This window comes from Calypte anna, chromosome 3, assembly GCF_003957555.1.
Source record: "Calypte anna isolate BGI_N300 chromosome 3, bCalAnn1_v1.p, whole genome shotgun sequence".
NCBI lineage: Eukaryota > Metazoa > Chordata > Aves > Apodiformes > Trochilidae > Calypte > Calypte anna.
In genome coordinates this window covers 29018929-29163107 of record NC_044246.1, presented here as the reverse complement: position 1 = coordinate 29163107, position 144179 = coordinate 29018929, and the positions used below count along the sequence as shown (strand labels likewise).

General features: G+C 38.6%; 1 protein-coding gene across 3 annotated transcripts; it reads left to right on the top strand.

Moving 5' to 3' along the window:
• Nucleotides 1–55490: 55490 nt before the first annotated feature.
• On the top strand, nt 55491–123155 carry SCAF8 (SR-related CTD associated factor 8). 3 transcript variants are annotated; one of them, XM_030447278.1, is made up of 21 exons: nt 55491–55842; nt 81022–81105; nt 82660–82704; nt 85718–85879; nt 88605–88761; nt 90326–90456; nt 93764–93940; nt 97089–97168; nt 97617–97734; nt 99864–99995; nt 100152–100264; nt 100759–100952; nt 102258–102358; nt 103974–104087; nt 104711–104867; nt 106006–106136; nt 107552–107696; nt 108224–108304; nt 108886–109107; nt 109739–111442; nt 123096–123155. In XM_030447278.1, exons 1-20 carry the CDS (start codon nt 55813–55815, stop codon nt 111430–111432), a joined length of 4068 nt encoding a protein of 1355 aa, XP_030303138.1. In that variant the 5' UTR covers nt 55491–55812; the 3' UTR covers nt 111433–111442; nt 123096–123155. The 3 variants fall into 3 exon arrangements, with proteins under 3 accessions (XP_030303138.1, XP_030303140.1, XP_030303137.1); XM_030447280.1 differs by lacking the exon at nt 123096–123155 and having other exon boundaries at nt 97092–97168; nt 109739–112123; XM_030447277.1 differs by lacking the exon at nt 123096–123155 and having other exon boundaries at nt 109739–112123.
• Nucleotides 123156–144179: the final 21024 nt, after the last annotated feature.

Sequence of the window (144179 nt, the reverse complement as noted above, 5' to 3'; positions counted from 1 at the left end):
AAAACTTGAGGAGAGGGGTGACAGTGACCATCACAAACCCAGTGTTTTAATAGTACGCATAGAGAATTAACAACTATATAACAAACACAAAAATGCCTGAGAGACCCAAATAAGTTTTCATGTACTCTGTGCCCAAAATTGAACAAGGAAAAAATAATAGTGAAAAGAGACTGTGACAGGTAGCAAATAAACTGCATTTAATAACTACTGCAATATAGAAGGAATACTTGGTTTCACAATTTGGCATTAATGTTTGAAAACCAAAACTGTAAGCAAAGAAAATATACCAAGAACAATAAAAAAATAAAAAGAATGGAAAAGCAAATGTTGAAAAAAATGAACCCTCTTTTTCATTTTAATGACCAAAGAAAGGTTTTTAATATATGAAGCATTCTCCCCCACAAATTTGAGGCAAAAAAACCCCCAAACCAAAACGATATAGAAGGATTAAGAAAACAGATCCTTAATAGCTTAGTACTTATTTGACATGAAAAAATCATCTTTTAAACATAAAATTAGTGTTGCTATCTCAAATGTAGCATCCCCAGTAATATGCTATGTTTTTATCATGTTTTCTTCTCAGTGACCTGAGATATCTTGGTTTAGCTGTTGGCTCTCTCTGGTTCTTTCAGACATGATGTTCAGTTATCATACTGAATAAACGGGCCAGAAAACACAAGTCTTACTGTTACTTTCTATAAATTCAGAAATATTTCTAAAATTTGGTCCTCCAGATTCTTATCCCTAAGCTTTGCAAGACTGGGTAGGTATTGCAAGAGGAACTTAATGGACCTTCATTTTCTTCAGTTCAGGACTGCTTATTTTAAGCCACAGACTCTGACCTGCTTGCTTTGCAATGTGTGGAAGTTAAAATCAGCAAAGCAATTTCAGCAATACCTGCATGTGTTTCCAGACCTAAGTTCTTCGTGGGGAGGAAATAATATGTTTTCTTTTAATAGCTATGTTCTTCATACTATGATTAATTTTATTTGTGCAGTGGTTAGGGGTGGCACCATATCTTCCTAATCTAAACAAGGATATTTCTTTTCAGTTCCTGTGCTTACCACCAGTGATGGGCAACAGTGTGGTAGTCAAATACCCACAATCAGAGGCTGGGCCTATCACTAATGCGAATGTCTTTAGAGAAACCCTAGATACTAAAGGCTGATTTTTATCTTGTAAACACCCTTGAGTCATTCTGTTCTCCTTGGTGACTGTGATCCAGTTCTGCTTTCTTGCTGTGTTCCCACTGGTGTTGGTGCTGTGTGAGTGGAAATGCAGCTCAGGGAAGTTTTCCCAGGCTGTGGTAGCAAACTTGCACAGACCTTTCACAGATCTGAAGGACTTTGCAAAGACAGAGCTCATTTGGCTCCATGGCATTTAAGTGGATATAAGTTGAAAGAGACTTAGATTCAGAGTTTTTGCTGTTTACACTAAGATATGCTTTCCCACCTACTCAAGAGTCAGAAGAGAAGCATCCCTTTTTTCCTAACATAGCTGGGTTGAATAAGAAAAATGTGCACTCTTTCACATCCTGTATCATACAGGTCTCATTTTGTCTGCCATGGCTTTTTCTTGCTGAGCACCAGAACCTAAAATGAGATGAAGCTGTCAATTGGAAGTGAGCAAGAAATGAGAGGAGAGGCAGTATGAGTGCCTCTGAAGAAAAGAGGTCTACTCCAGGCTGTGATCCCCTTGGGCAGGCAGCACTGATTCTTCCTCAAGCCAAGAGCTGAGGTCAAGCTGGATTTTAATGGATTTTACACATTGAAGGTGCTGGCTCGGTAAAAAGGAGGAATAAGATGCCATTAATAGTGAGCAGAGAGGAGATTTGGGCAGTCAGGCAGCATGGCACGTAGCAGGCCTCCCTACCAAGCTGGGGCAGAGCCAGACCCATCATCAGGTCAAGCTAAGCTATGGCTCCTTGCTGTTTAGGTCACTTCTTTGGATGCTCCTTTGCAAAATAAACATGACTTTGTTTTGGAGAAGCTGTTTTTTTGAGTCACTTTAATTAACTGCTGTCACAACAGAGATAAAGGGTGTGTATGAGCCAAATCCAGTTAGGCCTGTCGAGTTAACCCTGCTGGCAAACAAGGGAGTTGAAGCCTGGAGATGTAATCTGAAAGTGGGAGCAGGCATGATTCCCCTGAGAGAGGGGCAAGATGCATCTGTCTCCCAGAGGGTGCAATAAAGGGGACAAAAAAAAAGGTCACCTTGCTAGATGACCACAACTGCACTAGGGAAGTGAAGAGAATCCTCTCTCTGTCTCCTTTGAGCAGGAAAAGAGGAGGATGTTACCTCTTCCCAAAGGGTGAGAAGTTGAAGAGAAGGTTACATCTTCTTCTGTTGGCTAGAAAAGGAAGGCACAAAGAGGTGTTTCTACTCATCTGTCACCCAGTTATTACAATGGCAATCCATTGTGATTACATCATAAATACTGTCCTAGAAACTAAGGTTTTGCAGATGTCAGCAACACAGGGAGGATGAAGAGGAATCAGCCTGCTGTGAAGCAACAAATTACACAGTGGGCAGGGTCAGGTGACACAAGAAGGCAGGAAACCTCTGGTTGGCTCCACTGCTACCACCTTTTAGAATATGCTGGATTTGCCTTGAAATTAAAACATTGTCTCTCAAAGATGAAGACTATTCCAGAGAGCTGACCATGGCTGAGTGTGCTACTGCAAGGACAAGCTACATTATTTCTCTCTTCATTTTATACAAGTACCTTCCTCTGTCCCACTAGTGACATGTACTTGGGTTTCACAGCTTCAGAACTCTTTACAGGATGTTCGGACCATCAAAGCCTTTTAAAGAAGTTGCTTGGTTCCGCAAAGGGCATCACTGCTCAGTCCCATGAGATAGTGTCATCTGGGACAGAAACTCTGAAACTTTTCAGTTGTGTAGGCAAAATTGAATTTTGCAACCCAGGTGGAAGGGACCAAAGCTACTTTTATGAAAAGAGAAGAGGGGTGGGGAAAGCCACAGGAAATGTAGAGGGAAACTAGGAAATGGAAATTAGGCGAGAACCTCAGAAAGTCAGTATTACTCCATCTCCTGTCAGTGAAGGTTTGGAGGGGCTGGAGGGGGATCAGCACTTTTGGCATTTTTTTACTGTAAGGGTGACAGAGCCCTGGAACAGGCTGCCCAGGGGGGTCGTGGAGTCTCCTTCACTGAAGACATTCAAAACCTGCCTGGACACGTTCCTATGCGAAGTGTTCTAGGTGGCCCTGCTCTGGCAGGGGGGGTTGGACTAGATGATCTTTCGAGGTCCCTTCCAACCCCAAGGATTCTATGATTCTATGATTCTATGATTATTGCTTCCCTAGACACCAGGTGTTTTGCCTGGGCAGTGGCTGTGCCAGCCTGGCTTTCAGGGCTGTGTGCCAGTCACAGTCCCCCAGCAACATGTAAATGCAGCTGCTTCATTTGCCTTCCCCTCAAACCAGTTTGATCCCCTTTTACCCTGGCACCTGCCAGTACACTCCTTGCTGCTTTTTTCTCCTTTCTTTCAAGGAAAATGCAATTCCCCCATAATAACTCAATTCCAGAAGCTGAGGAGAAGCTATTAGAAGAAGCTAATAGCATGACATTTACAACAAAGCTTACTGGGTTGGCAATTTCTCTTAGACCATAGACTTAATCCTATGCAGATGGTTCCCAGTAGGCCAAACAAAAGATTTTCTTTGATCCGGCTTTTGGGAAGGGTTAAAACTTTTTGTTTGCAAAACGACATTAATTATAAATGTTGATTAGTGCTGCAAATTGTCACTGAACTGCCACATGTAACTATATCCAGATATTAGTCTCTAATTGTCTAACCTCATGCTTCCACAAATTTGCGTTGTTTTGCTAACTGAGCTCTGCCTTTATTTGGCTGAAACTTGTTGTGACTGGAACTGTTACTCTGTGGCTGTACAGAAGCCAAAAGTATGGAGGCTTGATTCCAGCTGGAAACTATAATTGATGCTATTATCTACTATGCAAATAATTATAACTCAGTGTACTTCCTCTTCAGTAAGCTTTTCTTGGCAGGAAAATTTGACCCTCACTGTTGAATTAATAATTTTCTCCCCACTTAAAATATATGGTCCACTTTTTAATGCCATTAATGCGGCAGTATGTTTAAGAGCTTAGCCAAACAAGTCCCAGCCCATGTACATTTTGAACCTGCACAAAGCTCGTCTCCTCTTTGTTGGGACCTGTATAATATCAAAAAAATGCCTCTATCACATTTTGTAAATAGATAGCAAACAATGTATTAACAAATCAGTTAATTGTATGAAGACTGCAAATTGGGTATAATTTGCCAGTGAACCTACAGTAGTCTGGATGCAAACAAATTGTAAGCAAAGTACACACAAGTAACAAACCTACTTGTTAGGTATAAACAAACTCGAAGTGAAGAGACTACAAATTAGGCAAAAAAAAAAAAAAAAAAAAAAAAAAAAAAAAGCACACACTGTTTACAGGCTGATTACCAACAATAATACAATGTTCTCTCCTACACATTCACCAGAGCATTCGTCTCAGCAGTTCACCACCACCATCAGGAGACTTCAGACACTGGTTACAGACAGCTCTTTCAGGGTGAGCTTAATTCTTCCCAGAAGGGAGAGACAACATTGCTGCTTTTGTACTGAGACAGGATATCAGTCTTTGGGAAAGGAAATGTTTCAAAGAAAAATGGTAATTAACAGTGCTACAAATCTTTATTTTCTAAGAAACATTGGCTTCCTCAAAAAATTGCTGAAAACTCACCAGGCTTCCTATAAACTGACATTATTTTCTCAGGTAGTGCTGTGGACTAGTAGCTTGTCTCTCCACAGGGGAGGAGGTGACCTCAATACAGTGTTGTGAATGCCTGTAAAATGAACTTTCTGATCCCAGGGGCTGAGTGTTATCTGTAGGAATCTTCCTGAAGGCATTACTGAAGTGTATTTGCCTGCAATTTTATTTCCATTGAAACTGAGAGTAACTTCTGTAATTTTCTCAGATTGCTTTTGGACAGATTGGGGAAGAAGGACTCATGATTCACTACATGAGAGATATTTTGCTGTCACTTTTTATTTCCAGTTGCTAACTCACATTTATACTGAATCACAAACTATATTATACTATATTACATTATTTTCATTCCTATATTAACAGTTAAAATGTATTTCTAACTCTTTACAAGACACTACTCTTTTAGCTGTAGGGGCATTACATGATTGAAAATTAAATAGGCTGCCCCACTACTTAAAGTAGGAAACACTCAGGGGCACAGCGTCCTCCAGATCTGCAGCTGAGAGAGCATGTGGAGAGCTGTTCAGTGGATGTCCCTTTCATCAAACCATAGCAGAGGCTGAGGGAAGATTTAGCAGGGTATTTTTGTTCCTCTCCTGACTGCAAGAGCTTCATATTCTAGAGAGCTCAGTCCCACTTCTGTCTGAGATTTCGTCTCATGTCCCAGAGTGCCCAACAGAGCAAATCTCTTCATTGATCTTTATTCAGAACCTCCCAGTATTTCCCAAGCTGAGAATACAGCCTCCCACACCTTTTCCTCCACTAAACAACCTTGACATTCCCAAAGCCCTTTGTTTCCCTTAATTCCCTGCTCCAATGCATCCAATCCTAAGCTTACTATATATCCCATACATTCTATTTCAAGTCCCCAGTTTCTATGCTGCTCTAATGGCCTCCCACATTTCAACATCCCAACTCTTGCTTTAGTTCTACTTTTTCTATGAACTGACATCCTCAGTCCTGCCTCAAAGCACCTGCCATTCACAAACTCTTCTCCACCCCCAACCTGGGCCTCTCTCATTCATATTTCTCTCATTCCCTGGATCTTCTGTCCTGTTGGAAGGCTCACAGTCGAAGCATCTGCTGTACATAAATGAGGCATTCACCTTCAGCCTTTTATATTACCCTTAGCCACCAGCCCTTGCCTCCTGCCTCCTATCTTCCTGAGAACAGTGTGATACTCAAGTATTCATTATTTACCCCAATAGGACATAAAGGATAGAAAAGGCAGATCTGAGAAAAAAGGTACTATAGTAGCCACAAGAATGTGGGAATAGTGTCTCACTTCATCATGTATAGTCTGCATGTTGAAGCAAAGTAAGGCCCCCTGAGGTATATGCTTCAGGGAAAGAAAACAGCTGAGGAAGAATAGCTTCTGGTTATATTCTAGCATATACTAGCTTCTAGTATGCTGGCAAATCAGAAGGTGCACTCAGCTTTGGTCAAAACCAGCTCTGAAAGAACTGATGTATAGGCAAATGTTTACTTCTACCTTTCTTTACTTGTTACACTAAGACATCCTTCCCCTCAAAGGCCTTCTTCTGTTATGATCAACAGGAGATAAATGTGAAGCTAGAATGGGAAAGACTCTGGGACTCTTTTCCCCCTGCCATTCCAGTCATTAGAACAGTGTCTTCCTTGATCCCTTCTGCTTTCACAGGTGTCCTGGTTTGGGCCAGGATAAAAGTGATTTTCTGCCTTGTGATTTTTCTTTCAGTTAAGTCTCTTGTAAGTAGCTGCACTTGCTGAAATTAACAGCAAGTTTCTCAGACAGTGTCTGCTTCTAGGACTGTTAACACTTGATGTTTATAGTTACTGCTAGAGACTGGTGTGCAGAGCCAGGACACTGCTCAGCTCTGAGGAACATTTTGCCCTCCGGAAGGAGAGAAAGAGTAAAAAGGTCACACCTGAAGCCCTCCTTTGGGGAGGAATGGACAAGATAGATGGCCAAAATTGACCAAACAGAGTATTCCATCCCATACACCTCATACTCAGTATAAATTTGAGGGATCACAAGGGTCAAACCCTTTCCTGCTTCCTCTTCTTTGCCTGTCCCTGTTTGCTTTGGCATCCTGAGAGGATTCCCTCCGTTCATCTGCCTGTGGTCCTGATCCCTGCCAGCCTGAATCTGTGTGTTCCTGCCTCCAGATCGCTACTGCTGCCAACTCCAGGAGTCCAGCCTGGACTTTCCCAGGGCTGCCCTGCAGCCTCAGTGGTGACGTGAGAGTTACTGGGGGGAGGAGAGAGGAACGTGGTATCTATTTTCCTCTATATTTGTACATATTTAATAATTTTTTGTATTTATCATTACTGTTTCATTAAAGCTGTGTAGTTTAGTTTCAAACCCATAAGTCTCTCTCTCCTTTCTTCATCAGGGAGGGGAGGGGGGATTAATAGGAGCATCTGTCATTCGGTTTAATTGCTGGGCCAGTGTTAAACCATGACAACAGGAAAGTCCAAAGAAGTAATATTCAAGTTACCCTTTTGCGACTGGAAGTTTCCATTTGCAGGGGTCCCTGTTTTCTTGACCAGAATGGATTTCCTCATTTCTTCTTCAACTGCCCTGCCCTGCCAAATGCCAGATGGGCAACAAAAGTTTATATCCCTGACAGCAGCACACTTGGAATATCTTCCTGATGTTGCTGATGTTACCAAGCTGTTGGTAAACATCACCTATGCATACAGCAAATTTCTTGCCAAGCTAGAACTTTTCCACTCATAACAACAAAGAGGGGGAAGCAATGAGCTTTGCAGTGTGCTTTTAGAGCCACATGCTAAGCCAAACATGTGCACACCCAGTTAGGTTTTAAGTCTTATTGGATCATAAAGCACAGCTACTGGATCATCTAATACCACTGATTATGCAACAGAAAGGAATTGTTATTGTTGCTAGAATATTTCTCCTGCAAGGACACTATCTGGATCTCCTCTGCAGCAGGGTGAGTGTTGATCAGGCCTGCAGCAGTGGTAGAAAGCAACAGGCAAACATTTTGGCAACTTGCAGGCAATACCAAGGTTCAGAAGGTCTTCCTGGGAAGCATCAAGAAAGTGAATAAATGCAAATCCTCAATTTCCACATCTAATTCTGTCTCATGAAATTCCATAGCTTTCCCACAGACCCACCATCATTGCTGACAATTTTTAGTTAATTATTCTTTTAAAATTAATAAGTTCAATGACTAATGGGGTTGTGATGCTACTGAAAAATACAAAAATCACCTGGATCTGGCAGGATGTTTTAAAGCCGATTTTTATACTTTACTAGAGCATATTAGGAAGAAATATTCCAAAGACCCAACATGCATAACATAAGAATATTATGCTCTATCCCAGTTTTATTTCATCTTACTCCTGAATAAATATTTTGAGACTAAGGAAAAGGCATTAGAAGTTTAGGAGTGGTTTGTCATACCACAATACTTATAGACACAGGGACTGAACAGGTCTTTTGAATACAAGCGCCACACTTCCCTCATAATAGTCTCATTCAATCTGTGTTTAAGCACCATTGGACTGTGAAGATTTCATACCCTTCATGCCCAGACCAATCTGCATTAACAACCTAAAAACACATTTCATTCCAGTTGTACATAGACACTAAATAAAAATACACAAGGGAAGCACTTGAAGCAAACTGAAAAATAGTTTAGGGTGAGAACTACTCAGCTCCCAGGAATGAGAGCCAGGAACAAGAAGCACTTTGGAACAGAAAGGCAAAAGAAGAGAGCATTCTTCCTCTAGTAATCATTTCAGCTCTAGTCTTTCAACCTTGACCACAGAAGGAAGGGCAAGGGGAATAAAATCAAGGCAATCTATTTCTCCATTGGTAAATGACTTACTCACTGATGTTATAGTGGAAATATCAGATTGTTTACAAAGCTCAGGCACTACAGAGTGGAGTTAAAAAAACAAAACAAAACACGAAACCAAAACAAAAAAACCTAAAAACCCAAAAAACAAAGCAGGTTCCATTTTTTAGAGGAATCATAGTTTTGTGGCATTTTGCCAGCATCTTCAAGATTAAGTGCCTGAAGGTAAGCACTGAGAATACTGGAAATACCAGGGTCCTGATTTTCAGAGTTACTGATTGTCACACCTGCATCTGTAGCTTGCTGTGCTGCTGCCTTTCTCTTCCATGGGTATGTTCATTTCCTGTCCTTGCCAGTTCGCTTCCCAAGCTTGTTGAAAATGGACCTGCAGTTCTACAATTAGTGAAAAGCAAAGGAGGTGCCACATATCTACTACTATGGCTCCAGCCATCCAAAACACATGCAATGTGACTGCTTGAAAACTGAGCTTGAGCTGCTTTGCAAAAGGCAACAGTAATTAACACAGAAGATGCCAGCTGGGACACTCAGACTTTGAGAGCAGCTGGGCCCCAAAGCTGTTGAACACCATAAGCCATTTAAATGAGCAGAGAAACATTTCCTTTAGAGCTACTGTATATAGAAGAAACTACTGTACATAGAAGAAAACCATGCCTTCAGTGTATGAATGCAACAGCTGTAATCTCCTGTATCCATACTATCATCTCTGTTGTAGGCTATGCTTGTCCAACTGCTTGAAAAGTCTCCATTCTGCTCAAAGGTTTTCCATTATGACAGAATTCTCTTTTTCTTGAATATTCATAGTATATCTTTATGAAAACATCTATCTTCTTCTGCATCTTTTCAGCCCCTTGACCTATGGCATTTTGTTCAGTGTAACATCAATAATCAGCATTACTTCTGGTTGTTTTCCTCCTCCCCTTCATATTCTCTTCACAGCTTATTTTACCACCATGGTTCAAGGGAGCCAGAGCCTTGCAGGGAACACAGCCTGGCCATGTAGACAAGTAGGTTCAGAGGAATCACCCTGCATGAACTCTTGAATTGACTGCAGCAAGTAGTCTCATACTGTAATGATGATTAACACATGGGCTTTTTTCTCTCAAAACAAGCACAGCAATGTCTGGAGTCAGTAAACACTACTAGCAGCTACTTTTACTCTATTTCATACAGAAAAGCTTGGATGCTCAGGAACATCTGTTGCAAAATACTCTTGAGACTTCATGCCACAGAAGATGTTACCAACTTAATATGAATGGCAGAGACATAGAAGGCATACATGAGGAATATTTCTTAGTCAAATAAATATCTTCTTAACTAAGTAGTTAAATAATGTGTTCATAAGATAGCTCTCCCACACTTTTCCCTATCTTGAGATTTGAATCTTTTTCAATACTGAATACCCATAAGATAGGACAGGATGGGATGGGGTAGAATAGAATGGAATGGAATGGAAAGGAATGGAATGGAATAGAATAGAATAGAATAGTATTTCAGTTGGAAGGGACTAAAACAATTATCTAGTCTAACTGAAATGTTATTAAGATATCTATAACTGGTTAGAACCTTTGTGGAGCATTGTGTCTTATTTATGTACATGTGAATTTTTTTTTAAGAAACTGGTCCAGATGAGAAAAGTTCAGTGTTATTACAGTGGTCTAAAAGACTAGCTCAAAATTAATAAACACTTTGGAAAGATAAAATGATGCGAATACAAAACACTGTAAACATCTTTTCATCCTCAGATGTTACTGTGCCAGTTTTCCCTCCCTGCTTTATAAACCAGGCTGTCCAAGGCCACACAACAAGACAATAGCTGAGCCAAGATTGACTTCCAAAGCTTGAATTCCAGTTCTCAATTCTCAGTGTTTTACTCCTTTTTTTGTAATTCTCTTTTCTTTCCACACCGACTGCTACTCAAAGCCCTCCTTTTACTGAAGAATATGAAAGAAAAGGTGAAGCCTTTTGACATCTGAGCTTTGCAAGTGCAGTTCTGAGCTGCCAAAGAGCTTCTCAAAACACAGAGCTTTACAGTTTTGCAGTCACCATGGTTCAAAGCAACTTCATCCCAGCAGACATCAGATGTTAGTCCCTATTGCTATATCCATCCTGGTATCTGAATTCATAGAATTTCTATACCCATAACAACAATTTTATGCTGTCTGGAGACTTGCTGGGAGACAAGCAATGTTAGGAATAACAGACTTCCAAGAACATAAGTAAGCAGTAAAACTAATAAAACAGCCAGAGAGACAACCACAGTATTTCCCAGGTTGGAGAGATGTCTAGGTTCACAGTCATGCTGTTATCTTCAAAGACAGAGTGACTTGATTGTTTGCGTTCCTTCCTCATAGCAACAACTTCCTTTTCTCCCAGCCCAGCAATGACATCTATCATCCTCCCTGTCTGTAAAACACATCCCTGCTTCTAGCATTCTGCTGGTAAAGAATTCTGCTTTACTGTTGCATTGCCAAACAAGACTGCTCAGATGTAAGTGAGGGTGATTCAAGCTGTTGGATAAACAGTCTTAAGTTCCTGCATACCTGAAACTGAGCCAGATTCCTGCAGTAGCATTGCTCACTAGAGCTAGCTACCATCTCTAGATACCAAACAGCATTTGAACTAAGCACTCTTGAAAGAATGTCAGTGTTGACATACATCATTAACCCAAGTAGTGGTTAACGATCTCCAGCTTTGAGTCTTTGGTAACAGATAATAAAGCTGCACATTTCTTGTCTGTATTTATAATATACTTTCTGTTTAATATACTTCATCTTACTCCATGTATCAATAACACATATTTTGATAAACAACAAGCATTAACATGCTGCCTTTTGATGAAGTACCTGGCTGTTTCACTAAATGGTCTGTCTAGTTTCAATTGAGACTGAAAGACTAAAGCCTGAAGATTCCTTTAATTCTAACTACAGAAGCACAGAAATAAAAGATGATTGCTTTTGTTACTCTTGGAGGAGATCACCAGCTTTATCAAGTTCCTAGCATATTTGCTGCATTTCCTTCTTTCTCTGTTCTTTTCCATTTTTCCTCAAAGTCTCTATCTAAAGTACACTTACTGCACATCTCAGATAGCTGTGGGAAATCTGTTTTACTCCTTCTATGGCCCCAAGCTAGAAAGAAACTTTTCAACCTGTTCCTGTATCATGAGATTGACTAGGTCAGGTTTTCTAGTGGAAACACTTTTCAGGGCAGAGAACCCATCACGCTCAGTGTGATCATTGTTGCACAAGCACAACACAAGCAAACTGTGCTGAGGCTGGGAAGTAGCATGAAAATGTAGGAGGCTGGAAGCAGTAATTTAGCCAGAGCTGGGCTTGGCCAAAGCCTTCTGAAAGACCTACAAATGAAAGGCAATGTAAGGCAAGGCCAAGTATGCTGACAGGTGCTTCTTAGATGGTGTTTGCATTGGACGATGAGGAATTTTGCTTTATGCTTCAAAACAAGCTGTTCAGATTTGGAAGTTTCAAAACTAGTTTTGAAATTAGGGCTGGAGGTCAAAAGTCAGTAAAATGAAGACTAAGTGTTATCAGAGGTTTAGGAACTCTTGATATTCTCCTAAGGATTTTTTAATCTCACTTTAGAAATTCACCACCTTTACAGCAATGTACTGTGGCAGTTGACTGAGTGTGGTATGAAAACAGTGTCTGAGTTTGCTCAGCTCCCAACAAACTCTGAGGTTTTTTAAAAACATTTCGTTTCTTTTCCCCATTTCTATTTGCTTATGAGTAAAGTACATGAAGTAACTGAAGAATGAATTTATCTCAAGGGAGAGAGTGAGGTTTTCAAAGATACTGGGGTGACCCTCCCTACAGGCACACAAACCAGATTTAGTAAAGAATCTAAGATTTATTATTTCAATGAAAAACTCTGCAAGGGGGGCACAAGAGAGGAGTCACTTCCAGAGTTAACACTGCCAGTTAGCACTGGCAACCAGACTCCCATTTAGTGAGAGAGGGAAACTTCACACAGTTTGAGATATCTTCTTCTCTTTTGCTGTTGAATGACCAACACAAACAAGGGAAGTGACTCACTATCACTGAAACTAAGCTGAGGATTCACACACGTATTAATACTCTATTCAGCTATGAGAAATGTTTAGATATAAATTATTCAGGAAACGTAGTTTCCGGCCAAAGAAATTGGCCTTTTGTTTTCAGAATGTCCTAACAATCCCAATAGATAGCACCTGTATGCAGAAGAAGGAACTGACATCCATTGCTGAAAATTTCATTTGTTGTTATCAATCTGCAGAAGAATATTGTTCAAAATGACACTTCTGAAGGTGAAAGAAAATGCCATACAGTCCCAGCAGTTTTGGTGCCTGCGCTGTGCACAAGTACAATTCTTCATAAGTTTATATCCAAACTTTACAGGACACACAAAGGTTATTCATTTTCTCAGTGACTGTGAGAACAAAAAAAATAACACCAGCAAATCTTCAGCATTCCTTGCAGCAGGTACATCTCAGGCTATATCAAAGTAATTCAAACTAATTTAAAAATACTACAGAAATTTCCAAAGTGAGAAACATCTAAATTTTATTTCAATTTTAACATAACCTTTTCTTGTGCCTCCTGAAAGGCCAGATTGCATTGAATTCAGTAGAAATGCAAGATGTCCTGATCATACACCACAGTGCAGCATAGGCACCTGAGTTGTGTAAAAGGCAAGGCACTGATAGCCAAAACAAGTCCAGGAGAGAGTTGGCAAGGAACCAAAAATACTCAGGTGTCCAGGGCCCTGCCTGCCCTAGGGAAACCTTGTCAATGTTCTGCCAGCCCATCTGAAGGCCACCTGAGGCCCAGGAAGGAAGAGCTCTCATGAGTCATTGGGGAAGCAGAATTCACCTCTTCACCACTGGGTTTTAAAGGGGTAGAAATGGATTAACATTAGAAGGTGATTAATTGTAGCATAAGCATACTCAGACACCATCTGAATGCAGCCACCTGCACCCAGGCTGACACCAGCTGCTCCCACAGGCTGCTCTGTCAGAACATGCAGAGGAGCTTGAACAAATCACGGGTGTAGTCTGAAGTTATTCTTTCCTTTGCTATTGCTCTACAGAGAGATAGAAATATATTGGACTTCTGAAGGGAAGGAAGGACACCAAATATCTCACACTCTCAGATTGTGTGCGATTAAAAAAGAAAAAGGGGAGGGAGGGAAAAGCAGTACTGTATAAAACCACTTGACATATAGCAGAGGAAGAAATTAATTTGAGATCCCATGGGCTACTCCTGGAAAGACTTTTGTTGGCTCACATCCATCTCCCAAATAACTCAGATTTACTGACCATGAGCATGAGGACGTTTTTGGCTGTTGTTCTGTCAAATCACATATATCAGGATGTAGTAAGGACTTTGCATACCTCTTCAGGATTTTACTCAGTCTCCTCTCTCCAATGAAATCACAACATTTGTGGGGTTTTTTTTGTTTCGGTTGGGTGTTTTTCCATGTGGATTCATTTACATGAATCTTTGAACACAGCATCTTGTAGACCTGACTTCATTTCTATCTAAGTACCTCCACAAGCTTCATGGACTTTGGTCTGTATCATATTCTTACCTAATATGGGCTAGAGTAAGTTTTATTCCTTGTTTCCAGTAAGAGCTATTTAATTCTTCAACAATATGTCAAAAAATCCTCCAATTTAGTAAATTTCTTTGTCCTCAGACATTTATATCCAGATAAGTAAGGTATGTTTTCAAGTACGTGGATTAAATATTCCAATGAGATCAGGTCAGTAAGTTTTCCAAAAATCCTTGCCCTTCTTGTTGAGACTACATAATCTTCTTGTGTTTTTACAGATTAAAAAAAAATAAAGGTCATCATCTTCTCCCCGATCACCTTGCCTCTCTGCAGATAAAGATTACTGACACATAGCTGTATATTGAGTGCATGTTTGCTATGAGACAGTGTTGAACTGGAGAGCACCAGAGATCTCTTTCAAGTCTTTAAGATTTGATGGAGATTCAGTATTAATTTAATCTGTCCCTCAAGTGTGCCCTTTACAGCTATGACAGCTGCCTATCATGATGAAAGCCTCGTGCAACAATCATGCTTAGAGATAGTTGAAAAATCATTACAACAGTCTAGAGACAGCGAGATGACAAGAACTCCCTTTCTTCCCAATTCTGCTTTTAAGAGGTATTTGTCCCCCTGAAGAAAAAGAAATAAAACTGGAAGTGAGACATAGTAAAATTCTTTCTAACCTCTTTCTGTCCTAACTTCCCAAGCAACTTTCTGAGAGGAAAAATGGTGATATGCTTTCTCACTTGGAAACTTCTTTTCATCATTTTCCCTAAGCAGTGCTCCTACATATACCTGCCAACGCCTTTTCCTCTCTTTCACAGTTGAAAATCCCAAATATTCTAGATTATGTGAGAGAAAATAAGGCAGCAAATCAGGAGTCTGAAAAGCAAGCAATAGTTCTCTTTTCTTCAAATGTTTTTCTGTTCTTGTTCAGATGTGTCTGGGCAGACCCCACATGGCAAGCATCCCCCAGCACTGATCTACTCTCAAACAAGAAGGATCATCTGTTTTATACAGCATTTACGTTTGTTAATTACCCTCTGTAGTTTTTGTTTTTAAATTAAGTTTTAAATACATTTCAAAAATCTTTTTTTTACATTCTTTGACCATCATGTTCAACAGAATTCTTCACAGGAGTGAGCTGTCCTACAGAGACAATGTTTTATAAAGTAGAAAACCCAAATTAATATTTTAATTTACAGCAAGACCCTAAACCAAATCATCATGCTTTCTGAAGAGCTCACAGGAGTGTAGCTCACAGAGGACAAAACAAATTCATAGCATTGAGATTATTATTTAAGTGCTCTGTTTTCAGAATTTTGGCTCCTTAAGTGCAGGCTGGTATTTATCTGTAAATTAAAAGAAATCTGAAATATGGAGAGATGTTGCCAAGTGACCAATCACAAGTAGCCTAGAATACTTTGTCCTGCTGTACTGTACTACAACACATTTTAGTGATCTCATGGTTTATCTTTGTACAAAGCTGTCTAAAATTAGATCTAAAATACCAAGCTCTTTGTAGGTATTTAAAAAATGCAACAATTCCACATCCTGTATTAGTATAAACCCAGTTTTGCTGCCCATAGTAGAAGCTCTAGGTTTTGTAAAGAGCTGCTGCCCCCATGAACACTACACACACAACTGACCTGGTGGGCAGCCACAGTGGTCAGAAACGATGAGCTCTGCATCTACTCTGACCCCCTGTTTTATTCCTTTTTTTTTTTTTTTTTTTTTTTTTTTTTGCAAAGGACTCTTTACCTCTAGATTCAGCCAGCAGGAGAAGCTTCATTGACTACAATGCTATTCTGAAAAGGGCATTTTCATTCACTATTAGAGTGAGGTCTCTACTAAGATCAAATGGAACTACCTGATTCAAATCCATCTCCTGGAGGAACACAATTTCATTTGGCCAAATGGCATTTACAAATGTTGTAGGATCTTGAATGGGTAGCAGCCTAATCCAGCAAAACACCTAAGCACAGCCTCAGGACCTGCATCAGATTTGGGGAGTACGTGCCACAATGTGTACCCCTCCACCCACTGCAGGCAAGGTGGCAGAGATGGCAGGTGGCAGAGCTGGCAAGTGTGCTTTGCATGGTGACACAGATACTCCCATTCACATCCCAGTAAGTGAGCTCAGATCCATATTCAGAAGTGATTTAAGGTTCTACTCCAGCCCTTTCTGACACAGACATCAACAGGTATGGAAACACCATCCTTCCTGAGGAGTCTCATAGGGTGGCAGTAAACAGCAGAGGGGAGGGCAAGATGTCAAGAGGGAACAAGCATCTGAGCAAGCATCTCACCAGAGTCCATCACCAGTCATGAAACAGGTCTTGTGCCAAACATAAGGCTCTTGACTGCTGAACTGTACCAAGATAGTGAAACAGGAGTTTTAGGGAACTAAGTGCTAAAAATCAACATAAGCAACCAATTTACTCTTCTCTGAGGAAATGAAAACACCATGGTTTATCAGTTCTAGAGGTGGATTTGAACTCAAACTTCACATCACAGGAGTGGATCTCAATTTGTCCAGTCACAGAGCTGTAGCACTTAACAAATCTATATGTACAAACATCTCTGTTACTTCAGTATGGGATCTGCCTTTGTGGTTAGGATAACAACTGTAACTCTTTTCTAGCTGGAACTTACTTTGGATTAGAAACAGTAAAAATGCAATCAGAGTAATAATAATAAATTTAAAAAAACCCAAATATATGGAAAGGGGAAGAAACAAAAATAAGAGTTTCTCCTGATATGAGGAAATGTCCTCAGAAGTATTTTTCTCATTGAAGAAAGGGGAGGGAGATTAGCAGTAGAGGATGCTGGTAGCATATTTAGTACAAACCAGTGGCCACAGCATGTTGCTGGCCTCCTCCTCCCTCCAGCCTGATTCAACAAAGGCAGCTGCTAATCCTTCCATTTTTAGCACAATGCAAACCTTTCTCTGTCCACTAATCCATCACCACATCAGCAGCATCAGCTGATACATGGCCCCTTCCTCCTGCAACAGCAAACCCCAGTAGTATCTGCCAGCATGCCTAATCCTGTATATATGTCCTCTCCAACATCCACAAGGCCATAAAAATTTTGTGGGGTGAACAAAATACTGCCCCTTGAACAGTGCCTCAGGAAAACTTAAGAGTTTTACTTTATTTGCTTTAAAAGGCAGTTTAGTAGAATAGAACTGAGATTTACAGGACAAAGGGGGAGAAAAACCCTACTAACACTGTCATTAATCTCCCTAGAAATGGCGGAAATAAATTCCATTTGTTTTCCTAGGGAGGGTCTTTGCTTTATGATCCAGCAAAGGCTGGATGCTACAAGGCTGTTTAAACTTGTGCCAAATACAATAGAGACTCACAGCAGTGGAAAACAAAGTCATTTAATTCTACAATTAACTAAACTTCTACTATAAAAGGATAAGGATATACACTACAATTAAATCCACAATTTTGGCACTTAAGATTCCATATGAATCTGAGACCACCTAATTTTTTTATAATCAATGGTAACATTCAAAACAGGAAACACTTTACAGTCCAGCCAGAATAGACTTTCTTGAGCCTTCTTAAGACTCTTGTGCACCAATTTGGTAATATAGAGAGCTGAATACTGATATAAATTATCAAAGGATATCTTAATGAAAGTGAAGAAGGTACACTGAGCACCAGTTGCATTCAAGAGTGTAATATAAAATGAGCAGATCCTCTAATATTTAAAGAAACAAAAACAACCAAAAAAACCTACAAACAAGCAAAAAAACAACAACAAAAATAGAAAAACCAAACCCAGATGAACCCCAACACTGCAGCTGGTGTAAGGAGATTTATATACAAGGCCTCACATCCATTTGCTTGGTTCTGAGAAATTGTGGATACACTGAATTAGTTGATGTTGGCATAAATTAATTTAGTTGACATAAAGCACAGCACATAACTCACTCACACTGAAGATAAAAACCAGTTGAATCTTGAAATCCTGTGAGATATCAGTAATGTGTAAGAAGTATTTAACCTTTACAAAGAATTAAATCTACATTTGAAATTAAATTTACTATATTCGGGAATAATAACCTGCCATGTTTAGCCCCAAGGAAGTGTGCAGCTCTCCGGGCAGAAAATGTCTCCTCTTGTGTTTGCCAACAGCTTGCTGAGAAGCAGCAGGGCTAACACTGCTGCTGCACATATGCAAGGACATGGGCTGTAGGCACATCACTGCACATGCACAAGGTAATGCAAAAGAATTAGAGCTCTGCATCTTCTGCAACTCCTAGAGGAGATGGTCTCAAAACTAGGACTCAACCTTTTCTACTGGTGGGCATGGATCAACTGGGGAGAATTGATTACTCAGCTTCAGGGACAGCATACTGCCATACTCCAAGTCACCTTGCACCATGGTTTGTACCAAATTAGTTTTACTATTACTTAAGGGAAAAAAAATCAACAACAAAAAAAAACCAAAAACCTCCCAAACAAACAAAAAAACCCAACACAAAACAAAACGAAAAAACCCACAAAACACTACAATCAAGAAAATGTGCAGAAGTGTCTGAGAACTGAGTTATATCAGCTCATGGCTGTGATGCAGCGGTGAGGAACAAAACAATCCTGAGGAAGCAATTTAGTCACAGAATTGTCTTCTGTATCAGGTCAGAATTGCTACAAACTTCACCATCCTTGAAGCAGAGTCAGATTTGCTACATTAATGCAGCACTATTCAGTAAACCAAAGGAATGAGGAGTACAGAGGATGTAGGTGTAAAAAAATCCTGGCTCTTGCTTTGGAAGAAACAGGAAACAAAATTACATTATCTGAGGAACTTCCCACAGCATGAATTTTGCAAAGCAGTCAGATACACCATCACCTTAGAGCAAAAACATTCTTGTGACAATTTCACCTTCACAGTCCTGCTTGCTGTGCTAGCAACTGAAAAGTAAGACCTTACTCCCTGAGAAAGCTTCACAGAAGGCCATATCATAATAATGTAAAGGGTGATGTAATATACAGTAGGTATCTGCAAAAGTAGAGTTACATCTACAAGCATAGCATTATTGATGAAGAAGTTTGTAGAGTTTGCCCTAATACCTTTGGGCTATGTAGAAACCCTGGGACCTCAGGCTGCCCATATGACAGAAAACACCGTGCTGACCCCCCAGGCTGCAAAGCCAGGGGCTGTCCCCATGGAGCAGGAGGGAACCCCCTGGGGCCTTGTGTTGTCACTGCAGGGAGAGGTGTGTAGGGCAGGTACCCGGACTCCGGAGCAAACCCGAGGGTCACAGGCTGCGGATAGAATTAAAATCTGAGTGGCTGTTAAAAGCCCGTGCAGATAACCTTGCAGAGAGCCTGGTATTCGAGGACAGAAGGGAGGGAACTCCACTGCATCCTGTACGAGTACTCCATCACTATGTTTGCTATGAAGGGCAAGTGAAGGCAGCCCTGGACTGAGATACACACTAAATGCAGAATGGCTTTCTCCTTTTTTTTAAAAGAGTTTAATTGCTCCTCGTAAAAAGGAAAACTAAAATAAATTAAATTAAATTTAAAAATCTGTTTTCTCTTCCTTAAGGAGAGCATCTGCCCAGTAACATGAGAAGCTCTGCCCACTGGTGTCTGGCTGCACTGACCTGGCCACTCTGCATCTGAAAAGCCTCCTGCTGCTACTGGTAAATGCAGAGTAGTGGAGGTATTTCCCGAATAAAGAAAGACAGGGGAAGTCTGTCTCTTTTAGGAGCTGAAATATCCATGGGTTTGGGACTTGCAGCGGATCAGCATTTTTTTAAGGGAAAGTATTTAACATATGATCTTCATTTAAGTAAGAAACAAAAGCAGGATTAAAAATTAAATGAAACTAGTGACAGTGACACAAAAGAGCTGAGGCTGGGCTGTGATTCAAAAATATAAATAATGCAATTCTTTACCAAAACAGTGTTTCATGTTTCCTTTCCTGAAGCATCTTTACTTTGTTTTTTAAAACCAGTATTGGTAGGAACATACTGTCTCAGTAAATAACATTTGTTACTTTTTTCTTTCCCCTACTCCTTTCCCACCCAGATATATGCTTATAAAGTGAAAGTGATTACAACAAATTCAGTGTCCAGACATGTGAGAAGATGTTACAGTGAACACAGACCACCCACTGACTTCATCTGCTTTGTTTTTCAAGTCCCAAATTTTTGCAGATTTTCCACTGTCCTTGATAATGAAGAACATAAGCTTTTGCCTTTTAAAAAATAAAATATTTTTATGTACAAAAAGGCAACATGGAGGTGCAGGTCAAGGAGAAATTTTTAGATGCTGGAATATGCAGGGGATCATGCCACACATGTTGCCTTTCCCCTCAATTCGTGTGCCATCAGTATGAGCATACTCCTTTCTTTCCCACTCAGGCTGTATCTTAAAAATCCAAACTCATTTCCCTCTTAGTTTGCCCTTACAAGACCCTTAGACAACTAAAGCTGTAATTTGGCTTTCTCATAACTAACTCACCTCCATTAAAAGTAAACTACCAAATTAAAACAGAAGTGAAATCAGCCCAGAAACACAGCAGTTTTGTCATGGTTATACGTGTGAAAGCATTTATAGAGCTTTCTCCCCAGGGTCCACAAATTCTCTTGTTTCCTGATTTGACACAACAGCTTACATAGCATACTTTGGCTTGGTTGCTATCACACAGGAATATGTTCCTGGGGACAAAAAAAATAAAGGCAGTTTAAACTTTATTTCACTGTTGAAAATATAATGATCTAGCTAGATGGTTTCTGAGTCTCTGCAGAGTTAACCTACTAGATTTACTGTTCATTTCCAAAGGTTGCCTTCTTCCCCCTGAGAAGCTTTCTGCCACCTCTCTGTCCATTCTCGCTGTTTTTACCAGATAGTTTTTGTCAGATTAGGTTAATTATTAATCCAAATCACAAAAACAACCCCATCACAAAATCCTTTTATTTTAATTGCAAACAGGGTGCTTTACTGACAAATGCTGAACAAGCTTAATCTACCATAAACAGTAGTCATGAGGTACATCTACACAGCTTTTGTCAGCAGTACTTTGGAAAAACACACACAAATGGGGATCACTTCATCCTTCACTAAATTTAATAAATATGAAATTAAGTGTTATATGGTGATGGTCTGTAAACCAAGGGGCTGAGCGCAACTTCAGTTAAATACAGAAACCAAGGGGAAAAAAAATAATTTAAGAGGGTCACACATAAATACAAACTGAAATGTGTCCAGAACTTCAGAAAAGACCCCTTATAAACTGGGCCTTGTAAGTTTTACTGACTGCAAATTGTCAGGAAAAAAAGGGGAAAAAAAAAAACCAAATAAAAAAACAAACAAACAAAACCCCAAAACCAAACAAAAACCCCAAACTTCAACAGAAAGAATTAATTCTCAGTACAAAATTAAAGAAGCAGGTATTATGAAGATTTCATTGCTGGGACCTCTTTTTTCACAGCAGTTAGGTTTAAGAATCAGAGCTGGATGAGTAACTTTTATTTCTGTACTAATACTGGGTTTGGGTTTTTTCAGGGATTTTAGAGGGGTTGAATGTTTAGTTTTTTCTTTTCCAATAAGAATTCTTCCTGCTGTGTTCCCCAGAAGTTTAATGTAGACAAGATTTAGCTTAATTGTTGTCAACAGCACCAGAGAGATATGAATGTGCTGGAAGGTTTCTGTGGAACACCAGTAGTCAGGACACTCTCAGGATGTGATTTCTAGCTGAACCTTGCTCTGGGCAGGTGGGGCCTGTTCTTGGGGTATTAGGAGTGTCTCAAGTATCTGAGGCAGTAGGTATGAAGAAAATAACTAAAATATATTGGTCAAAACCAAAGCAGCCCTCAAGGATAGACACCACACCATAATGTAATGGCAGACAATTCAACATTCTGGACTCCTGATCAGAAGATACTTTCTCATTGTCGGTAATAGCTCACTTAGCACCACACCAAGGCCTTGTCTAACTACAAAATACAGACAATCAGAAAGTTTAAATTAGCTTCCTTACAACTCCTGCATAAACCCTGTCTTTACCCCTGTGAAAACACACTACTCTCCTCCTCTGTCATCCCAAGCAATCCCACACCATAGATATTTCCCCTGCAGCTCTTCATGGTGCCATGCACGTAATCATGTTGTACAGACATGTCAAATGATTGGAGGCGAAATAAAATGCATAAAAGTGTCAGGCTGTGTCTCCTGGCAATCTGGAGAGAGCTGTCAGCCCTGCCTCAGCACTCCCGCTCTCCCCCCTCCTCTCTCCCTTGCTCCAAAAAGTAGACCAAAAAGGAAGAAACATTTCCAGGGTCCAACTTGAGCTTCTGCTTATTGTGACTCTGCCTGGTCAGCCCCTAATCTCACTCGTTACTCACGTTCATGTCAGGGATATGTTGCAATGCCTGGAGCCCTATCTTTCCAGGGAGGCTGCAAACCAAAGCTGCTGTGGGAGTTCAGCAGCTGCCCAAAGGACAGATATCAACAGGATGTCATTTATCCTTGGCAGCAGGGTCGGAGGTCTTGGCAAAGCAGTTAGAGGCCAAAACTAGTTACCAGGCAATGGCTGCTTAGTGATTCATATGAAATTAGTTGGGGTCCCAGCCAAAGTGACTGTGGAGAAGTGTTCACGTGGCATTAAGGTACTAATTAGCACTGCCACTGGATTGCTCCATGCAGGTCTGGATCATGCAGTGAATTACCCCTTTCCACTAATGATGCCAGTGTTAATGAAGTGAAAGTTTGCTCCCATCTGAAATTACTGCCTTATCTGATGCAAATACAGAAGGGGAATGGAGGGAGGCTCTGCCCCTGCCATTAGCGTCAGCCAGTGCATACTCAGACAGGGAAAGCATGAGCCACCCCAGAAGCTGGATCCTCTACTCCCTGAGCCCTTATCCCAATCGCTTTTGAGATGAGTCCTTCCTAATGTGTATCCTAATCCCAAAAAGGCATAATTTTTATCCTAGATTATGCTAGCAAGCAGGTAACAAACAGCATGTGGGAGCAGTAGTGATTGCAAAGGCATAAGATTTGGTGCCACTGTCAAAACGCATGCACACATTGAGCATCCTTGCACACTCTACTGCAGAGTTACTGACTGCAGACAAGAGCAAGGTAGGGACTATTCTTCACCACATTAGAAGGGCTCCAGAGAAAATTCCTCTTTTGACAATACTATTTCCTAAAACCAACTTAAATTATTCTGTCAGATGTTTATAAACATATTATAAGAAAAAAATACCCATACCACTGCTTCCATTCTACAGTAAACTTAATTACAATCTCATTTAGGGGTCTTCAAAAATTTAGGCTTATTTGATTTCTCAAGAAACAAAAATCTCCACCCACCCCAATCACTTCAAAACATTAAAACTCATGGGTGTCCAGGGGTACCCACAGTAGCTATGTGGATATTAGGATGTTCTTGTTTGATGGCCTGGGGAAAAGGCAGAAAAGAGAAGAAAAAGTCTAGAAGAATTCCCAGTGTTTAGAGAAAGTGAAAATCTGGAGCAGCTAGACAGGCAACCAGAGCAGATGAAGTCCAAGACTAGATTAGGCAGTGGGGTGTGGCAACTGTGGATACCATGGTGTGTGGCAGCAGTCCTAGTGGTGTGCAGGCAGGATGCTAATGAATCCTGGCCACAAGACTGCTGCACACTTTGCACTGTTCAGGAGATTCATGTCTGTTTCAGTCCAGTAGAAGCCTTGGCTTTCTTCAGACTTTTAAAATTTATTTATTAAACTTCCTAAGAAATTCCTTGGCAGAAGGAAAAAGGGTCTTCAACATTTCCCAGTAGGGTAACTTTAAGCCAGCCAGAGAAATTTGATGTCTTCTCTTAATCTTCAAGACTTCTGTTGACATTACAAGCTGGGAAAGTGGAGCCAACAGTCAGTGGAGCTGAAGTTTGGATAACACGGAATATGTTCCTTCCCCCTCTTTTTTTTTTTTTCCTAAACTATCACTGCTTTTCGTTCAAAACTAAAGAATGAAAAGAATTTTAAAGGGAATGGAGAGTTACATCTCTAAATAAAAGCCAATGTCTGGATTTCCAAAAGTAAAGGCAGATTTAACAAGGATGCCAGAGGCACAGAGTTGGACCAGGAAGACCGTAAGCCTCAGGTAACAGTACCTGAGCCAAATAAGAGGGATGAGACAGCCTAAGCAAAGCCATTCCTTCTCTCTGACTCCAGAGGAGCAGGAAATACATGAAATGGGGAAAAGGTCCCTGCTTTCAGTGCAGAAATGCTTGCACAATGTGACACTACTGCCCACAGTGGCACCAGCTCCAGTAGTGCAGCAGTCTGTACAGTCACAGCCTCCTGCATGCTTTCAAGAGCTCCAGCCCCACCAGCTCGGTGTAAGAAGGATTGGGGCTGGAGATGACTTCCTGCCCCATACAGTCCTGTGGCTATTGTCCTGGGCTGCAGCTCTGGGAATTCCTCTCTGCCTAAGCTTGGGCTCTGGAAACTCCAGTTTCTGTGCAGGGTGTCCACTAGTCCATTGTCTTTTGGGATTTATCCTAGTTGGACCAACCACTTAAAAAGCTGAGACACCTGCTGTTCACTGAAAGTAGGCAACAGAGCACTGGGAGTCCAGTCCTGCTGTTACTGACAGCAAATTAGGGCTTTACTCTTGACTGCAATGGTGTTAGAATGGTATCCTCACAGCTGGGCAGAGGAAACAAGACACAGAAAGCCAAGCCTCCCAAGCCTAAATAAAACAGTAGGTGTCAGATCATACATCTCCAAACAAAAGGCACTAAAATCAAGAGTTTGAAATGCTAATTGCCACTTTTGGATACAGAACTTTGCAGCAGCTCACTTGGACACAGCAGCTTCCAGTGAGGTTATAGATCGCTGAATCTATAAGGGATAAGCCCTGAAATAGGTTTGAGCAAGTCAGCACCTTCATGTAGCTTGTTCTCAAAGAGGTTTATTAAGCCACTTCTATTTTTTGGGCAGGAGGCTGGCAGGGAGGGGGAAGAATACAACTTAACACTAGGAATGCCTTTCCATATTTTCACAGTTTACCACAAACCTTAAAGACAGAGAAGTTATATTTCTTCCTGGAAGTTTTTAGAGCAAAAGTATAATACCATAACCTGAAGTGCACCTTCTGCTTACAGGCCAAGCATGTTCTGTTCATTCACAGTTACTGGTGTCCTCACTGTTTGAGTTTTGGGGAGATTTGCACAGGGGCTAGAAATGAGTAAATTCCAGAAAAAACAAAGCTCCATTTTATAGGCCTTATTTCAATGTATTGACATGCTACTTAATGTCTTTCTCGGAAGAGCTCAAATATTTTAAAGAGAGCACAAATTCTTTTACAAAGTTAAACCTATCTACCCTATCTGTGTGGGAGAGGACAGGCCTGTGCCATTGAATGTTTATACTCTGCTAAACATCCCATTCTTGATACATTTGTCACTTACCCAGACAGCACTGTGTGCAAACTTTAACCAAGGGGTAAAACAACTGTGTCTAATCCCAGGTAACTGGAGATTTTTATGACCGCTCAAGTAAAACTCAGAGCAAAAGTTGTGGCAAGACAGAAATGTAGAAAGTAAACAGAACTCCTCAAGTCCAGTAACATCTACTAGGAAAAAATTTATCCTATTATAGAGTTGACCAAGTTTACCTTTTCCTCACTGTTAAGTCTGAAGATGACTGTTCACCTTTTTATGCAAATCATATGCGGTCAAATGGGGGTAGGAGAGGCTGAAAGCAGGAGCTAATGTTAGCACTGTGTATTTTTATGACCTTTGGTGTGTTTACAGAATACAGAAGCTATTGTCTGGATGACTTTCACATCTCTCTCTGCTGAGGGGGAGGGAGATGGAGAAAAGAACTATGCAGTGCTCTGCTGGAACATTCAAACCAGACCCAGTGTCCCAGCAAAGGTGGATTGCTGACCCCCACCCCAACATTTCACTCCAAGCCAATTTAAGAGCAGATAAGGATTGCAAAATACACACCAGCGTGTGACAATGAACAGGAAAGCAATTTTCTACAAAAAAGGCAACAAAATGATTCTTAGCCTTCTGCTAAAATTTTGTACATAGCTTTGGAGCCCACACAATTCCAACATTTCATATTCTGGACAAGTACTGGGTAAATACAAGATAATACATACTACAGTGCTTCTGTTGCAGCAACCCAGCTTTATGCTTGCCCTTCCTTCCCCCCTTCCACCCCCCCCCCCCCAAAAAAAAAAAAAAAAAAGAAAAAAACCCACAAAAAAACAAACAAAAAAACCACAAAACAAAACAAACCCCAAACATTCCTATGGAGGAACTTCTCCTTGGCTGAAGAGGTTCCTCAGCACTTAATTTGCCAACAGCCACATTCAGTGATAACTGAATGAGAACATGCTATTTTTACAAGCTTTTTGGACACAGGTAATTGGATGCTCAGCCTCATACAGTGTATTTTGAAAGAAGAGTATTCTCTGGTCAAGGAGAGGACCACCTAAGAGATAGGTATATAGCTTAAGCAAACTATCTTCCTCATGCTACATACAGCAATCTGAAGGCACTTCAATGACCATTTTATTTTCTGTCTTAGCTACTTGGACTAGAAACTCGTGAAAGCAGGGAGGCTTTTTATCTTTCTTTGGGTGTTGGTTTTTTTTTTTTTTGCAGGGTGCTTCTACAGCAGATTTCCCAGCTACACTCCAGCTGGACATGAAACTTCCAAATAACATCACTGCATTATGACTACTGTTGCTGCTATCCAAAACCCCCTTCTTTTCTCCACATGTCCCAGTACTCTGGTCAAAAACATGAACCAGATCTTCTTAGAACACAGAAAACCTACTGACCACCAAGTCAAAACCATCTTTTCACTAGAAGTTATCCTATTTTTTCTGCTGTGTACAAGCAGAGAACACTGGCTCAAGGACATCAAAACTAGAAATAAACTAACAGAAAAAGAGCAACATATTACCTTTCATTGTATAAATTAGTAGTGACCAAAGCATTAAGAGAAAAAGGACAAAAGTCAAATCCACTGATGATTTATCTTGCACGTGAATGTCACTGATCAGTCATGTCCCTCCAACTTCAGAACAGGTACTGCCTGTTGGTACAGTGCATCCACAGGATCTAAAAGCAGAGGGTCCCAGATACAGAACCCCACAAGGGTCCCCACAACTGGAGACCAGTTAAAGCCAGTATGCCCAGCTTCCTACAAAAAAGGGGAGGCTATTTTCACCCATCTCTTTCCTCCAGCACCTTCAGCTTTCTATTTTCCAGAAAAGGGTCTCTGGTGGGTTTTCCTAGCCCTAGTTCCCCTCCATTTTATAGTTCTCTCCCCAGTTCTCTACAAAAAGTAATATGCTCTAGAAAATTATATGCTTGCTCTGAAACTGCTCAAAAAATAGGCACATATGGACAGGAGTTCTTAGACTAGAAACAGAAGGCTACTGGTGACCATGAGCAAGTTGCACTGATAAAACTTGGTCAAAGAAACTGTTAAAGCCTTTGGCTCCTCTACCAAGGCACTATTTCACAAGTAGATTTAAAAAATAAAAATAAAAAAGTCTCACTGCAACCTGTTCTGCTTTGCTTTTGATTATACTCCTATTATACTCCTTTTAATAGATGCTAAGAAGCATCTATCACAAGGGAAGAAACAACCAAACAAACAAAAAGCAAAAAAAAACTAAAAAAAAACCACCCAAAGAACCCCAAAACAAACAAACAAAATAACCCAGGAAAAACAGGTAAGATATTTGTACTCCTTAGAGAGCAAATTTCCTGCAAACTCTTGACTTCTGGCTTCTGTCTCAGGTGCTGCAAAGCCGTAATTCATTCTGTGAATATTAGATCCCTCTTAAATTTTTGGTATTGAAATCAGCAACTTCCCTTTGCATTGTTTCAGACCATATTCATACCAGGGAAAAGAAGAACAGTTCAGACAAAAAGAGTAAATATTAGATCTGGCTGAAAGAAGGGGAACTGAAAGATTTTTCCCACAGAGTTCAGTATTCCCAGAGTTTACCTGTGGGTCATTGGTAGGCAGAAGGAGCTTTGGCACCCCACCAAATATTCCTCAACTAGTTGGTTGCTTGAACAAGGAGCCTGTTTTTTTCTGTCCTTTGAATGAGCTCTGCTTCTCAGTGCCACTTAAAAAGAAGCATCCTTGAGGTGGAGAATGGAGTTATTACTCCAGCACCCTGGGAAAGCCAGCTCAGAAAAGGGGACCAGAACATGTTCAGGCTTTGCTACTAGCTCCTTAACTATTCACATGGCAAAGGCTGCTCTAAAGATTCTGGAAGCAAAGGCATGAGGATATAAACCACCATCAACCAGAGTTACTGACATTAATGCAAGAATACCACAACTCTCCAAAGTTTGATCTTTAGCACAGACCATGAGCCAGCAGTTTTGCTGCCCTGGGATCTAACTCCTACATGCTCTGGTTTTAGCAGCATCCCGGCCTGTCAGATGTGTGGTTGCATTGTTCTTGTCTGAGAAGCTAAAAGAGCAGCCAGACTGACAAAATCAGTTCACATTTCATTGTTACTTAAAGTCTAGTAAATCCAGCTTTAAGAACAAGGAAAGTCTGGATGAAATCCAGTAGATTCTTTGGCGTGGTTGAAGGGTGTTGTACTGAAAGATGAGACACAGAGAAAAAACTTCAAACTATACTTGCATCCTGCCCGTCCTCAGGGTGACCCAGCATGGCTGAAGGACTTAAACATGAATGACCAGCTCAAAGGCCTGATTTCAAAGACAGCATTGGAGTGCTCCTATCATGACACTCTGCACAATCTGTCCATGCACAGCTTTGCAGCTATGCATGAACATCAGCCCTGCTTGTGTGCCACCTGGGGGCTCACCCTGTTGGTGCACCTGAGCACCTTCCTTCCTCAGCCGGAACGTCCAAGTCCTTGCAGACTTCTGCCAGGCACATCTCCCCTCTCTGCCAAGCTTCCTCTCTCACCTCGAGCCCTCAATTTCTCTTCCTTCATCAAACCTGGTTTAAAAATACTCCTTTCTAAGTTAACAACTCTGTTTGCAACACTTTGACTTAGTTTATTTACTATTGCTGCTTTTGCACATTTTGTACATGCATTGTTTCATTAAAAAAGGTACTCTTATTTACACTGGTTTATATTTTTTTAAGAAATCAATCAAACAAACAAACAAACAAAAAAAAAAACCCTGCTCAAGATGCTAACAGCCTGTCTGTCAACCCTTAACCCACCTATCCCTTAACTGTATCTTTAAGGACTTGATGATTTTTCCTATGTAGTAGTGGTTCTTCAAAAATATTTAGAAATATAAAATATATCTGAAGGTTTTTATCAGAGACTAATAGTGCTTGATCACTGGAAAACAAAAGATTTGTGACTTTAAAACCCAAACCAGACATTTAAAAAAAATTACTACATTACTACTCCAACTACATTTTTATAGTCAAAATAAAGGCTTATAGGAAACACAATACTGCAATTGCAACAAATAGATTACTCCTAAAATCACCATAACAGCAATCCTTTTACATTCTTAAGTAATAATGTATTGCCAACAAACTTATGTGATCACCAGAAATAATTATAATAGGTCTCTAACTCAATTTGACAGGGAAAGCAGCACATACCTTTCCAATCAGTAACTCATGGATGTCACTCATCATTTCCACTGTGCAAGACCACACAGCAGCCTTTCTCTTCCTTCCTTATGTCTAAGGCACACTGGTGTTAACCAGCACACTCTGTGGCTACCTGAGCACAGCCAGCCAGCTATATTCCAGGCTGTGTCCATTTGAAACTGTTTATCTTTAGTTTTGCCAGTGACACACATGGGCCATAACTGCATACACAAGACTTGCTACACAAGGAAATTGTTTTAGAAATGGCATTATTTTGCCTTCAGTGTTATACATGCATGTTTGAGCATGTTCTTGGAGCTTTCTGGAATACTGGAGAGTTCATAGAATCATAGAATCAGCTAGGTTGGAAGGGACCTCAGAGATCATCAAGTCCAACCCTTGAACCACTACCACCGTGGTTACCAGACCATGGCACTGAGTGCCACATCCAGTCTCTTTTTAAATATCTCCAGGGATGGAGAATCCACTGCTTCCCTGAGCAGCCCATTCCAATGCCTCATCACCCACTCGGTAAAGAAATTCTTTCTAATATCTAACCTAAACCTCCCCTGGCACAATTTCAGACCATGCCCTCTTGTCTTGCTGAGAGTTGCCTGGGAAAAGAGACCAACCCCCACCTGGCTACACCCTCCTTTCAGGGAGTTGTAGACAGCAATGAGGTCTCCCCTGAGCCTCCTCCAGGCTGAACAGCTCCAGCTCCCTCAGCCTCTCCTCATAGGATCTGTGCTCGAGTCCCTTCACCAGCCTGGCTGCCGTCCTTTGGACCCGCTCCAGCACCTCAATCTCCTTCCTGAACTGAGGAGCCCAGAACTGGACACAGTACTCGAGGTGTGGCCTCACCAGTGCTGAGTACAGGGGCAGAATCCTTTCCCTGGACCTGCTGGCCACACTGTTCCTGATACAGGCCAGGATGCCATTGGCCTTCTTGGCCACCTGGGCACACTGCTGGCTCATGTTCAGCTTCCTGTCAATCCAGACTCCCAGGTCCCTTTCTGCCTGGCTGCTCTCAGCCACTCTGTCCCCAGCCTGGAGCTCCCCATGGGGTTGTTTCCACTTACCAAAACCTGCTTTACCCCATGGCCCATTAAAGGAAAGGACTGGAGGCCCCTAACACAACAGATGATCAGTTCCAACTGTAATCACAGAAATGAGGAGAAGATAAGGTTTCAGCTTTCCTTTTAACATATTTTCTCTGTGAACAGGCATCACATGTTCTGCAAGATGATGGGGGTTAACCAACTGCCTGTTGAATCCCACCAGGGTTGACATATATGTTCACTTTCTGGATAAGTGTGAGACAGAAGTATCAATATTTCCTAGTAGTCTCAGAGAAATTCTGAGCCTTTGTTGCCTGAAAGTGAATGTTTCTTTGGAGTTGCATTTATTTCTCAAAAGAAGCAAGGCTAAACCATAACAACCTTTTTGCAAGCTATTTGCAGATTCTTAATAATCTTTTGGTCAGATTGCCCACATTCAAATATCAGCCCACAGACAGGTCAAAATTCCATTTGCTGGAAGCAGTACAGGGACAGCAGGCTGCTCAGACCAAGTACTTCATGATGTACATGACTTCCCTTTGTATGCAAAACAGCAGATTAGCCTGGCTCAAGCTATCATAAGCATAAAGTATTATAGGGAATGCCAGCTCCTGAAAAAAGGACAATAAAACTGAGACACATCAGTACCATAATGACAAGTCCCCTTGCTGTGACCTACTGGCACAAGATCAGAGAAGCAGATGATGGAAGGAGAGGGATTTCTATTTTCAGTCCAACAGAGTAAGTCTGTTTTCTGATGTCCGAAGTGGGAGGTTTGATGTTTTGTAAAAAACAGCTCCAACATCACAAGGCACATTCTCCAGCTTGTAGTTTCAAAGGAAAAATGTGACCAGCCAGGATCAAAAGCCTTATTCAGTCATGGCTGATAAGCATGTACTTTATAGCACCTGTCCTGTAAACAGGGTCCCTGACTTTTCAGAGACTACAGCTACCCCATACAGCAAAGAGAGGTGGGACAGCCCACCTCTCTGTTTATTATGGAAATAAAGAATAATAAGAATCTGTAATGGCAAGTACCTATATTTTAGCCCGAGCTTTGCATTCTTTCAATAGGCCAAGGAAATCTTGTCAAGTTATTTGTATAAAATTTACAAACCCTTAGAAGAAGTTTAGTAATTATAGCAATGCAGTAACAGCAATTTCACTTTTTTACAGATATTTCTGTCTTCCAATCCCTTAATTCTCATCTTCTAGTTCTTCTTTCTCTCCATTCCATCAAATTATTTTTTGGTAAAATATTTAAAGCTATTTATGTTTCAAAAAGCACATATTGTTGCTTTCTTTTTTTCAGCCACTTGGAACTACATTAGAGTTTAAATGCCTCTCACACAATTCTTTACCTCCTCACTCCCAACAAAAGAAAATCCTTCCCGTTTTACTGAAGGAGAACCATTGTGCACAAAGCATATGACTGTTACTGAGAATACTTGATTGCTTTCCAGCTTCTGCCATGTGCTTCTGGGTGCTTTCCAGGAATTCATTTTACCTAGCTGTGCCTCAGTTCCCCATGCATGAAATAGAAATAACATCTAAAACCATAGTATCTAATCAGATACTATCATTGTTGCTAAACCCAAAGAAGACATCAGCAGTTTGATTTTGTGGTTTTAACACCTCAAAATAAACAAGGAATATATACCTTTTCCAACAGAAAATAAAACAGGTAAATGCACTTCACCCCCAGCGCTTTTATACATGGTAGTAGGAACTGCACTTATCAACTGAGAGACCTATTATTTATCACAGCATAAGAAAACTCAGCACAGGTGGCTTGACCACAGCAATTCCTAGCATCTTAATCAATCTACATACACAAATGAAGTCTGTAAGTAATCCCTATGGCTTGTTACATGGATAGGGGCTTGAGGAACTTGCTCCCCCAGGGAACTCTAGAACAAGTGTCAACAGTAGCTGAGGGAAAACCTATTATTTCCTGGTGACACAAGCAAAAGCTACTAAAAATAAATCAAACAAACAGCAAACAAAAATCCAATTATGAAAACAACAGGTAAGTCTCTTAACTAATATGACAAAAAGAAAATAAAAATAAATTGCTTTCTGAAATATTTGGTTCTCAGAGCCAGAAAAAAAAATGGATGGCACATGCAGTTTTACAGAAAATATCTACCACTACTTAGTATCCTTTTGCCTCAGGGAAGCTAAAAGGTTCATGTTAGGAGCAGCATTCAATGAATATTTAGCTTTTTTTAGAATGGGCTTTCAGTGATAAAGAATTTCCTTTATATGGGTTACTTCTATCACATTGGCTAATACTTCACATACTCAGAGAATAGCTGTAAGTTCCAAGTTACTTTGAATTCACGGGGAAAATATCAGCACGATGTGGGGGAAAGGGTAAGTTTTCCACAAAAAAGCATAATGTAAACTTCTTGCAAGAGATTGTTCTTTGAAATACAACAGAAGAGAGTGGCTCTCCCCAGCACTCACAGTGGTGCTAGAAATGCCAAGACGAAGTATGCAGAAGGACATTTATCATTGTAATAATAGATATTTCTTATAAAATACTGGACATGAACAAAGCTTGTGCCACCTGAGGCAGAGAGACGGACCCCCTGGCTTCTCTTTTGTGCAGTGCGGGTGCGACCCGCACTCTCCAGGCCTTCTAGGGAGCTGATGGACCGAACCGCTGTGCCTCCACGGGTCCTGTCATCCTCTGGCAGAGGCACACACCGGAGACGGACTGTGAGAAGCATTCAGCACATTTAACTGCTCAGAGCCCAGCTCGGAGCTTGCGAGGTCCCTCCCCTCCACTACCAGCTTAGAGTTAGCGAGAGTTGTAACAGCAAGTAGGAGTTCTTATTAAATAATTACACACACAGAAAAAAGAAAATGAGTAAATAAAAAAGGAGGACGAGGCTTGAAAGGCATCCACTCAGGAACTGCGTTGCTTCCCTTCAGCTGCAGGGAGTCCTAAGAGCCCACTCAGCGCTCCCGAAGCGCGGGTGCTTTCTCAGCGCGGCAGCGCTGCCCCCCAGCGCCGGGTCCCGGCGGCGCTCAGCACCTCCCTGACTCCCCCCACACACACACACACCAGCCCCGGCAAATCCCCTCTGTCTGCCTATGCTCCGACGGAAGGGAGCTCTGAAAAGTCACACCACGCCTTTTCTGGGATCATATATAGATCAGGTATAGATAGATCTATATGCTCATAGGTTCATCTACTTTTTTTTTAAATTACCATATAAAGGTATCTTAATAGATGTATACACATTCTATGAATATTCCTGAATATTCATACTTCTATTCATATTCATACTTCTATGAATATTTCTTCAGCAATATTTATATTTTTATATATACACGTGTGTATATCCATATGTTCATCTGTTCAAGAAAATAGACTTGTCCCATAGGACAGCACCTTTTTGCACACAACCCACTGGTACTTTATCCTTGTTTGTACTGATATCGGTACAGGGGACAAACAATACAGTAGTAAATATACAAGAATAAGGTGCCAGACTTGATGAAGAAGCACTGGTAGCTGAAACAGTGCTCATAGATCTGGCAAATGAAGGTCCCTCATCAATGAAGATGGTCCTTTATATCCTCATTTCACTTTCACACCTGAATTCCAGATCAACAGGGATCAATCATCTTGGTCTTCAAATGTGTGCCCTCTATCCCTACCCCCCATGCCCTGGCACTCTAAATTTTCAGTATTATTTTTATTCCCAACTTTCCAGAAAGTAGGGATTGACCTTTTATATATTTCAAGAAAGCTATAATTAAGGCTTGACACTCCCTTCAGCCAAGGGCCTGTGTTTCTGAGTCACATTTTCCTCCATAAAGCACTCGGAAGACTTCTGAAATGGCCCTGCAGTGCTTCCCAACAAGTAACTGTGCAACTTCTGCTAGGAGCAGAAAAAGTGCACTGCTGGGAAGCATCTTGTGCCTTCTTAGTCTATAGCCACCCTCTGGAAAAATCCCATTCATGATGACAACTGGATGTCACACTGCTCCAGACAGTCACTTTGGCATATATGGGTGAAGTTTCACTTGTATATTAGTATCAGTTTAACACTTAGTTCCACAATGACCCCACCAAAATTTATAGGGATTTACACCTTGTTAAGGCCCCAGAGGAAAAGTAGTGTTTGCCATCTGTCCTCCCTCAGGTCACACTCATCCAGCCATGCATAGAGTCTTACAGTGGTGAGTGGCTACTACCATTTTCCAAATATATGACAAACTAAGAACCTATCGTCATTATTTTAACTAGAATTATTTTATGCTCTCACCAGAAAGGATTCCCCTGAGTTTTGTCATACCTTGACTGGGCTCCAGTGCCTCTGGCACAGAACTGTACCCACACCACCTCCACAGAAGAATTAGTCCACCAAAATTTTCACTGGGCCTTCAGAAAGCTCACACCTGATTTTTAGTGAACCCAGTGAAAAATCCTTAACTCTCGTACACCCCTCAAAAAAAGGAAACTAATCCAGAGAATTCTAAATTAAGAAGTTAGAAACCACCAGAAACCATACAGCAATATAACATCACAGTAAACACAGAAAACTTAAAAAAATTAAAGAGGCTGGGAGAGAAGGAGTAGCACAAGAACTTACTTTATGCATAATATGGAAAAGCTAGGTTGCTTCAGAAAGAGGACAACATTCCCTGTGAACAGGCAGAGAAAAGTATACTTTCCTTTTGATTTAACTAGCACAAAGAACACAACTTTAGGGATATATATTTCAGATTTCTTTTAATTAGTAAGTGAGATGACAAATATATAGACAATTGCTTTGATTTCCTATGGTAATTTGTACAGTCCTCCATCATGAACCACATCAAAACAAAGATATGTTACCTTTATGTTGTGTTACACATTTTAAAACAAAGATCAGGGTTAGACAGACATTTTTATTTCTACTCTTCCTAGCATATTTATTAATTTTGACTGTGTTCCAATGTCTGGACCAGAACACTTGATGTTTTGAAAAGTTCATCCAGATAAGTATGAAAATGTCCTGGTGTACATGTTGCCCAAATACAGCAAAAGAATTTCCCTAGTCACACTCAGCATGCTGGCATACACTCTGCTCTCACAGGAGAATGGATCAACAGAAAGACTGGCTTTTTTGCTTTAGTTTTTCAATAAAGTAATTTCCTAATATTTTCTTAGCTGCTCAAGCACACTGGGTATTGTAAAACTCAAACCATTTTAAACTTTGAATAGTGTCTCTTTGTTACAGTAACAAACCAAAACCAACTTATCTAAAGCAGGATTTGGGATTTTGCTATTAAAGGGCTGCATCAGAGTCGCCCCAGAGACTCCAGTAATGGTCTGCCACTGTTCAGTAAGACAATACTTAATCCATTGGACTTTCCTTAGCTAATTTTGGAAATCACCCTGCTGTTCATAATGCAGCACTTTGTCTTCACATCTCCATTTTCAGCTTCAGCTTCCAGTAGTTAATACTTTTTGACACTCCATCACCTTAGCAGTTGTTTTGTTTTGATACTGCCTGTGGAAAAATGTGACATTTTAAAGTAAAAACAAAGAAAGAAGGGAAAAGAGGAACCAAATACTGAACAATGGGAGACTTTGCCCTCATGTGAAGGCAGCTCTGCAGGCATGGAAATAGATGGACCAGCAGATGTGAAACCAAGGGAGGCTTTCCGGTGATTGCTGAATCATTTCTTCCTTTGTTATCGCTACAGGGCTTCCTGTCAGCAAGTCAATGGTGCATTCAGGATACTGCTAAAAGGCCAGATCCTATTCACTGAGGAGCCCCAATTAGCCATGTGATGTCAGGGGACCTTTTCACATCTAACACAGTAACATTGTACCAGAATAAAGGTTATCCACTTCCAAAGGTGGAGGAGTGAAAGCAAACTGGAACACACCCCTGTAACACTTTTGGGGACTATAATAGATTTTTACAGTGTGGATATTAAGGTTTTTTCTGTTCTTCCCTTCTCCTTGATCAGATTAGCATTGTTCAACAGGATTTTCTTGGGTTTATTTTAAAGGAACAGGATATAAATTACACACAGGCCCTTTGAGAGAATGAATACAGAAGTTTTACTGAGAATAAAATGGACTCAATTCACAAGTGTAACAGGCACCCTGCCTTTGAGGTTACTGGGTGAGGAATCTTCAGATAGCCAAGACTGAATACCCATCCTGACCTTTTCTGCGTAAGCTGCCTAAAATTCTACCATCACCACTCCACAGCAGCAAAGAGAAAAAGATAGGTAGGTGTTCTGGCTTTAGGATAGCAGATGAAAATATGCAAGCATTACATACAGTTTGCACCAATAGCTGGACTTGGGCAGAAAGGCTGAATTGCACAGGGCTAACTAACATGAGCAGCCAACACTGCTTCTTGCCAGGGCACAGATCCCTACCCTAGGGCAGCCTGAAGCCTACAACAACAGCAGAGGGCTGACACCTGCACCCCCCACTGTCCTGGGGACAGCCTGGTCCCCATCAGAGACAGCCCCACACCAAATCAAAAGCACAGATTTGTAACTAAAATTGCAACTCTTACTGATACAGAATGACTCTTCGTGCAGTTTAGTCTCATTTTTGCTTCTCCATGAGAAAAAGAAAGCAGCTTTTAAAATGACAATCCTCTAGCATAACTGTATGTTAAAAATTATCAATAAAGACAACAAAAGCACTTTCTACCCTTAAAAAAAAGAGGCTTCAAGCAAAAGATACCCACCCCAACCATATACTGTATTTCCTTGGGAACTGAGTTTTTTTGTTGGTTTCCTTGTTTGGTTGGTTTTTTGTTGGTTTTTTTTGTTTGTTTTTGTGAGGTTTTTTAAGGGAAAAAGAATGAAATTAAGATACACACAGGATTTGTTCTGCAAGAAGCCCTTTCAACTCCAATGAAGAAGACATCATGACATAACAGGTTAAGTTTCCAGCATGTTTTTACTCCAGATTCACTTGCAAGGTGACCTATTACTTTATTTGGCAGGTTGCATAGCTATTGTCCATAATACTCCAAGTTGTGGAATACTTCTTTGTTGTGCTGGGCTAAGATCTCTTCTGCTCGACCCATGTACCCATCAATAAACTGTGCCAGACTGCAGTAACTCCCTAAGGCTTACTTACTGTGCTACATTAGAAGACCAGATGATGGTGACTAGGATGCACATTTATTAATATCCTCTTGCCTGTTCCAAAGCATATATTTTATTTGAAATGGTGCATCCAGGAACAGAGGACTTCCATTCTTAATTGGTAACAAGAAAGAAAACCCAACTGTCTCGGCCAAAAACATTCAGTAATTTTATGAACTCCCAAGCCTGCATAAACTGGAACTGTACAATAAAATGCACACAAAACATTGGCAATGTTTTATACAAAAGCTGCAGTGAAAAAGGGGGTAACAATCCTTTTGAAAATGCCTGTATTCAAAGACCAAACTCTATAAGGAGTTTGTCAGTGTAATCCATATTATAGTTGTAGCTGTATTCCAAAAGGAAATAACTGAAACAAGAACTCTATAACTTCTTTTTTTACCAGTATTCATTTCTTATCTCTTTTAATACGGTTCATTTATCAGTGCTTATTGCATTATTGCTTGAATTAAGCTACTTTCTCTAAAGTTCTTCCGTATTGCAACAAACAAAATATCTCTGTGAGAATATTAATTACTTCCTACATCACACTTTCAGTATTTTCATTGAGATTTGGGAAAAAAAAAAGGGGAAAATACAAAAGACTCCCAGCAAGTATAATCTCACAGGTAATGGAGTTAAGGAATATTCAATTAGATTAAAGGCAGTACTGCCTTTGAAGATAAGTCAATACTTTCATCTGAATTCTGCATTTTATATCAGGGAAGAATAGGGGTTTTGAGTTAATTTGTACTCCTCTTATCAAATAGGTTGACATAAATTCAGGGTTTACAGTCTCACTGCTTGCAACTTTGGACAGCCATATCTCAGCTCTCAGAGAAAATGGAACATGAAAAGTAGACAGCATACACAGACAGCTTAAATAAAGCAAACTAATAAAAAAAAACCTAATAAAAAAACCCCCTATACAATAAAGTTCTTCTATGCCATATCAAGCTGTTATATGCACCAAAACTGAAAGTTCTAACCAAACTGGTTTTTTACTTAATACATAAACCACTGTCTGATTAAACTATACATTTTTAGAGGTCAATTAATTAAATATCATAAGTTGTTTTATTTCTTTTTGTACCTTCCATACAAATATTTTCCCTATACAATCTTAGTAGTTCCCTTTCTTAGCTCATTTTTCTAGCATAACTTCATTTTCATAATCCATTAAGTTATGTGAACCTTCAATACAGAATATTCATCTAGATCTGTGACAAGCAAGAAGGCTCCCTAGCAACACACTATGGAAAACTACCCATAATACATTTGCTGCAAGTATTACTGATTTTTTTTTTTCTCTACAACTCACAGAATAACATGCTCTTAGATATGATCATGGTATAATTCCCTCTGTCCTCAGAGCTGACTACACCCTTCAGGAAGAATTAGTCAACCTACATTTTATATTAACAGGAACAAACATACCAGAACTCCTCAGCTGCAAAACCTTGGAATGAGGCTTTTGATTTTCAGAGTCTGAAAGAAAAAAGCAAACTTACAAACAAAACAAAAAAAAGGCCTTCACTACAATAAACAAAATTCTTCAATATTTTTATATTGGAAACAATGCCTTCTTTAGTAGCTCACAAAAATTAAGAAGTATCCATCTCATCTCAAGAAACTATAACCAACTCATCCCTCTTTTATGTAGGTTTTTGTCACCTGTCTCTTGTATTCTCATCAAAGTAGATTAAGTTATCTATTTAAGGTGGGGGTTTTCTGTTGTTTTCCTGATGCCACTTAGAAGACAAGAGAAGCATGAAAACAAGGTATGTGTTACACTTATATGCTGTTTAGATACCACCATACTAAATGGGCAATGTAGATCGGAATATACCTGTAAAATCTGTGATTTGTGTGTTGGTTGTAATGGAAAACATCACTATTTTCAGTACTGTAATATTCCTGTAATATATTTTGATGGTTTAAAGTACTACAATTTTAAAGAGCTTTCAAAGCTCTGGTATTATTATTATTATCTCTATCACTGCTACAGAATTAATATTGTGCTTCTCTAGCTTTTCATTCAGTAGTGTTCAAGCATACAAGTAGAAATGAAATGGAAAAACTAATTCTGCTCTTTGCCCTCTCCCAGTGGTTGCTGCTCCATGGTAAGGAAGCCTGAACTTTGTATAAAACCACTCTCTAAGAGCTGTATCTTACAACCTGCCATACACTTACCATGCAGTGTTACAACCCACAAGACCACAAGATGCTTATTTTTGGCTCAGTAGTATTTTCATAGAATCATAGAATTGGCTGGGTTGGAAGGGACCTCAGAGATCATCAAGTCCAACCCTTGATCCACTACTGCTGCAGTTACCAGACCATAGCACTGAGTGCCACATCCAGTCTCTTTTTAAATATCTCCAGGGACGGAGAATCCACTACTTCCCTGGGCAGCCCATTCCAATGCCTGATCACTCTCTCCGTAAAGAAATTCTTTCTAATATCTAACCTAAACTTCCCCTGGCACAACTTAAGACCATGCCCTCTTGCCTTGTTGAAAGTCGTCTGGCAAAAGAGACCAACCCCCACCTGGCTACACCCTCCTTTCAGGGAGTTGTAGAGAGCGATGAGGTCTCCCCTGAGCCGCCTCTTCTCCAGGCTGAACAGCCCCAGCTCTCTCAGCCTCTCCTCATAGGGAGAGCCTCATTTTGCCCAAGGCTGGGACAAATAATCAGGGTAGAATTATTTTTGCTAAGTCTGTCATGCTCATGAATCAATGAGGTAGCTGACTGACATTGCTGAAGTGATTAAAGTGTCTTAAGTGCTTTTAGTAATCTATGTGTCTGAGGTAAAGGAAGTGTTTGATTTCCTCTGGGGTGTCAAGGTGGTGAATTGTGTGGGGTTTTTTTTTCTCCAAGTTTTCTTTTGAGGAATAGCATAAGACAAACTTTTGTCTTCTGTAGACACTATTGTGTACATAAATTATGTCATGTGAAAAGATTGGGGTTTTTTTATTCTTGTGGCAACTCAGAGTACAAGCAACTCTTCTATTTCTCAAGAATAGTGAAGCAGTGATTAACTTCTTTTTCTTATTCTGCATTTTAGTAAGGAAGGTAATGTGCCACTGTTACAGACTATGAAGAGAAAGATATATGTGAAGCTGTATGGAAGAGTTAGAAAGGGACCCTTCCTCCGGGTATCAAAACCAAAGCATCTGAATAGAAAAGCAGTTCTGGGAGAGCTTTTCAACATGTTACTTCTCTTTTTATATCAAGATATATTTATGATTGTGTGGTTGTGTTGCAATTTTTCTGATGACTGCCTATTTAGAACCAGAGCACTACAGTTCCACTGCTCTGGATTAAACAAACCTCCCTTGGTTTCCTATACTTCATGGTAAATACCAAAGTGTTCATGGCAGAGGGAAATCCTGTGTCACAGGGTAGATACCACTCCTCATAGAGTGGTGTTCATCTGCTGGTACTGGTTATCAATTGTCTTACTTATTCTATGAAAGAGTTTTCTTTCAGGTAAGTACTCAGCCTTTTTTGAGAGCTGCTAGAGAAGATAATGCTTTTTTATTAAAGTACCATTTTTTTAAAAAAAACATCACTCTAAGCCTGAATTTTAAATCAGACCTCTTGCTCAGGAGGAAAAACTCTTCCTTGCAAATGAAGAGGTGAAACCATCTCTTTTCATTCCCTGTATAATTACCATACATACCTCCATGGAAAAAATTATGCTTTCTCTTCCCCTCAGAAACAAATTCAAAATCTAGAATTGATAGCACAGTTTGAAGTGCAATTAGGGCTAGCCTGGAAATGAGAGGTGTTACATTGTGGTTTTGGGAGTTGTGCTTTGGGAGAGAAACAGAATAGCTGGTTATAATGCTTAAAATAAATATGTAGGACTCTTGAAAGAGTATGCAATTTAGCAGTGTTGATAATAATTGTAAATTGAATGCCAGCCATCTTTATTCCCTTACTTGGTGCAGTAAAGTTTAGATAGAAGAGGGCACTGGAGGGAAATTATACAGAACTAGCAATCTGAAGATTCTGATTTGGCATAGGCTTGGTTTGCTTGCTTTTAACTATGGTCTAATTAGTATTGACCTGCTTTCTGAAGCTGCTGTTCTACTCGAATATTTTTTTTAATATTGCATTCTTCTCTAGGCCTCCCTTAAATTTGAAAGTCCACATTTAGTTCAGGTATTACAGAAAGAACGATGTGTAGTAAGTCGCAGCAGATGAAAACTCAGTCCTGATTTCTTGGTACATAGACTTTGTGAAGGACTGCGCTGGAAACTTGCCAAAATTTTAAGGACTACATCTTAACTTGTGATAAAGAACTGTGTACAATAGCATTTATTGTACCTTCCTTGTTAGAGGAACAGTCATTACTTGTTTCAGTCTTGCTAGCAACACAAGCATGAAATTTGGCTTTGCCCGTGACTGATTCCTTGTGCTCTGAGTCCATCCAACCTTTTTCTCAAATAGATTTGAAGAGAAGTCCTAGGGAATTGTCAACATCAGTTCAAGTCATGCAGAGTCTGATCCTATAATTGGATGCCACTTTGTTCCTTTATGTAAAACTTCAGAAGACTGCTCTGGCCCATGAACTCAAGTAGACAATTTGATGTTAGATTTGGGCAGAATTACTGTACTGAATTATTAGGACAAAATTTTGTATTATATGCTTTCTTTTTTTTTTTTTTTTCTTGTATCATTCTAGAATAAGACAAGCATGTTGAGTTGGAGACCTATTGTATTTCCTTTACTCGTTCAAAAATGTATTCAATTGGAGATAAAGAAATCAGGTTGATAGTATTTGCAAATTATAATTACTGCAACAGATCTGATCATTGCCTTATATTACCTTTTTATTAGTTGAGAAATATGCAATGTGAATGTAATTTGGGGGAATATTTTTGGACAGTAACATAGCCTCGTTTCCTTTTTATGGCTGCCTACCATAACATTTGTCATTACTTACACCCCTTTTGGTCTTTTATTATTAATATTGCAGGTTTTCTTGCACCAACTAGAATTCTGGGGGTTTTAACCAATGTGAACTTGGCATTTTCTTTTTTTATTGTACTTATCATTGTTTGCCACACTGCCATGTGATTACCATTAGGCAGAAATGGCTACTGCCTGAATTCCCTTAATTAGAATTAGTGCTTTAATTACAGGATTGTTGGACCATATTAAGAAAACACAGGTGCTGCCACTGACAGATTTTATGCCTGTGGTTAACATGCACTTTATCCATGCGTAGCCTCAGTCTGGTTACATTATATTACAGATTTAGCCCTGCCTGATGCTAAATCAGGGAGTGCAGAGTTGTATGAAGAAGCCTGAAAATTCACCAGTCTAATGACTAGGAGCTTTGAGGGGCCAAAATTAAGACTGGAATCTTGTCTCTGTATGCAGAGTTAAAAGCAGTCATTACCCTCATCGTTCTATGGTGACTGAACCAGAGAGCTCAGAATGATAGAAAAACTGAAGAGGAGGAAACAGGCATTAAAATGCAGAAACAATGGGTTTATAAAGGCTCTAATGGAGTGTTAGGTTCCCTTTTTGTATCTACATCTAATTTGTATAATTTCTCTATAAATGACTAGGAAGAGATAATCCAGGATACCCCCTGCAGAGGTGCTTCACATTTTAATTTATTTCATCAGAGTTCTGTATGAACACAGTGACTGACAGCCAAAAACTGAGTTCAGGTTCTGGTTCTCAGCATGCAAAGCACACTGGGTGTAGTCTTGTTACTAAGCAAATGCATTCAGACTTCAGCTGAGTTAGAATACTAAACCAAGTAAAATTAAGTTTAAAAATGTAATGGAAGTGCAAATCTCTTGCTAATTAATAAGCTGGCTTTTGTTTTGATGTGGTATAGTTAGCATAACCTAGCAGTGTATTTAGCAGGATAGTGATTTTTTTTTTCTTTTTTTCTTTTTTAAAATCACTTCCACCTGTGGAAGGGAGAGATGGAAGGGATTTCTGAAAAATAAACATGCTTAGCTGGCCTGCTAATGCTGAACTAACCACATCTTTGCAGCTACATTGCTAAAGCTGTCCTATAAGAGAGGATGTACTGATTTTTGGGACAGTACAGAGTGAATGATGGTCAACACCTCCAGTCAAGCAGGGAAGTAAACTCTTTCAGACTTCTATTGCTACCTAGGGTTAGTTGTTGACTTCAGGGCTGTTGCACAGCAACAACTACAAGGTTAGTTGTGCAGCTTCAGGATCAAGAAGAACATTTACAGGCTGACATTCCTGTTCTAACAGTCACAGGCTTTTCCTAAGACACTTCTAAATTGTCTGAGATCTTGGGAATTCTGCAGATTAACTATTGCTGGGTTGGGATGCTTTGCAGGGAGCTCTTTGTCCTCTTCTGCTGATGAGAAATGCTCTCATGCTCCCAGGCATGAGCATGTGTGATGGGGAAATGGATGTTTCATAAATTCACAGTGTGCAGCATCCTTTGAATGAATACATGTGTGATTTGGGTTGAAAGAACCTAATGCATTATATATGCTAATGTAGAACATACATATATGGTATAGGATATATGTTTGTTTATTGAGAGAGTACTTGGGCAAGCCTGGTGGGGAGCTGCCGGCCCCTACCTGCAGGAGAAACTTTCCTCAGAGAGCTACGTGTGTGGAGGAGTTTCTTTGGGCAGGGAAATCTGGAATACCAAGGGCAGGTTCGCGGAGATGGAAAGAACAGAATTAAAAAAAAAATAAATAAAAAAAAAAAATAAAAATAGTGAAGAAACCGACTGCCCGCCGGAGTGTTTATTCCCTTTTCCCAGTGCCAGAGACAGCACATCCCCTCCTTCCTGGGCAAGGGAATCCCTCTCCAAGCCCGCTCGGAGCCCGCCAGCCCCCGCGCCTGCTACCCCATCGTGCCACCAGGTGGTGCCATTGCCCCGACGCCGGCCCGGTAGCGCGGTGGGAGAGTCCGGCACCAGAACCAGGAGCGGGCCCGCTCTGGGTTTCCTCCCGGCGCTCTCTGGGCCGAAGTGCAGCTGGCACCCTTGGGGCTGGAAGGGGATTTACTTCCCCCTGAGGAAAGGGTGCAGAAATGCTGCGTCCCCAAGGGAAAGGGCAGGGTTTAGGCAGCCCGCTCTCATCAGCAGCGCCTTGAACGATGGGCAACGGGATGGCTCAACAACGCAAGACTTCCCTTTGCCAGCAGTTTTTCCACTTTTAAAAAGGGCATCAGAGTTACGTGGCTCCGGGCCTGTGGATGGATGTACAAAGCTGGGCTGAGTTATCTGCTCCGCTAGCTTACTGATGCCTCGCAACATTTTGATCAAGCTCCGCAGGACTGTATCTCCTTACCGAGGCTTTTGGTTGGTTGGTTGTTTTTTTTGGGGGGGGGGAATGGGGAAGATTTGGTGGTAAATAGTCATGACAGCAAGGTTAGAAGATAATATGAACAAAAAAAAAGCCAGGCGCCAGGGCTCTGGGTTTTATAATTCTTCTTTCAAGATGCTGTTGTAATTCATTAAGTAAACAGTATTAACATACTAAGAAAACAGAGGTTCAGGAAAGCTTTCATCTGAAACAACTCCCCTCTGAAGGACATAAAAATCTTTGTATTTCTCTGTACATGAGTACAGCATGAGTTGTTCAACACAACATGAACAGACAAGACTGTATTTGAGAACTTCTTAAAACTTGGGCAAAAATAATACAGTGTCCTTTTAAAATCATTTATCCTGTTTGTCAGCTTCGTGCATTTCACTTATCTCTGCATCATCACCAGAGTGGTTTTAGATGAGACATTCATGCAACTGATCTTTTTTTAGATTCTAGGTTAGCTTCTTGTGAGTTTAATCAGGTATAAAGTTGAAATGCTAAATATGGTGGTGAGTAAATGTAGGGGGTTCGGCTAGTAGGGCACATACTGTGCTTCTTGTTGTGCAACAGTTTTTAAATGATACAATCTCATTTTGTGAATTTTGCATGAAGTATCATGCTGGTTTAAATAGACTCTTCTGGGGACGACTCAGATCTAGAAGGCATCTTCTTGCTTTTGAGCTTGACAGACTTGGGCACAACTGGGAATATAACTGCTAAACTGTGCTGGACCTGAGCTAGCCAGTTCCCAAATCTGTCTTCCTCCTGAGCTCAACTCTGAATCCAGGGATCTGCATCTGGTGTGTTGAGTAGTTTAGGTGCAAGGGAGAAGCCAATTTATCCCTGGTGGCTGCAAGAGTTTGGGAAGTGTGGTGTCCATAGAATCATAGAATCATAGAATTGGCTGGGTTGGAAGGGACCTCTGAGATCATCAAGTCCAACCCTTGAACCACTACTGCTGCAGTTACCAGACCATGGCACTGAGTGCCACATCCAGTCTCTTTTTAAATATCTCCAGGGATGGAGAATCCACTACTCCCCTGGGCAGCCCATTCCAATGCTTGATCACCCTCTCGGTAAAGAAATTCTTTCTAATGTCCAACCTAAACCTCCCCCAGCACATAAGTAACTGAGTGTTGGCTCGGCCCAGCAGGCTTTAGTTGCTCTGACTGAGCACTGCCTGTGCTACGGCTTAGGTGGTGTTCAGCAGAACTTCACAGTACTTGTAGTTTCCCCAGGTTCTCATTATCCTTCCTAATGAAGAGCTATAACTATATTGAGACACACACACATATATATATATACATATATATATATGTATGTAGATATTAAGAGCCAAATAAGTATCAAGCTTAGAGTGAAAAAAGTTACCATACTCAAGTGGCAAGAATTTCCCTTCCTGAAAGGAGTTTACACATAATTTTTGTTAGTTGCTGTCTTGTGTTAATTATTGGCCAAGAGATAACAAAGATGTGCAAGGAATGTGTATCTGTGTCTTCTTGAATCTTTCAGGTAGGTGAAGGATTAATAGGTATGTCTAGACCTTATTAACCACTTGACATAAGTGGCCAAATATTTCTATACACATCAGAGTCTGTATTCTTTCTCATCAAAATCTATATATACCACATTATCACCTCCTGCTATATCAGGGAATTCTGCTTACTTTCTTCTGCCTACACTTGAAAAGAGGACACCTAGTTGAACTATATACTCTGCATTTTTTTTTTAAGTATTTGCTGTGCAATGTTTTTTACTATATGCTTGTATTGTCTTTTAATTTGGACAGGTAAGTCTTACTCTTGGAGGTTCAAGAAAGGGATTTGCTGACACTCCTTTGGTTTCTGTTCTGATCTACTGGGCTTGCAGATGGTCTAACTAATGGCAAAAACTAGGAAGCATGTGCTTGTGCCTTGCATATTGATACTGTTTATTGATACTATTGTCAAATAACATCCAAGAAGGATGATCACTTCTTCATGCAGAACTTGAGGATTACACTCAAGGTTTCCCAGTTTTTGTTTGTTTTATCTCAACCATACATGCTTTAATTGAATGAAGTAATTTTTACAAGGGCATCTGGAGAGAAATCTGAACACTGACACAAAAAGATACCTGCTATGCCAGGAACACATGCTATTCCAAAAAAAATTGTGTATATTGTATATATTTTATGTATATATATATATATATAATATTGTCATTCTAGTATATGTTTTCAGTAAATACAATGGAATATATATATATATATATATATAAAATAAAGTATAGCTTTCTAAGTTTCTTCAGAAAAATTGTAAGTAGCCAGTGGGGTTTTTTTCAGGATTTTCTTTATCACCCCAGCTAAGGTGGTGGCTATTTAAATTTCCTTGGTCCTTTACAAGGTGTTTACAACACAAGGTGTTGTAATAATAATGTAATTATCTCTGTTCTGCTTGTTTCCATTTAGTTTTTCCAGTGCAAAACTTTCATTCATGTTGACTTGTTCTTTTGTAAAGTACAAACATGTTTTGGGGAAGAAAACAAATTTTCCTTATTGTCTGTGCCAACATGGATTTCTGGTGTCTTTCTTACTGCTATGTGATTTGCAAATGAGCCTCACTGTCCAAGATTTAACAGAGAGAGTAATTGAAAGGAAATGATTTACTTTGCTAACTGGAATTACTGTTTCCTGAAAGGTAATGGAAGAGATAAAAATTCTATCTTTTTAGACAAAAGAAGTGCCATTGATATGAATTTATGAGGCTATAACTTGCTTTTCCATAAGTTCTGAAACTGAAAAACCAAACTTAACTGCTGAACATGATGAGAAATCTGTCAATGTGATAAAAAGGCATATTTTATCTCTGGAGACTTTCTTCCTCAATTTTTTTTTTTTTTTTTTTTTTGTCAGTACTTGATTAGATCAGACAGTCAGGTTTAATTGGTATGAAAAACAAACCTTGTCATTTCCTTCACTTCTGGTCTTCTACAGATTGTGACTTTGATAACTATCAGAATATAGATGTATGTGATGACTCTGGGTCAACTGCTGCAGAAAAGCAAATACTTGCTTAGTTCCATATGTGTATGTGGCAAAGACCTATGCCTTGACAATCTGCCTACTGATTTTATTCTCTTTATTGTGGTATATTGCATTCTTATTTTTGTTAGAAAAAGTGCACTTCAGTGTTGGCTAAAATTTTGATTTTATATCTATGTAGAATTTTTTTTTAAATGAATGTGATAGAATAGATCTCATTTCATAGAATCATTGAATGACAGGGGTTGGAAGGGACCTCTGGATATCTAGTTCAACCTGTCTGCTATAGCATGTTTGCCTAGAGCAGGTTGCACAGGATTGCATCCAAGTGGGTTTTGAATATCTCCAGAGAAGGAGACTCCACGAGTTCTCAGGGCAGCCTATGCCAGTCCTCTGGTCACCTTCAAAGCAAAGAATTTTTTCCTCATGTTTAGATGGAACTTCCTGTGTTCCCCTTTGTGCCTTTTGCTCCTTGTCTTGTTGCTGAGCACCACTGAAAAGAGTTTGGCTCCATCCTCGTGGCACCTGCCCTTTAGACATTTACATGTATTGATAAGATCCTCTGTCTTCTCTTCTTCAGGCTAAACAGACAGAGGTCTCTCAGCTTTTATAATAAAGCTTAAAGTAAATAATAAAAAAGCCTGAGCCAAAATTGTTCATTTACCTATGTTATTTGCTTCAGACAGTAAAAAATATTATGGAAATTACTGTTAGTGTATTGTGCTCACTTCTGCTATGCTCTGTAATGAGATTATCCTAGGAGACTGGGAGAAAAAAATCTGGTTTTGCAGTTTTAGCATTGCAAGCTGGAGCCTTGGTATCTATGGGCAGGATATGCAAAGCAACATAATGTGAAGGGATGCTCCAAACTGGTGATAAGGGTCTGCTCTCCTAACTGTCAGCCTGTATGTCAAAAGAAGTGTGAGTCAGCTGGTAAAAACAGATTTTTTTTTTCTTTAATTAAAAACTATTATCAGCTCATCATCTCTAATGTTCTTATTTTGACCTTTTTGACCCTAGATTTGATTGTTGCTCTACAAATAGCACCACCACAAACAAGCAGCATTTTGTTGTTTGTAAAGTCTGAAATTTATCAATTAATCCTCCTTGAATTTTCCTTGAAATACATAAACATTTTTTTTAAGTTTTACTTAGTAGTAAATTGAATAGTAGTAGTGAATTGAGTTTTTCCAGAAGATTTTAGTACATATATTTCATATATGTATCTACTGAAAAATTGATTACAACTTTGTTTGAGCTTGCCTTAAGCTGAAAATGGATATGTGCTTGTAGATAGAACTGGCTAGAAAGTATTTATCCTCTATAGTATTTGCAAGCTGAAATCACAGGCGTGCTCCAGCCTTGTAGTTCTGTTGTTACATTAAAATGAGGGAAGCATGCTATAGTTGCTGCTGCAAAACCAGTGCCTCACCCTTATTTTAACAGAACTGTCTTGTTATGAGCAGAACTAAATATGACTATGCCACTCTAGGGAACTATGGTCACACTACATTCTACCTGTACTTTATAAATCAGGAACAGTACAGCAAGCACAAAACTCAATCTTTGAGATTAGAATCCCTTAATGAATAAGAATGCATTAGGAAATGCTTCCTGTCAGAGCTTATTTTATAGATGTTGGAAATGACACAATAGGTGTGACAAAAGGAGTGCCAACACAGGTGCATTGGGTGATCCAAACCTTTTACAAGCAAGTCTGTGAAATGCTACCTGAAGATAATTTCTCTCTTTCTGCTCTCCTGATAAAAGCACTTCCCTTTGAAAGGGACACAGACTTAAGAGTGTGCTTCTGAGAGCAGAAGCTGACCTGTAAATTAAAACTTCAATTGCCTTTGAACATTTTTCCAATAAAGTGGGGTAATTTATGTTGCATTGAGATGAGGGAGTCTGACACCTTCGTGCTAGGGCAAGTGCAAGATATTCAGAGTAAGCTGAGCCTGTCTATGAGGAAAGGGGTAGTAAACTGACTGAGGCTTCCAATCATTAGGCTATCACAAAAAGCATGTGTTTGCATGTAAAATGGCTCAGAATGTCCCTTTGATCTCTGAAATTCACAAGTACTTGGGAAAAAAAGCATTTCTCATGAGAACATTTGTCTGTAACAAATTCAAGAAAAATTCAATAGAAAATTAGTTTCTTTTAGTTACAAACCAAGAGCTTTAAAAATTCTTATAGTGAAGGAGGAGTAGCAAATAAAAATGTGAATGAGAAAGGAAGATGAGGTAAAGTGAGTGGAGGACAACAGAGGAATGTGCTAAAGTTCAGTCAAGAATAAAAGCAGCTCTTTGAAAACATGCTGACAAATCAAGTTAAGAATGAGTGTGCATGCAGGATGACTTGTAGCCGTGCATTCAAATAGTGTGGACAGAGCTATTGTGAATAAAACTTAGAGACATCTCACCTGAAGCTAGAAGTGGCTAATAACAGATCTACTTTCCTCTTTTCTCTGTGCTTACCTGGTACACCAGCTCTCCCTCCTGACACTCCTCATGGGTTATGTTTCCTTTGCTGAGAGCAAGCAACAGGGTATTGCTCACTTGGATGGAGACCTTCTTAAAGGCTTTTGCTAATATGGCACTTGTTTGGTCAAAAAATATTATTTAAAATCTTATTCAGTCTTGCTGTCCTCTGAGAAAAGCAAAGTTAGGTGTTTACATCCATAAAGGAAGTATGGCCCCATCATTGCAAATCCCACATGAAATTCACTGGCATTTTGGAAAGCGAGTGGGATCTTATTTGAAAAAATTTAAATTTCTGGTATGACTTTTGCTGCTGTACAGCACTGGAACTGCAGGAAGCTCATTCTGCTCCACAACACAAAGAGAAATCTCTGGGCTTTGGTATGCTGTGAGTAATAGTGCGAATCCTAGGCTTAGGCAGTCTCCTGGGGCAAGGTGGCCTTGCCCCAGAATGAACCTGTGTTTCTGCATTAACACTGTTTTGATACTGCTTCATTTGTATGCTTGCTTAATTTAGAACATTTAGTTATAATCAGAGATGCATTCATTCTCCAGCCTATTTCTTACTCTTGGATTATAGCTAGTTCCTTATCAGATCAAGGATGTACTGTGCTCCTGTGCTTTTTTCTATTGTGGTAATTTAACAGGGTTGTTAAAAGGTTTTGTTACTTAAAATTCTTTAAGTGGTAAATATATTTGCTTAAATGTTTTTTACAGACCTACAGCAAACAGGCTTTAGATGTGGGGGGGAGGGGAACCACTTAGCTTCAAATTTAACTCCTGTGCTTTTGAGGTCAAGACTTTGTGCATTTATCTCAAAGCGTGAATCCTTCCCCTCCCTCTCTCATTTCTCCTTTATTTACCCTTCTTCCCTTTCCTTCACTGAAAGAAATTATGCTTCTGAAATACATGTTCTGGAAAAGCAACTGTGTGGGAGTTTTGTGGTATATTTCGAGGCCAATTTCAAAATAGTTTTGCAAAGCTTTTTCTTGTGCACTGTGGTATTCCATCCATTTTAAGAAGGAAAACTAGACTTCCTTCAATTTCACCTAAAGGGAAAGCTGCCAGGTCCTGGATGATTTTTTTGTAATACAGTATTTCCAAACACATACAAAGCCAATAGTTTTACCAGTTACTCTTGTAATACAATGTATCTCATTTAAAGCCCCCCCCCCCCCACAACAATTCCAAGAGTTGTCTGTTCACATTTTACTTACTCTTGATTCCCACAGGAAAATAAAGAACAAAAGTGAAACAGAGGCCTTGTCTTGCCTGGTAAGCATGGTGTGGTTCTCTTAAATTATCTGTGAAGGGGGGGGAGGCGATTTTGGCAGATGACTGCCAGAAGGCTGCACTGAGTTTGCAGTTGATGCAGTGACAGTGTTGCTCAGCTTGGAAGGGACCTCAGGAACTCTAGTCCAACCTCTGGCTCAAAGCAAGGGGCAGCTTTGAGTTCTGAGTGGGTTACTCCAGTCTTTATCCCATGGGACCTTGGAAAGAGATGGAGGCTGCACACCTTCTCTGGGGAATTTGCTTCACTGCTTGGCCATCTTCACAATGAACAGGTTTTCCTTCAGTTCTGTCAGAACCTCCTCTGCTTTGATTTAAGACCACTGCTTCTCAACCTCCTGTTGTGTACTTTTGTTAAAGAGCCTTATTCAACTGTTTCAGAGAGATAAAATATGTTAAGGACCCTTATTATTATTATTATATACCTCCTCTGCAAGTATTTGCTGCTACTGGGGTCCCTCCCTTACCCCATAGCCATCTTTTTTTCTACTCTGAATAGACTCGGTCCTCTCATCCTCTCATAGCAGGGCATTTTCTCTAGCCTCCTGACCTCCTTGGTGGCCTGATACTGCAACAACTGTTGGAGACCAGCTTTTTCTCCAAGTAAGCCTGCTGGAGTGGAAAAACTTGCAATTCTTCTCAAAACAAGACTGAATAATCTTTCTTGTGTTTCTGTAAGAATCATAGAATTGGCTGGGTTGGAAGGGACCTCAGAGATCATCGAGTCCAACCCTTGAACCACCGTTGTGGTTGCTAGACCATGGCACTGAGTGCCACATCCAGTCTCTTTTTAAATATCTCCAGGGATGGAGAATCCACTACTTCCCTGGGCAGCCCATTCCAATGCCTGATCACCCTCTCCGTAAAGAAATTATTTCTAATATCCAACCTAAACCTCCCCTGGCACAACTTAAGACCGTGCCCTCTTGTCTTGTTGAAAGTCGTCTGGGAAAAGAGACCGACCCCCCCCTGGCTACACCCTCCTTTCAGGGAGTTGTAGAGAGTGATGAGGTCTCCCCTGAGCCGCCTCTTCTCCAGGCTGAACAGCCCCAGCTCCCTCAGCCTCTCCTCACAGGATCTGTGCTTGAGTCCCTTCACCAGCCTGGTTGCCCTCCTCTGGACCTGCTCCAGGACCTCAATCTCCTTCCTGAACTGAGGGGCCCAGAACTGGACACAGTACTCGAGGTGTGGCCTCACCAGGGCTGAGTACAGGGGCAGAATCCCTTCCCTGGACCTGCTGGCCACGCTGCTCCTGATACAGGCCAGGATGCCATTGGCCTTCTTGGCCACCTGGGCACACTGCTGGCTCATGTTCAGCTTCCTGTCAATCCAGACTCCCAGAATGGAGTTGTAGGATTCCAGCTCTACATCAGATAAATAATCCCAGCTCTGCTGGTTTAACTTATAAGTTACCTACTTTGTTGAGTAAAACCTGCTTCAGGTTGGAAGTCCCTGACTCTGGCCCATAGTGGGAGCATTCACTGTCCATGTGTCCACATGGAGCCCTCATGGCTCCAGTCTGAGGGGTATTTGTGAGGGCAGGGGAGTACAGGTACAGCTTACCCAGAGTATCTTGACAGCAAAATAATGGAATGCTGTTCAGACTGGAGTCTAATTCATGCTGTCCTTGCTGTTTGTGTCACTTCAAAGAACTTGACCTTGCTCCGGAAAAACAGCAGCTCAAGACAAACCTAAGGTTTGACCCTCAACGCTTCTGAGCTCCTTGAGGCTGAAGGACTCACCTGACGAAGGTCAGCCACGTGGCAGCCTTTGTGTCTGAGGGAAAAAAAAGCAATGCCCTGGAAGCTCCTCTTCAATGCAGCCGCTGTTGCTGGGATTTCTCACCTGAGAGAGGTGTGGATGATGCTCCAGGGAGCAGCAGGTGCCTGCCCAGGCTGCCGTGGCCACGGGGTCAGCACCGCTGCTCCCAGGGAAGGGCACCCAGCCTGAAACTTCACCCAGGAACCTGCCCTGGGTATTGGAACCGTGATGCCTGAATGCCCAGTGCTGAATTCAGAGGCTTTTTGGTGTCAGATTGTCTAATTGTGACACTCGTGAAGTAAGTGTGCCCAATGGGACTTGCAGTCGATTTGCAGTTTAATTTTGTCAGGTTTTATCCTATTGATAATAATATTGGTACTTACTTGTGGTATTTTCTTTTAATGATTTGTTTTGTTGGGGGGGGTTGTGTGCTTTGATGTTTGAGTGGGTTGTTTCATTTTGTTTTATTTTGTTGGGGTTTTTCTGTGTTTTGTTGTTTGGGTGTTTTTTTCCACTTCTATGTCCCACTGACTTTTCTCTTTTTCATTTTTTCTTTTTCTTTTTTTCTTTTCCTTTTTTTCCTTTTCTTTTCTTTTTCTTTTATTTTTTCCTTTCTTTTTTCTCTTTCTGTTTTTTTTCTCTTTTTCTCTTTTTTCCTTTTTTTCCTTTTTTTCCCTTTTTTCCCTTTTTTTCCCTTTTTCCTCTTTTCCTCTTTTCCTCTTTTCCTCTTTTCCTCTTTTCCTCTTTTCCTCTTTTCCTCTTTTCCTCTTTTCCTCTTTTCCTCTTTTTCCTCTTTTTCCTCTTTTTCCTGTTTTTTTTTCTTTTTTCTTTTCCCTTTCTTTTATCTTTTCCTTTTTTCCTTCCTTTCTCCTTTTTTCCTTCCTTTCTCCTTTTTTCCTTCCTTTCTCCTTTTTCCTTCCTTTCTCCTTTTTTTCCTTCCTTTCTCCTTTTTTTCCTTCCTTTCTCCTTTTTTCCTTCCTTTCTCCTTTTTTCCTTCCTTTCTCCTTTTTTCCTTCCTTTCTCCTTTTTTCCTTCCTTTCTCCTTTTTTCCTTTCTTTTTCCTTTTTCCTTTCTTTTTCCTTTTTCCTTCCTCTTTCCTTTTTCCTTTCTTTCTTATTTTCTTTTTCTTTTTCCTTTTTCTATTTTTTTTCCCAAGCCCGCATGCTGCTCCCGGTCCCCCCGGAGGGAGGGCCTTGCTGGGCTCTGCGGACAAGTCAGTGAGCAGGCAGACGCTCTCCTCCCCCCCCCCCCCCCCGCGCCTTCAGCTGGAAACGGCGACAACGTCGCGTCCCGGGAACTTCTGGATTTGCCCCCAGTGGCGAAACACCGCGGCGTTTTAACACCTTGCTCCCGTAACCCTTCTCTCCACGTCCGCTCTCAAGGCCGGGCCGGGGGCCCGTGTAGGGGCGGGAACGGAGAAGGAAAGGGGCGGGGAAGCGGGTGAGAGGGAGGGAGGGAGGAAGGGAGGGAGGGAGGAAGGGAGGGAGGGAGGGTGGGGTGGGGGGGCTGTGTCCGCCATCCCGGCAGCGCCTCTGTGGTCTGGCGGGGCTCGGCGGGCGGGGGGGCGCTGCCCGGCAGGGGGCGCTGTAGCCGCCCTGCGCCCCTCTCGGAGCTGCGCTGCGAGGAGCCGCCGTGTGTCCGCCATATTGGCTCCCGCGCCGCAGCTGCTGCGCGTTGTTCCTCCATCTCCTGCCGGCGCGGCCGAGCGGAGCTGAGCGCGGGAGGGGACGTCGGCGCCGCCGGGCGGGAAGCGGGGCGAGGAGGCCGTACGCTGCCGGGAGGTGACGGAAACGAGGGGGGACCCGCGGCCCTCCGCGCCCGCCCCCTGCGCCACCCGCCATGGCGAGAAGGCCCGGCGGCCCCTGAGCGAGGCGCACAGGCACCCACAGACCGAGACTATCCCCCCTCCCGGCCGCGGCCCGGCCCGGGCCCGGCCGCCATCAGCGGAGCGAAGCCGCCCGGCTCCCCCCTCTGCCCGCAACATGGAGGCCGTGAAAGCCTTTAACAGCGAGGTGTGTAAACCCCCTTCTCCGCTCCTTCCCCTCAGGGTCGGGGAGCGGGCGGGGCCCTGGGGCCCGGCGCCTTCCCTGCCCCCTCCCGCTGCTGCGCCTCGCCGCGGGGAGGGGGCGTGAACCGGGGGGACCTCGGCGAGGGGTGCCGGGAGCAAGGGAGCGCTCCTCCAGGCAGCCCCGGGGGCTCGCCTCCGTCTCGTAGCGGGAGCGGGTCGTTGTCGCCGTCCCTGGGAAGCGTGGGGGGTGGGAGGGAGGGAGGAGAGGGTAATGGAGGCACCACCCCCCCAGTCTTCTTTCAGCAGTGGGGTTGGGGAAGACTGAACGGAGAAGAATAGATGTGGCGGCGGGCTGAGGGGAGAAAAGGGAGCCGGGATGAGGCCGAGGTGGAGAAGGCCTCTTCCCTGAGCCTGGTTTGCGGTGGGGCGGGTGATGCCCAGCCAGCTCCACGCAGCGGCCGGAGGAGGCTGCACGGAGCGACCTGGGGGTTTCCGCGATCACCATGCCCCGGGGGCTGTACCTTTCCCTGTGTCCCTTACCTCTTCCGACACTAGCTTCTTCCTTACTTGTGAAATGGGTGCCCGCACCCCGCCAGCGCGCACCTTTAACACCTCATAGAGCTGCGTTTTAAATCTGAGGATGGGCGTACAAAGGCCTGTAAACTCGTCCCCGTTTTAGAAAATATTATATTCGCTGTGGTCAGGATGGGAGCAGAGCTGTGTGCTGCACAGAGCTCAGGTCCTGCACCAAAGCACTGTGCTGAGTGACCTACGGCACCCACAAATACATGCTTGCGGGCTTGGAAGCGCTTGACTTCTCTTATGCCGGTAGTTAATGCTTATTTTATAGCAGGTCGTTCTTGTGGCAACTCTGCTTTGTTACTCTTTGTTGGGAGAGTTCGTATCGTTTATATTTTGAAGTTGATTTAAGAGCAAGGGAAATAAATACGTGTTTTCTTTGTAGGAAGTAATACGTCTTAAAATAGATTTTGTTAACCGTCGAAAGTATCAGCTCTGGTTACAATATATGCTGCTACGGACTGCTCGTGTATTGCTGGTTCAGGTTGCCCTCTTGCTACTCCCACTGGGGATGTAGTAGGTTTTTAATGATTGTAAATCATACAGTGCTGATTAAAATGTTAATGTGATTTGCAGTGGAACAGTGTGCCAACCAGGTTGTTTCTACAAGCCACAATAAGTTCTTAAAATGGGCAGGTACTTTCTGATAATTCAGGAGCAGTTGAATACCGTAACTGAATAATTCTAGGTGTTGCATTTTACGTGATTTGAATTCTTAAGTAAAAGAAATCACATTTGTGGCCACTAGAGGAAAAATAAATACTATTAAGTCTTTTTCCCCCTCTCCCCCCCCTTTATTACTTACTGGCTTATGTGCAATATTGTGAAGTGGGGAAAAGGAAGAGTCTAGTCACAAGAACAAAAAAATGTAAGTAGATTAGAACCTTTTTCTTGTATATACTTATTAGTCTGAGCAGAAGTCTGCTGTCATTGAAAAACAACTTCTGGCTGACTTGCTGAGCACTCAGGAATAAGTACAATAAAATAAGCTGTGAAGACTTCAGGTGAGAACTATATTAAAGACAGCTTTAAAAGATGCCTTAATTCTCCTAAGTTTTTGAAAAATTGTTATCTTTGGGTTGTCAGAAAAGAAAATGCCGATGATCAGGTAATGACATTTTAACCAAATGATTTCCTATGGTATTAATAGCATCTATGAATAGACTTGTTTGTATAACATACATCTTTCAAAATTTTTTTTAACCTGTGTCTCTGTGTACGAATGCTGGGCTACCCTGACAGCAAGATTTTAAAGATGCTGTGACTAAACCCCTGATCCTGGAAGTAAATGGAATGAGACTTGTTACATTTGGGGAATCCTAAGTGTCACTTAGCCACTCAATACCTCTGTATGCAGTGCAGAACTTGACTCACTTAACTTTCCATCATTGTCTCTGGTCTGACAGACCTATATACATTTTACATTTTAGAACTTTGAAATGATTAATAAATACTTAAAATAGCTGAAGTGTGTGAGTCTGTAGATTGTACTTTGTGCTGTACCTAAATGCTTTTGAGTAACTTAAAAAATACTTACAGTTGGCTTCTAAAAATCCTTTTTATTTGTTTTAATTATGTTTAAAGTCATATTTTACTCCAGAAATTACATTGGAGTTCTGTTCTAGAGATTTTTGGCTCAAAATAGATATAAATCAAATTTAGAAGCAGATGGGATAGTCTGAATTGTACAGAACTTAAACCATACTTTCTCTAATACAGTTTGCATTCAGTTAATAATTTTATAACAGTTTATTTAACTTGCTGGTGAAATCCAGATGACGCTTTAGAAAGAACATTTGAAATACATTTAAACACTGAAGTCTGCAGGTCAGGTACTTCTGGGGTTGTTTTTTTTGTTGTTGTTGTTGTTCGTTTTTGAAGGATGTATTGTGTTTGGATCCCGTAATAAGCTAAAATAAAGGCAGCTGTCCATCTAGGTAGCATAGCTTATTCCAAATGTCAGTGTGAGCTGAACAGTATCCTGCATTATAGCTATACTTGTATGACAGCCAAAACCAAAGAGGTTAACATAGGCTTTTCATTAATTTGATTAGAAAGAAATATCTCGGGTTAATTTGAACTCCAACTGCTGGAAATAATGTCAGCTGTTGTGTAAGGGTGGTCAATGTCTAATGATAATATGTGGCACTGTCATATATAAAAAATTAGCCCTAACATTCAAAGTCTTTGGAAGGATAAGTTTAAAGAAGAGAAATAATCACACTCCTGAATGAAATATTCTTAGTATTGTTTTCATTTCATGGGTTTTGTTTTACTATTTAACTAAAAGTACATGGCAACTGAAAAACAGAGTATAACTCAATGAACTCTAATATACCAGTGGTGTAACTGGCAGTGTTTTACACCACACAGTTTATCATTTGCTACAATTAACATAATGAAGGCTAATCAAGACACTTATTTTCCTCCATATCTCTGTTCAGGTCCTGTGTGTTTTCTAAAGAGCACAACATCAAAGTCAAGAACAGGTCTTGACAGAAGAAGATAACTGAAATGTTTCTAATTGTTTATACATTTTAGGAGAAGTATTTTGTAAACAAGGAATTGAAATGGACTAGAGGCAAGCAGGTGTACTGTGACAGTTTCAGCACTCAGATGATAATGTTGTAATTGCAGACATACAAAACTCATTTGTTACATAGTCAGCTCAGTGATAAAGTTTTGCTGTCAGCTTCAATTCTAGCCATTCTCACATTGGTCTCAGCTATCATAGAATATCATAGAGTGCTGGGTTGGAAGGGACCCCAAGGATCATCTCCTCCAACCCTTCTAATATTGTTTAGATGAGATGTCTCAGCACTCTGTTGAGCTGAGACTTAAAACTGTCTGAAGGAGGGAAATCCACCACTTCCCTGGGAGACCATTCCAGTACCCAACTGTCCTCACAGTGAAAAATTTTCCACTTTTGTTTGATCGGAATCTCCCCAGGAGCAACTTGAGTCCATTGTACCTCATCTTGTCCTTGTGACTCTCCATCTTCTTTGTAGCCCCCCTTTTAAAAGGAACTGGAACATCATAATAAGGTTTCCCCTAAGTTTTCTCTTTTCAAGGCTGAACAAACCCAGTTTTCTCAGCCTCTCCTCATGTGGCAGGTGCTCCAGTCCTCTTATCATCCTCATGACTCTTCTCTGGACCCTCTCCAGCCCATCCACACCTTTTTTGTACATTAGGGACAAAAACTGGATGCAATACTCCTGGTGAGGTCTGACAAGCACTGAGTAGAGAGGGATGATGACTTCTTTATCACTGCTGTTGATGCCCTTGATGCAGCCCAGCACACTGTTGGCTTTCTTTGCTGCTGCAGCACACTGTTCACTCATGTTGAGCCTGTTATTCACCAAGACTCCCAGTCTGAACTGCACTCCTGGGTCATGTGTTCCGGGGTGCAAGACCTTACAGATACTGTAAGGTGCCGTACCCAAAGTTGGGTTTGAGTGCTATAATCTACAGTTCTCTTGCAATTCTTGTCCTTCTTGCTTTATGTTTTGAAATTATTTTTCAGTTTATCATATAAAGACTGTGTGCAGACTAGTGCAGGAGATCAATAGATGCTTTAATTCTGAAGCCCATTTAATTATTATAAAATTTATTTCAATAAATAAATCTGTAGACTAACAGTAGATAGTTTTACAGACATGTGAATAGCCATAGGACTAGAGTTTGTTTTCTGAGAAATGAAGTTCATATATTAGTTTTAAGTACAACTCAAATTCGGTGTTTGAAATAATACTTCCTTTAGCCATGGTAACTTTTTCTTTAAATACTGAATATCAGTAACCTTGAAAGGACATTTATTTAAATTTTAAAAAGCAAATTCAGCTTAGGTGCATCTTTCTTCAGCACTACAATAGTAATTTACTGATTTGTTTGATTTAAACATAGAATTGGTATTTCAAGTTTTTTGATACCTTTAGACACATAGAGGCTCTTTACCTATGAGACTGGTTAAGTCTGAATGCCCGTGATGCTTCACTATTTGATTTTTTGCATGCTCTTTGCTTAAAAACAAAGCAAAGATAGCTCATGCATAAGCTATGCACACTTTGGTCAAATAATTGAAAAATGCTAGTACATTATATGTTGTTGAGACTGACACCTGCAGTTCTGAACTCCAGCCATTTGGAAGGTTAGCAAAGCCTACGTAGGGTAGTTTGATAGCTTAAAAAATCTGGAAACATATGTGGCATTTAGAGATGTTGAATTTGCATTGTTTGATCCAGTGAATGATAGTTGTTAGCATTCAGTGCTACAAATTTGATCTGAAATGTAGTGGAAAAATTATAGGTTTTGTGTTTGTTAGGCAACACTATGTATTCTGATATTGAAGAGGCAATTGTGAAAAGGACAATTGTATATTTAAAAAAGAGAAGAAAGAATAATGCAAAGTTTCTCTCTTGAAGCCCAGGAATGAGAAAGTCATGTATCTTCTGGTTCCTTCCAGAAATGCCCTGATCAGTTGAGTGTGTTTTGTAGAAAAAGCTTAATTCCTCTTCTCTATGTGACTAGGTGCTGATCTTTTCATATAGACGGGATCGGAATGGAAAACTTAGTGTCACAGAATCATAGAATGGTTTGGGCTGGAAAGGACCTTAAGGTTAATCTACTTCCAACCCCCCTGCATGGGCAGGGACACCTCCACCAGACCAGGTTGCTCAAGGCCCCATCCAACCTGGCCTTGAACACTTCCAGGGAGGGGGCAGCCACAGCTTCCTTGGGCAACGTGTGCCAGTGTCTCACCACCGTCAAATAAAGAATTTCTTCCTAACATGTAACTTAAATCTCCCTTCTTCAGGTTTTAAACCATTGCCCCTTGTCCTCTCACTACACACCCATGCAAAAAGCCCTACCTCGGCTTTCTTGTAGGCCCCCTTTCAGATATTATAAAGCTGTTTTAAGGTCACCTTGGAGCCTCCTTTAGTCCAAGCAGACAACCCCAACTTATTTTGCCTGTCTTCACAGGGGAGGTGCTCCAGCTTTCTTGATCATTTTAGTGGCTCTCCCCTGGACATGTTTCAGGAGCTCTATGTCCTTCTTATCCTGGGGACTCTAGAACTGGACACACTACTCCAGGTGGGGTCTCACAAGAGTAGAGGGGGAGAATCACCTCCCTCGACTGCTGTCTGTGCTTCTTTTGATGCAACCCAGGACCTGGTTGGCTCTCTGATCTACAAACACACATTAATGGCTCACATTTAGTTTCTTGTACAATACTACTCCCAAGTTCTTCTCCTCAGGGCTGTCCACAATCCTTTCTCTTCCCAACCTGTATTTATGCATGGGATTGCCTCAACCCAGGTGCAGACCATTGCACTGAGCCTTGTTGACCTTCATGTGGTTTGGACAAGTCCACCTCTCAAGCCTGTTAACGTCCCTTCCCTGCAGTGTGTTGACTTCACCACACAGTTTGGTGTCATCTGCTGAGGGGGGCATTTGATTCCCCTGTCCATGTCACTGACTAAGATGTTAAACAGCACTGGTCTGAGCACTGACCCTTGAGGAACACCACTTGTCACACATCTCCATTTAGACACTGAGCCACTGGTCACAACTCTTTGGGTTTGACCTGCCAGCCAGTTCTTTATCCAACGAGTGGTTTATCCATGGAATCTATTGTTCCAGGTTAGAGATCAGAATGTTGTGTGGGGCAGTGTTGAATGCTTTGCACAGGTCCAGGTACATGATGTCTCTTGCTCTGCCTTTGTCCACTGAGACTGTGAACCCATCATAAAAGGCCACCAGATTAGTCAGGCAGGACTTGCCCTTAGTGAAGCTGTGTTGGCTGTCACCAATCACCCCTTTGTTATCTGCTTGCTTTAGCAGAGCCTTCAGGAGGATCTGCTCCATGGTCTTGCCAGGCACAGAGGTGAGACTGACTGGCCTGTAGTTCCCTGGATCTTTTTTTCCATTTTTGAAAATGGAGGTAATGTTTATGTTTCACATTTTCCAGTCAGTGGGAACTTCACCAGACTGCTATGACTTTTCAACTGTGATGGACAGTGGCTTTGCAACTTTATTCTCCATCTCTTTCAGGAGCTGTGGGAGAATCCCATCAAGTCCCATGGACTTGTGCACTTTCAGATTCTTTAGGTGGTCTTGAACCTGTTCTTCATCTACAGTGGGAAGATCTTCCTTTTCCCAGTCCCTGCCTTTGGCTTCTGTAATGTGTAGGGTGTGACCAGAGTCCTTACTAGTGGAGACAGAGGCAAAGTAGTCATTGAGTATCTTGGCCTTCTCTGCTTGGATGACCAGCTCTCCCATTTCATTCTGGAGTGGGCCCACATTTTCCTTAGTCATCTTCTTACCACTGACATACCTACAGAATTTTTTCCTGTTGTCCTTAACCCCCCCCCTTGCCAGGTCCAGTTCTCTCTGTGTTTTTGCTTTCCTAAGCTCGTGTCTTGCTTCTCTGACTACTTCTCTGTACTCCCAGATTATCTGTCTTTGCTTTCATCCTCTATAAACTTTGTCATCATAGAGACATGTACTGTGCTCCATCTTAAAGTGTTTGAAGATAAGGATAAAGTGCTGCAAGATTAAGGTAGTGATTACAGTTCCCTCAGAGTGAGGTGAGTTCCGACACGTTTTCTCTTGTTACTATAAATGTCTTCTAGGGCCTGAGGGTCACAATTAGAACTTTCACAGCGCTGCTAGGCTGGGGTTCACCTGTTACTAGCAATGAAAAGGGTTGTCCTCACATAGCTCATCATGAAGTGGAGTCACAGCAAACTTTTGCTGTGCAGAATTGTTGAGAAAGCCATGAAAGATCTTAAGAAGTGATGCATGAAGTGATCATTGCTCCTTTTGGGTTATCTGGTTCTTCTGAAATTTGTCAGTGATAGGGATGTAACAGTCACCATTTGCTCACAGTCCTGTTGTCTGTATAGTCTATTTGCACTTCATTGTCTGTTTTTCAGCTTTATCATGATGTTTCTGTAGAAGCTATGGTTTAAATAGCAGTGGGGAACAGTTTCATCAACTACAGTTTCAGAAATGTGACCCTTGGAACAATGCACATTTTAATTACTGAGCATTCGAGAATAGGTGCACAAAAGTACAGAAGTGTAAATTTATTTTAGACTTTTACTTTTCTTAGATTCTGCTGCACATTTTGTGTTGGCTGAAGCACTTGAAACATCTCCAGAGCTTTTTTCCTAGCTGCTAAGAAAATGAGAAAAACTTTTATGTTTCCTCTTTTCTCTTTTTTCTCACTAGTATTTTACCAGTCATAAAAAAATAGCGCAACCTTCTTTCATATCCTCTGCTGTTATGATATATTTCAAGTTTTCTTCTTTTTTAATTGATGCTGCACTTATGATTTGATATTTGTAAATATAGTAAAAATTGTAAATTGGAATGAAAACTTTTGGTTTACCTCGGTTCTTATTTTCCAGAAGTTAAATGTATGTCTGCATGTGGACATATATACATTTGAAAAGTTCTCTCTCCTTTTCATTCTTAGCCTGTGGGGTGGATGTGGTAAGGATCATCAGTTATATTTTGCTGTATAATCCCATAGTGCTCCTCAGAGAGGAAACATTGAATCTTTGTAAACCGTATGAAGTCCTTTGAGATACAGCTGAATATGTAAGATTTGTTAATATCACTTTTGCTGTCAAGAACATAAGGAGCAGTATCAGTGAAATGTAAGTATTTTACTCTGTTGGGTCCCATAAAGTGTTGAACTTTGCTGATTCTCAACCATTTGCTTTATATTAAAAGGACATAGAGAAAGAAAGACCTTTTCTCTTCAAGGTACAGTAAATATTAACTTGATATTCACCTGATAAAATGGCTGCACGTGTGCTGAATAAATATTACAGTTTTAATACCACATTTTCAAAGACTGATCTGACCTCAGACTTCTGCCAGCCACAGTCTTGACTTACGGCCTTGTAGAGACATGAGCATGCAATACTATGTTAAAGACACAAAGTACTGTGGGTGGTTTTGTGTATATTTTGCTCAAGGACCATGTTTCTTTCATGAAGTAGTATAGGACACATCGAGTATTTTTCTGTATTCAGTACTTGAAGTTCTTCTTGAGCTGTGGTCTTGATTAGGTGCCTATGAGCCTAGAAGGGTAACGTAGCTCTCTGGAATCTGGTAACACTCGAGTTGTAACTGAAAAGTATGAGTATCAGTCTGCTTGCTACTCATTTAGAGAGCAGCAAACCATTTTGTACTTTCAGAAACATTCACTTCTTAACTCTCAACAACTTCAGATCCTTTGATTTTCACCTGCTTCCTAAGACTGTGGCTGGGGCTACAAACTTTGGCATAGTACTTGAAATGATCTGAACAAGTCGTATTTGAGTTTGCCATCAGCAATCTCTTTTCCCGTGGCCGTTGTAAAAGTGGGGTCCAGTAATCGAAATGGCTTTCTTACTTTTATTCTGAATGTGGTTTTTTATCTGTGTTTGTTAAAGCAAATCTTAAAATGTAATCTAAACACCTGATTACTTCCATGGGGCTATATTTTACTTTGGAGGAGACCCACATTTTTCTTGTCTGTGAAACTGGTCCATTGTTCTGCCTTCAGACATCCACCAAGAAATTTATGCCTAGTGGCTGGTTCAGCCTCAGTTAGAGCCTCTTCTGTTCCTTGTGGTATCAGCCACTGTTGTGAGGCCTGGGACAGTGTTTCATACTTCTCATGAGTATCCAGCGTTCAGTTCAGCTTTGGACTCAGTAAACAGTATTCTTGTTCCTGTATCAGAATTTGTGCAATTTTTGTACTTCCATTTCTTTGCTTCTTGAGAGTATTTCTCTGGGACAGCAGCAGCAGTCAGCAGTCACCTAGGTAAATTTTTTGCTCTTACTCAGCAGCTACTTCTACACTTAGGTGTATATGTTCTTTAAGACAAAACGGGGATCTTCAATTCAGTTACTTCAGTACTAGCTTTTGTCTTCACCTGACAGATTTATTTCCAGTATAAATATGTATTTTTGGTAATAGCCTGCTTGTTGTGTTGTTATGCTTATGACAAGTGAGCTACCATTTGTACAAAAATGGTAACTATAGGTATGCAACAGTTTACAATTTTCTTTCCACTTTTTTTCAAGAGTTTGCTTACAGAGTTTACATTGTTTTACGAGGTACAGTTTTTGATTCTATGAGGCTACTTTTATTTATTTATTCATTTTTAAGTTCCAAATGAGTAATACTGCATTCCTATCTTTTCTTCTAGCTTTGTGATTACGCAAAAAGGTAGCTGATGGGCATTTTTCTGGTGCTTTGGCATTGACAAATACAATGATCATGTTTAAAATATAGCCGTGGAAGGCAAGGCTTGGCACCCGTGTTACTGAGTTTGATGTTGATCTATGAAAGTCTTGTCCTCATGGCATGACTTTATGGAGCCTCCCTTGATAATTTAAGAATTAGTACAATAGATAAACTTCAATTCTAGTATTTTGATATTGTCATTGCAATTTTAAAAAGAAATAATCATACTTTAAATGTTTTTCTTTTTTCTTCAGAGGTTGAGTCCAAAGAGCTTAGAATGTATTAACCAGAATTCTTGGAAACTTATGGAAAGATCTTATTGGGCTGAAGTTTTTCAGAATACCATGTCTTCTATATGTATTAGCAAAACAAAACTACTTCAAGAGAAAAGGAACAGGTTATTTTCTGAATCTGCTTTACATTATATCTTCAGATAACATGTTGATCTTCATAGCTTAGTTACCAGATATGCAGTAGTAGCCACTACTTATTAGTTTTCAGGAAAGTAAAGTGGATCACTTCCTGGGAAAGAAGGAACATTTATCTAACAAATATATTAGTTGGGGAAATTTAGCCCACGATAAACCACAATTTTCTTTAAAAATAAATAAGTAATAAATAAAATCATGAAGTTTCGTTGTAAATGCAGGGGATTTAAAACTGTATCTAAGGAGAAAGCATTTCAAAATCAGAATGACAGGACAGCTTTTATTATGAGTCCTAGAAACAGTTGGCAGACAAAATGTGTGAGTCTTTGATTTTCATAATGTTTAGGATATGTCTCTGTGTTTCATAGCTCATATTTGTAGAGATGTGATTGTATTTAAAATTCTCTTTTCTCCATACTGTGCCATACTTTACTAAGCCTGTGTGTTGCAGCAAGAACAAAAGACACTTACCCAGAGTGGGTGTCCCACAAGTTCACCTCTGGAAACCTACAGAGTCTTACACTGTGCCTATAGCTGATCAGTTGTCCTGTTGGTTATCTAGAATTAGCTATAAAATAATGCTAAAATTTAGTTTTGGAAGTTACCCGTAACCAAAGAGAAAAACACAGAAAGTTAAATACATCTATTGTATTTTCTATGTAATATTCTTTAAAAAATCATCTGGACTTTTTGTTCCATCCTTCTATTCTGTTGTTGGGAGTTAGGCAACTGGTAAAGCCCTCAGTCTTGCTGAGCTATTTTATGTGGTCCATTTACATTTTTCTTAGCTTCTTGTTCACCCGCAGTAAACGTCCTAAGTCATTGTGAAGAGAAAAAGGGAAATTGTATTTTATGGCTCATAAGGAGCTAGGAACAAATAAAGCATATTCTAGAGGCTATTCTGAGTTAAACATCTGTTTTGTAGTTGCATGCAATTCAGGAGATGTGAGTTGAATCCAGGTATTTCTTTAAATCCCAATTTTACATTTTTAGTCAATTTGTCCAAAGCAGACTGTGTCACCAACATTTTCTATGAAAGCAGCAATGAAGAGGGTTTAGAAGAAATTGTAAATAGACCTGTAATATGCCTTTTGTCTCAAGTATATGAAAATTTTGCCATTCCATCTCAAATTGTTCAGGCTTAGTAAATTTGAAAGTCATAATTGGTCTTCCTCAAAATGAAGAGGGTAGAAGAAGGGTAGAAGCAAAGGCAGTGATGGCAACACCTGACTTCATTCACTGAAAAGTCATGGGCTGGAGAGACTGCTGTATTACTGTTGCATCTTATTTCATGTAATTATGTGTACACTCAAGATTAGTATTTAGATGCCCTCTTTAAATATAAACATATGTGAATGGTGGCGTATAATACAACTGATGTGTAAATGTGTAAGGCATAGGCTTTTTTTGAGTGTTCTTGGTTGCTTTTCTTTTTTTTTAGAAGTCAATTTGGTGCAACAGTAAAAGGAAGATATGCTGAAATATCAAGCATGTTAACTATTCTGTAATGTGTTTTAATTTAAATCACATAATGAACTTCAGGTGTTTGAGAACAGTTGTATTAAGATGGTTGCAGTTGCAACATATTCTTGTTCTGTGTTTTGGTTTTGTTTTAATTTTTGCAAATCATATTGTCTTGGTTGATAAGTGGAAGAACTTTTCATTATTTTTTCTCCAAACTGAAATACCTGATACAGGAGAAGCATTTGCTATTCTGGTCATTCTGCATGCACATTTTTGTTATATATTTTTAATGTTTCCCTGTACTGCAGGAAGTAACAAGATGCTGACTGGGTTTTAATAACAGTTCTCACTGGTAGATTCTAGATAGCATCAAGGAAAAATCCTATTCACAGAAGGATGGGCTAATGTAATTTAGATAACTTTTCCTGAAGATTAAATTTGAGGAAACTGTGTAAAATGCAACATAATAGAAATCTGTTGATTCTGTCCTTTTTTAAAAACATAGTAACTGACAATACTCTTTTCTTGTTCTTTGCAGTGTGGTCATATAAATATTTGGTTAGCAATTAAGTGACTAATGTATATATGATTGTATTTGATTTATTCCAATGCTCTTGTAGTGTGAAAGAAATAATTAAGCGAGAATTGCAAATATATATTTTGTCTATTGCACATCAGAATTGCAGACATGTATTGTTACATATGATGTCCAATTAGTGGGTGTCTGTTTCTAGTAGCATCCAGAGAAAACTGTAAAAATATTGCAGTAGTAATTAATATTGCAGAGTAATTAATATCCCTGTCACCACTTCTGGTCATAGTCTCATACTCACAGATTGGTATGAATACCAATCAATAACAAAATGTTTATTACTTTAGTTGTTGTAACATATATTACCCTATATGAATGTCTGCTTCTCTGGATCACATGAGACCAGAGGTGTTCATAGCTTTCCAGCCTTCTAGGGGCAAAATTAGTCTTATATGAAAAATTATTTCCTAGCCACTCTTCTCTTGCCTTCGTCAGATGTGGCCATATATGTGCAAAAGTATATAATGCTTCTGGAGCTATATCTTTAATGAAGTTAGCACTTTGTTCTAATATTTATGCAAAATTTTGGTAGGGAAGCAGCTGTCTGGCTCTCCTGACTGTTGAGTAAAGGTGGTAAAAGATCTTGGAATCAATGGTTGAGCTTTGGCGGAGTGTAGTGTGCCATTGCCTTCCATGGAGATGCAGTAACTTGCTCTGTAAGTGACTGACTATCCACAGAGGATGTAGTTCATGTGCATGCTGCCAGGTCTTAGCATTGTGTGGAATAATGCCTTGTAAATTACAGCTGTTAGTAATGGAGTTCACTTTTTTATTCAAATTTTGTAAATTCTATTTACAATAGAATTAACATTTTAAGTACTTTCTGAGTTACAGTTTTAATGAAATACATACTGTTTACATCACTGAAGAATCAAAATTTGAAATACACTGTTGAATTCTTAAATTTTCAGTAATTCTCTTGAAGACCATCTTTCTTACCAGAATTTAAGAAAATTACAGAGAAGAAATTCAATACTTCACCTGTATCATCAACCTGATCTTCTGTCTTTCTCCCCATTCCCAATGTATAATTTATATAGCTCATTAAATCCTTGAGCAACTCATATTTTTTCCCCAAAGTTGGGAAATAGGACAGTTTATTTAAAAGGATGCTAGGGAGGAGGAGTATTAATTATGCTGTTAAGCCTAACTTACATGTACACTGGAATACTGCCTTTTATGTAGTTTCTTAGCTTTCAATATCATTGCTTTTTGCTGTACAAATCATGACATTGTCTTAATTAGGTAGAGGAAAACACAAAATTGTCAGTGTAACTGGATTTATTTGCCAGTCTGATCTTACATGTACATATATGTAGTAAATCATAAATTGTAGTAACTTGGTGCATTTGGAACTTGTTAATTCTGAAGGATGTGCAAGGGGCAGTGGCAGCTTTTTCTGTTGTCAAACAAATACATACAGAATCTCTGAGGACAATTTGCCACCCCTTTCCAAATAATATTGATTGTCTGCAGTGGGGAGAGTGGTATTGAAGAAATGCTTCTTTTGGGATATAATACTAAAAACTGAGTCTTAAGACTTTTTTGTTGTTGTTGTTTTTGTAACCACTGTAAGATTGGAAATGAGGTTCTCTCAATTGGAGGTGATGAGAAATAAGTAGAATTTTAATTTGTTTCAAACAATTCACAGGTAAACATGATAAAATGAGAAAAAATTAGCATGACTTATGGCAGAAAATAAGGTGTTATGTGTGTATGAGAGTTCTGTGAGAGAAATAGAAGGCATGTGGACAGGGTGATGTTATTTACATTTCAGAAGAATAGTTGAGGAGATCCATGCCAGAAAGTTTGAAAAAAAAGGTGAGTTGCTATGGAGAATGCATCCTTACATTGATGGATGACTGCTAAAAGGGAAAGTAGAGGAAAAGTTGATGTGTAGAAATAAATTGCCTATTGTCATGGTAGACTCTTACATGAGTTTCTGCTGGAAACCTATGCATTTCAATGTATTTGTAAATGCTGTGGAAAAGGGGTAGAATAATGAAGAGAAAAAAAAAAGTTTTTTAATGCATTAAGTTATATTCAGGATGTTAGTCCTGAAGGCTTGCTACAAAGGATTGCAAAAGGACATTGCTGTTAGGTGCTATACTGTTAGATGGCATCCTGCAGTTTCATCAAGCTAAATGTGGTAGTGCAGGCTGAGAGGCAGCATGAAAAGGTCAACCCTGACTTTATGTACATAGTGATAGACACTGAAATTAAGTAATTTGGTAGTTAATAAGATCTTGCAACCAAAATGAAAATTCCTCATCAAAATAGCAGTAGTCAAAATCCTGGAAATTATTAGGAAATAAATAGAGACTAATTATAATGCCAGTATGTGTCTATCCTATGCAGTGTAGTCTGTATGCCACATGCAGTGTAGTCTGTACCTCACAAGACCATCTTGGCAGAACTGTATGTACAGAGAAGGGCAGAAAGGACAGTCGAAAGAATGAAACAAGTCTGTATGGTAAATTACTAAATATTCATACTCTCTTGAGTCTAAAATAGAGATGACTGGAAGATGATGAGATAAAGGTCTATGGTACTGGGGATACAAAAGGTAAATCAGTGTTTGCAGAAGTTAGGTAAATCTGGTGTCTCAAATAAGCATGGGTTCAAATCAAGAAAAAGGAATTTCTTCACACAGGTTTTGGTTAAAGATAGGCATGCTAAAGATTAATATGTATTGAATTTCCTATGTGGGGAGAATTCAGGGATTTAATGAAAAAGATCAGTTCATGCTGGCTTAGGAATTCCTGAGTTGTGGGTTGCTGATGGCTAAAATAATATTTAGAGAAAGTATCACTAAAAGGTCAACTGTATATTATCTGTGAACATCTTTTGAATCATCTGTTGAATGCTGTTTCAGCTAGTTTTCTCTGAACTAGGAGCATGCATCAGTAAATAGCATATTTTTTACCATGTGCTTGCTTAAAAATAAGAAAAGGTAAGGAGACGGGAAAAAAACCACGAAAACAAACAAACAAACAGGAAAGAAAGAGGAGGTAAAAATAAACAATTACAAGAAGCTAAAAAAGTGTTGAGAGTAAAGCAAATTTTAAAAGAGGGAACCAGAAAGGGACAGAGAAAAGCAGTCCTGATAGCAACCATCACTTCTTGGTAGTGTCCAAGTAAGAGTGGCTGCTGCTTGGTGATTCTCAGCCTGGAGGCATGATCAAGACAAAGAGCTTGAAGCAGTTGTCAAACATCCTGTTCTTCCTGGCACTTGAAATGGTCAAGCTGACTAGGGCTCAGTGACGTTCATCAAGAACATCCTAAGACTTGGTGATGCCTTGGATAAGGAGAGTAAATAAAAAAGGGAGTACATTTGCAACTTCAGGCCATTCTGGAAGAATTGGAAAAGGAATGCAGTATATTTTGTATCAATACAGGATTATGCTAGGGAATGGGCATGAGTCCGTATTACATGAGCATACCTGAGCCTCTGTGTCTCAAGCCCTTCACTGAGGATTTTCCAATTTATGTTCCTGTTAAGTGATAGATCAGTTTACAGTATAAGCTACCATACTGGGCTTTTCACCTTCCTGTGGTAGTGAGTCATGCTACTGAATGATTTGGTTTGACAGAAGGCTGAGTTGGAGGAATGAAGCACAGTTGGGGAAGGATGTTTTCTGAGCTGTGAGTTTCAAGGTGAGTTGGTTGGCTGCTATGCACAAAAAAAAAAAAAAAAAAAAATACATGGAGAGGAATTACTGATAGTTTTGGAGATGTCATGCAAGTTTGACCTTCTGTGTTTCTGTTACATTTTTGTAGTGTTACATTAGGATAAGAACTTATAAATTAGCAGAATTACTTTTTACAATTCAAACAGTAACATATTTAGCTTCACAAAATCCAAACAAAAATCCACCCTTAAAACTACTTGTTACACTTATAATCTTGAAGATTTTTAGTGCTTTTTGCTTAGTAAGTGATACATGGCCACTTGGCTCTCATGTTATTCTTACTTTGCAAGATCATTTACCCTGGGAATTGATTTCATTGAGACAGATTAGGATTTGGTGGTGAGTGTACCTTTGTTGGACTCATTTTGTCCCTGAAGTGCCATTCAGATTCCAGCCTTCCTTTTAAGGCTTTCCTGTTATTTATATACAGAATTTAATCAAACACACATATATCAAAGATTTATTGATTTTTTTCCAGCCATCTAATTATCAAAATGGCAGTGTGCATAGGGTGTGGCTAGATGGAACTGTCATGCAGGGAAACAGTAAAACTACTCTTTCCCCCCCTCAAATTCACAGCAAATTGATCTGGTGTTTTCTTTATCTTTAATGAGTTGGGAAGATTAATGTTCACTTGTGGTTTCCAGTAGTGTTTGCAATGTGTTTGGAGCTGAGCATATTCAGTCATGTAAATACTTGAATTAAACAGTTAAGAGTCTTGTCCACAGCTTCCTAGAAGAAACATGTAGAAATTACATTTTCATTGGCATTGCAATCAAACTGAGCTGTCCCAAGTTGAAAAAATCACTGGCACTTTTTACAACAACTAGGAAGTATTATCCTTTAGTACTTTTGCAATGTAATTTCTCACAGAGGAAAATAAAATTGTTCCCAAAAGGTCATATGGGAAGCCTGCACTTAATGCTCATTCTAACTTGATTTTTTAACACTTGTTTTTTTCAAAAACTGAGCCAACAGTTTGGAGATAAGTTTCTCTTACCAGTACAGTCATACTCCTTGTGACTTGTCTCTGCTTCCCCCACCCCCATCAAATTCTGCACAAAGTTAGTATTTATTCCATCCTAACATTTGTGTTATTTTGGAGTCAGTAATTTTGTTTTCTTTAGCATCAGACATGAGGTTTCTTTCTGTCACTTGGTTAATTTTGTGGGGGATAATGCTATCTACTTCTAGAGAGGTAGATACCTGTTACCTCTCTGGTGGTAGATACCATCACCTTTAGTAATGTGCCGTAGTTCAAGAATGGACACTGCAAACCAAAGTTTGGTGTAATTTTATAATAGATTTTTATAGGTTTTTTATCAGTTTATTCAAGTCAGTTTGTCTTACTGAAGGGTCCATTTCCCAAATGTTTTTTGGGAAACACTTTGTTCAGGGGAGCTTTTGTGTAGAAACAGTCTTGGGTGAATACATAGCTCTTTGCAGCAGTGCTCTTTACCAGGCAAATATCACTGTCTCTCCCTCTTAGATAGCTGGGAGGTTAATATTGGGTTTTTTTAGATCAACATATTCTGTTTTAGTTTCTAGTGCAAAATCAATTACTAAATGCATGGGAAAAGTAAATTGATAAAAAAATGTATGTTAATTTTTGAATGAGATTTTTGATATATAGGTATATCATCAGCTGATGATGGATGTTCAGTCTTTGGAGAGAAATTATTATTCGCTGAGCACATGTTTTAAAAAGGGACACTGAACTGTGGTGCTCACTTTCAGCTGCAAGTTTTGTGCTTAACACACTTCGTGCTTTCTCACTTAGGAAATAATGCAAATACTTTCACTATGCAAGTCCATCCAACTGTGAATTTATGAAAATAAGTAGAAAATAACTAGAGAAAACAGGTTTTGATGGTGTCCAGAGAGCTATCAAGTGATCAGATGGTTAAATAAATACTGATCATTTTTTGTCTTTTTTAGCTGGTGTTTCATATGAGTTGATATTAATCCAGAAAAGCAGGTAAAAGTGGTGAGTGAAATTAGACAGATTTTCTTCATAATTCATAGAAACACAGGGTAGCTCAGCTGTAAAGCATGTCCTTTGAAGTTTTCATTGTGTGTCTGCTCCTTTGCTTTTTTCTTCCAAACGTGACTAACCTGCTTCAAAACTTCAGGAACTTGATGTGCTTTTGTCTGCCACTTGATGATTACAGTCTTTCAGTTTCAACCCTCTTAAATGAACTGTATTACTACTGTGGAAATAATGCAGCTGCCTGTTTTATTCAAGCTTCGTTTGAATAAACTGAGACCTGTATTTTATACTAACTATCCGTATTATATACAATTACTTAAAAGAGTGGGTGTGTTTCAGTATGGTATCTGGGCATAAGACAGTAAATTGGTGATAGCAGTTCATGAATGAGTCGGGTCCCTCTGAGACATGCCAGAACTGTCCTCTCAGCTAAGGAAAACCACACTGGTCTGGAGCTACATCCACCAGCCTGGCTATTACTCTCTCACTGCTCATCTTATTTGGTGCACTCCTTCAGTCCTATCTTTCCCAGTTGATCTTCACTACTCAGATTGTATTGATATCTGCCATCCCCTTAGTAAACCCGTTTGCAGACTGAAGAGTCATAACTACCTTTGTTCTCCACTTAAAAGCTTCTCCATAATTTTCTTTATCACTAATAATTCCATACCAGCCTTGGAGATGAAAGGGAGAGCAGAAATTTCAGAAGTACTGAGAGATCAGGTGTGCACTGCAGGTTAGTTCAGTTGCCTAAATAATGTTACGGTTCTACAAGTCCATTTGTTACATTTACTACTGAGGTTTTTCTGGTTTACTGCTGAGTTGATACCTTCAAAGAAATGCCTCGTGTATCAGGAGATCCCTTTCCTGAATGTCAGTAGTCAGCATCAGCACCAGTGTCCACTTCTTCACATGCTCATGCTTAATTTCCTGCCTTGTTATTGTTCATTAGTGGGACTCTATTGGGACTTCCCTCTACACCATTTAAAGTGCCTGTTTATTAAGATTGTTTGCTAACTGTCTTTAAGGAGTAATTGATCAGATTATTTGTCATGAAAGGGCCTGTTCAGGAGACCTTACTTTGTTTGGAGCCTTTTGTGAGAGATCATTCGTAATTGTCTTTTGGTGGTCCAGGTGGACTGTATCAGTGCATTCATTAAGTCTTTCAGAGGAGGGCAATAGACGTGGCTTGTCCTTACAACAGATTCATAGAATTGTTTGCCCATTAATTGTTTCCTTTGGAATAATTTATACAAATTTTTCTGGTGCAAATATTGAACCTAATTTGTCTATTGTTTCCTGATTCTCCATTTGAACCCTTTTCAGAAATTCATGCTGCTTTCCTGTCTCATAGAGCTACAAGACTAGTTTTTTAAAGTGAGAATTCATGAATCATAGCTTCTGGATCTTTCATTCCTGAGGTCTGGTTTATCACATCATTATTTTTCACATTGTGGGCTTGTTCATTGCCTTTTTATGAACACAATTAAGGAGGATTCTGTACAGGAAGTCTCTGGTTTTCCCTCAGTGTAGGTCTAAAAAGAGGAGCAGGTTCTTTGCTTTCTCTAGGGCTTTATCTCCTATGAATCATTCTTTATCTGCTGATTGTCCTGGAGGAGCACTTCCTTCTTCAATTTGAAAAGGGCTTATTTTATGCTTTTTTCATGTTTGTTTCTTAAACTTGATTGCTTTATTTTTGATGTGTAGGTTACCAGCTAGAGTTTATGTTTGCTTCTTCCCTACCCACCCCCTTTTCCCCTTCCCTCCTTCTGATTTTCTGAAATGTGTAATTTTAATTCAGATGGTTTACCTGACTTTAGTATTTAGCCATGTTACCATTTTTTCCTAGATTTTTTAAAGGCTTTTTAGATGTTAGGGCAAGCATTTATCTTCTCCCGACAAGCCTGCATGCCTTAAAAAAAAGCATGATTGGGAAATAATTAAAGCAAACTGTTTTGGCTAAGCATTTGTACATACAGGGCATACAGAAAAAAGAGCCAGAATATAAGCACAGATTTTGAGAACAAAATATTTATAGCTTTTTAAATACTTCATAATCCTGAATATATTGCAGTTTATTTTTCTTTAACTAAATTTGAAGAATACCTCATTTCTTTAAAGGCCCACTGTGTTAAAAGTCAAATGAAAAATCAAAGGTTTTTTTCATTACTAGATAGACAACCAAATCTTGCTTCTCTTGACAGCCTAGGAATAGAACAAATGTAGTTTGATGAATGGACTGCTTGATAGATAAGGAGGTGGCTGGCTGGCAGCATCCAGAGTTGCAGTCAATGACTTATGTCTAAATGTAGATCAGTAACAAATTCTGTCCCTCAGGTCCATATTAGGACCAGTACTATTTAATAACTTTCAGTAATGACTAAATTGAGTGTGCTCTCAAGTTTGCAGATGACATCAGGCTGAGTTGTTCAGCTGATGCACTTGAGTGAAGGTTTGCCATCTCATAGAATCATAGAATAGGCTGGGTTGGAAGGGACCTCAGAGATCATCGAGTCCAACCCTTGATCAACTACCGCCACAGTCACTAGACTATGGCACTGAGTGCCATATCGAGTCGCTTTTTAAATGTCTCCAGGGACGAAGAGTCCACCACCTCCCCAGGCAGCCCGTTCCAATGTCTGATCACCCTTCCGTGAAAAAATTCTTTCTAATATCCAATCTGAGCTTCCCCCGGCACAATTTAAGACCATGCCCTCTTGTCTTACTGAGAGTTGCCTGGGAAAAGAGACCAACCCCCGCCTGGCTCCATCCTCCTTTCAGGTAGTTGTAGAGAGCAATGAGGTCTCCCCTGAGCCTCCTCTTCTTCAGGCTGAACAGCCCCAGCTCCCTCAGCCTCTCCTCATAGGATCTGTGTTCGAGTCTGGAGGGACCCTGACAGGCTTGGGGAGAGGTTCCATGTGAACCACTTCAAGTTCAGCAAGGCAAAGTGCGAGGTCCTCCTTCATCTTGGCCAGGGCAATCAACAGCATCAGTAGAGACTGGGCATTGAACGAGTTGAAAACAGCCCTGCAGAGAAGGCCTTGGGGATATTGGTAGATGAAAAATTGGACATGAGCTGGCACTATGCACTTGCAGCTCAGAAAACCAGCCGTATCTGCATAAAAAGAAGTGTGACCAGCAGATTGAGGGAGGTGATTTTCCCTCTATTCCACTCTGGTGAGACCCTACCTGGAGTAATTCATCCAGTTCTGTGGTCCTCAGCACAAGGAGGACATGGCCGTCCATGGGACGTCCAAAGGACGGCCGTGAAGATGATCAGAGGGTTGGAGCACCTCTTCCATGAAGAAAGGCTGAGAAAGTTGGACTTAACTCAGCCTTGAAAAGAGAAGGCTTCAGTAAGACCTTATTTCAAGGCCTTTCAATGCTTAAAGGGAGTTTATAAGATAGATGGTGAGAGACTTTATACCCAGGGGCTGTAGTGATACAGGGCAAGGCTCAATGCTGTCGAACTAAAAAGGGGATAAGTTGAGACAGTTACAAGAAAAAAATTCTTTATATTAGGAATGATGAGGCACTGGAACAGGTTGCCCAGAGAAGCTGTGGATGCCCTGCCCATGGAAGTGTTCAGGGTCAGGTTGGATGGTGCTTTGAGCAATCTGATAGTGAAAGGTGTACCTGCCCATGACAGGGTAAGTTGGAACTAGATAATATTTAAAGATCCCTTATTTTAGGATTCTAAGCCTAAAGGGATTCCTGGTTAACTGTTAATAAAGTGTGATTTTGTTGAAGGTAGAGTTAAAATTGTGTGTGTTATCAGTTGGTGTTCTGGAAGAGGTGTATGCATGCTAGAATAGCTTTATTCAGAGAAGTGGAGAGTGTTCCACCTTCTTTCATTTGAGGGACTGAGCTATCCTGGGGATGTCAATGTCTTGTGTGGTTAAATTCTGTTTAGTACTATGAGATTGAGTTTAAAAATTTAAGAAATATCACATTTCTTAATTTCATAACCAAACCTTACGAAGAAAATAATTTCTTCAATAGTGAGTGTTGGGGTTGGTGTTGCAAAATTGCAAGTAGATATTTCACACTGGGCCCTCACTTTGTCCATTGCACAAAGCTGCTACTTAAGTTATCAAACATCACTGACTGACCTAAATCAGCAGTTTTCCAATGAAAATAAAATGTATTTATAGGAAAATAAAAGCTTCTAGTTCAGAAAAATAATTCAGAGAAGTGCTATTTTTTTCCCCTGTGCTTCTTTCACATACTAAATTTGGGGTTTGTGTTTTCTTTTAAGTGTCTGATAAAATGTGTGACAGGTGCATCCATTGTCCAAAAAGCCTGTTTCTACAGGAATATGTTCTTAATTTTGCTGTTTCTTTTGGTTAATTTTTTTCTAGCTTAAATTATCTGTCATTACTGCTGAGTTTGGTTCTTTGATACCTGGAGTAAAGTAAATAAAATAATGGGATGTTATTAATAATCCATGTTAATCTTGTTGGTTTTTGTCATCTTCTGGATGTGTGGTACTAAGGTACCTGATGGTATATAGCTGATGCTATGATGTGATGATCAGAGTGTGACTCTTCCGTGTTTCTCAACACTATTGCAGCTTTCTTGATGTCTCATCCCCTTTTGTGATAATTTCAAAGTTGTTGGACTGGTCAGGTGTGGCTCCAGCATTATTTACATGAGTCAGCAGTTCTGCATCCTTATAGCTATGTGTGTAATCAGTGAAGAATCTACTGTTCTTATCTCTTCTGGGACTGTTTTGAGGTTGGCAGGGTGGCTTCCTGAATCTTGGCTTATTCCATATTTACTCACATATCTGTGAATTGCTTTTATTAGTATTTTGGGCTTTGACAGTGCTGACCAGGAATACCCTAAGGCACTACCTGAATGCAAGCAAAATGTTTTTGGCACTGTGGTGGCTGCAGAAGTAGTTTAACTGTAGTTGCATATCATCCAGCCAAGCCAGTAGCCAGAATGAGTGACTCACAGACTGGTAAATCACCTGTGAGTAAGTGGAAGTTACTGACTGGAGACTTGATTTTCTGCCTCTTTTCTCCCTTTTCCTGCATGGTGGTGAAGAACATTTATGGCTTTGAATTCTAGAAGCATTTTGCATTTTGTTGTATAAGAAGCATGTAAGTAATTCAGAATGTTTTTCAAGAGCAATTAGCATTAGTGAGAAGGAGTAACAGTTGTTTTAAAACTGGATGTCTAGCTGCAAACTGGTTATAATTTCACTGTTTTAATGGCAGAATTTTCAAGCTGAGGAGACAGATATTTACACTTAGACAAACAGATTTTTATAAGCTTGTCTTTTGACAGCTCTACAAATAATTAGATAAAACTTCTTGACAGGAAAGGATAGAAAACAGGCATCTCATGTTTGTAGGGAGAAGAAATCGTATGTTGGAAACTCAAAGATAACTGAAAAATACTTGTTAGCTTCAGAGTGCTAAATTATTATAAGCAACTTGAGGAGCATGGTGTATAGTAAGGGTTGCCTAATCCATCCCACTGTGTGATCCTGTTTACTGCTAGTTTACATAGTTAAATGTAAACAATTCTGAATTACATGTTCTGAGTGAGAAGTCAACCACAAGTTGACTGAATCTTAGGAAATTAAAGATTGTTAGTATCTGTATGGTTATTAATCCATACAGATTAATAGACAACAGCCAATGTGTTGGATCACTCAGGGTGTGTAGTAGGAGAGGAGTCTTCTCGTTTGTTGCTTTTTCAATGACTTGTTTAATGGAAAACCTCCCAAATCTTTCTGTCTTTAGGAAGGAAAGAAAAAGTTGTCTATGGATGTCCATTTCCTTTATCAGTGCTGTATTTTTGAGCTAACGTGTTACTATGTTGTAAATATCATGTAAGTCAAGAACAACCTTAAAAGTGGTTTGGCAGTTTGTGTCTGGTCTTTCTTTGAATGAAAGTTGCAAATACAGAACAGTCCTTTGTTTGTTACCTGTAGCAAGACGAACCTCTTTTAGGGCACGGCGCTTCAAGGTCCAACCAGGTGTTCCAGCAGAGACTCACGAACAATGCTCAGGGCTGACTAGCCCAGATCAGTGCTATTGCTCCAAGAGCAACTGACCTCTCTGCTGGCTTGCTCAGGACTGAGCTGAGCCTGTGACTCAGGCCTCACCTTTCATTGGCCCCCTAATCCTGCTCATGCGTAGTAGGGGCCCACCCTAATCAGGCACAGGTGGGCTTAACAGAAGCTCATGCCACTCCATGGGAATTAGTGGCAACTGGTTGCCTCATTTCACTACAGTTACCACCTAAGGTTGAGGGCAAAAAAACAGCATTCTGTTCAAAGCTATATAATGTGAATAATCAGAGGCTTTCACAGGAAGTAAATAGCATTGGATGTGGAGTCCTGACTCAGTGTGAAGGAAGAAATTATTTCAAATTACCACCTATCAGTCATAGCTATGAAGTTAGTTCATGTACAAGTCTAACTATGTAACAAATTTCTGATGAATATCTGTCATACTGGATTGCTTCCTCTAGATGTATGTGCTAGTAAAAGAGCAGAATTATTACTGCATCCTGGGGAGAAAACTGTTGCAAAACTCTGTTTGTGTACTGGGGCTGTTTTGATGGTTAGATTTTAAAGCATTTACAAAGCTGTTTTTAAAATTAAGAAGAACCCAGCTGAATTTTTGGTTAAGCATATGTAATAGTTTTGATATATTAACATAGTGAATGAAGAAAGTCAATACTTTTTCCAAATCCACCCTTTTAAGAGGCGAAACTGCTACATGCTTATCCTCGCTTCAGCAGCTACATGATGATGAATATAGTAGGTATTTGGTTAAGCTTCTGTTACTCTTCCATAAAGGTAGTCAAGGATTTTAATTTTTTGCCCTAGTATAAAAACTTTATGAGAGCTACTGTATTTGCATATCATATGCATTCCTTTTGCAACTTCACCTTGCAGGTGTCTACTGTATTTAGTTATGTAAAACTAGGTATATAGGGACAATTGCAAAGAAAAACCTGTTACCATCTAAGCAGTTTGTATCCTGTTACATTTTACTGGGTCTTTTTGTTTTTTTTTAAATGGGGATGCCTTTTCTGATATAGTATACAGTTAAAATCCCATGAAAGTTAAAATTGGTGTTTTATTGTGGGAAATAATGTATTTTTATATACTGCTTAAATATGCAGGATAGATTTATGATAGCTTTTTTTTTATTATTTTTTTTCCAGTTGTACTCGCTAAATGATTATAAGCCACCCATTTCTAAAGCTAAAATGACACAGATCACCAAGGCAGCAATCAAGGCTATAAAGGTAAGAAAGTGGCTAACTTCATTTGACTTCCTTTCCATTTCTCATCTGTGTCAAAAGAACTGAATAGCTTCAAGAACTTGCTTTTAAACTTCCTAGTTCCCTTGTAGTGTGCAGTTTCCACGTTATGATCAAATGTGATAGTGATGGGATTTTCAGAAGACTGGAAGGCTTAATTTGTTGTGTGACTTTCATTTACTGGTTGTCATATGTGAGAAAGGATTATATCAACTCGACTCTCTTTAGAACTCAAAGACAGGTTTTTTCCCTCGTTTTGAAAAGGAAAGATTGACATTGTATGAGAACAGATGAATAAACATAAAACTACAGTTTCTCATCTCTCCCTTCCCCCTCTCCCTCCAAAAAAGTATGTAAGACATGGGTGCCTGTGGATCAATACCATTGTTAATATCTAACTTCATTTCAGTAAATTCCTAGCATAGCTTTTCATGGGTGTTGTTCATAGATTTTACTTTTTATGTTGCTTAAATACAAGTTGTTCTTAAGTTTTAGCATTGGTAAGGTAAAGACCTTTCTTGCCACCTAGTAAACCTAATTACTAAACAACAAAGAAGCAGCAGAAATTAGCTCTGAAAAATGGTGAAGAAAATAAGTATGCCACTAGTGCTATGCATTAAAACACATGGAACCTCATTGAGAGCTGAAAAATGTGATAGGGTAAAAGCAAAAAACGACAGGAACTTGTGCTGTTCATACCTATGTTCCTCTGAGAATGCAGCTATGTTTTCAGATAATAAAATACATATTGGTGTTCTGTGCAATTTGGAGAGAGAGCGAGTTGTTTGATCAAAGAAGAATTAAATTCACTGTATGTCTTAAATAAAAGAACTATGTAATTTTTAGTCTATGTGTTGCAGAATAATGACAATGCTAAATACTCATTGAATGTAAACAATGAGTAACTGATAGTAAATATTTAAAAATTAAACTAAATTAAACAAATGATACCAAAATGTTTTATCATATATTTAAGGTGGAAATCTTCCTTCTACTCTTATCAATAAATAACATTTAATTGCGTAGAGCAGTTGTTGAGGTGATATAGAGCCATTTTGATGATGTGAGTTTTAAAGAAACAAAACAAAAAAGAGAGAGCAAAAACCTAGGCCAATTTTAAAGCAAAAGTATAGATGTTATGCTCATGTTTTTATGTTATTAACATAAACACTTGGAAAAGAAACACAACACAGATAAGTTCTCTGCTTGGTAACACTAGGCTACCATCTTCAGTCGTGTACAGTGAAATAATCACATGCTTTTTAAGGAACAGTTATATTAATCTCTTGATTGTCACTAAATAAGTACAATATAAAAAAAAATCCAGTATAAAAAACCTTCAGAAGGTGGTAAAAAGTAAGATTAGCTTTCTTACATGTTGTTAAATGTTCTAAAGAAAACAGCACGCTCACCTGTGTATGTTGGATTTCTGGTTAATCAACCAAAGTTTCTGATTCTGTTTTAATTATCTATATTACATAACTTGAACAAATATATGCATTTTCAGATTTTCTTCTCTTTTGAAATTTTATTTTTCAGTTCTACAAGCATGTTGTACAAAGCGTTGAGAAGTTCATTCAAAAGGTAAGTCAGTCATGGCTAATTTAGGTTAGCACTGAGAGAAATGTCCTCATTTTGGCTTACTGAGTATTGTAGACCATCAGGCTTTTCAGTCAGATTGACTTTGTGCTAGTAATCAGTAGCTGATCATTTTCCATTATGCAGAAAGACAAATATTTTAGCCTCATTTTGTAGTTAGGATGTACTTTTATCTGAATGACTGTCTATAGTGTCTTAGGACTACTTCTGCATGTATTCATTTAGTGGTAAAAGAGGCTGTTAGCATAGTCTGTGTGAACAGCTGACAGCAAAAGACTTGACAGTGATTTGGTAAGTGGCAGCTGGCTTGGCTTTTTTGCCAGGTTTTCCCTTAGATCTTAAAGCTAAATGGAAGGTGACCGTTCAGCCTCATCCTTTGTGTAGTAGGTGTAGCATTTTATTTGGTGGGTCTTGCTAGTAATTTAAACCATAAAATACTTCTGTGATTAGCCTGGAACGAATTGTGGGAAAATGATTCTGAATAACAAAGAATTTTATTGCATTTTGTTTTCTTGCAAAAGTTTAATCATTCTTGGGTAAAACTGCATTTTGCCTCCAGCTGGCAATGCATGCATTCCAATTTTTGGGTCTTTCCTCCTTGACTGCATACTTCCTGATTGTTCCATTGATCATTTTGGTACTGAGTTTCTTCTCCATTTATAAATTTGAATGAATTATGAACAAACTGTCTTTTTTGTCTTGACTAGAAAGCTAGAGCAGTTAGTCTGTGAATGTTGCAATGTTAAGTGCAGTTTTTCTTCTGTTATCCATTTTACCAAGCTATGTCAGTAACCTGTTTTCCTCATTACCTTTTATTTCTTGGTGCCCAGTGTATGCTGTAGAGCCTTTTTGGCAGTGGTTGGGCCGTGTAAACAGAGTTCAGCTTCACCTTGGTATTTTCAGCTGTCTCAGAACAGTTAATAAATGACATATTTAGGTACTAGAACATCAGTGCTATGTGGAAAAGGTGTCATATGTATGTTTTATGGCAGTAGTGAACACTAGTAGTATACTTCACTATTGCTGCTAGTGTTTTGTCAAGTAGTTGTTTTCTAGGGAGTTGCCTCTGACTTTTTCTGCCTCTAAGAAAAGGGATCAAATCCTCTGATCCCAGTTGAACACAGACATAGGAGAATGAGAGCATGTGTACATATTACCCATCTCTGATCGGTAGCACTTTGGAATTTCATGTCCTAAAATTAATCTGGAACAAGTTCCAAATACTACTCTTTAGTTACAGTGGCTGGGATTGGCGATTCTGTATTTGGAGGTCTGAGAAAAGATTTATCTTCTGAATTAGAGAGAGGAATTAGACCAGCTGTGTGTGACCCCCTCCACAATCTACTAGGAGAATGGATTATCATCACATATTTGTGTTCATCATCACACACTTGTGTTCAGTGTCTAGTAGTACTTGGTGGGAGTGTTCTGCACTGCTCATTGCTCCTTAGAAAAGGCAGCTGTATGTTGGTATTAATAACCTTGTTAGTTAGTGATCACTGTGGATTAGATGTTCCCTTTGGTGGCCTTGATGTGTTTCTTTAAGTATTTCTTGAACAGTTTAGGGAAATGTGCAAAATTAATAACATCAGCCAGTAAATTCTTTTTTTAATAGAATTTGAGATATGCAGATGCTAGTCATTTGGTGGTATTTATGGACTTAATTTGTATGTGTGGAAGAAAATTGGATTATTTTTCTGGCAATAATCACTTCAAGCTAAAACAATCACTTCAAGCTAAAACTCAAGGCTACTGAATTTTCCTTAAAATCTGCCATAGACTTGTCAAGAGTGATGTCAGTGCCATCTCAGGTTACTGTTGATTCTTCACTACTAAAATATTTTCTTTCTTCTTATTTTTTATTGATTTGAATACAATGAAAAGTTGTCAGTTCTGTATACAGAATACTCTCTTGTGGTAATAATTTAGCTAAGATTACGTATTATATCCAATTAGATTTTAATATATTAAGTCTGGTAATGCATGTTTAGTCTCAAAAGGAAGGCACACACATTCTTAAAAGTAAAGAATGTCATGCTTAAACACATCAAACCATATTCAGAGCTGAAAATAAAAGCTTTATCGAAGTTAAAAATGTTAGCAAATCAGTGCTTTTTAAAACAGGGAACTTAGAGCATGTTTATAGACTACCTGAATGGGAATGGATGTACTTTCCCACGTTTTCCATAGTACCTTGTGTGTGTGTGTGTACAACCAATATTCCTGAAATGAATCCATGTCATAGTATATTGTAGTGATGACTTAATTCATTCTGTCTTAAAAACTGGTTACAGTAGTCTGGTACGGTTAGTTTGCAATTAAAAAGACAAAAATTGTAGTTTTAGTTGTTAAATAAGTACCTAAGTAATTAGTATTGTACTTAGCAGATGTTTAAAAATACCATGCTGTTTATAGATTATGCAAGTTTTCCAGAGTTTTAAAATAAGTATTACTGGTATATTCTCCACCAAACAGATGTCCAAATAAAAAATATTTTCATTTTTGCAGGGGGAGAATATACCACACACTAATTACAACAGTGTAAAAAAAAGCAAAGAAATGTTAACTTTCATGTTGACCTTGATCAAAAAGAAGGACAAAAATATTTTTAATTATATTTACAGCTAATCACAATGTACTGTTAAGAGTCTACTCATGCTTCATATTGCTCTCTTAAAATAGATGTGTACATTTTAAAAGGATATGTGGTGAATGTTCTGATTTTTAATAGCTATATTCTAGGTCTTTTTTTAGTGGTAGGAAATCGATTTCAAATAATTTACGTATTTGAAGAATACATATAGATGTGGTAATTTGAACATTAAAGGTTCAGTATTTTTTACAGAGTTTCATTTTCAGGACAATTTATTAAGTAGAGACCATTTTAGTAATACATTGACCCTTATAAAAATTAGATGGGACCATTCATATTTGTTCTGCCATTAGTATTTTTTGTTATTTTTCACATATACATATTTTAAATTATCATTCTTTGTAGTGCAAACCAGAATACAAAGTACCTGGTCTGTATGTCATTGACTCCATTGTGAGACAGTCCCGACATCAGTTTGGACAAGAAAAGGATGTATTTGCTCCAAGATTCAGTAATAACATCATCAGCACTTTCCAGAACTTGTACCGTTGTCCTGGAGATGACAAGGTAAACCACTTACAGATTTTTGTAATGAAAACAATCATTAGTGTGTTGTCTATGAAGAATAAAGATTTTAGTATCACTTTCTGCTTGATAGAGTAGACCTAATTATAGACTTGCACATTTATATCTATTTCTTTAATTTTGCTTGTCTGATGTAGAGATGGGGGAAAACACATCCAGTTAGATTGTTTAGACTTTTGGAAAAGTTTTCAGGAGGACTGAAAGGATTTGAATTAATGTATTAGTGGGAAAAAAATAAGCAGACACATGGTAGAGAATCGTATTCAGTCTTTTATTGGCATCTTCCACTCTTCTGTGAGAAAATGAGCAAGCAGGTTTTGTATATTGTCAAGGAATAAATAACTTTCTTAGTAGCATTATCTTCAGTACAAGCTAACGTGTTTTGAACCAAAAGAGCAATAGAGAAACAGCAAAAGTTATCTTTCCTTTTATACTGAATCTACCAACAGCTGAGTAAGGCCTAACTTGAGTATCTTGACCCAATAGTTCAGCTTTCCCTTGTACCACAGTAGTCAAGATCACTACCAAATTACCTTTATAGTAAGTGGAAATAGCTAAGAGTGCAGACAATTCAACTTCCTTCGTGCTTGTCACTTATTTTACAGTAGCTGGTTTCTTCTTATGGCATTGAAAAACTGCAAAAAGATGAGAAGTGCAGGGGGCTTTATCTCCATGTAAATGTGTATGGTAGAGTTATTAAGTGAAGTAGTAAGCAAGGCAGGACACTGCAAAGGAGAGAAATAGAGATTATTCTTTTGAGTAGTTCTATGCATTCCTACTGCTTTATTTTCCAGCCAAAGATCAGAAAACCCAGACATCCACGGAAGGTGATTAAGACCAATTCAGCCATTGCATGTGTTCTATAGTTGTCTTAGGATTCCTGCCATCTTACAGAAGTTTAGACCTCTGCAGGAAAATAAGTTGGGATCTGCAAATTTTGAGTGATTGGAAAAATTCTGCTATGGATGCACTCTGCACCTGAGTTTTGGGGTGCTATCGATCAGGTTATTTAAGATAAATTACAATTTTCCAGCCTGGTTTTAGGCTATTTGCATAATAATCTTTTTGTTGCTTCCATTCCATACAATGTTTTATGTATAAATAGGCATGATAGTTAACTTGTGTATTTCTTTGCTTAGTTGTATGCCTTAAGCAGTATTACTTTGTTTTATATAATTATTTAGCTTACAACTCTGGGAAATATACTAGCACAGAAATAGCCTTATTTGTTGAAGAAGAGGTGGCACAAGAATGGGCAATCTGACTTTAAAAAAAAAAAGAAGTTAGAGTAAATACCTTGTAGGGTAACAAGTAATGCCACTTATCCTGGGATATTTCAATGCATAATAGCTAATATATCACACTGGAGGTGTTTGATGTGAAGAGGGATAATAAAAGAGTCTGTTTATGGTCTGTAGAGTTCCTATCAGTTAGGGAAAACATATTTCACAGTCTGAAGTCTTGCTGCTATGTTGCATATGGATTCAGTATTATAGGAAAGTTTTTTTGCTGTGAAAGTAATTACCATGTATCTGACCCAGCAAAAATTGTGCTGTCAAAGGTACTAAGATACTGTACCTGTTTTCTAGCATTTTGATTTTTAATCTGATTAAAAGCATAACAGAGAAGTACAAGTTGTCTTTATATGAACAAATGTGGGGGGTTGTTTTGTTTTTAAGTCAAGCAAAAGTACAGTAACATTTCATTTAAAGTCACGAAAAACCCCGCTGATTCCTTCATCTGGCTCAGACATAGAAAGTGCAAGGGGGAGGCACAGAACAAGTCTTATATTCCTGTTTTAGGTAGAAGCAGGAAGTTAGAGCTTCTGATGGATTTGTTAAGGACTGCTTTATAAAACAAACTTTCAAAGAAGGAAGACTGGCATGCTGTAATGCTGAATAAAAGCCTTCAGAGATTTCTTTAAAGGAACTCTAAATTAGGTGAAGATTCAGCACTTCTCTCTGAAAGGTTAAGTGTCCTGATAGAGTTCTGGACAAGCAGACATTTTTTTCCTTTGTTGTAAACATTGTGGTTAAGTACTCTATGTTCAAGTTTTATACAATTTGAATAATAAACCATATCCATGACAGCAAACACAAAATCCTATGAAGAACTTTATGCTCTTTATAATACAATTAACTGCCCACCTTGCCATATTCCAGTTTAAACTGTTAAATTCATTTCAAGAGAGCATGCAAAATATTGAGCTACTTTCCTAATAAAAGTAGTTAGCAGTCTTATTAATGTGTGCCAAATTTTCTGTAGACATAAATAATTTTGGATTATAGGTAGATCAGAATTGCATTCATTTATGTTGACTACAAAAGTTTAGGGCACTAATAATTTCTCACTTTAATTAGTAATGTTTTAAAATGCTTCCTTACAATAATTTTCCTTCCATACTGCCTTCCAAGAGTAAAGGTACAAACGAAGCAGATAATATTTTAATGTATTTTGTTTTCTGTTGAGACAAGACTGTTGCTGTGTGCATAACAGTGTTTACTGTTGCCTAGGGTCAGCCTTAGGTTCATATCTTGCACATCTGTTGTGTGAGCCAGTATAATTGTTCTTATATTTCTTACTGTTTGTAAACCTAAATGTGCTTCAGTCGAGCCAGACAGACATTGCTAGTTAAGAAATTCATAATTGATAATAACAAGAAAGGTAAGCATGACTTGGGTCTTCTGTTATCGTTTCTTCATTTTAGAGTAAAATTGTTAGAGTGCTAAATTTATGGCAGAAGAATAATGTGTTCAAGAGTGAAATTATCCAACCTCTCTTGGATATGGCAGCAGGAATTCCTCCTCCAGTTGTGACCCCTGTCCTGCCCAGCACTACAGCTGCTATGAGCAACAATACGCCAGGTAAACAAAAACAGGTTAAAATCATACCTTTGAATCAAAACACTTTTGTCAGTTTTGTTATGTTGGCTGTTAACATGCTGAGAAAGCTCACTGGTTTCCTTTAGGCAAATCAAGTGAATGCTAGAAACAAATGCATTATAGCCAGCATCTGTATCAGGGAAACAGCAGAAACAAGAGGCAGCCTGTTATGTTTACTTCCTAGCTGTATACTATAAATTTATTCAGATTGAGTAACTGTGATAAGACCTACTTTTGCACTTGAAAGTCAAAACAGGAGATCATTGGAAGAGTTAAAAACCCAACACACCATTTAACTGCTATCCGTGTTAATTAGTGATGCCACAGTTGAGAGAAATGAAAGAGAATACATTGCTGTGGCTTTTGCTGTTGGTACGACAGAGGTTGCCGAGTAGTGTCAGACAGTGGTCTTGCTATGCTGGCCAACAGCCAGTGATTCCAGGAGGAAAAAACACACTTTGACAATACAGGCTGCAGCCAGTGACATACCTCCCTCTCCTTCAGAGCTGAATTATGTGAGCCAGAAATCATTCTGGAGATCCATTTGGACAAAATGCTGTTCATGGAGTATGTTCCAGGCTACCAGATGCTCACATTGTTGTATATGCAGACTTGACAGTTTTGTGCTCTAAGCACTTATGTAGGTAGATGGTGGGTCACTGGCTTTTCAACTTCTTTCGCTTTGTGGAGAATTTTTTCATTCAAAGTTGGGAAATTTTACATATAGAAATTATTTTTGACACATATTTGCCATCCAACTTTTGCTGCTCCCATAATGAAAAGCAGTCAGGTGAACAAATCCGTCTTATTTTTTACAGATGTCAGGAGATAATGTAAAAGTTCTGGCTCTTGGATTGGATTTACTACATCTTGTAGCTGATTTCTTTTTTTTTCAGAAAATTTATTACTTGAAATTGTTGAAATCGTAGCTTTACTATAATGCTATTTTAAAGTTGGATGCAAATTGTCTTTTAAAACAGTAAAGTAATTTGCATGTAGCATTCATCAGCATATCTCTGCTTCTGAGCTGAAAGCATGAGTATTTGCAGGGTTAGAGGATCCTTCTGGATTATGGCATGAAACTCATTATCAGATTGCTGATTTAGTCTCAGTGTTCCTCTGGAGAAAAAATGGTAAGACAATCAATCTTCATAAATCCAGGTGCTGCAGGTTGAAATTTTTAGATAGAATCTGTGAGGCTCCCCCTGGAGATAAAGTGCAAGTCCAGTAATCATGGACTAGCAGGTGTTTCTCAGTAGATTGCTGACAGCTATCATTTAATATATATTTTTTCAATTAAATGGTTTGTATTACTGTGTGAAACCTATTTATTGTGTGTTAATCAGTGGTTTTGTTAGTAGTCCCCATAGGTCAGTAGCAGAAAGAGCTGCGAAGTACAGTTATACAAAGTAATTATGCTTTTCTAACAGTAGTTTACTGAGTTTCTCTCAGTAGTTAAGAGTAGTCAGAACTCTTAGTAGTTCTAACAGTAGTTTTAAGCCTGCATGTTAAAATATTTTGATATATCAGATTTTCTCTTTTTTAGGAACACCTGTGACTCCAGTTACTCCAGCCAATGTGGTACAGAGTTTACCTGATCCTTGGGTGTCTCAGATTGCTAACACAGATACCCTTGCTGCTGTTGCACAGATTTTACAGAGTCCTCAAGGCCAACAGGTAAATATTTTGTAGGCAGTTGCAATGTACGCTGTTTGATACTTTGTGTCTTTAAGGTCACTTGGAGAATACTGCTTCCAGGCATGTCTCTTAGTCTCAGTATCCATGTTGATTATCTGAGGTTTTTCATCCCACTTAAGTTCTAGGTAAACTAAAACTTCTGTTACCTTGGTTGTTCCATAAGCATCACAGAATGTGACTTAAGATGGGATGGTCTATAATAGGTACTTTTCTATAAAATATTGCAGATGACTGAATCAAGAGCTGCATTAAGATTTCATGGGCATAGGTATAAAATAAAATGCCAGTTTAAGCATATTTCACTGCTGTATGCCCAAAGAAGTTAAACATAGTACAGAATTATGTAATGGCAGTATACTCATTCTGGAAGTGCATTGTATGTTGATTCTTTTCTTTTATCTTATCTTGCTATCAGTTTTTATTTTGCAACGTTCAAAAATAAGATCTTAGATGTGACTGTGTACCTCAGTTTCCAAATGTTTTTGGAGTTTCTAAACTAAAAAAAAAAAAATGATTTGATGTGCAGCATACATTGAACTACTACCTCAGAAGTTGAGCACAGACAGCTGACTTTCTGTTAAAATGCAGACCATTTTTCAGTTTGTGGTAGAACTCTGGTACTAGCATAACTTTGGCATTATGATATTTATTTGGACTGAGGAATAGGATGTTCTACCTGCTGGGGTAGTAAACAAAAATCCCCATGCATATGAATGAGAAGTAGGCACCAGTGGGCAGTTACCAAGCACTGATGTTGACAATGACAGCAACTTTGTGATGTTGTTTTACCATGTTCAGCTGAGCAGTCATCTGTAATTGTTTATAAGTCAAGCAGAAGGAGTATTTTCATCTCTTACACTGTAAGAAATGGAAAAATGGAGCAACATGAGTTTATGGGATACTTTGTTAAGTGTAGAGGAAATAGTGGAATAGATCTCAAGGAAAGGATGTGAAGTGAGACTTGGAAATACATGGAAAGTCAGTAAAGTGATTTTAAAGATTATTACCTATAGACTATTCTGGAAAAAAAAAGGATGAAAAGAAAGTTTATGAACATGAGAAGGGATTAGAGTTTTAAGGACAGCAGATGACAAAGAAGTAGCAAATGAATATTTAGCTCATAATGGTAAAATAAGGAAGATAATGGATTTTGAGGGGGAAAAGATGGTCTTAAGCAGAATTGTGGAGACAATACTGTGTATGTGCAAATCTCTAGGATTGGTGGATGAATTTGCAGCATTTGATTGCATCCTGTCTGTCTCTTCTTCCTTTTCTCCAAGCCACTACCACCCCCTGCCAATTTCCAAAGTCCTTGATTTCATTTTAAGACTGTGTTTTATGTGTGAGAATGGATGTAAGTAAATTGAGAGACTAGATATAGGAGAGGGTGGGATAAGAAAAATGTGACCACTAAAAATGTGAAAACAGCTAGAATGGTGACCATGCAGGATTTTCCCACTCCAGGGCTTCCATCTCAGTTTCTTCAGTTTGATTCCTTCCTACTCAGTGTAACACACAAGGTTAATCAGCCAAATTTACTCATCTTTTGTGGATTTGTCAAGAAAGGAGGGTGAGCTTTGCCTATTTCAGTAATCAGCTCTTGGTGAGGTAGAACAATAACTGAAGCATTTTCAAAGGCTCTTCTGTATAAGGAGTCTGTATAATACTTTTTAAAGAATAAGAGGAGTTGTTTCGCATTATCATGAGGTAACTGAAAAAACAGCATGATACATTTTTCCTGCATTTTGGAAAAGAAGATCAAGCTAAATCAGCTTATGCAGAGTTCTAATGAGCCCTAGTAAGAAGGGGGGATTGAACCCTGTAAGAGTGCAGTGGTGAACCCCATGAGAAGATGAGAAGGGGGAATATGAATGTAATCAGGAATTTACATTGGCATAGTTTGAATTACCTGGATTTGCTCAGCCTTTTTTTCCAGAAATACCCAAAGGTAAGGTTCCAGTGGTTTCTCTTATAGAAGGTGTTAAGAGGTCTTATTTCCATAGGGGTAACATTTTTTCCTTTTGTGTTAAGTTAAATTGCTTCAGTTATGGGAGCATCTCTGTTGAACAGATTACTACACCTGCACAGGAAAAAGCCTTTTATTTCATCACTGGGAGATCCCCTTTTAAAAATGTATATACAAATAGGAAGTTAGAGGAAGGAAACCCAAGATTCACCAGGAGGTTGGATTGTGCATGTGTTCTAAAAAGACCTAGAAGATATTATATTTTTCTTTATTATTCTCCTCTGGATTTGAAGGAAGATACTCTTAGGGTATCCTGATACACTCTCATGAAATGTCTTAGGTCCATCCACTACACTTCTGACAGTTCCTTCTCTGATTGTGTTTAGTACTCATTCTAGTACACTAAAATCCTAGACCTCAGCAGGGTTGCATGTGGAGTTTTTAATAGACAAACCATCCCAACCACCACACCACTCCCCAAAAGTATTTCAAAATAATATTTGAAGCATTCAACGCTATTTTAAAAAAACGTTTTTTTTAATATTTGTCTTCTGGCATTACCTATACCTTGTTTTTATTGTAAACATTGTTTTTACTTTACGTCTGTTGCCCCAGAGCTGCTGCTTCTGGTTGAACATTGCATCTAGGCAATTTTTATTCAGAGCTATACAGAGCCCAGAGTCTGTTATGGTGCAGACAAATCATATTCCCAGTTCCTAGTTAATTTACTTTTTAAGTTCTCTTAACTCAGCAAGGGAATTGACTTCTGTCAACACAAATGTGAATTTCAGCATGAGATTTTCCTTGTGACTAATTCAGAGACATTAGTGCAAGCTGTTTGTACAGACACATTGCATCAACCTAAAGTGGAGCTTGCAACAGTGCAGCTATTTTTTCTACATAATTGTTAAAGCATACAGGTTTTTCATAATATAGGTGGACCCTTAGGAAGCTGGAGTAGGTAGGCTAACAGATTTTTTTCAGGTCAGAAGGAATCAAACTGGAGAAACAGAAGAGGGGGAACCCTAGAAAGCAGGAAATCCTGAGTGGTGACTGGTCATCATGCAACCTGTCAGAGCAAGTTAGGAGGAAGAAGCATCTGCATGTCTTTTCAGCCACTGAAAACAAATTAGCCAGTAAGTGGGAACAAAATTTGCCATAAACAAAACCAAGTTAAGTTGAAATAACAGCCACAGGTTAGATGATACTGCATTCCTGAGGTGGTTTTTTTTCCTAATTGGAAGGGGAAAAGACTAGTTTGTTATTTGCTTTTTAAAAAATTTGTCTTGGGTGATGCATTTGTTATATTTTCTGTTTTAGCTTCAGCAATTGATACAGACACTGCAGATACAGCAGCAAAAACCTCAGCCTTCACTACTTCAAGCCCTGGATGCTGGTCTTGTCGTTCAGTTACAGGCCCTCACAGCACAACTTACAGCTGCAGCTGCTGCTGCTAACACACTTAATCCGTTGGAACAGAGTGTCTCTTTTAATAAGGTAGAAGTAGAATAAAAGAAATTTGAAGAAATATTTATTGTTAAAATATATATGTAAGTGAAAGTTGTCTTTTGGATTTTGCGGTTTGACTTTAGAGCTACTAAAAATACATTAATATACAATAAAGTGCTCTATGTTGAAAATGAAAAAAAAGTAGAGAGAGTATTACAAATTAAAATACTCCTTTTGTATGAGTTAGGGCATTTCATAAAGTATCTTGAATTGGAAGGGACTCATAAGGGTCATCAGGTATTAAGATGCATTTGATTTAGCAAAGTTAAGTCAATATTACATGTTTTTCTTCACCCTTTGTAACACTGTGGTAAGTATTGAACATGTCTTGTATTTCCATTCGCTGTATTTGTGATCTGAGGTATAAAGTTATTTCTTAGAAGGCAATGAAAGGGAAACATACGGATATTTATATGGGCTGTTTTCCCAGAAGGGCAGAATGTGACTAGACTTGAAATTTTCTTAAATGCCAAGAAAAGTTCTAAACTTAGCCACATATTTATAGTAAGTGAAGGTGTGCCTCTCTTGATTATTGCACAACTTAGCTGGAGCACATGGGAGGAATTGGCATTCTGATGAGATGTTTATGTAGCTTGAGAGAGTTAGGCTTGATGCTCTTCAGCTAGTTTATGGCACTAATTACACGCAGAGGTCTTGTCATGAAAGTTGTCAGCATAGTGTATGTACATTATTGTGATTTCTGGGACTTGGAAAGTAATTGTTGTGGATCGAATTCTTGTGTCAGGGTGCTTATTTACAAGGTTTCAGTGTTGATTTGGTTTTGTAAGCTGTAGAAGGCTTGTGTTTGTAGAATGTGATCTGTACCTCAGTTCTGCATGATAATACATCTCAAATTCTTTGCTCAGTGATCTGTAGCACAACTCTGAATTGATTATGTATGTGTTGTGAGCCCATCAAGGCTTTTACTTAAAAGTTGTTTAGTCTGCTTTGCAGAACTAGCATGTAATTTAAAGCTTTATTTTTATTAATGGAATGCAGGTGGTACCATGCCTATTTTCTACTTTTTCTGAGGTTTGAGGATTTCTGAATGTAGGTGTTATAAAAGAGTACATATCAATATATATATATATATATATATATATAAAATGGCCAGTCTTATTTTTGCAATGCTAAGTTTTGGAGATAATAATGTTCCTTGCTTGTTTTAATGGTTTCTCAGCACCAATATCATCTGCCACCTGAATCCCACTTCTCAATAGCTGAAGATCATGAGTCATAATGATGTAGTTCTGTTACTCTTTCCTTCCATTTTATTATATAATTAATTGTATAATTTTTTCCTAGACATCGCAGCCTTAATAAACAAAATGTTAAAATGACAATATTTATTTTTATAAGAAGCATGTACATCACTCTTTTAATTTGGATAAGGAGTAAGCTTTTGTGGTGCCACTGCTGATTGCGTATATGTACCACACTTCATTTCACATTGCAGAGTAATCTTGAATGCATAAAGTAGATTCAATTGCATTAAGCTAAAGCAAAAGGTACTCTGCAGCTGTTAATGGCCACTCAGCCAAAAGGGCCAGACTGGAGCTATTTCAAAGAAACTAGTTACAAAGTCCAAATAGCTGCCCAAATAAAATAAAAATTATAAACTAGATTTTTTAAGAGGAAAATGTTTGTCAATGCTTTGCTTCCTGACAGCAAGCCTAGATCTTTGTTATTGGTCTTCCACGATGCTCCGGAGTTTTTATGTGCATTTTAGAGAGCTTGCAAGGGTTTTATATTTAACAAAAAATTCCTCAATTGCAAGTGATGATACTGTTAGAGATATAAGTATCAAAGGTGAACACTCTACTGGTAACAGTCTTTGTTTGAGTACCAGACAAACAATCTTAAGTTTGCTTAATCCCTGGGGAAAGTCTTTGTAGGAAGTCTTTGTAGGAAAAGAAGTTACAAACAAGTACACTTGTAGGAACAGGGCATGAGCTGACAGAGTACTCTGACAGCAAAGAGAGCCAAGAAGCTCCTGGGCTGAGTGAACAGAAGTATAGCCATATGATGGATGGAAATTGTCATCTCATCTAGACCTCCCATCTACTCTCAAGTGCATCTAGAGTATCACATCCAGTTTTGCCACAACTGTACAGGAAAGACATTAACAGACTGCAAGGAGTACATGTAAGACCACCACAGTGGTCAGGCTGGAACACTTGCCCTCTAAGGGACTAGAGCTGGTTCAGCCTGGGGCAGAGGCACCTTTGGAGGAGAACTAATAGCAGTCCTTCCTCACCCCACTATAGATCTGCAAAGTCAGCAAGAAGATGAAGCCAGGCTTTTCACAGCTTAGCTGTAACTGAACAGCTACAGCAACAAAATTTAGAACATCTCAGCAGCTTCTAGAGCAACATTGCATCCTTGTGAGGAGGGACAGAAGTTCAAATTAAAGGGTTCAGAGTGGGTGTAAGGAAAACGGGTTTTTTTGCTGTGAGCACAGTCAAGCACTGGAATAGGTTGCTTGGAAAGACTGTGTAGTCTCAGTTGTTGGAAACTAAGATGTTTCCAAGACTCAGCTGGATAAACCCTGAGTAACCTGATCTGAGTTCACAGCTAAGCTTGTTGTGACCTATTGAGGTCCCTTTCAACCTGGACTTGTCCTGTGATCCTAAGATTTATGGAGGGGATGGAGTTGAGAGAAATAATCAAGGCACTCTCTAAAGACATGTTTGAAGGCAGTTCTGCCTTGTAAACATAATAAAAAGACATCTTTTAGGAGAAATAAACAGTAAGCATTGTGATCTGGAGAGAACTGTGAAGTTTCATTATATTCATTCCATGGTATAATGGAAGTGAATTGGATAACAAATATAAATAATGCAGGATGTTATGATAGATATGTTTTGTTTTGTTTTTTTTATTTTAAATCCCTGTTTCTGATAAATTCAGCAGTGCTTCCAATCGTTTGCTTTCAAGAGATATGGACAAAATTTAGTATTTGATGCATTCAAGAATTTGATATCAATAGTTGCATGACATACAATTTTCTACTCCAGTTGCCACTTTATTGTTGGGTTTTTTTAAGTTGAGAAATACCATTTTTGTTTTGAAAAGTAATTGTAGATAGAGAGACATAAAAGGAGTTCTCAGTAGTGCTTGTTTTGCTTTATCCTAGAAGCTGATGGACAGGTTTGACTTTGGGGAAGAATCTGAACAAAATGAAGAGCCTAAAAAGGAAACTCCCACTTCCCAACTGTAAGATCAAGCTATATTTCTTCTGGAAAATACTAAAATTTGCCTGACATTAGTTGAACTAGTTGAAACTTCCTGATTAAATAGTCAGGAAGATGTTTCTTTCTTTCAGAGCATAAGTATAATAAAACAGCAGAAAGAGAAAAGATGGTTTACTACATCAATGAAACATGCATTTTTAAATATTTAAATAAGTCTGTGTCCCAGAAGTTTTTTTTACTTCATCATAAAGTGTTCATGCTTTGAATTTTTACATGTATTATTAGTGTTAATGTGATAATGGTGATAACAGAACTAGCAACATTAACTAAAAACGTAAAATAATGAAGACAAACTGAAACTCACTTGTGTAGATATGTTTACTATCTGATTAAACAAAGAGAAAAACTTGTGCTTTGTTTGTTGTTTTTTGGGGTTTTTTTTGTTGTTAATTTAAATTATTTCATTTTAGGCCTTTAGTACCAGAGTCTGTGAACAATTCACTTTTTCACCAACTAGCTGAACAGCTACAGCAACAAAATTTAGAACATCTCAGACAGCAGCTTCTAGAGCAACAGCAGCCTCAAAAGGTAAGAACTCCATCTTGTGGCTGTCCTAATAATTATATTCTCCAGCAGTAATAGAAGTCATACCTCAGAACAAAGAATTTCTTGTTACTGAAACATCTCATATAATGAAAGTCTCTGTCACTGGCTGATCATTAACTGAATCTTGCAGGGTAAATGGAATAAGTGGAAGAAAGAACTTAAAGCAGAAAAAGAAAAATAAAATAACCAGTCAAATTTGTAGGGTGTACATTTTGCTTCTCTTAGGAAAGAGTACCCTTTAGCTTAGTTACAGACTGACTGTACTTTGGTTGTAAAGCTCTTTATAAGGGGTAGAAAAGATTCTTCCCTTCTGTCAGAAGGTGAGCACTGAAGTGAGCACTCCTGTCTGTGAAGGGAGAGCAGCTTATGAGCTGCTGCTGCAGAGCCATCAAGAGGCCAGAACAGAGATTGTGGATAACTTACTATTTCCCTTACCAAGCTTTAAGTCTTGGCTGAAGGTTCTTCTGTTGAAGAATCTGAGCTAAAGAGTATAGATAGATATTTCCTCATTTATGAGTAAGAACTGATGCTTGAGACAGCCCAAGATTCCTTGTTAACTATATGAATTGGGTCCTTACCACTCTTTCTTGAAGTTGGTCCTCGCTCCTCCTGATCCCGTTAAAAAAAAAACAAAAAACCAAGTTTCTTGTGTATTGATACTGGACAGATACAAACTGGACTTTCTGTGAAGTATTTGGATTTACTAGTTCCACAGTGAAATAGAACTCTTTGATTGAAAAATATCTAGAGGAACCACAAACATAAGAAACATCTGTTGTGAATTTTCATTTAACCTATGCAAAGGTGCAGTCACTCAGTTTTCAACAAAGAACATCACTTGAGTTTTGTGACTGATTTTTTTTATAGTAATTTTTTTTACTAGCTACTATTTTCTGTATGACTGCAGCATATTATGAGGAAGATTTTCTTTTTCTCCATGTTTAAGCATCAGTGAAAAAGATTAAGGGAAAGAGAAGGAAACATAAAATACAAAATAAAAATATAAAGCATCTAATTAGGAGCAGAGGGAGAGAAAAGGATAAAAAATGGAAACAGAAGGAGCAATAAGAGACAGGAACTGGTATCAAGAAACAGATTGTTGAAGGGTAATTAAATATAAGGAAAATGAGACAAAACAGATAATGTTAGAATACATTATTGAATTATAGTATAATTTTTCTGTGAACTGTCATTATAAGCTGTTTAAAAGTATGAAGATAAACCAAATAAACTTGATACTACATGTCATTCTGCTAATTTTCTACCATTCTGCTGGCAGATAGAATACCTACGATTCGTTTAATTAATGGGAAAATGTAATGAGAATCACTGAAATTTGTACCTGCAATATTGAATTATAGGTTTAAAATTACTTTCCAGAATTGTCCTGATAGCATTTTTGAGTATTTTCATTGTATTTCCTATGTGACATGGATTTCATTCATATCTTAGGTATTTATTCCAAATCTGTACTTTTACTCCAAGGTGCTGGCCATTATAGTATTTCTTTATAGCAAAGCAACAATGCATTTAGTGGTTTACAGTTTTAAATTTTAGTGTTATTTCAGAACTGCCTGTTTTGTTAGATCTTTTGTAGTTGTCATGCTGACACGTATTACACAACGCTGTCCCGTATCTCATAATAATTACTTGCTTAAATCATGCACTGTGAGGAATTTTGGAGTTAAATTTCAAATTTTTACTAGTTTAATTGGCATTGCAAATATTTTTGTTATATTAATAACAAAATATATTTTGTTAATGTCTGTGCATGAGTGACCAATGTCACTGTTTGTGTGGCTGCCATCACTATTGTTTGTTTTGAAGCTAACCAAATTAAGCAGCAAGTAGCATACTTTGGGTTTTTGATTCAGCACATAGATACTAATCTTTTAATAGTCAGGATTATTCATATTTTCAAATTTTTGTATTTAACAATGATAAAAAAAAGGAATAGAATAGAGCAGCATTTTGTATATTAATGGGAAGTGGGAAAATAAGATAATTAGTTTTTCAGAGATATTTGAACAATAGTTTCATGTAGTATTACATTTTACACAGTAAGCATTTTGGTTTATGAGGCTTTTTATGCTATATTATTTGTTATTTAGGCAAGCCCAGAGGAGAATCAAGAAGGAAATTTTGGTTCAGAGCACTCTGCATCGCCATCACAAGGGAGTAGTCAACAGCAATTTTTAGAAGTGGAAACAAATGTAGATGATTCAATTGATATTCAGCAACAGGTAAAACTATTCTGAATTTGGTTAGAGAAGTTGAAAGGAAAACATAGATTGAGATGATTTTAAAATAAGTTATACGGATGTATGCTTTCATGTAGTCATGTATCTTGTGAGTATATTACTTACATGTTATTGAGCATCTGTTACATCTGACCTCAGGACATGGATATAGATGAAGGTCAGGATGTTGCTGAAGAAGAGGTTTTTGAACAAGAGGAAAAGAAATCGGCTGTTCGTTCAAGATCAAGAACTCGTTCAAGATCTCGTTCCAGGTTTCATAATTAACTTGTATTAAATGAAGTAAATGAAGGTTTTTTTGAAACAAATTTGTATTTTGTAACTATCATTCCAGTCCTTTATTTTTCAAAATTATCATGAGCAGTTTTTGGTAATTAAAAAAGTAGCATTTATTTAATATTTGTATGTTAGATGCAGACTTTCTATATGACAGTTCATTTTGCATGTCTGTAGTTACTTTCGTTTTTAAAGACCTGCTCAAGTCACAAAAATAACGAGCACTTGACCACCTGGGCAGGTTATCTATGCCAGAAAAGTAGATATTGTTAGGGAACATTTAGATTATGTTTTGCTTAAAGCTCAAGTTATATCTTTTGTTCCTCGCAGTAATGGCAAGAAGTTTACTTCCCGAAGCAGTTCGTGTGAATATAATGGAAATGCCTGTATCATGCTTAAAATATGTAGTTAATAGAAAACTAAATTAGAAGGATTTTTTTAACTCGGCATACTGAAACTAAATATTTTATAGGTCACCAAGAAAACGAAGGTCTAGATCACGATCTGGTTCTCGCAAGCGTAAACACAGGAAACGTTCACGCTCAAGATCAAGAGAAAGGAAGAGAAAGTCATCTCGATCATATTCTAGTGAAAGAAGGGCTAGGGAAAGGGAAAAGGAACGTCAGAAAAAGGGATTGCCTCCCATACGGTCAAAAACACTAAGTGGTGAGTGGCAGCTGCTTACTGTTTTAGTAGTATAATATTAAAGGGATAAAAAGGCTTTGTTTTTCATTGAAAGGAGAAGATTTAGCTTGTGTGCTGTTACGGAATACAGTGACTATTTTCTTGTTAATCTCTTCCATTTCTGATGTTTTGTACAACTTAGGTGCATCATTTAAGCAAGTATCATACTGATGACTTTACTGATACTATTGCACCAATGATTTGACTTCTGAACAGAGGCTGTCCCTAAGTTACAATCTGCTTTGTCTTTAATGCTGTCTTCTATAGGGCATTTGAAGATGATCAGCACTTCATCTGAAAACTGATATGCTGTTAAGACATTTATGTGGTACACACTTCGGGCACTTTGCTGAATATCTTAGAGGCCAGTTTTGCTAAGTCTTCAGATGGCTTTTTAATAGCCTTTCACAGGAATATAGAGCCAAAGCAGGTGGAAATGTGAAACTAGTAATTTGCGTTGGTAAGACAGACCATAATGGTTGCATCTTTAGAAAGTATCCAGAACACAACTGGATTTCATCTTCTGCAGACTGTTGTCATTTCTAGAGAGAAGATGCATACAAGAAAGAGGGAACGTAGTAAGAAGGAAAAGTTTATTCATAGAGTTTCATAAATCAATGGGAAAGTATTTTGAGATGAGTGCTAGAAACAGTGAAATTGGGTGAACAGGGGTAGGCATTTCGGAGACAAATTGGAGGGATCTGGGCTTGTGGTGGAATTGGCAAGAGTCAGAAGTATCATGGACATCTTCAGCTCAGTGATGGGCCTTGTCTTTCTGAGATGTGCCCCATAGTAAAGTAAAAATATAGTTTACATTTCCTTCAGGTGAAAATGCAATGCATAATACTGCAATTAAGTTCCTTCTGTAATACACTTCAGACTATTTCGAAATTAGTCTTGCTTCACGAAAACTGGTCTTAAATCCTAGAGGCATGTTTCTCATGGAATGTGGAGTAGAAATCATTTTTTTTTCTGTAACAGTAGTTTGGCTTTTTGTTTCTAATGCAGTTTACCTTAGCTCATAATTACAGAACTTTTTTTCCACTTCTTTCAAAACAAATATTTTGTTTAAAAAAAATGTAACAAGAAGAATGAACACTACTACTGAACATCTGTTTGGTGTCTTATATCTGTGCATTAACTAATAGATTTACTATTGGTTTTTGGTCAATGATTTCTGTGTAATTGTAAAGCCTTTTATATCCATGCTATAGAGTATTTTATAATCTACCATTCTGTAATCTGTCATTCTATTATTTTGATTGATGTGAATATTTCTCTTGACAGTTTGCAGTACTACTCTTTGGGTAGGTCAAGTAGACAAGAAGGCTACGCAGCAAGATTTAACTAACTTGTTTGAAGAATTTGGACAAATAGAGTCAATTAATGTAAGTAAGCATATTACAATGCATTTTCAGGGATTACAGGCTTTCTTAAACATACTTATGCCCCTGAATTCCTTTTAGCAGCTTACACCATTATGTAGGAGGCTTTTTATCCCTGTTTAAAAACTGTGGCTATCCTATTTGCTTCTTGGTTTTCATGTACAGCCTTTCAGAGCACTGAAGACAGTACACTTTTTGGTAAAACGGCTTTTCCTGAGCACTAACAATTGACAGTTTTTTTAAACTAGGGTCTTAACATATAAAAAGTTATGTCTTTTCTCCTTCTGTGGTGTGGCATAGGACAGGTATTATTTTTCCTTGGACTAATGGACAGAAACTTATGTGTATCCACATTGTTCTTGGTTATGCGCTGGTTTCTTGAGTTGAATCAATGTGGATAAAACACTTAAAAGAAATTGTACTGTAAAGAAGTGTACATTATAAAATGTGACAACTAAAAGGATGCTTATAATTAGTAGATACCCTTCTCATTATTTCCAGTAATATAGATTTAGATATTTGGAGCCATAATTCATTGTTGCCTATATTCAGTTTCAAGAGAAAGTATAGTTCTCCTGAAATAACATACGTACATAAGAGAAATTTCAGGGTTTGTCTCTTGCTCCAGAAGTTTTTTAAGTACTTCTAATGCAATTTACTTAATTTCAGACATTTTAACTATTTTTCATAGAACTTTGATTATTGGAATATATGATTAATAAGGAATAGTTTTCGTGGCATTACATAATCAACTAAAAAGTTTCACAAGTCAAAAAAAAACCCCCATAGCCTGACATTTAATACTCGTTTTGATTTTCAGTGGGTAGCAATTAAGAAAGCTGAAATGAAAGTAAAGTAACAACCATAATATCCCAGTGCTTGTTAAAATTAGTGGCAAAACACATTGTAAATAGTTCAGTCTACATATTCCACAAAGCTCTAATTGCCTAGGATAATATGGTTGTATATCTTAAACATATTTCTATAAGAACTGCATTAAATTGTGTCATCATAATTGGTTTTGTCTGCTTTATTACTGTGTGCTCCTAAATAACATAAAAACACACATATATTTTTTATTTAAAAAAAAAAAAAGCAATTGTCATGTATGTTTTGCAAACTTTCAAAGATATACAAGCCTATCGGACTTTTCTTTTCCTGAATAAAACATTAAAGCTAGTGGAAATCACACTTCAGCAATGAGGACTCTGCTTTTCAAAAATACAGAATGCTTTAATCAGTGGTTCGCACCTCTGTGAAAGGTTGTTGCTCAGCTCACAGGGAATTTGGGGCTTCAGAAGATGTAGAAACTTCTGCTTTTCTGAAGTTGTCATAATAAAGCTTCCAGGTTTTGCCTTCTCCATGTTCTCATCTTTCATGTAATTTTTAGCACCTGTTCAGTTTGCTGCTGCTTCTTGACAATGTTAAAACAGGAGTACCCTGCCAATATCACACTTAAGTTTTGCTGATGATCAAAATTGTTATTATGGCTGATTAAGGAATCAATTTTTCACAGTGTAAGCCTTTTTCTTTTTTAAATTAGTATTGACATAGTGTGGTTATGTAATCTTAAATCCTGCTTTTCCTACTTTTTAACAGCATTGATTTTTTTCCATAGATGATTCCCCCAAGAGGCTGTGCTTATGTCTGTATGGTTCACCGACAAGATGCATATCGTGCTCTTCAGAAACTTAGTTCTGGATCTTATAAAATTGGATCTAAAATTATTAAGGTAATTTGATTTTAATCTAAGGATTCTTTCCATTTCAAATATAGCACACTTTTAGTATGAAGATTTACATTTAGCAGTGTTTCATTCAGATGTTCAGTATGGAAAAGAATGAAGCAATATACTGTAAATTGTTTTTTCTCTGTAAAATGCAGCTTTTAACAGGCAACAGGAAAGATAGTAAAATGAAATTATGACTTGATACTTAGGAAATACTTGGAGAACATTTTTTTATGTGACAGTGATAACAGTATAAGACTGTACCTGACCATGTGGATTTTATATTAAATTTCATCATATTCTTACAGAGTTAAGTATATGATTAAATGCTGTGATTTTTCCTATTTTCTTGGATCCTTTAGGGTTAGTCCTTGAATTACTGTATTATTAGTTTCCCCATGTGTATGTAAGTATTAATGTAGAACAAATTTAAGCTTTTGGATGTAATTAATCTTACACACACACCTGTTGCAGAGGCCAAGTAAATTTCCTATAGTTTCATTTAAAATTAAAAACTTGGTAAAACTAGAAACTGACAACACAATTGATCTGCGGTGACAGAAACATGAAGGAAATGATTCATTCACGTGGTTTAACCACATGATCTGGTTGGGTTTTATTTTCAGATTGCCTGGGCTTTGAATAAAGGTGTGAAAACAGAATATAAGCAATTCTGGGATGTGGATCTGGGAGTTTCATATATTCCTTGGGAGAAAGTAAAACTGGATGATTTAGAGGGCTTTGCTGAAGGTGGCATGATTGACCAGGAAACAGTAAATACAGGTATGAACATTAACAGTTAGTCTGATTATTAGGAGATCTGTTTATTTTTGTAGTTGCAAATCCTTTGGAGGATTATTTTTTAGGTAATACATACTCTTTTCTTATGTACCTAAATTTTGGTAGATATTTGTGTCCAATATAAATGGCACTGTAATAATGAAATATAGATTGTCTTTATAGGTAAGCAGTGGGTTGTCATAACAATGAGGAATTAAGAGACAAAGGGAAATTAATTTCAGTAAGTTAATAAAAGTTAACATTATTTAAACGTTAGGAATTTGCTGTGCGCTCATTTCCAAGTATGCAAAATCTTAATATGTGTAGAAATATGATCTGCTTGTGATTGTGAAGAATCTTATATTCAGATGTAAGTTAATTTAAGGGAGTTGGAACTTGTCCAAAAAGCATAGCTGAACCTTCAGGTATTTCCTCCATAAAGTTGAAGAGACAGGAGATCAAATAATTTTAGACCTTGCTCTGAATTAGGAGGTTTGTGAAAGATTTATGAGTACTGTGTTTTCTTCAAATGGATCTAGAACCAAATGAGTGAGCTATACTGAAATAAACAGTAGGTTAAGACTCCTATAGCAAAATTTTTTAGTCTTGCAGGCTTGCTTTAGTAAAAATTGAGTATAAGTGCCAGAAAAAGTAAAACAAGGAGCAATACTGGGATACATTCAGTATGTTAAACTTGAAATGCAAAACCACTTCAGGAAGTGGCAGAAGGCAGGTTGAGGTTTGGACTGAGATTTGTTTAACATGGAGGTTCTCTGTCATGGTACAAGTACCCAGCAGATAACACAAATATGTTGACTACAGCAGTGTTTAGAAAACTGGAGCATACTCCACATTACAGATTAACAGAATGATGGTGAAAAAAATTGTCAAGTGTTGAAAAATCAGTTTGTATACAGTCATAATTAAACAGTGATTAAAGGTGCAAGTGATTAAAGATATTTTACATTCTTTAAAATATATTATATTACTTACTCCTCCTTCTTTTCATAGTAAGTTTGAGGGCTATGTGTCATGAATCCATGTAGATACCAGATTAAAATTTAAGAAAGGTTTTTTTAGTATTTAAACAAAAATACACATTTATTATATTTTAAATTAAAAATGCATTTTTTTTTTAAAGAGTGGGAGACAGCCAGAAGCTCAGAAGCTGCTAAAGAAAATACTCAAACTACGCAGAGTGCTGCAGTTGATAAGAGTACAGTTATTACAACACAGACAGAAGCTTACACGCAACCAGTCACTATGCTGCAGGTTTGTATTGATCTGAGTCTGCAAAAACCTCAAGAGAACTGGAGGGTGAACCTTTTATTCAATACAGATAAATTTCACTGCTGAGTTGCAGTAATTATATCAAAAATACTGTAGTGCTATGTCCATGTGTTTTTTGTCTCTGAAATATTTTAGAGTAAAATCAGTAGCCATGGTTGAGTAAAATCTTCAGTGTCATGCACAGTGTATCCCAAATTTGTGTACACTCTCAAATGAAGGCTCAAATGTCAGAGACAGAGTAATTGCAAAAAGAAAGAATTAAACATTGGCATGTTAATTTTCTAAGGAGAAATTAAAATGAGCTTGCAGAAAGTATTTTGCTTATAGAACAAAGCATCTTTCTCTATGATAAGTAGTGCAATAATCTTTTTTTCCACTTGTGAAAAAAGTTCTCAAATGAACGTCTCTACCTGTGTGCTCTTCCCCATATCAATGAACATACTTTAGTTATTTTCTTAAAATAGGCAGGATTTCATAGGGACAGTCTCATATTCAAAAGATCTGATTATTCAGGTAGTGTGCTGCTGCACTCTATATGCAGTAATTCATAAGTCTCCAATTTTCTGCTGAATTTTGTTAATAAAATGAGAAGCAGTTGCCTAGTACATTTTTTTAAATTCACATTAATACTGTTTTTCTTTCCTTACATGAATGGAGAGTTCCAATACTTGAGCTGATGTAAAATTACTATGAAAAGTTAAAAAATTTGCATTTACCTGCATTACATTTTGAGGTTTTTTTTCTTTTCACAAAAAGTATCTTCAATAGTATTTCAGCTGTCTGCTAGTGTACACTGTGATCAGTATGTATTTAAGTATACAAATATAGAACTTTTAGTCTGCTGCTAACTACTTACAATTCTGCAGTGTATCAAAACATGTAGCTCAAAAAGAAGTTTGAGAAATATTAAAAAATTTTCAAGATTTCATCAGCATTATTAGCCTTATAATTACATACATTAAGCTTAACTTTTACATACTGTTCTAAAAGATGTAAATTTTTCTAACGAGGATAGAATCACTGGTGTCTAACTGCTGTCAAATTGCCACACTTTCTACATTTTCCTATTCTCACTTTCTCTTTCTGCATTCACTTATCTCCTGTGGGTAAAGTTTCAGTCTTTAGTATACTATTTAATCATGTATTTTCTATTCTTTTTTGAATAAGGAAAAGAGAGTGTAGTATTTCTCCAGTGTCCTTGTTTACCTGTAGCGTACATTCCATTTCAGAACGCAAACTAATTCTTCAGAGTGGTCAGAATATATATATATATATATATATATATATACAGCCTTTGTTACATTTAGAGCTTAATATGAACTGCAGTTGATCAGTTTATGATCAGTTACTGAAATTGCTTTTTTGTTTGCTCGTTTGTTTTTTTCTCCTGGAAAAAGATTCCAGTAGCTCCAGCTGTGCCTGCTGTTAGCTTGGTTCCACCTGCATTTCCTGTCACAATGCCTGTCCCTCCTCCTGGTTATAGTGCAATTCCTCCTCCTCCCTTCTTGCGAGCGAGTTTCAACCCTTCACAGCCACCTCCAGGTAAGTAATTAGTAATTAAGTTGGGTATGTAATGAGTGTACTCCAGTTATGTGCCTCTATGTGCACCATTTTTTTTGTATGGTTTCCTATCAGCTACAGGTGACTGCTTGAGCTATTTAACCTTTGAATCTTTGATTTTCATGCAGTATGAAATTTCTTATCTCTAACTGTATAACAACACTGTATCTCGACACAGTGTTGTGTCGAGTAGGGAGAAAAGCAGAATTTTTTTTTTGAACTTTGATAAAAATGAACATTTGAAAATCCTTGTAAATAATCTCTTGTATATGGAAAGTTTTGAAAGTTTATTTTATTCTATGAATATTGCTGGCAGAAATAACTTTTAAGGAATCACAGTCTACAATAAAGATGGGGTTCTTTTTGAAAACAATCACTACTGTTACCTCTTCCCATACATTTGCTGATTGCCAGTCTTCAGGGATGCAGCTTTTCAGGATGAATAATGTAGGCAAACTTTTGCATCAGAACTTAATTTGTTTCCCTTGTAAAATTTTTTTTCTCCGTAGGTTATATGCCTCCCCCAGTTCCACCTGTGGTCCCACCACCTGTTGTCCCACCACCTGTTGTCCCACCAGTGGTTCCAACACGTAAGTTTGATTCTTCTAATAGTCCTTTGTGTTACTAAAAACTTACTTCTTTGATTGTTACTTAATCAAAAGGAAGTTAATCCTGTGTAATGGAAAATAGCAACACAGAAGTTACTTTTTAGCTGGTTATGCAGGTATTGGGAAAAAATTTTACAGAGAAAACCTGTTGAAAAAAGTTGACTCAAAGATGATACTTACTGTGGAGCTACTGAAAAAAAAAATTATTGATTATTTGTATGCATAGTCCAATATTTGAACCTGTCATTAATAGGTGTATCTGTTACTTGATCTATTTGGTGTTAGTCATTGAATAATTTATAATATTTTTGTTTAGCCTTTTAACTGTATCCATTTATAGTTAAATGTCTGTTAAAGAGGACTCATTGCTTAGGTTGCCTGCAGTTTGTGGCCATGACCTCTACAAGGATTTTAGATCTTACATGCTGATTAAGGATAAAAAATTGTCATCAGAAAAATGTAACACTTAGAGTAATTAATTTCACTGATTTGATGTATCACACTGACCTTTGGCAAACTTATGTTGATGATTGCTGAGATACACTTCTGTTATCTCTCAACAGCTTTAGTACAACCTCCATTACCAATTGCACAAGAAACGATGAAGGATGTTCCTTTTACTAGCCTTGTTCTACCAGTTGGCACAGTTACTAGCAATTTAGCTACTCCAACATTATCTGCTGGAAGTGTTTTTAATCCTCTTCCAATCAACAAACCAGAATCAGATGAAAAGGGATCACATCTTACAGACCTTCAGATTTCTTCCAGTGAAAACAGTAGATCTGGTAAGATATGTCTTTATGGGCTGATGCAGTTTCATACAGGAAACATCATACTTCTGAGGGGTTTTTGCAGATTGTAATCCATCGCACTGAGAACTACAGAGTAGGAACTTTAATGCTGGTTTTCAGTTAAAGTTGGAAGAGTGCTGGGAACCATCTTTGTGATGATCTGATGACTGATTTTCTAGGAGCCTATGCTCAGGGATGTTTCTTTCATTTACTTGAAAAGCTAAGCTGAGACTGGGAGACCTTTAAAAAAAAATTGAAAAGAAATGTAGTGCATTCTCACTACATTAATGTCAATGGAAAGGAGCAGGAGAGGGTAAGATAGTGTAACATTTTTAGAATTATATCAAAGTTTTTAGTACTTCTCTTGCATAAATTGGGTGATGGCTGTGGTGTTTGTCAATTTTAAGCTGCTGTACATTCTTTGCTATGAAGAGACGTTCATTTCTGTGGTATAATGTCTATTTAGCACCCGTATAATAAAAATGATGCATGTTTGTTGAGACCTTCTCAGCAGTATCATCACTGAATGCATTAACAGAATATGGATTAAGCTGCATTTTGTTCTGAATGCTATGTGTTACACCAGCATGTTCTGCTAACTGTTCTTCTTGTCACTGTGTTTTAGTGCAAAGTGATGTCTCGAGTAGCTCTGGACTCGGAGGAGTGCAGCCATCCAGTGTCTCAAGCAGTTCTGGGCTTACTGGAGAAGGGCAACCACCCAGCGTCTCAAGTAGCTGTGGACTTGTAGGGGGAGTACAGCCACCCAGTGTTTCAAGCAGCTCTGGACTTGTAGGAGTGCAGCCACCAACTGTTTCAAGCAGTTCTGGTCTTGCAGGAGGAGTACAGCTACCTGCCGTCTCCAGTAGCTCTTCTCTTGCCAGTGGAGTTCAGCCAGCCAGTGTCTCAAGCAGCTCTGGACTTATGGCTGGAGTTCAACCACCAAGTGTCTCGAGTAGCTCAGGGCTTCTTGCTGGAGTGCATCCACCCAGTGTCTCCAGCAACCCTGGCCTTCTGACAGGAATGCAGCCACCAAGTGTCTCAAGCAGCTCAGGAGTTCTAGCAGGAGTACAGCCACCAAGTGTCTCAAGCAACTCTGGGCTTCTCATAATGCCACCACCCAATGTTTCAAGTAGTTCTGGACTTATGGGAGTGCCACCACCAAATATTTCAAGTAGTTCTGGACTTCTGGCAATGCAGCATCCAGCTGGGGTTCAAAATATGCCTCATTTAAATATTAGTAGTCAAAGGATGCCGGGAATGCCCATCATAGATATTCGTCCAGGCCTAATGCCCCATTCACCTGGACCAAGGTTTCCATTAATGCAGCCAGGAATGCCACCACAGCGTAGTATTCCTCCTCCAGCAATCCTTGATCCATCTCTTCACCCACCACCTCGAGGTCCTTTTCCTCCAGTAGATATTTTTAATCAACCAGAAAGACCCTTTGGAACACCAGGAAGACAAAATATTGATAGCATTTCTAATCCAGAGAAAAGACTACCACTTGGAGGTGATAACATTCAGCAGGAAGGAGACAGAGATTATCGCTTTCCTCCAGTGGAAAACCGAGATAATCTTAACAGACCATCTCCAGTGGATGTCAGAGATTCTGTTGGACGACCACCAGTTGATCCAAGAGAGGGTATTGGAAGGCCTCCAGTAGATGGAAGAGAACACTTCGCAAGACCACATGTAGACATGAGAGAAAATTTTGGAAGACCAGGTATAGATAACCTTGGTCGCCGAGAGCATTTTGCTTTCAATTCAGACAAGCACTGGGGACAGAGAGGAGATTATGATGAAAGAGAGCACCATGCCTTCCCTATTTATGGTGGCCCTAAAGGCTTCCATGAAGACAGAGAGAGGTTTCGGCATGGGAACTATAGGTTTGATAGTAGAAGTGGTCCCAATTGGAACAGAGGATTTGACCAAGATGCTCACAGAGATTTTGATGACCGCAGAAGACCCTGGGAAAGACAGAGGGATAGGGATGACAGAGATTTTAATTTTTGCAGAGAAATTAATGGGAACAGGTTTGGAAGAGACAGAATGTCAAACAACTGGATCCCCCCTCCACATCCACGGGTGTTTGAATATTTTGATGGGGCCACTTCCCAACGCAAACCCGATAATACACCCCAGGTAAATGGTGAAAATACAGAGACAGAAAGTCAGCCACCAACGGCACAGGTGCAGGATGATCCAGAACTTTATGAAAAACTGACATCTTCCGTCGAGATAAACAAAGAGAAGAGTGACACAGAAGCTGATATAGAAAGTGAACCAGTGGTAGAAAGCACAGAAACTGAGGGGACATAATCATCACTCAGTAGGTAAAAGATACCTTTTGTAAAGTTGTCATCTCTCTGTAATAGATAAATGGCTGACCTGGACCGTAGCAGTTCACTTTTGTCTGCCAGAATTAAGTTAATCTGATGTTCATGTTCATCTTTCACTTAAATAACTGTACAACTGACTTGTATAGAACACTGTTCTTAATTTGAACATGGTAGGTAAACCTTCTTTTTTTTTTTTTTTTTTTTTTTTTTATTTCTCTGGTAAAGCATAAACTTGCCCCCACTTGTTTTTAATTTCACAAAGATAAAATAACAGCTTGTCAAACAAAGACTTCCTATGGAAGAAAGTGGAATTTTTTAGATATTACCCTTAGGTTGGCTATCGAAATTGTCATACTTGAAAAGAGGTGCTGGTGTATCTTGTCCGTGTTTTTAGGCTGCTGCAGAATTTTAAAGTATAGACAAAGCTGTGACATTTTATGTTCCTACAATTCGGCAGAAAAAAAGAAATGGCCCATGTTATTTAAGGAGCATAATACAGAGATTAAAAGTGATTTTGTAAAATCTACACTATAGTCTCTGTTTTCTCTAAAGTAAGTGTTCGTGATTTGTTCTCGTACTGCAGTGGGTTTAAAAAAATGAAAAAGTACATTTTAATGTTGGGTGCATTTTGTTTTTAGATGCCAATAAAGCATATTTGTTTGATAACAGTGTTCTAGGTATTGTATTTTTTTTAAATCTTGCAAGCTCTAATAACTTGGAATCAGCTATGATATGTGCTTAGCTAGTTGTTGCAAAAGGTTTATTTTACTTTGTAAGACCAATGCAACAGTTAAGTGTGCAAGAAGAGTATGGTTTTTACATCATAAATCATGCAGTCAGTTTATGTAAATAATATATGTATGTAAATATATGTGTAAACTGTTTGTAGATACCACTTTTTCTGTGGGTGCCTGTGTATGTGCACACACTCACAGAATATTGTAGACAGTTCAATAAAACTGAAATAAAACTAGGTTGTAAAGACTTGCCTTTCACCTTCTTTAGGTAGTAAGATAACAAAACCTATTTCACTGCAGTACTGTCAAGCTTATCTTTACCTTCTCATGCTCATTGTTACGATGTTCTTACTACTTCTAGAAGGTGGAACAATATATACTGTAAGAATATACAGTAGGATTTTAGCTTACTTTTTAAAATGCAGATATGCATGAAGCCAAAATTTAAGCAAATACTTGCATTGTCTTATTTTGTAATATATTAGGTATTCTGGCTAGACAGTGGTAGTGTTTGAGTACTTTGTGTTTATTTGCTTTCAGTGACTCAAAGTCCAGAAATGTTGCACGAAAAGTAAAAAGCTGTTGTTGGTCTAAAAAACCCTACATGTTTTTAACAGAAATAAGGGGGTCTCTGTTTTGGTGGCTTAATATTGAAGTAGAACCTCATGTTAAAATGTTGAGATGAATTGGCTGCTTAGGTAAATCAGTAGTGCTATTCTCTCTTGTTTCACCTACTTTGCTGCTTGTGTATCCTTTACATTGGTGATGAAAGATTTGCCTGAAGGGTAATGTCAGATTTTCAATTTGTTCCACTCAAGTGCACTTCACCAGATTCTTTCAACATATAACTTTTGTTAAAATTCTGTGTTGGAAAGCATGCTTTCACTCAGTTTTGAGAAAGTTGTTTTTCTCTTGCATAATGGGATCCAAGGGTAGATTCTGTTACATGAATGCCCCTTCGATGAAAGAAACATCTTTAGCTCAGATTGTGAACTTTAACATTAAAGCATTAACAGACAAGTTTTAATTGCCCTTCTACTTCTCCCAAAGGGATGAAAGTATGAGAATGTCACTTGGGTATATAGCATAAGCATGCCTTTGAACGTAGAAGCAAGTTACTCGTGTGTGTTGCCCTCTCCCTCTGGGATATTTTTTCATGCTGTGATATGGTTCAGTTTTTCAATTACACGTACTTTAATTCTGGATGGTAAACAAACTCAGCTTAGTGAAGGTAGCCCTTTGAAAGGCTGGACTCGAATGAATGATTCTTTATCTGCCATGCAAGAAGTAGTCATTAGGATGTAGTGAGGTATGCATTAAATAACTTGCTTTGAAATAGACCTTGCTGATGTGTTTATTACCAGAACATGTCTGGGAGTTGAGATGGACAATGTTTAAGATAAAAGTACCTTCATAAGCAGACTGGCTCAAAGAACTTGACTGATGCTGCTGCTGTACCACCTACTAGTAGTATTCTGGTCAGGAGGTTATGGTTGTGTGAAAGTTCAAACACACGAAATAGCTGTAAGGATGCTTTATCAACTTAAGAGATTTCCTTATTTTATTTTAATATGTGCATTTTTAAAACACCTCAGTCATAGACCACATAAATAGTTTAAGTCAAACACATATTGGTAGTAGCTTTACTTTTGAACATTTTGTTAAATGTTCATCTGCTTTCCTTTTCCTAAACTGTGACTAGCAGTAGGCTTAATTGCTCACAGTATGATGGTTGAGGTAAATTACCAGGTGAGAGATGTTGAACAATTTGGTTGGCAATGGTATAAAACAATGTATTATTTAATGATTTTTCTTATCTGTTAATATCTTTCAAGCATTAATAAATTGGCTACTGTACATATGTTATACCATCAATTTCTAACAACTATTTTAATTTTTTGTAGAATAAAAGATTTTTGTACATTTTTCAGTTGCACCATGTTTACAGCTAGAATTACTCAGTTTCTTACTTTATTAATGTAGCATTCAGCCAAATATTACCAACACAGCCATATTCAGATGTTCAGAAGGAACTTAATAGTTATCTTACCAGTAGGAATTTTTAAATCTTTTAGAGTGAGTGAAGAGTCCTTTTTCAGGGTACATGAAGCCATTGTAAGCCAACATGTGCACTGAAAGGAGCTGTCTTGAGCTCCAGATCAGTGCAGTTCATGGTAGTGACATGGAATTTTTGCTTATGCAAGGGGAAGAATAATAATAATGGGACAGAAAGAAGGTGGGGGGCAGCAGTTCTGGCTTGTGCCTGCTTAAAACTTGCTCTAGTGATGAAAAGTGTCAATCCTAGCAACTGTAGAAGCTGATCTGCTAGTTAATAAGTAACATAAGTACTGAAAACTATTTTTGATAGCTTTGCAGACAACACAACATATTTAGGCAAGCACATTTACTGGAAAGCCTTAGTTGTAATTTGTTTGTATTTATTTGCTTTGTAAAACATCCTGTGATTCTCATCCTCTACTGTACTATACTTGAGTAGAATGCTATGTCTATAAAGATTATGAAGATGAAACATGGCCTTCATTTGCTTTAAGGACATGATTTCTTTGCTGAAGCCTTTTTCTGTGAAATATTGGTACACTTTCATTTTTTTATGTAGTGCTTCACATTGTTATTGCAAACTCAAGGAAACAGAGTCTGTTAGATTCTTTGCTTCAGTAGAGTACCATAGCGTTCTTCAAGCCATTCCAGTGATTTAATGGCTTTATTTGGGAAGTTAAGGTACTCTTACCTTGAATAAAGGAAGACAAGAATACTGTAATCAAGTCTGTAGTGTAGCATGCAGAGACATTACTTAAGCTCAGTTGGAAAATTATCAAATAAGCTGTCTTTAGAAGATATATTTAAATTAAGCAAATTTATCGCAGAATTATCTCAAAGTAGAGCATCAGCACTTTTGAACATGTGCGGAATACATTATGCCAGTCAACACTTAAGATACTCATTTTCTTGATTCATATTCCACTAATTCAGATCTTTGGATTGTTTGATTTGAAACTGGTCAAAATGGATCCCAAATCCCATCATTTCTGGTTTTGGTATTTTATTTTAAGAAAGCATCATAATAAAGGTGACTTTTTTGTCTCTTGATAATGGGAGCTGAAGAGATATCAGTACATATTCAGAGTATCAGGAGTCATCAGGAGTAAATAGGACAACTTTTTTTTTTTCACTTAATGAAAGGACTTCCCTGTTGACAGTTATTGCTGATTCTTTGAATTTTACATTAGTGGTATTCTACTATCAAGTGCTGAGCTTCCAGCAGTAAGAACGTACTGTGAAGCTGCCTACTTGTGTAGTTGAGATATTGAGGTCCTGGAGCAGGTCCAAAGGAGGGCAACCAGGCTGGTGAAGGGACTCGAGCACAGACCCTGTGAGGTGAGGGAGCTGGGGCTGTTCAGCCTGGAGAAGAGGAGGCTCAGGGGAGACCTCATCACTCTCTACAACTCCCTGAAAGGAGGGTGTAGCCAGGGGGGGGGTTGGTCTCTTTTGCCAGACGACTTTCAACAAGACAAGAGGGCATGGTCTTAAGTTGTGCCAGGGGAAGTTTAGGTTAGATATTAGAAAGAATTTCTTTACAGAGAGAGTGATCAAGCATTGGAATGGGCTGCCCAGGGAAGTAGTGGATTCTCCTTCCCTGGAGATATTTAAAAAGAGACTGGATGTGGCACTCAGTGCCATGGTCTAGCAACCGCAATGGTGGTTCAAGGGTTGGACTCGATGATCTCTGAGGTCCCTTCCAACCCAGCCAATTCTATGATTCTATGATAAAAGACCTAAAGGCAGCATATTTTTTTTTAATTCGAATCTATTGTTCTGAGCAAGAATGGCAAACGCATCTTTCCACTACGTTGCTTTAATTTATGCATTCTCATCAGCAGAAACTTGCAGAGGCAAAGGGAATATCATATTCAAAGCCTTTCCTAATTGTAACTGGTCTTATTTTTCTCATCAAAGGATCATTTTAGTGATGTTTTTTCCTTTCACTTAGTCTGTACAGGTTCTCTGGGTGCACAATAAACATTTTAAATTTTATTAATATATGTACATGGTATTTCATATTCAGGAAGAGTCAAGTTAAGCTACTAAAAAGAAACATGGCATCTTTTTAAGAGTAGTAGCTTTTAGCAGAGATGTATACAATCTGAAAAGTTACTCTCCTCAGTGACTGGATCATAAAAACATCTATTAATAGGGCTTATATTGAAGTTGGTAAGCTTTAAAATTGTATTTGGCAATACAATTGGCAACTGTATTTGGCAATACAGTTCTTGTATTCCTGTCTATCTTGCATGAATCTGATAAAAAAGGGTAATCTCATTGAATATCCTACTTGTAATATCTTCTGGATGCTCTGCTACCAAAGATCTGAGAAAGGGAGGGAGAAGTGGTCTATGCATTCTTAAAAATCAAGAGGCTTTTAAGATACGTTGTGCAGTGAAGATGAATGTATTCTCTTAAGCTTAAAATGAACATTTCAGCACTTGCATAGTAATAGTGATTTAGGGTTATCACTGGTTTACTGATCTTATTCTACATTTTGTCATTTTTCTTTTACAATTGGCTCACTAATGCTAATTTTAAATTTTCTCTCCTTCCTATCAGATGAAACCATGTTAATGCATTCAGACTAGGGAGTGTTTTGTGCTTTACAAAAAAAATCTGATCGGAGAGTATTTTCAACCTGTAGACAGGTTAGTTGAATATTTTTTCCTTCTTCTAACAGTGCTTTCATGCTACAGTTTTCCTCTTGAATGATTTTTGTTATGCATATCTGTTTCAATGGATATGTGTTCATATTAGCATGTATCAGGCTTCTTGTGAAATGCAGAAAAATTGTGAGATTCTTTAAGGCAGATAACATGATGCACCTCCAAAATGAGGGTAGACTTCACAGCCATATTGGTTTGTATACTGGAGCATTGTATTATGTTGGAGAATTATAGTTGTTTGCATGCCAGAGCAAAAAATGCTTAATATGTGAAAAGTATTAAATGGATATAGAATTGTTAACTTGAATGTAGAGTGGTAGGATTCACACAGGCCGTAGATGAAGGGACTTTGGATCTGACTGTCACTTCCACACTAAGGGAGAGGTCCTACTATAATTACATCTGGGAAGATAAGAAATGTAGCTTACTTTTGGTAACAGCAGGGATTAAGTAGAGCTAGTCTTATTGTTTCAAGTCACTTCTAAAAATCCATCTACCCTTGTTTAGATAAAGGAGGCTCTATCATAGTCACTTCAGCTGATCACAGGAAAAAATTACTTTGGATTTATGCTGTTACTGAAGTAATCCAATCTCACTCAGCAATGCAGTGAAACGTGGTTTTAAGCGTGCCTTAAGTTTTGCCTTATGAAAAGGAGCAAATATTTCAAACTTCAGACAAAGATGTGGACAAAATCAAGAAATTTTTGTAGAATTTATAATGTAATTTTGGGTCTAGTGATTTTCTGCAATAAAATCTTGGCCATTTCAGCAGTGTAGATACATAAATAGTAAATGGACACTCCACTTTAAAAATTTACTGAAATTTGTACTGGCTGTCCAGTTCAGTTTTGATTTATTCTCACATCCCTGCAACACATCATTTTGTCAAGTACCTATGTCACAGAACAGAATTCCTCTTGCCACAAATTAGAAGTACCTTTATATTATGTAATTCAGTTACTCAAATCTTAAGTCTCTCTTGATATCAGTGGATTTTTATAATAGGATGTCTACCAATATAGGTAATTCACTATAAAGAACCTTATTGTTCAAGCTTTCTGTGATTACTGAAACCCAGCTGACATGCTGGTTAATTTGAAATTTTCTGTTTATGAAAAGCAAAATAATGACATCTCAAATTTTAATTTAAAAATTAATTTTAAAATTTAAATTTAAATTAGCTTTAAATGTTTAACAGTTAATTTTAAAAATTACCATAAAAATATTAATGGGCTGTAATTTAGCAATTGATAAAATCAGCGAGGCACCCATTATTTTTATTAGAATCTGTGTCCTGGAAGTAGTTAGGATAAATATGTTACTTAGGCAAAACATAGAAATGTTGTCTTCAAGTTCTGCATATGCAGTTTCTGTGTGTAAGCTTTAGATATGCTTTACACCTGCAATCCCCATTGCACAATCAGAACCACTATGGAAAACAGGAAAGTGGCGTGGAATGGCAGATTCTATCAGACGCCAGAAATGGTGTGCAGACTGGATACGATATGTAAACCAGTGGATAGATAATGCTTTTCCAGAGGCAGTAGCTTTTTAGCCTAATTTGAAATCAAGTAAAACCTCACATGCAAAGCATGAATAAACCTTTCTTTTCTTAGTTTTGATAGAAGTACTGACTTTGGGGTTCGATTCTGAATGTTGATTAGAGGACATTCTGATTAATGCAAATATATTTTGCCTAAAATTTAATGTATTACATCAAAATAATGCAGGCACAGCTGGTGAGAAGCTAGGAGTGATGTTGTTTGGTGCAAAACCATCAGAGAAATCGAAAGAGGAGGTCACTGAACCAATATTGAACATCACTGTTGAGGAACATCTGCTCAGTATAGAGATAATTACTGATTACATTTAAGTATCTCAGTAGATAAAAGAGTACATTTCACAGTAGTATCCTGGTTTGGAAGGTCATAGCTTCAGTAAAATTTACTTTCTTCTATCTGTAGAAAACACGGTTTTCTTGATTAAAATTATTACATTGCCTTTCATGTTATTTCTAGAGACTCTTAAGATGCTGCTACTTCAGTCTTAGTACTAAACCAGTGTGTGATACACGGCCTCACTTGTTTATTACCTGTGATTTATCCTTACTGGCTTCATTGGATCCAGAATTTCAAACACTGTCTTGTGTGTCTCAGTTTCTTCTTCAGCAGCCTTTAGAAAAGCAGATGGTAGAAGGTTATCTGGTTCTGGTTTCATCGATTTTTCTACTTCTTTTAAGCCCAAAGCCATCTAGGAGATTTTATCTTTTTTTCTTTCAAATCCTCCTCCTGCATTGTAAGTATTTATGAGTGGCCAGCCCTCATGGTTTTGAGATTCTAAGGGTATGGTGGAATAGACTGTACAAAATTGCAAGCACTGTACTTTCCTAGTCCTGTAGTAGGAAATTTATGGAATGAAAGAGGAAGCAAAGTAAATTCAAGCTAGTGAAACACATTAGTCTTATCTTCTGGCTCTACCAAAGTGATCATACTTCTAAATAGATCTTTTCACAGCAGTACATAGAGCAGCCTTGTAATACACGGTCACTGTTCTTTGTTTGGAATCTGTGTCCTCTGGATTTTTTTCACTGTCCACTTACTGATTTTTTAAAAGGTTGTGTTTTATTTAAATAGCATTTTTCCTTCAAGTGACTTAAAGAAAAATGAGTGCACTAGGTTAATGAAATTTTATTTCATGTTAGAATGTGCTGCCTAACACCTCAATAAATTTCTTTCTCCAACGAAAAGTTATTACATTTCTGTATTAACTAGAATAGAAATAAGAATGGATGACATGTAAAAAAGAAATAAAATTTTATCGAAAATTGCATATTTTTGTCATAATAGTCTGGTTCCAACATGGTCAAGAGTGAAAATGGCATTTTTCACACCACCTGGCAGTTGATGCTGGCACTGGAGTGCAACTTGAAAAGAAATCAGTGTGACCCCAGGAGCTGTCCCATGCAGTATTTGTACACTCTAGTGAATACCCAAGGTCTTGCATTTCCCTTCTCCACTTCTTATCTTGCCACCAGGTATTTCAGTCATACTCACAGTGGAGAAATTTAGCCAATAGTTTGCCTGAAAATTATGAAGAATTTCACTTTTCCCAACTTTGACGTTTTTTCTAAACGTCTCTCAGTACAGAAAAGCAAGAAAACATAACATATGAAAACATAAATCGAAAAAGAAAAATACATTAAAGCAATTTTCTGAACATTTCTAACATTTTGTGGGTAAGGAAACAAGTCACAAGAAAAGTGTGCCCGAGAACTAAAAGGGTTTTAATTCATGATTTGTTTTACCACCTGGTTCACTTTTTTTTGAAAGCTGGTTTTTGAAAGCTATTTAAAAATTATGTTTCCCTAGAGGACTTTCCCAAGAAATTTCACTGATGTGCTTTTGTCTCATTAGTTTTTTTCAAAACTGAGACATCCTAAGCATCTTATAATACAGCTTTGAAATTACATGTCCTACCTTACAGTAATTCTCTAGCACTGACTTAAGCTACACAGCACAAGATACACAATACATCAGTTTTTTAAACAACTGATGTACATTCATGTATATGTCTATTTTATGGAAGGTTCTGGAAAGCTTAGCTACAGTATTTATGGTCCATACCATATGAAGGCAGGTACGATGGTGTTCCTGCAGCTGACACATCTTTGTTTTTCCTTCCCTCTTGCTCTGTCAAAGGAATCAATTAGACATAGGGGTGTCCACATACAGACTTAAGTGTACATTATCCCTGAAAATGTGGTGAATAATTTAAAATCTCAATATTGAGTTAGGGTTCTGAATTTACCTTCCTATGAAAATACCACAAGTTTTCATCTCAAGCTGTGAGGTAACACAGTGCAAACAGGTCCAGGCAAATTGCTGCTGTGCCTTGCAGGTTCATAGGTGGACGTGTCAGGAGTGGGCTAGTCTTAAGCTGGACAGGCACAAGGCTCCCACTCACATGAGGATCAAGGTCGTTTTCTGCCTGTGCCACCATAACTTTTACTATAGCTGGCAGCAGAATAGTCTTTTTATCCTGAATTTCATCATGTGGTTAATATTTATAGATAGGAGGAATATTTTAAGTTAACTAGTATGTTTTTTGAGTTAATCATGGCTAGCAAGTTAGATTTGGGAGCCAGGTGCTGAACCTGAGCTCTTCTACCAACAAGAAAGAAGAGAGATTATTAAAACCAGTGTAGGTGCTTATTGGGATTCTTCTGAAACAAAATTGTTTCTGAAGATATTACAGGTGTATTTCTAGGTCTTGCTTTCTAGGGAAAGGCCAAATTTTAAATTCTGAAACTTTCAGGGGTTCTGACCTGTAATACTAGCAGTAGGGGGGTTCCTCAAATGCACCATTCACTTGCATTTGCTTTCCCATTCCTTGTGTGATCTTCACCGTGCTTAGTAACAGTTGGCAGGAAGGTGCTGCATCCCATCATCATCATCTCTGTTCCTAACCAAGATGTGCTTAGATCTCCTCCAGTGGCATTTTGAATCCTGATGGCATTGTTCTATATCTGAAGAATTTTAAATAGGAAGATTGGTGGGTTTTGTCACAAATTCTGTACTGGAGTGATAAAATACTTCCCCCCAGGTTGTATTTTCAGTCTCATTTCTTTGGTAAAAGTTCTTTGCACTGAGCATTTCAAAGCTCATCACTATGGCATGGTTTGCTGTGTCTTCAGTCTGAAAATGGAGTTTTGATGGGTTTTGAAGGAACAGTTTTGATATATTATTGCTATTCCTGTATGCTTTCCCACCCTGTATAAAACAGAGATGTCCAGCCAGCCACTGCAGCCTCCTTTTCACAACTTCTTTTAGAAGGAAGTTCCCAAAATGTGTGTCCCCAAAATACACTTGCAGCTTTATACAGTTTTTGAACCCCTCTTTGTAGCAAGCCCTTGGAGATAGGAAAATGAAATGGCAACTGGATGAGTTGCTCCTCTAGTTAACTATGTCTGTACTTCGTTTTAAGGACCATATATAAATTACAAGGCCAGCAGCTCACTAACTCTTTTATGAAGTGTGGTCATTTCTAAAATATTTGTTCTGAACACCTGAAATGCCAAGCAAAGCTCTAAGCCCTCCTATTGCCCATGAAGTGCACAGATGCTGGGTATTGCCAGGTCTTGAGGCAAACAATCCCTTCTGTATGTGCCTTTCAGTGTGTCTTCTTTAAAAGCAAAACACCATTGCAGTAGTGGTGAGAGGAGCTGAATATCCCCTGCTCACAGAAGTAATTGACATTAGTATCCTATCTTCTAAACCTGTGCCTTTAATTGTCATCAGGTGGGGGTTAAATCTGTCTTGAATCAAGGAATTTCTTTAAACAAACATGTATATTCTGGCTGTATAGGCTGCAGTATAAGAAATTTTAATTAGTTTCTTTTTGTTCTTTTATCTTTTATCCTTTTATCTTTTTATCTTGTATCTCTGTCGATAGTTCTGTGGACGGTGTGCTTCTTGAAAAAAATTTATTTTAGTTGTTCATTAGCTTTCTCTCAAATTGTTTTCTGCATTTGTTTCTGTCTGAGAGTATCACAACATAATTTGAGAGAGAAGGATGTAAAAATGTTGTATTCTGCAACAGCAGAATAGCACAGGAACTGGGAAATCTACTCTAGCAGGAATGAGGAGCAAGTTGTGTGCAGGAAAAGGGGAGATCTTTGAAGCTCAGTCACCTTACCTATGGTTAATGATGCAGTATTTTTTTCTACATGATGAAAAGTAATGAGCACTTTCCTAATCAAATCCATAGGCAGTAGCGAGCTGTCACATAAGGGAATGTCATGGGATTTTAGTCAAGAGTTGCTGGTTTTGTGAAAATCAAACTCTGTAGAAGCTCCTACCAGAAAGATGCAAAGTGTTGGCTGTTCTAAAACATTTTCTAAGGAAATTTTTTAGTGATACAACAAACTTGAGATTTACTATTTCTTTTTTTAGTGTTTTGGTATTGATTAAATGTGTTTATAGAATGGTCAGCAGTGACCAAAGGGAAGTTTACTTTGATTTCAAAGAACTGTGATATTAAAGGATTTGTGAGGGTTAAGTGAAGTTGCTAGGTTTTCTTTCTGTTTTCACTTGGTTATAAAGTAGAATTGGTGCCCAACTAGCTGACTACTGTTGGGGGTTAACACTGATATACTTCGGCATTTTGTTTTGTTTTAGGTTGTGGTGATTTAAAACATGCAAGAGTTTGTGTTATGTCAGCTGGGCAGAATATGGAGGCTCATGTGTAACCCTGTGAACAGTCAAGAGGAGCCTTGTAAACTAAGAAGAAATAATTATTGCAAGACATAATTTTGTAAAAGATACTTTAAAGGGAAAAAAAGTTATTCTGAAAACAAGAAATGCTGAATCCTGTATTTATGAGTAAGGTGTCTGTCTACTTTGATAGAAGCCATAATGAAAAACAGCTATAGGAGTTGGTAGGAAAGTATCTGACCAACTTTTAAAGTAAAGTAATAGCTGATTGCAGTTTCTTTGCTAAGTTCTTTAAGAATAGGCTGTTTGACTTGAAAAAGAACCTTTGATGACTGAAATCCAACCATATGCCTATTTTGAAGTCCTTTTGGAAAATGCAGTTTTCACTGCAGCTACAGTAGCAACACAGGGCCTGTAACTTGCAATCTGTAACAGGTGTCTTTGAGCAAGGGATGTTACCCAATTTTCTTTGTAATTTCGAAATAAAAAGAAAAAAGGCAAATATTTATTTCTTTGATTTTTGGAAGTAATTCTGTTACCTCTTTTTACTATTGTTTGCAGTTAAGGTGTCTTTTCTTCCCTGGATTTAGCTTCTGCTTTATTAAATTTGTTTTCTGAGTCACGGTTGTGGCTGTGAAACCAGCAGAGGGTGCACAGAACATACTTAGTCCTGGCTGTTTCTTCGGTGTTCCCTTGGTGTTGATACACAAAAACCAGATAGCTAATCTCTTAAGCCCTATTCAGGTGAGGTACCACATGATTTGACCACAGTGCTTGAAATAATTTGCTTTTGTGCTTCAGTGCTTCCATTCAGTTCGTGCATGTACATCCTAACTGGGGGTAATCTTTCCTCTCAGTTGTGTGCCAGGCTCAGGCTCAAGTTCCTACACAGCTGGCTTTTTAACATGTGATATACCTACCAGTGATTATGTAGTCATCATTTTCACAGATTAAATCCTATTTTTAAAAATGCTGGTGAATCTTAGTTGTTTATCACCATGGTATTTTATGGGAAAGGTCTACAGAAGTGGATGGCTGGGCACTTCTCTGCTTTTTTTGACTGACTGTAACAAGAACACTCCTAATGCTAATATGCATTAGGCTGCCATCCTCCCTCCCCTTTTCCACCAGCCTACTACCTCCCAGTTTCTATCTTACCTGGCTCATTACAAAATAGGTCAAGGATTTAGATAGACTTTTAAAGGTTTGTTTCTTGTTACAAGTCCTGGGCATATCGGGGTGCTTCTGCTCTGCTTGATCCGGAAAAACTTATTTTATTCATCAGAAAAAAACACAGCACAGCTCTGTTAATAAATGTAGCTGAGGAAAACTGCTTTTCGTTATCTTTAGAATGTATTTTTTCTGCATGTAGAAATGCTCTGATTTAGCTACTGTGTTGTAAGTTTTATTATGTTGAGTACTCATTTTTGGTTTTTAACCATGTAATGTATCATGTCTGGAAGGTTGACCAGCCACCTCTGGAAAGAACTGGTAAAAGAGCTTGTACCTAAAACCATCTGCTCTAGTGGTGGTTTGTAAATTTGTCACTGCTTTTAGTAGGATGATCTTGATCCCACCACCTTTTGTATATTATTCCCCTATAGTTACATAGACCTTCAATGAGATCAATTTTCTGTGTAGAGAAATGTTGATGGGCTTGCATGTATTTAGATTATCATATCTTGATCATTCACCAGATGCGATTATAGGAGTGCTGTAACCTGGTAAAACACTGATAAAATTTGTGTGCAGGTGCTATTTTCTAAGACATAAAGGGAGTCTTCATAATTTTAACGTGAAGAACCATGTGGCACCTAATCTGTCTTAGTTTAATTTTTGTAAGAATTAAGGAAAGGAAGGAAGACCCAATATATAGTTTAGGTTTGCTGTTTTAACAATATCTATTTATCATCAGTATGATACAGTTACATAATACTGCTGTGAAAGATTGTCCCACAGTGAAGCACTTTTATCCTGTGTTTAATTTTACCCCTATATCTGGCTGAGTTTCTAATGTTTGATTGTTAGAATAAGTGCCTAATTCTGTGAATTAGCCTTGTATAAATGACTGAAATACACTCGTTAGATCAGTTTTCTGTTAACATGTATCTGCTTTGTAATTTCTTCTATTTGTCATGTTTTTCTAAATCATCTTGTTTTTCCAGCCTCTTGTTGGAATCAAGTTTATTGTATCAAATGCAACTTGATTTTTGCTTATATTTAGCAGGCCAATCTCATTTCTAGCTGAGTTCCACTGTAATTAAATGTCTTTCTTTGGATCTGAAAGCTTTACAAAATTTTCTTTGTATTATTTCTTGTAAGAAAAATCTTTCATCATTCCTATTGAGTCTTGTAGCTCTTGGGTAAAAACAGAAATCCAAAACTTCAGTTGCCCTGAAAAACTTTTCTTCTGGATTTACAGACATGATCCTATGCTCTTTCTCTCCCTCTCCAGCAGATCATAGAGGCAGGAAAATGTCAAACCAGCCCTTGAGAGCATTGATTTAGGTAACTGGTGTAGGCTCAAGTTTTGAATCTTCTCTAGCCTGCTGCAGTCCCTCAAAATGTTTTAAAATTTGATGATCACTTTAATGTCAAACAGGAAATTCCATCCTAATCATGGTGAGGTTTGCTTTACTTAGGTTCTCTAAACTAATCCATTGGTCTCTAGGAAGCACAGGCTGGAAACAAATGGTTCAGACACCTCATATACTTCCAGCAGTTCTTTCTTTTCCAGATAAACACTTTTTCTGTGTCAAAGAATGATTCTGGTGAGGTAGCTAAAGCTTATGATGTCACTGTAGACTTTTCTTATGGGACAACATGAATTCTTCAGGGAAATGAAACATATAATTGTTAGTGCAATAGGTTTGATGTGTAACATTATTTGTACCAACTTATTGTTAGTCTCATTTTTACTGCCTTGCAGTGTTTGAGAGGAGGAGTGATAGAGGGAGGTTTGATTCTGGTGGAGCAAGTAATTTGAGGTCTGCATTGCTGTACTAAAATCTTAATCTCATTTCTAACAAATAAGTTTGAGTACAGTTTGGGTCAGTTGGGATTTGCCTTCATGAGAGTATAATATCTGTATTGGTTTCCTTAGTCCTATGTTAACTTTAAGACATTGGAATGCTGGTTGGGTCTTGTATTTCAGTTTTTCACATGCATGCTTTGCATTCAGTGCATCGAGAGCAACCCACAGGTTTACTCTTAATGTTGTGAAAGGAAATTATAGAAAACTAGATATTTTCACGTGATAGCCTTTGTTGTGGGTGACTAATCTCTTTTTTTCTCTCTTTATTAATACCTTCTTACAGTTCTCTGAATTTCTAATTCTTTCTGGTTTTCTCCTTCGTACTACTATGAATATCTTCTCACTGTTCAAGCATAATGTGATGGTAGTATTCTCTGCAGCTAAAGAGTATGGCTTAAATCGTGTTCTTCACAGTGAATTAAAGTCAGGAAGTAAAGGTGAATCTGGTTTTACACTTTTGGGTCTTCCAGAGTATAAATACACTTTCAGTTTTCACACAAGTATGAAGTCTTGACAAATGCAGATTGAATAAAGTGTTTCCTAGAGCTGTTGCTTAAAAAAAAAATAAGATTTTTTTTTTTAAATAGAGCCTATTAACAGAAATCCTGATTTATCCCAAACAGTAGGAAAGAGGCATTTTTGCAGTTTTATATATATCAGCAAAGAAAGAAACTTCTGTACAACCTTTTCCACATCTTAGAATCAGATGCGTGAGGAAGGTGCGAAGAGCACTTTCCATACACCCAGATTTGATCCAGTAGACATTATCCTGCTAGGTTGCTGCTTGAATTACCTTTGTCATGATAGTGCAGGAGGTCCAGCATGGCCAGGTCTTTCTCCCTGTGTGTGGAGCCAAGGGTTAAAAACTGTATCATTGATAACCTCATATGTCACTTGTCTGTCTTTGCTTCTTCTATTTCTTTACGACCTGGCCAACATGTTACTGAGAGCCTGCCAGTACAGTAAAATCTCTCTTGGTCTCTACTTCCAGTCAAGAGCTCTGCTTCTGCATTCCTCTTGTAGCAGAGAAGCCTACCAGCTTCCAGATTTTCTAGATCAGGCCACTCAACTCCCATTGAGGCAAAAGAGAAGCGGAATTTGAATGTTTAGTGAATAGTTGCTGGAGAGGTGGCAAGAAGGAATGTCTTCAAAGTCAGCTTAGGTGGAAAATCTCAGCAACAACATGAAGAACAGGAGAGCAGGAAAGCTGCTCTCTACAATCAATTCAGTTGTAAAAACTATAAATTATCCCCTTGAAAATATGTAATATTTATAGTTTTATAGATCTAAGGAATCAAGATCTGAATATGTATTATTTTATTATCAGTATGTTTAGGTGGCTATTTTAGTGTGAGTAAACCCACTTAATGGGAAAAAAAAACCACCATAAAAATACAAATAGCAAACAATTAAATAAATAATCAAAGTACTCTTTTGTGGATTTAAATGGCCTTAAAAAATAATAATACCATTTAAGCTCTCTTCCTAAAGGTAATTTTACTTTTCTGTTTTTTGCACTGTCACTCTGAAGCTAGACCGTGTCAGCTCACAGGACGAGGAGGGGCATCTCCAGCCCAACACCTGCTTTCCTGCTCCACATGTTCATGCTGTGGATATGGCTGTTCAGCAGCTCTGTCACCCATGTTCTATATGTGGGCTGTCCTGGGAAAGTGCAAGTTGCCATAGCATTGGGAAGGGAAAGAACAAGAAAGTCTGCCCACCTCTTTGCTGGCCAAGTAAATGCAGGTGCAGAAAGTTGCCATTCCTGTCAGAGTGAAGTGCAAGCTTTCCCTGGGGCTCTCCAAGGGGGGGTGTACTGCTCAGTGAATCGTATCAGTTTCTAAAGGTCAGCTTTTTGAAAAATACTCATATCAAGAAAATACTTCTTTTTCACATGCTCATATCATTAGGTTATGAGCCACCCACCCTACTGTTCATTTGCCAGTGGGCATGCCTTTAACAAAGCCCCAGCAAGGTCATGTTTCCTAAAGGAGTTTCTTTGATACACAAAATCTGAGGCTCATCTTGCTGAGAAACAGCTCTCCAAGCAATTTGACAAACCTTGAAAAAGCTACTGGTTTTCATTTTATTTCACAGCCCTCCAATTTTTCCTTTAAGATGCTTATGAAAATCTGAGACACCTGGCAGAAATCAGAGTATCATTTGGAAGGAGTCAAAAAAATTATTTATTGTTACATCCAATTCTCAGTCTTGAACATGGCAAACTTTTTACTGCCTGGAAAAGGAGTGAGATTTTGAGAGCAGGGACTGTGTGCATCTTCTATAAAACTTCTGTATTTTACACTGTTATTCTGAAAATATGAGCTTCTGTGTGAAAGCATGAAAGGAGCTAACACAGAAAATGGTCAGCCTTAATGAAGTTGTCATGGTTATCAGGGCATCATGGTTCCCCATTGCTGCTCCAGGCATATTCTATATCCCTAACAAAGATCTGTAATTCTAAAGTATTTCTTAAATATTCAACACCTACACAATTAGAGATGCTAACTTAGCTTGACTTGAAGATCACTATGGAGGGCAAGGCTTAAGTTAGGATAGAAATTGTTCTTGAACTGGTGAAACAGCTGGTTTCCCAAATTCATTCTTCATGTCAAATGAAGCACTTGGTAATTTCCTGTGATGGTGTTGGGAGCAAACACTCATACTGCTCAGCCAGCTCCTGGGGAGGGTAAGGAAGGCACCCCTCAAACTGGCCAGGGAGCTGAGTGCAAGCTGTCACCTCTGTCTCATGACCAGTACCCACCTGTAGTGAAATGAGGCAACCAGGTGCCACTAATTGCCAGGTAGTGGGCATGAGCTTGTGTCAAGCCCACCTGTGCCCAATTAGGGTCCTTTTACTGGCCCCCTGGTCCTGCTCATGCGCAGTGGGGGCCCACCCTAATTAGGCACAGGTGGGCTTGACACAAGCTTATGCTCACTCCCTGGCAATTAGTGGCACCTGGTTGCCTCATTTCACTACACCCACTCATACTCATTTCAAGAGTGCAGAAAGGTAGTTTTAATAATGGGAAAAAAATGTAAGCCAAAATATATAAAGATGTAGACAGGAAAATAATTTTGTGGTAGAATTTAATGAAAAATTAAGTATTTACAGTTATATTAAATTATCTTCTAGTAAAGACGGTTTGAAAATTATTAGACCATTCCTTGTGAGATGGCAGGTCAATGAATTTAAGAAAACATATCACCAGTTCCTGCCAGTTAAAATTATGTTGCTATAACAGAACAGATTGCAGCATGTTTTTTTCCTTTTATCTTATGTGTAAGCTGATGGCAGATGGGATGGATGTTGTTTTGGTAGCAATTGATCACACTGTTGCTTTGTGCATCTAAGGTTCCAACAGTGACCATTTGAAAGTAATAATTAAACATTACTTAAACATGGTATGTATTTAAAGCTCTCCTGCCTTCTTTGGTATTCTCCTGTTTCATCCTTGACAGTTTTCAGAATCAAACCCCATTTGTCAAGGTTGAAGGGCAAAGTTGACAAAAAGAATTTCTTGTGTGCTTAAATTTAAGCACATCTGAGTGCATAGCTACAGTAATGCCTATATGAAAAGGGACAAATAAGGCAAATATTAATTTATAATAATACTTATGTAAACTTGACCATTTGTTTATTTGATTTAAGCATGATTGATAAGCAGTGACAAGTTTTAAAGCCTAATAGCTTTAAAATACACCATTAGTTTGTCCTTTTGTTCAGTTCATATTTCTGTTTCCCAGGATTCTGTTTTCCTGACATTGTGGTTCCAGGTAGATAAGCTTGGGAGATTTTGTTGTCTTTTTTTTTTTTTTTTTTTTTATAATGTAACCATTCTATACTAGAATGTTCAGTGTTATTCAAATTTTTAAAGTATCTGACATTTCATGAAGTTGGGTTGATTTCTCTAAGTTTCATATTAAAAGTTAAGGTAATATTATACAGAAACTACACTCACACCAGTGAGCTCTTTCTTGATGGAGTTACCTTTGATGAATTTCAAAACATTTCACGTAAAGGAGTTTAATCCTCTGAAATACTCTTTGCCTTATCCTTCACACATCGTTCCTGGAGGTTCTTGTTCCATCTGCTTTCAGCAGCACTTCACATCTTTCATTGAAGCAGAAGGCAGATTTTTCATTAGCACTGTGAGGTATGACACCTTCCATGGATTTTAATTATGTTTTCATAAACCAAGTATTTTCTCTAGGCTGCAAGATTTTTAACAGAGACAGATTTTAGTGATGTTTTATTTACATGTATTAAGCCATATTTTAATACCTACAAAGGGGTGTCCCTCAGCCTGGGTATTGTCAGAGTAAATATCTTGTCCTTGATCCTTTGCCTTGATCCTTGATGTTTTGATTGCAGTCTTCCTAGTCTGGCTGGGTTTAATCTAGTCTGATATTTGGCTTGACTGTTTACAACAGACTAAAATTTACAGCATTTTTAAGTCCCTGTTGAACAGTCAGGATATAGATGTAAATATCTGTGAGTCCTTAAGTTATCTGCTTTTTACTTTACATGAGCTTTGAAACTGTATTATTGAACTACTGCACTGTTTAAACAAAAGAAGACTCAAACAAAGACAGGATTTATACAGAAGTTGCTATGCAAAATAAAGCTGCATTGTAGCTGCCTCCAAAAATCAATGTGTCATCACATTAAAGAAGAACTCCTCTGCCACAATAGATTCTTTTTCTTTGCATGATATGAAAATGGCATTTTATTCTTAGCTTTTGAAAAAATCTTTTTTTCAGCACAAGAAACTAATGCTTCTCCCTTTACCGGGTTTCATTATTTATAATTGTGTAACTATAAAAAGTAGTCAATTACAAGATTACATGGCAATCTGGCCTTCAGTACTAAAGATAAAATAATCATTTCGGACTCAGAGGTTACACAAGTCTTATCATTCCCTTCCTTTGAGACATTTGTTCATCCTGAGCGTGATACAGAGCACAGTATAAAAGCACAAGTTTTCGAAGACACAAATTTTGTTTCCCAGCAGATGGGTGTAAATCCCAATGGAATTGCACCTGGGGAATAGATTTATTAGATTTCTAATAAAAATTATTGATAGTTTCTGGTAGTTGTGTTTAAATTAGCCTATCACAGAATAACCATTTGGTATGTGCGTAAAAATCTAGGCTTACTAGCAGCAAATTTTGGATTTTCTTGTCTCTTCCTACAAAGTGTAATGTCTCTTGTGGTCAAGCTTCCCTTCATTCTAGAACCACCCAGCTCTTGCACAAGCTGTCATTTCTCAGAGTTCCTAAGCCATTTCTTATCTTTGTGTCCAAAGATTTTACCTTGAAATAATTGAAGTACAATGCTGAAAAAGTCTGTATTCTTTTTGAATCATAACCAGTTATGCATATATGCTATTTTATGTTTCAAGCTCTCATGCTAAGATATTTTTAAATGAACCAGTAAACTCACAAAATACAGAATTTTATGGTGGCAGTTAAGAGTATTGTGTTTGCTGATTTTCTTTAAATTCCTTCTTCCTTCTCATTTGCCAGAGATCAAAGTGCAATATTAATTTCCATAAACTTTGATCCCTCATGGCATCTTTGTTTTTCTCCTTACTGTATGCCATCCCCTGAGCATTTTGTCTAAAATGTTCCAGTCTCCCCATTTCAGATGCAAAGTGTCTCCACTTTTTTTTCTCATTGGAAGGAACGTGGGGCTTTCATTTAAACACATCAGTTATATGATTTCAGAAAAGTCAGGTGAAACAGGCATTTCTGTCTCTGTTTACACCCTGTGATGTATATCATCAGAATATTATCATTATAATTATATGAATTACATTTCAATGGGAGCTGGATTAAATGCTCTAAAGCTAAGATCTCATGTGGTTTACTGTGGGCTTTCTGTCTCAGTGTGTTGGTTCTGAATTCATGATAAAAGGAGGTGGGTGATGGCAGCATTTTCTTTTTTCACTTTTTTCTCTTACCTTTTTTGAACGTGTTCTTTTAGCTGAGGATCTCTTTTGTGTGGGTTAGGTTTCATAACAGAAGTGCTGGGAAAAGAATTGGTCCCTACTGCCACTACTGGTAGTCAGAAGTTTTGCAGTGCCTTCTGATTTAATGTCCTGCATACTTTCAGGGAGGTTTTGACTGAACTGTTTAACACAGAAAAGGATGCTTTAATGTGATTTGGGAAGTTACAGGTAACTTTTCTGTCCCTGGAAGTTCATGTTTCTTTTTTGTGTCTTCAACTGTATACTCGGTGTAGTTTCTTCAGCATTTATGCCACCATAAGTGCCTGTCATAATTGTTCAGCTGGCAGCAATATAAAGAGAGCTTGATACATACAGAAAGAAATATTGACTACATTCGTAGCATTAAAACATTCAAATCTGAATTTCTGTAAACTGTTAGAATCTCCTTGGTTATCTGCATTTGTAAGTAAAACTGATGTAATTAGAGTAACTTTGACATCATACAAGGAAAATCACTTAAATCATCACTAAAAATTATTGAAATGTGAACTTATTTTTATTATTCTATCCTATCCTGAGGAGGGTTTTCAGGAGGCTGTTAGGCTTGGCAGGAAAGTGGAAAGAACTGATTCATTAACAAGATCAGTTTAATGCCATTTGTCCATGAAATTGATTTTCCCAGGGCAAGAGCTTTTGTCTCTGTTGTTATGTGAGGAGAAAGTTTCAGCATACACAGTATGTTTTCCATTCTTCACAAGTGCTCAAGCATAAGAGCAGACATTTGACTGTTTGCATAGCTGTCCTTTTTATTTTATTTTTTTTTAATGGAGAGGAGTTTGTTTTTCTAGATAGTTTTATTTAAGGCTAAAACATTGACAAGTCAGCATGGAAATATTCTGCTCTCTACTCTGATTATGCAGGTTGCTGGTTGGAAGATGGATTTCCTCCTCTGAGAAGGCTTCAGATGGAGGCAGGATGCTTGATTCCAGACCTGCTATAGTCAGGCACAGGGTGTGTGACTGTAGTGCAGGGAAAATCCCATGGAGAGGCCTGGCAGCACTGCCAGCTCCCCCGGGCATGAACCACAGCCACAGCTACTGGGCTGGCAGCCTCTTCCTCTGCAAATCAATGAGCCCCCACTCACCAGCTGAAACATGGCTTTGCTTTGGAAAATCCCTGTTAATTTTAGTCAAATTCTACACTTACTAACCAAAAGAAAAGTCATTAGTACTATTAGTAGTAAGAGACCTATTGTGAATCTACCAGTGTACAAAGTCGCTCAGAGGATCTGCACACTCAGGCTCACCCCTCTGTGAAAGGATAGGATGTTTCATGCCCTTTTTTCCTGATCTTTACTCCTCAGACTTTTAAAAATGGGAAAACTCAAGGACCTCAACCGCCATATCCCCCGAGGAAGGTCGTCCTCCCTTTTTGGTGCTTTCCTGGGGTTTCTGATCCTATTTTCCCAACCATCCATGAACAACAGCCCCTGGTGGCAGGACAGCTGGCCCATGCAGGGCACTGTCCTGGCACGGCACAGCAGTGCACCCACTCAGCAGAGACTGAGCACCAGTGGCTGCTGGATGTGCCCCCATAGTGGGAATCTCCATGTCAAAAGCTCTTGGTACATCACCCCTTTTCTTCCACGTACTATTTTTCTTCTCTACTCCAATGACTTCCTGACCACTCTGGTCTCTGCTGAGCATTGCTACAGCCTCAGCCCTGCCCTTTTCTTTTGAAGCCTGTTACCTCGTTTCTCCAATGGCTCCACAGCAGTTTAATGCCTACTTACTCTGTATCAGTCCCTACAAGCCAGTGAAAGGGACTGTTGGCACCAAAGGTAGAGTAAATAAGGCTATTTGCTGGGCATGAGCATGTTAAAGAAGTAAAAAAACATGCAGTGGTGACTGAACAGGTGCTCTTTGCTACTCCAAGCCAGATTAATTAATTAGCTAAATGGATCTGGGCAATCCATTATTTATCCTGCAGGCTCCATCCTTTTTGTCAAGCATTTTGAGACAAATGACAGTCATGTGCATTCTGGTATTTAGTCTCTTTGATTAAAAGCTCTCATCTCTGCTTTTTTTTTTTTTTTTTTTTTGTGGCTGAGCATGAAGTGTAAGGCTGGATGGGATCTTGTACAGGATCACCTGGGCTGTTCACCAGTTTTTTCTGATCAAGCACACCTTTCCTCATCTTGACAGGTGTTTGTCTCAGCCAGTCCCATCACTTCCTCTATTATCATTACATGCAATACCTATAGAAAACTTGTTCCTGGGCTGATCATCCTCGTGTTAGAATGCTTTTCTCTACAACTGCATGAATCCTGTCTTCAGTGTGATGGACATGGAGAACAATTAGTCACTGTTCTCATAACAAACTTTTACATATTTTAAATATGTTATCATGTCTTCTCTTAGTCTTTGTTTTTTCTAGACTAAACAGTCTAATTCTTTCAACCTTCCCTTGTTCTACATCTGTTATAATTTTTTTTGTTGTTTTTACCTGGACTCCTTCCAACTGTCTCCTTTCTTCCTCTGACAGCCTGGTAGGCAGAGTTGGACATGGTAATGTGGTCAGGGCCTTGCCACAGCTGGTAGGGAAAGAATAATTACTTGCTTTGCTTACAGTATTACTATGAATATGTATCAGGCTGCCTTTTTCTGCAGCTGGATATCATCTTGATTTTTAATTTGCTTATAGACCACTGTAACTCCCCTGCGGATCCTTTTTGCAGCAAATTTGCCTATCAAGTCTCCTTTCTATAGCAGTACACTTGAATTATCCTTCTATGGTCATTTGCACTTACCTTTGTGGAGCTAGCAAACTGTTGTATACTGCATTTATTTCTCTTACACACTTTAAGGTTTTTTCCTTATGTCTGGTATTCTTGCTTATCCCTGTGTCTTTGCATGGTGAATTCCTTGCAGTTCTCCCAGCATGCTAAGCCACGTGTCCTTACCAATAACTTTTAAATTAGTCCTTTGGGGCATTAAGGTAATTGAATACTTCCTGGCATAGCAAGCTGTTCATTTACTCTGCACTGGGTTAGTTCACTGCTGTGCACTACCCTTCTCTGAACTTGCCCTCTCATTTGAGCTCTTCCCTGGCCTTTGCCTGGGTTTGTCCTGAGTTAATCCCTGGAGCTGGCTGCAGCTGCGTTTCCTGCACTCCCCCTAGCTCTGCTCTTCCTTTCCTAGGAATCATGAAATCTCTTCTTTTATAATCACTTTAATTTGATTTTCTTTTCATTGCTCAATTCTTAGCAGTTCTACAAAACTAAAGCCAGACCACCACCACGTATGCAATGTCTTTTACAACTTTATGGCCTGCCAGATTATTTCTTCAGCAAATAACCTGAGTATCTTATTCTCCAGGACAAATAAAAGAAGTGTTTAATATCAAGCTTCATCCCTGTTTAAATTCCAAAAGGCTTTTGAGTTTTTGTGTGCTTTCATGGAGGAGTTCTTCCATCTAGGAAGCCAACAGAAGACTATTTTTGAGGTTGTCTTCCCTCCTTGAAGTAGCCAGGAGAATATTTTTATGAGCTAGTAATCTAATGCTTTCTGCAAAGCAATTGCAACTAAAAACCACAGCCTGCTCAGAGGCCTAATATCATTCTAAGGAGTATTCTACAGCTTTTAAAAATACATCTGGAAGAAACTTTCTGAAGAAACTGTACCCTGTTAGTATAATGGCAACAGCAACGAGGGGAGGTGTAACCAGTTTATGACTTAACCCCTGTGACAGGTAGTCAACACACAGTGTAACAAATATAATCTTCTCAGAGTGAAAAAAAAAATCAAAACAGAGCTAAGTCTGACAGGAACTTCTACAACCTATATGAATGTGGGAAAAAAACCCAAAAGAAAACCAAAAGAAAAGAAAAAAAAAATGAAGAAGATAAATCCTATATTGACAAAAGAGCCAATGTGAATATTAGTCTCAGAGGGCAAAACAACTTTAAGGCTTATCTGTCTCTGTCTCTTATGAGCCAAACTGCAATCCTACATCTACAGCCTTTTTTTTCCTTTAGGAGAGGATATTTCAGTATATTTCTTGTTTTCTTTGTTTAGAAAATGTTCTATAACAGTTATTTCAGACCTCTGTAAATGGATGACAAATAGCCACATTTTAGTTAAACCAGAACTTTCTTTATAGCCAGTTCTTACCCTGCTATCAGTGCTATTTCAGTAACTCTGTGGGTGAAAGAAGCATTTTTCTTCCTTTGGAGGTTCCAAATATTAGAATTATTTTAGGGGAGTGGTTTTGGATTCAGTTTGTGTTCGTACTGATAGGTTATATATCACGTGTATTATATAATGCCTGTAATTTAAGAGACCACAAAGAAAACAAAACATTTTTTATATTATGAGGCATTTCCAAGGAGTGAATAACTATGATTAACTGAATAGGCTATTAGCTACCACTATTACTCTACTCAAATGTAGCTGAAATAGCATTTCTTTAGTGGTAAAAATATTTGGCAGTGCTGCCCTCACCAAAAAAAAAAAAAAAAAAAAAAATTTAAAAAAATCCAAAACTTAAAAAAAATTTTTTGGAAAGTCCTCTGCATTCTTTGTAATCTCCAAAGGAGTTTTATTTAAAGGCACCAGGCTCAATTTTCCAGGGCTGAAGCTGTTAAAGAAATATAAGTATATAATTTAGATTTAGTTGAATATTATATTTCCCAATCTTATGCCAAGATGCATAGGAATTCCATAATTAAAGTACCTATCTGGATAGAGTTTTCTTTGGACTTGGTAAGCCTTTTCACTCAGTTATTTCCATTGTATTGTATGTATTTACTTCTGGTCAGATGTGTTTGTTCTTCATAGTATGTGATTTCCCAGCTTTTCCTAAGACTGCGAAGCATGTTCTACAATTAGAGAAAAAATATATTCTGGCATAATACTGATAGCAACATTTTTATTAGCTATACGAACCAAAGGGCATGACCTAACAGTTAATATATTAATTACCTTTTTTAACCTTTTTTTTCTTAATACTATTTGAGCATTCAGATAGATTGTTCCTTTTAATATGTCTTAAACACCTTCTATCACACTGCTTTGTTTTATTTACTAGAATCTTTGCTTATAGTACAGGAATTTTCCTTTGTGCTAAATTTTTGTTTACAAGAAGAAACATAATGCCAAGGTAAAATTAAGAGTCCTCAGATTACTTTTAATTGAAAATTCTTGACAGCTTAATCTGATTGGAAACCAACTATTCTCTGAAGTTTCTCAATCTTCCTCTGCCTCAAAAAACTTGTTAATATATTTTCATTCTTTGCATAATGTCAAATCTCTTCAGAAATGCTGGTGGTAGTTACAGTAAGAAAAGATTATAGTAATTATCAAGAATATTTCTGGTTTAAATCCTTTGGTGAACAGGAATGATATTAATATGGCTGTGTTGCTCTCTGGAGATTCTTGGCATCCACGGTAGGCTGCATTCCTCCACTGACTGGAGCTGATGGATAACTTACTGTAGATTGGGTGGTCTGTAATGGAGCTGAAAAATAAAGACTCTAGCTTTCATGATTGTCTTTTTAAGAAAACAATACTGTCTCTGCACACCTAAGGTTGAATTTTACTTCAGTTTTCCCAGTTTTGAAAAAAAATGGTGACAATAGCATGTTTGAAAATGCAAAAGATTTTTAAGCATTTAATATTGAGTGACCAGCACCTTTGAAACTTCACAAGATTTTTGAAGTGGACATGGACACAAGGGATCATTCTAAAAGCAGTGCTATCAAGTGAAGGGAACTGCCATTGTTTACAACTGGATTTCACAGAATCACAGAGTTGTCACAGTTGGAAAAGCCCTCTAAGATCACCACATTCAATGGTCAACTTTCACCCCACCCCCCCCCCAGAAATATACATATCAATATTTGTATCAGCCATTAGGGCATGTCCTGAAGTGCCTCATCTACGTGGTTTTTAAATACTTCTGGGTATGGTGATTCTGCCACCTCCCTGGGCAGCCCATTCCAATGCCTGACTGTTATCTCAGTAAAGAAATTCTTCCTCAACTTCAACTTCCTTCAACTTCAGGGCATTTCCTCTACTCCTATCATTGTTCACTTGAGAGAAGAGGCCAGCACTAACCTCCCTACAGCCTCCTTTCAGGTAGATGTAGAAAGTGACAAGGTCTCCTCTCAGCCTCCTGTTCTCCAAACTAAACATTCCCAGTTCCCTCAACCTTTCATTTCAGTGCTTGCTCTCCAGACCCTTCACCAGCCTGGCTGCCCATCTCTGAACTCACTCCAGCAGCTCAATGTCTTTCTTGTAGTGAGGGGCCCAGACCTGGACACAGCACTGGAGGTGCAGCCTCGCCAGTGCTGGGTACAGGGGCACCATCACTTCCCTTCTCCTGCTGGCCACACTATTGCTAATACAAACCACCATGCAGTTGGCCTTCTTGGCCACCTTGGCACAGTGCTGGCTCATATTCAGCCAGGTCTCAACCAGCACCCCCAGGTCCTTTGCTGAATGGCAGCTTTCCAGCCACTCTTCCCTAAGCCTGTAGCATTGCATGGGGTTGTAACCAAAGTGCAAGACCCAGCACTTGGCCTTGTTAAGCCTCATTTTACTGACTTTGGTCCACTGGTCCAGCCTGCCCAGCTCCTTTTGCAGAGCCTTCCTACCCTTCAGCAGATCAATACTCCTACCTAATTTGGTCCAATCTGCAAATTTAATGAGGAAACACTCAATCCCCTCATCTAGATCATTAATGAAGATACTGATCAGGACCAGCCCCAAAACTGAGCCCTGGGGAACACCACTGGTGGCCAACCACCAACTGGATTCTGTCCATTGACTACAACTCTCTGGGCCCTGCCAGGTAGCCAGTTTTTAACCTAATGAAGAGTATTTGTATCTATGCCATGAGCTTCCAGGTTCTCTAGGAGAATGTTGTGGGAGATGGTGTCAAAAGCTTTATTAAACTCCAGGCCTTCCCCAAATCCTCTGGGTGGGCCAGCTGGTCATAGAACAAGACCAGCTGGTGAGGTAGAACCTGCCTTTCCTGAACCCCTGCTGGCTGGGTCTGATTCCCGGGCTGTCCTGCACTTGCTGTGTGAGCTCACTCAATAGGAACTGCTCCGTAATTTTTCTGGGAATCAAGGTCAAGCTAACAGGCCTATATTTCCCCAGATCTTCCTTCTGTCCCTTCTTCTAGGTCAACGTCACATTGGCCTCCAGTCATCTGGGACCTCCCCTGTTAACCAGTACTGTTGGTAGATGATGGAGAGAGGCTCGATGAGCTCCCCTTTCAGTTCCCTCAGTTTAAGTCCTTGTTTCTCAGGCTGAACAGAGAGGAATAGGTGGAGATGTTTCTATGTTGACATGAGAAGTGCCTCATGCTGTATTTTAGATAAGAAAGGTGGGCTCAGTAGTTGGTAAAATAATTAATTACCTTGTCTTCCCCATTAAGATTTATTTTGGTCTTGCAGTAGTGTGAGTAATAATGCTTACTTAAATATTTTGCTAATTATGATTATTCATAAAGAACTATTTCAGTTGTTTTTTGTTAAGAGAAATATTAAAGTTTTTTTAAGAGCTAGATATAGGCATTCTAAAATGTCTAAAATATAATATGAGGGAATGTAGAAACAAAATCTATTGAACAATTCATGCAGTTAAACCTCCAATATGGATTTCATAGAATCACAGAATGGTTTGGGTTGGGTGGGGCCTTTAAATGTCATCTTGTCCAAACCCCCTGAAGTGAGCTGGGACATCATCAACTAGATCAGGTTGCTCAGAGCCCTGTCCAACCTCACCTGGTTTAATATTAAGTCACTGAGAAACCATAGCTGACATAACAGTGGCCAGTAGTATTCAAAAGGTGTAAGAGCCCTGCCTCTGCCATGAAGCTGTCATCTCATAATGATTATCTGAGGCATTGTTTTTATTTTGTGGTATTTGCTTGGAATAACTCGAATAACACCAATATAGACTCAATCAATGTCTTGAAAATTTGTAGAGAGACAGCTGACTAGAAAATGGAGTTAATGATCTGAAAGAAAATTACCGACAGGAAGAGTATCTTGGGCCCCTCAGTTTAGGAAGGATATTGAGGTCCTGGAGGGGGTCCAAAGGAGGGCAACCAGGCTGGTGAAGGGACTCGAGCACAGACCCTATGAGGAGAGGCTGAGGAAGCTGGGGCTGTTCAGCCTGGAGAAGAGGAGGCTCAGGGGAGACCTCATCACTCTCTACAGCTCCCTGAAAGGAGGGTGTAGCCAGGTGGGGGTTGGTCTCTTTTCCCAGGCAACTCTCAGCAAGACAAGAGGATGTGGTCTTAAGTTGTGCCAGGGGAGGTTTAGGTTGTATATTAGAAAGAATTTCTTTACAGAGAGGGTAATCAAGCATTGGAATGGGCTGCCCTGGGGAGTAGTGGATTCTCCATCCCTGGAGATATTTAAAAAGAGACTGGATGTGGCACTCAGTGCCATGGTCTGGTAACTGCGGCAGTAGTGGATCAAGGGTTGGACTTGATGAACTCTGAGGTCCCTTCCAACCCATCCAATTCTATGATTCTATGATCTTCTGCTTATTTAATGCTGGATAGATATACCATCAATACAGACATTTATAGAATAATAAGACTATGGGAGTAAGAGGCATTGTGTTTACATAATTTATGAATTTTAATAAAGGTGACAAAACATTTTTAGTGCCAGGCCTGACATAGCTGCCACTCCAGGATCAGCACTGGAATTATTAGCTTTCTGATCAATAGTAGCTAAGGTCACAGAGAAACCACAAGTCAGAAATCCTAACTTATACCTAAAATAAAGTTATTTAAGGCATTAATTAAAGCTAATTGTAAATAGATATCTTAGATGAAGACTGATATTTTCAAACAATTCTCAGAATCTTTAAGAGAATCTTTAGGCTTCAAGATTTACCTTTCATGGCTATTCATACTTTTCGAAGTCACCAAGGAGGGAATTCCTGTTCTGCAGCTATTGGGAATTCTATTTCCACTGCAGAGTGGGAACTGCAAAGGTTGTGGGAAGGAATTCATGATCACTGTGTGGCTAAAGCCAGGGAGAAGGCACAATTCTTAGACAGCAGAGGGGCACATAGAGCAGAATCCATTTATTCTCCAGATCAGTAAAACCCTAGCAGACAGCTGTAGATGGATACCTTTCATCCAAAGGAGTTGCTGAAAGACTGGGATGACATTTAGCAGTACAAATGTAAGGTCAGAAATTTAAATAAATAAACACAGTTTCTGCAAGTACTTTTTGGAAACAGTAAAGTTAGGGAAAACCAAAGTACATCTATTAGTTTTGAGATGTCTCTGAGCCATTGGTGTAATATAGCTATGTAAAAAGCTAAAATGCTCTCCTAAAACATATGAAGTACATTATTTCCAGTAGAGATAGAGTTACCACTGCCTTTTTGGAAAGCCTTTGTAGGTTAGAGTATGTAAGTCTCATCACCTGTGTTCAAGAAGGATTGAATCTGACTGGAAGAGACTCAGAAGAAAGACAGGGAAAGGATAGGAAAACTAAGAGGCAAGAGGATGGTAACAGATACTGGCTTAACGTAGCAAAAGGAAGCTTGGGAAAGAGACAGTGATCATGGTCTTTTTATCTGCCTTCAAGTTGTGCACACTTGAAAAAACAGAAAATCTGCTTATTGTAGACAGATATGTTAGGGATTTAAATTGGTCATGAATAAATGTAAGCAGCAAATTAGAAAGAAACGATTCTAGCCATTAGAGCAATTAATTTCTGGAGCCACAACCAAAAGGATATTTAGAGAAAATAACCACCAACTTTGAAGGTAGAGATTGGTCAGTTAATGAAAAGGAATAGGAAGAGCTTTCATGCTGCCACCTTTCTGTTTCCTTCCCCCCTACATTGTACCTCTCCTGTGCCACATAGCAAAGCACTATGGACAGTTTTGTATGCACTTGAGACTGCTTTTGTGAACTAGAGGCTTATAATTATTCAGTGAGCTGAGATACAACTGTAACAAAGTTTGGCTGTGAGAGGAAAGAAAAAATCTAGATTTGTTGTTTGTCTTGGGGTCTCCCCAAGCCAGTCATATGATACAGCCCGAATGCTCAGAGAAGTGTGAGAGCTTCAGGTCCACTTCAGGTTAGCAACACAGGTTTGGGTCTCAGCTTGCTTCTTCCACGCTGTTGGAAGCCCAGCCATCAGCTACCGATTTGCGACAGTGCAGGGAGCTGCTCTGACCTGCTAACCAGCTGTTTGTTGGTTGGTTCCAGGTGATACTTAGTGATTGTGCAATGACATTGTATCTACTTTGTCCCAGCATGGCCAGTTATGGGAACACAGTAGCCACAGGAGACAGTGGTACCCAGCCTTGCCTGCTGAGCTAGAGAGATGCCAGTGGTCAGCACCCCCATCCCTTCTGGCTCACGCTAGGAGAAAGCAGCAGTTTGGGACAAATTGCATTCATATGGACCCTGGCAGCAACTAACTCCCTAAATCTGTCTCAACCACCTGCACGGCGAAGAGGTCCAAGTTTAAGGCTTATCCCACAGGACTGAAGTGGCACAGAAGCAGCTGTGCTGTTGCTTCCCAGCTCTCCCACAGGTCTGTGTGGTGGGGATGCTCTCGGTGCTTCCTGACTCTAAGCCTGTCCTCAATGCTTCAGTACCACTCATAAGGGTTCACTTGACCTGACCCTGGTGTGTTTATGGATATGCCTTTGTCTTGAAGCAAACCAGAAGCATTCCCACAGTCAGATCCAGCCAAGGGGAGATTAAAGCTGGTCTTCATTAACACCTTGAAGTGTTGTTTGCAGTTTCTAGCTCACACCCTCTGCCATACTGTAATCACACTAATGAGCACTGTTTGGCTTGAATGTGGATGGAGTGTACTAGCAAGTATGTCAAGAATTGGCTTGAGGTCAAGATTCAGTCACATAATTGTGTAGACATACCCTAAAACATACATTAATCTGTGTCTCCCTCATCGCAATGCAGAGCAGGATAACTGCTTCAGCCTGCAAAGCTGGCAGACAGTAGGTTTGGATGTTTCTTGTCTTGCAGATGTCAAACATTCACAAGTTGTGGCTTCAAAAATTGTGAAACTGGCTTTAAAATCATAAAATCTTAAAATCAAGACTTTGGAAATCCCATTTATTTTGCACCATTTCTTTGCATCTACAAGCATACAAAAATAAAATAAAAGCTGAAAAGTCAGACTGTGACATGAGCAGCTCTCTTCAGTAGAAGCTTTACAGAAAAACATCATGTCATGGAACTCATGAGAAACTCTCCAGGGCTGACAACACTGGATTTGATAAAGCCAAGAGCTGAATTTGGCTGGAGTTTGCACAGCTGTAATGAGGATGTAGTTTGGATTACAGAATTCTTGCTGAAGGCAGATCCATATGGAGTAAAAAAAAATAGGCATAGATAACCTGAAAGGAGGGGAAGAAAATGAAGAGCTCAGACATGTCTACAGTTGTTGGCTTATGCAGTGTAGCACATGCATTTTCAGTCACACAACAGGGAAACTTCTACAAAGCTGTGAAGTTCTCCCTCCAGAACAGAACCCACTCACTCCTGTGAAATGATGATGGCTTCCAGGCTGTATTTTGGAGGACTGGCAACTGGATAGTCACTTGGTGCCCTAATTGGATCTGTTCAAATCTAACCAATATCACATACACCACCACATTCAATGCAGAAAAGCTTTTAAAATTAAATAGATTTTTTTTAACATCATATAGGATTATTTCTAATTATTTTGAATTGCTTTAAACAATGGTATATATTACTATTTCTGTCTAGGTGAGGATTTTCTCATATTTTAAACTGTTCATGAGTTTTTTAAATTGGAAGATTCTTATTAGTTTTAAAATAGATATAAAAAAAAATTCTGCTATAAGTTTTTTTATATATTGTAATTGTGTCATTTGAATTTAGCACATCATAGCTTCCCTTTAGATATCGAGACAGATATTTTCTAATGTTTCTGCTTTTAGTTTGTTTTAAAAAATCAACTATAAGAATCTTTCTGTAAAATCTTTTTTTACCTTGATAGAGTCTTTTCTAGCATCA

Bases quoted from the DNA above. Each gene is read 5' to 3' on its own strand.
- SCAF8 (XM_030447278.1), top strand. From the start codon at position 55,813: ATGGAGGCCGTGAAAGCCTTTAACAGCGAG. The intron at 81,106-82,659 runs GTAAGAAAGTGG...TTTATTTTTCAG, and splicing joins CAGCAATCAAGGCTATAAAG to TTCTACAAGCATGTTGTACA. The intron at 104,088-104,710 runs GTAATTTGATTT...TTTTATTTTCAG, and splicing joins TTGGATCTAAAATTATTAAG to ATTGCCTGGGCTTTGAATAA.